The sequence below is a fragment of the Miscanthus floridulus genome, chromosome 6 (genome assembly GCF_019320115.1).
Source record: "Miscanthus floridulus cultivar M001 chromosome 6, ASM1932011v1, whole genome shotgun sequence".
Taxonomy (NCBI): Eukaryota; Viridiplantae; Streptophyta; class Magnoliopsida; order Poales; family Poaceae; genus Miscanthus; species Miscanthus floridulus.
The window spans coordinates 33,126,139-33,269,599 of NC_089585.1; the positions used below are offsets into that span (position 1 = coordinate 33,126,139).

Sequence of the window (143,461 nt, forward strand, 5' to 3'; positions counted from 1 at the left end):
TTGTGGGTGATTCATCATGATGGAGTGTCGAAGAATCAACCCGTAGAGAGTACTTGATCCTTGTGTGGATCAAGGGGGAGCTACACCCTTGCACGGGTGCTCCAACGAGGACTAGTGGGGAGTGGCGACTCTCCGATACCTCGGCAAAACATCGCCGCATTCCTCCTTCTCTCTTTACTTTGAGCACTTACTTTGAGCAATTCAATACTTGTCTTTACATCCATAGAATTGCCATGCTAGAGTAGGATTGGAACTTAGGTTGCAAGACTTTTTGTGCGGTAGAACATTAGAAACACTTTCTAGGCATAAGGGGTTAATTGGGCTAACCGTAGGATTCAATTTTTGAAAGAAATTTAGAATTAGCTCATTTCACCCCCCCCCTCTTGGGCATCTTGATCCTTTCAATTGGTACCAGAGCCTCAGTGCTCAGCATATTTAGGCTTCATCGCCTAGAGAAAGATGTCTCATGGGGATGGACCTCCTCCTATCTTTGAGGGGGATGATTTTCCTATATTGGAAAATTCATATGGAGGCATACTTAGAAGCTCTAGATGTTGGAATACTTAGAGCCGTCCTCACAAGGCTTCCCAAAACCTCGAGATGCTACAAACCTACAAGGCGATGAGGTGAATTACGAAAAATAGAATGCAAAGGCTCGAAACACTATCTTTAGAGGCCTTTACAAAGATGTGTTTAACCGGGTGAGGAACCACAAAGATGCTCATGCACTATGGTCGGACGTTTGTGCACTCCATGAGAGAACAAAGAGTGAGCATAAGGAACGCTATCATCTTGTCATGAAAAAGCTTAAATCTTTTGAGATGCTTCCTAAAGAATGTGCAAATGAGATGTACTCACGTTTGAATGTTCTTGTAGAGGAAGTCAATGGGCTTGGACTCACTCAAATGCAACCATCCAATGTTGTAAGAAAGAATTTGAGTGTCGTCCCCATTGACAAATATGGGCATATTGTGACCGTGCTTCATCAAGGTGATCTTTCCACCACTATACCAACACAAATCTTGGGAAAGATTAATGCTCATGAGATGTATATGCACATTACACCACAAGATGGCTCATCCTCTACCAAGAAGAAAGACAAGGACTTAGCATTCAAAGCTAGCCAAGAGAAGGGCAAAGCAATACTTGAGTATTAGAGCTCAAGTGATGATGAAGTTGATGATGCAAGTCTTGCTGTCATGGTGAGAAAAACCACCAAGATGCTAAAAAAGCTCAACAAGAGTGGCATCAAGTTCGATGGCAAGAAGGAGAAGTTCTTCACTAGCTCTAGAAGGAAGCCAATCTCCGAGATAGATTGCTACAATTGTGGAGAACTTGATCATCTAGCACACCAATGCACTAAGCCCAAGAAAGACAATTTCAAGAACAAGTACAAGGGCAAGAAAAATGACTCAAGTAATGAAGAAGAAGATGAGAAGAAGAAAAACAAGCCATACAAGAAGAGAGATGGCAAGAAGGACTTCCACAAGAAGAAGAAGAGCGGAAAGACATAAATCATCGGTGATTGGCTCATGGACATTGATTCATCTAGTGGGTCATCTGATGATGATAGTGACAATGAGAAGGTGGCTTCCATTGTTATTGACTCTTCATCATCTTCACCGCCACCACCGCCATCATCCTCTACACACCTATGCCTTATGGCCAATGGTGAACGCAAGGTATCAAATGATGATGATAGTAGTGGTGATGAACATGCTAGTAATGATGATAGCGATAGTGATGATGATGAATATGAATCACCTTCTTATGATGATCTTGCTAGATTGCTAAAACAATACACTAAGATCATTATAAAGACTAGAGCTAAGAATGAAAAGCTAGAAGCTAAGAATGATTCACTTTTAGCAAAATGTGATATGGCAAAAAAGGCTAGTATTGAGCTTAAAGAAGCAAATGATGCTATATCATCCAAACTCAAGGAGCTCAAATCTTCTAAGAAAGAGCTTAAAGATAAACATGATAAACTTGAGAGGATACACAATGAGCTCATCACTAGTCATAACAAGCTAAAAGAAGAATATACAACTCTAAAGATCAATCATGATAATCTTGTTATTGCTCAATAATTTTTATCCAATGAGCCACATGATGCTACTAACGATGTTTTTAAGATTGATATAGCTACATCATGTGATGATTTGATCATTAAGAGCATTGAGCAAAGTTCTAGTAGCAAGGGCAAGCAAGTGGTTGAGGCCGATGATTATGATGAATTTGTCAAGCTCAAGAATGATAATGAAAAGCTCAAGAAAGATCTTGAAGAAATCAAAAGCCACAACACTATTGTGCTGGAAACTCTTGATCATGATGATGATTTGATCCTTGAGAATGAGAAGCTCAAAGAAGAGAACAAGAAGCTTAAGGAAGAAAAAAACAATGATGCTCTCAAGGAAGAAAACAAGAAGCTCAAATTGGAGAAAGAGCATCTCAAGATTGGATTGAGCAAGTTCACAAGAGGCAAGCATCTACAAAGTGAGCTACTTATGAACACCGTCATGAAGATGGATAGAAGTGGCATTGGGTATTTGGCAAATCAAGAGAAGAAGGCTCAAGCTCAACAACAACACAAGTCAAAGCCAAAGCCAAAGAGATGTTTTGAGTGTGGACAAGAAGGTCACTTTGCCCATGAGTGCCAAACTCCACCACCACAACCCTTGCCCAAGCATGCTAGACCTTTTACCTTCAATGCTCACTACATGCTTAGAAAGGATTCTAGTGGGAAAATGAAAGTCATGTTGTTAGGACCTCCCAACAAGAATAGGCCTAAGAAAATTTGGGTTGCAAAGTCACTTGTTGAGAAGGTGAAGGGCCCTCAACAAGTTTGGGTTCCTAAAGCTTGATCTCTTGTGTGTAGGTGAACTACAAGACCGGTGGAAGTCATTAGGTTATTGATAGTGGTTGCACACAATATATGACCGGTGATCCTCATATGTTCACCTCACTAGATGAAGAAGTAAATAGACAAGAAAGAATCACATTTGGAGATAATTCAAAGGGCAAGGTTAAAGGATTGGGCAAAGTGGCAATATCAAATGATCAGTCTATCTCAAATGTGCTATATGTTGCTTCATTGAGTTTCAACTTGCTATCTGTTGGACAATTGTGTGATCTTAGCTTCCAATGCTTGTTCACCAAGAAGGAAGTTGTTATATCTAAGAAGGATGATGATCAAGTGATATTCAAAGGATTTAGATACAACAACCTATATTTAGTGGATTTTACCTCCAAAGATGCTAACTTGAAGACATGCCTATTCACCAAAACAACACTTAGGTGGCTATGGCATAGAAGACTTGCTCATATTGGGATGAGCTCACTCAAGAAGCTAATGAAGAATGATTTGGTGAGAGGGTTAAAGGATATGAAGTTTGAGAAGGACAAGCTTTGTAGTGCATGTCAAGCCAGCAAGCAAGTTGCAAATACTCATCCAACCAAAGCTTTCATGTCAACCACAAGAGTAATAGAACTCCTTTACATGGATTTATTTGGACCAACAACATACAAGAGTTTGGGAGGAAATCTTTATTGTCTTGTGATTGTTGATGACTATTCAAGATACACATGGATATTCTTTCTCCATGACAAATTCAAAGTTGCATCTTGCTTCAAGAAGTTTGCCAAAAGAGCTCAAAATGAATTTGAAGTGAAGCTCAAGAAGATTAGAAGTGACAATGGGAAAGAATTTGACAACACAAAGATAGAAGCCTATTGTGATGAAGTTGGGATCAAGCATGAGGTCTCTGCAACATATACTCCTCAACAAAATGGTGTAGTTGAGAGAAAGAACAGGACATTGATCACTCTTGCAAGAACAATGCTAGATGAGTATCACACCCCTGAAGTTCTATGGGTGGAAGCAATCAACACTGCATGCTATGCATCCAACCGCCTATTCCTTCAAAAGTTCCTTGGCAAGACACCTTATGAGTTGCTCAATGGAAAGAAGCCGGACGTCTCTTTCTTTAGGGTGTTTGGCTTGCAAATGCTACATCTATAAGAAGCGGCAACACCTAGGGAAGTTTCAAAGATGTTGTGATATTGGTTTTCTTGTTGGTTACTCATCAAAGTCCAAAGCATATAGAGTATTTAATCATGCCACCAGCTTGGTTGAAGAAACATATGATATGGAATTTGATGAATCTAACGGCTCCTAAGGAGCACATGAGAATCTTGATGATGTAGGTGATGAACCATTGAGGGAGGCTATGAAGAACATTCTAGTTAGAGACATCAAGCCTAAAGATGATGTATAAGTGATTGATCCACCTTCTTCATCAAGTGTGCCATAAGATTGTGATAAAGATGGGAGAGTAGAAAATAAAGATACTCATGTCTCCCATGATCAAATGGTGGTACAAGCATAAGATGTTGATGCTCCACAACCTCCTCCTCAAGTGGTCAATAGAAAAAATACACCTCTACCACAAGATCATCCACAAGATCTCATCATAGGAAGTCCATCAAAGGGTGTAATGACTCGCTCACAAAAACTTGCTTCATTTATTGCTCATCACTCTTTTACCTCTTGCTATGAGCCTACCAAGGTAGAAGAAGCTCTTCAAGATCCGGATTGGATAAATGCCATCCATGAAGAGTTGAACAACTTCACCCGCAATGAAGTTTGAACTCTTAAAGAGCGGCCAAAAGGTGCAAGAGTCATTGGAATAAAGTGGGTGCTTCGCAACAAGCAAGATGATCAAGGCGTTGTTGTAAGGAATAAGGCAAGACTAGTTGCAATGGGGTTCTCTCAAGTTGAAGGTTTGGATTTTAGAGAGACCTTTTCACCGGTTGCAAGACTAGAAGCCATCTATATCCTCCTTGCATATGCATCACATCATGAAATAAAACTATATCAAATGAATGTGAAAAGTGCTTTTTTGAATGGCTTCATTAATGAACTAGTCTATGTTGATCAACCTCCCGGGTTTGAAGACCCTAGATATCCTAATCATGTTTATAGGTTGTCTAAGGCATTATATGGGCTTAAGCAAGCCCCAAGAGCTTGGTATGAGCGCCTTCGGGACTTTCTCATTGAGAAGGGCTTCATCATTGGGAAGGTCGACACCACACTATTCACCAAGAAGCTTGATGGGCACATCTTCATTTGTCAAGTGTATGCTGATGATATCATATTTGGATCATCAAATGAAGATTCTTGCAGATAGTTTGGTGAATTGATGTTGAAGGAGTTCTAGATGTCAATGATTAGAGAGCTTACATTCTTTCTTGGTTTTTAAGTCAAGCAAATGAGAGAAGGGATTTTCATCTCTCAAGAGAAATATACAAATGATCTTCTCAAGAGATTCAAGATGGATGAATGTAAGCCAATCAAGACACCAATGCCAACTAATGGACATCTCGACCTAGATGAGGGAGGTAACACGGTTGATCAAACTCCCTACCGCTCTATGATTGGTAGCTTGTTATATTTAACCGCATCTAGGCCCGACATCATGTTTAGTGTGTGTATGTGTGCTAGATTTCAAGCTAATCCTAAGGAAACTTATTTGATTGCCATTAAAAGAATCCTTAGGTATCTTAAGCACACACCAAGCATTGGCCTTTGGTATCCCAAAGGAGCTATATTTGAATTAGTTGGCTATTCCAATTTGGATTATGCCAGGTTGCAAAGTTGATAGAAAAAGCACATCTGGAGGGTGCCATTTGCTTGGTAGATCTCTTGTGTCTTGGTCCTCCAAGAAATAAAATAGTGTGGCTTTATCCACCGCCGAAGCAGAATACATTGCCGCGGGTGCTTGTTGTGCACAAATATTTTATATGAAACAAACTTTGCTAGACTATGGTGTAGTTCTAGAAAAAGTACCTTCTTTTGTGCAACAATAAAAGTGCGGTAAAACTTGCTAATAATCTGGTTCAACACTCTCGCAATAAGCACATAGATATCCGCCATCACTTTCTTAGAGATCATATTGCAAAGAATGATATTTCACTAGAAGGTGTAAGGACCGAAGATCAATTAGCGGATATCTTCACTAAACCTCTAGATGAGGCAACATTTTGTAGATTGCGGAATGAGCTCAATGTTCTTGATTTTAGTTACTTCACTAAAAAATGAGCTTGTGTTGTTCCTTGCATTGCATTGTAATATACAACATGTTTAATTTTTGGCAATGCATATAGGGCTTGTCTAACATGGTTAAGATAACCGCCATAAAGCATGTGAAGAAGCTTAACCTTGGATCAAACTTGACAAGCAACTAGATTTAATTTTAAGTATTGCATTGCATATGCATGAATGTTGCTTTGTCGTTTATCTTCAATTGCCCTTTTATTGCCTATTTTCTTAAAAAGAATTATAGCCTAAGGCAAAATATTTTGAAAATTTTTGAGGATTTGAGAGAGGTCACTCACATCAGTCCTAGCTGGTGTTTATTCGGATCTTATTGGAGTTGGGACCTGATTGGGAATAGACAGCACGAAGGACTTTGAAGAGTTGCTAGAAAAAGAGTGACCGGATGCTGCACCGGACTCTATAGTCTAGCATCCGGTCAGTTCACAGGAGGTGAACTGCTGCTGAGAATGAGTGACCGGATGCTGAAATAGTATTTTCCCAGTGTCTGGTCAGATGGTGATCTAGCATCTGGTCGATCGAAGACGACGAAGGCAGCTTGCACCAGACTCTGGCTGCGTCCGGTTGGTGTTCACCGGACACGTCCGGTCGCGATTCTAGGGGTTTTGGAGCTCTCTGGAATCGACCGGACGCTGGGTGGTAGTGTCCGGTCGCAGCCACCGGAGCGTTCGGTCAGTAGAAAACGTGCGGGAGTCAAACTCTTTTCTTCGTTTCCTTTTCTACTCCATGGGGGCCACTATAAATCGCCACACGCATGTTTGACCTATCCTATTCCGCATTGTCGCCGCGCCTTCCCAAGCCACCGCGCCACCATGCTCACCCTGCTCCTATGCTAGTGCCGCGTCCAAGCACGGCAGCAACCCACGCTGCCCACACTCCAAGTCACCGCGCCCTGCAACGCCACACCCGCACCATCCGCTGCCCGTGCCATGCGCCGCCACCGCCGTGCCCTGCCGTGCCGTGCGCCACCGTTGCTGCACCCCGTGATGCTATCCCCACGCCGATGCAGCTTGCTCGTGCTGCTCCTAAGCCCCACCGCGCCCATGCCCTAGTCCCGCGCCGTCGTGCCCTACTCCTATGCCGTCGTGCCCTAGCACTACCAAGCTTCACTTCACCAGCGCATGCCAAAGCCCACATCGTGTCTCCACGGCCGATTCATCGCATTGCATCATGAATCCATGCCACATTGCTTCGCCGGAACCCTAGCTTCACAGTGATTCCCCGTGGTTCCCCACGTGTCATTTCCCTACTTTTTGGATCACCGGTTTCGTCAGGTAGCAAGCCCTCGGTTCTAATTTTGCACCTAATTGCTTGCTTTCTTAGGTTTTCATATCTCTAGATGAATAATTAAAATTATTTGTATACCCTCTATTCTATCATGCAGCGAGTCGATGCCGTTGAGGTCCTATTTGCAGTTGTCAGTCAACTCGGGCCAAGCTACAAGTACAGATCGAGGCCAAGCCTTGGAAGTGACAGTTGGCAGTTGATTCTTGTCAGCGACAGTTGTTCTTTTTAGATCCATCAGATGGCTTATGTCAAGAATGTTGGAGGAGGTCCCAGTGATGAGGATCCAAGACCCTTGCCTCGCTTGCCTGTAGATCCAAAAGGTAAGGCGACGAAGAGGCTTGCAACAAAGAAGTAGAAGTATCTAGATGCAGATACAGCTAGAGTAGCCATAGTTGCAGCAGTAGCAGAGCATGCAGAGGTAGGAGGTGCTATGAGTGGAGTCTAGATCATAGATCAACTCTCTCCATCTACGAGGGCTGCACTAGACCAGGTTGAGCACCGTCATGGTGGTCCAGCTAGGACTGTCACGGTTGTGGGATAGCGAGTTGTCTTGGATGAGAGTCAGCCTTAGGGCGGGTCATAGTAGGAGCCACAACCAGTAGAGCAGACTCAAGAGGGAGAGCAGGCCATGGAGACAGAGCAGGCACCTTAGCCATAGCTTTGCTGCTCTGGTCGTACTTGTGTGCCAGTCACTCCGAGGTTAGAGACACAGCGGAGGGGGTCACGTCCACCACCTAGACCACGGGGTCCGCCTCTAGTGACCCATTTGGATTTGAGGGCCACCATAGCCAAGTAGGTTTAGTAGCTCAGATTTGTAGACTTTGAGCAGTGGTTTCCATCGATGTGGGATGAGCGTGCTTCAGAGGGTTTCTACACACCTCTATAGGAAGATTTTTATAATACATATCTTAACAGCGGGACAATATTCAGATCTCAAAGGGAGTGCAACATTGAGACCATTGTAGCAGCAGCTGGAGAGCATATTCACCCTTACCTAGCTTACCTAGCAGGGCTGATAGATTTACTTGGATGGACAGGCTTATATGTTCCATCTTGGGTCCATTAGTTCTATGCTTCTCTCTAGATTGACCCGCAGCACAGATTTATACACTTTGCATTCAGTGGCAGAGATTACATGCTGATGAGCACTAGGGTCAGAGAGATACTCAGGCTTTAGAAGTAGTCCATCTGGCTACATGAGGTTTGCTATGGACAGACAGCACCCCCTAGACACCCTCATGGTGGTATGGTGCCCCCTACAGATCTAGTCTGCCACTGCTTCGTAGAGCCATTCAGCGAGGGGTCTAGCAGGACACCAAGTGATCTCACTCCCACTGCTAGAGTGCTTAATGCCATTATGAGAAGGACACTGCTTCCAAGGATGGGGTATCATGAGGGCTTGACTCGCATACAGTTATGGTCACTGAATTCTCTGATGCAGCAGATAGTGTTTGACATTTGAGATCTCCTTCTATCAGAGATGGAGGATACTATTGCAGAGGGGTTCAGGGGTCATAGGCAGCTGTCGTATGCTCACTGGATTACATTCTTGATCCACAGGGCAGTTACTGTAAGACCACCAGAGATGTTGGCAGAGTATAGTGGTGCTACTACAGAGTTTCCTGCATACAACATGACTCAGATGATCCGACATAGTGCAGTGATGACACCTAGCCAGCCGAGCTGATGTCTAGAGGTGCTAGAGACTGTAGCTCAGTAGGATGAGACTATCAGGGGCATAGCAGCTATAGAGGAGGAGCAGCTTGATGCTTAATAGGAGGGGATGGTCAAGAGCGACCCCAGTGATAGCTCAGATGAGGACTACTGGGACATTCCTCAGATGCCTCCACATCGACATGACCATGAGGCCGGTAGCTTCAGTTCAGCTCCACCTGCACCATAGACAGACCCTGCTCTACTTGCCATACTTGAGCGGATGAGGCAGGATCAGGCTCGCCAAGCTTAGGAGATCACTGCCACTTTTGTACAGTTTCAGACTTGGCAGGATGAGTTTTAGCAGCAACAGCAGGCCATACAGCGACAGCAGTAGGCCATGCATCAATAGCAACTCCCCATGCAGCAGTAGCTCCTTGGATTTATGCAGCATGTAGTGACAGCTATTGGGGTTCCACCGCCATAGCCTTCACCCCAGCTTGGTCAGCCTACCACCACTTCTATGACTCTAGCTTTACAGCCTAGTGGGCTTTAGAGTTAGGGACAACCACCAGCACAGTTTGCTTCACCTACAGAGCAGGTGTCCCAGTGGTTTGCCTTGCCAGTGTTAGCCCCATAGTTCACACCTCTTCAGACAGGCTTCACACCGGCTCAGACTTCCTCGCTACTAGTGCCAGATACCTCAGTCTCCAGGAGTCTTAGAGCGACTTTTAGTGAGTTGACAGGGTAGCCTACTCCACCATATTTACATGTCCTAGGTCCTTCTATAGTTGCACCTATTACCAGGACTACAGGGATGCTCCCTTCCTCAGTGGCATCATCAGAGTTGGCTGCTCCAGTCATACCTGCATAGTCTATAGCAGCTCTAGTTATTGATCTGACCTAGACCGCTTTAGCGTCGCTTCCAGCTACAGAGGGTCAGACTGCTCAGAGCTCTGGTTCAGATGATGATGACACTCAGTTCTAGCTTGCTCCTTATACCTCAGCGCCTAACTCGTCCGCTGCAACTCCGTCGACCGACCCTTAGGTTTTGGTGTTTGACGCCAAAGGAGGAAAGGGATCGAGTATGTTAGTCTTAGGGGGAGCGACATATCTAGGGGGAGCTTAGTTTATCTATTAGATTATCTATTACAATTAGAGTTTTATGTGTGATACACTATTATGCATTCGTGTGTTTACTTTTATGCATCAGACTATATTTATGTGATAGTGATATCTACGTGATCGTGATATATGACATGTGTGCTCTCTACTTTGAATTATTTATATGTCATATCACTTGTTCTATGCTCATTTGCTTTGCTTTTGTGTTTTACTCCGATGCAAATGAGCTTTATTACTTGTACTCATGCTTTTTTCATATCTTTTGAGTACATCATGTTGGCTTGGGTCATATAAGCTTGCCTAACTCTTTTGTTCTTATTGTCAAAAGCTTATATGAACCAAGCATGTTAAAAACCTCAACTCTTTCACATACACGAGGTGGTATTGTCATCAATCACCAAAAGGGGGAGATTGAAAGCATCTAGGCTCCTAGTTGGGTTTCGGTGATTAATGACAATACGTGATTACTATGACTAACGTGTGTTTTGCAGAGGCAATTAAGTTAGGTCATGGTAATGGAGATCGATTGGGCTATCATGGTGGACATGCCCCTACGATAGAAAATGTTTTGGTTTTCAAAGGATGGACGATAAGGTTAAGGATGGACTAGTTCTAAGTGTCGTTTGGTGTTGAAGAGACACTTAGAGTAGTTTAGGACTCTATTTTTCCTTTGGCCATACTATTAAGGGGGTATGGATGGGTAGATTGACCTAGGTGAGTCTAATGGGTTAGGTGTGGTGCACATTTGCTAAACCTAGCACTAGGTAGCTCCTAAAAAGCCCTTAGATCCATTGGAGCAAACTTCATTCACGTACGATCAAAAATTGGAAGTGAATGGAGGATCAAATACTGACCGGACGCTGGCTTCAGTGTGACCGGACACTGGCGCAGAGTCCGATCAGTTCATTTGATCAAGGTGAAGTTATCTGGAAGTGACCGGACGCTGAGAGGTGAAGTGACCGAACACTGAGGGCCAGCGTCTGGTCGACTCCAGTAAGGTTCTAGAGAGGGAAAATCACGACCGGACGTGTTCGGTCACCATTTAATCACTAGAATTCAGGGTGAACTGATCGGCGCGTCCGGTCAACATGACCGGAGCGTCCGGTCACCCCGCAGAGGCACATAACGGTTTCATTTTTTAGCCCATGTTATAAATACTTCCTCCATTCATGTGTGGGGGGTACTTTTGATCATTCCAATAGCTAAGAAACATCTTTGTGAGTGCCAAGAAGAGCAAGGTCCTAGTGAGGTGATTGAGATTTGAGAATCCCAAAGAGAGCCCTCATTAGTGAGATCAAGAGTAGCAAAGTGTGCATCCACCCTTCTCATTAGGCTTGTCGTGGTCAAGTGAGAGTTCATGCTTGTTACTCTTGGTGATCGCCATCACCTAGATGGCTTGGTGGTGATTGGAAGCTTGGTGATCATCCGACGGAGCTTGTGGATGACCCAACTCAAGTTGTAAGCGGTTGTGGGTGATTCACCATGACGGAGTGTCGAAGAATCAACTCATAGAGAGCACTTGATCCATGCGTGGATCAAGGGGGAGCTACACCCTTGCACGGGTGCTCCAACGAGGACTAGTGGGGAGTGGTGGCTCTCTGATACCTCGGCAAAACATCACCGCGTTCCTCCTTCTCTCTTTACTTTGAGCATTTACTTCAAGCAAATCAATACTTGTCTTTACATCCATAGAATTGCCATGCTAGAGTAGGATTGGAACTTAGGTTGCAAGACTTTTTGTGCGGTAGAACATTAGAAACACTTTCTAGGCACAAGGGGTTAATTGAGCTAACCGTAGGATTCAATTATTGAAAGAAATTTTGAATTAGCCCAATTCACCCCCCCTCTTGGGCATCTTGATCCTTTTAGCAGCAACTCCTCCGGAGCAGCCCCTCCAGTGGTAGAGGGGGTGGGTGACGTGGATGTGGAGGCCTGCCCCATCGCCACATCCGCTAAGGACGCATCAGGTGTGCCCTCTTCCGGTTGCCTCGCCATAGACACGGGCACCTGCACGGACGATGACTTCGGTTGCACCATCTCTGCCTGTGACGTCATAGCCACACTCGGCCATGCCCTGTCCGCCATGGACGCCTCGGGTGCATCCTCCTCCATCTGCCCAGCCAAGGAGGTGGCCACCCACGCGGATGATGGCTCCGGCTGCGCCGCTTCCGCCTGTGATGTCATGGCCACACCTGACCTCGCCATGTGGTAGAACTGCCTAATCTAATGCCTTCTAGGAATACTTATCTTCCATTAGACACCAAGTACTCAAGAGAGGACACTAAACTACGTAGTTCCATCGAGCACACCCTATGAGAGAACTCGAAAATCCACATTTTTCCATCAGGATCATAAATGAGAGAATACAGCTTACAACATTCTTAAGTCATTTCTTACACCTCTTTATTACAGTAGTAGAATATTACCTCAATTGATTATAACAGTGGAATATAACAATGTTATCAGAGTTATAGAGAAAACAAAGATTAATTTAATGACATGGTGAAGTATTAACATAGTGGACATTTTTATACAAGAGATTGTAGCAGATTTTACATCTTTTCTTATAAAAACCTTTAGTGAGGATTATAAATAAACACTATAGTCGTAGCATAAAAGAAATCCTCTTTGAGCCCACCAGGAGGTTTCCACACACAGAGTCAGCTCTAAGTATCCTCCGATCACCTGCAACAGAGGAAATAAAACCCTAAGTACTCGATTATACTCAGCAAGACTTACCCGATAGGAGGAAAATAAAAGACTCCAAGGATATGCAAGGGTATTTGGCTTGTGGATTATTGCATCTACAGGAAGCATTACTAAACGTGCATCCTTATATTCAATTTTATTAGCAGTCATCATTAGTTCATTAACTAACCATTCTATGTAAGCACCTATGCTACTTTAAAGCAGGTGGTGAGCAATTAGAACCATTTTACCATCTTTCGTATTCTAGTTCTTACTACGATGCTATACCATAGCCAAGTCGTTACCATCTCATAGAAATGATGATTCGTGAACTAATGTATCCCAGCTAGATACCCTGAAACACACGCTCCATTTGTACCCTAGGCAAAAACAAGACTAACCCATTCCACTCCTATCAAGGGGTCCAGGTCCCTGTCCAAACTTGGACTTCAAGCCCCCACACTTGAGACCCGGTCTCAATATGGTGCTTAGACCTCCACCTTTCCCCATCTCTAATCAATCGGTCTGGAAAGAGCCAGAACCCACGACAAGAGCGTAACGAGCCTTCCCGCTCCCACAAGCAAGTATGTGCTTAAGATAATAAGTCTGTGACCTGACTACCATCCACAGCAACGGACGGTCCTTAATCAACACAGGCGGAACAAGTGTAATTCGAGCCTCGCTCGAATGTCTAACCAAGTCTAGATCCAAAGTATCATTCCGCTTGGTCTCTAATTTTCCTTCCTATATATTCCATGTGATAGTAATATGATAACAACAATAATAACTTTTCTATCTCTCGCGAGTGATAGGTAATCACTCGACTTCTACCGGGTCCTATAGCAGAGCAATCTATACGATCCTGATATACTAGTAGGACTCATAGGATAAGGATATATATATATATATATGCAAGTGGTTTCATTTGACTCCTTAAAACTTAATGCACAAGCAAAAAATAAAGTGCAGAATAGTATGGGTTATGCACCGGGGCTTACCTGGGTAAGATATAACCAAAAGTTAGTCTTCCATCATGGTGACACAATCATCAACGCACCATCTTTTCTGCTACTTCAATCGACTCCATGATCTATCGTTGTTCCTATTATGATATACGTGGATGTAACATAGAGACGTAAATAATCAACGGCAACCGAAACTCTTAGAAATGCGATTACGCCTCACAAGCTAACGAGATAGCTCTTAATAACTAACGTGCTAGGCTACGTACCACGTTGTCGAATAAGGCGTTGTTTCTCCACAAGTGTTTTAGTTCTAAACTCTCAAGGTGTTTTTAGCATGTTATTGATTAAATATATATTTTTGAACTAGAGTTCATTTAGCTACCTTAGCAAACTAATTATTATGGAACTATAAAAATTGCAGTGAGCACCTAATAATGTTAGGAATTTACTGTGAACGTTTCAGAGTCAACACTATCACCAATTTATCATAAAAATTCCTACAAGTTTATATCTTACAATATTAAGCATCTCAAATTAATTAGATAACTCATGAAAATATTATAAAACTATATGAACAAAATATACTAGCAGATAGATCATGATTTTAGAAACATAATAAAATTAGTTTCATAATTTTTGGCCAATGCATTTACAAGTTTGCCTTAAAAACTAAATTAAAAAATGTATTAAAAATGAAAGGGCCGACAACAACCCCTTCTGGCCTGGCAGCCCAGCGTGGCGCGTTTGCTCGCACATCGTGGCGGCCCAGTACGGCCCAAGGCTGGGGGCGCCCATGTGCGTTGGCTGTTTTGTGGAAAAGCCCCTGAGCTTTTAGAGATTAATACGACAACTATGCGCACTATTCCTACCGTTAGTAATCTTGCAACCAAACCCTTGGATGTTTTCACCTTTACCACGGGGAGATCCTTGGAAACCCCGCGCGCGCCGGCGCGGCGGCCGACGACATAAGGTGGTTACGCCAGGCAAACTAGGCTCGCTACGATGGAATTAAGGGGCTGACCACCATCTATAGCTAAACGCGCAAGGATAGGTGACGGTTAGGGATTCGGAGGCGCACTGTCGTGGGCTGCAGCGGTGAGCGGCTATCCACGGTGGCGGCGCGACTATTCCAGTGGCCTAAGATTCTATCGGGGTGGTAGAGATAGCGGATAAGCACCAGTAGCTCACCGAAATTCATGCTGCGGTGACGGTTGAGGCAAGAAAAAGCTGAGGTGGTCTAGCCATGTGCGCCCGAGCACGGTGGCGACGCCCCGAGCCAGACACCGACGCGTCCCCACGTCGCCGATGAGTTCCCTAGTCAAAATAGTGCGAGCACCGGATAGAGGGAGTCAAGGCGAGTTCAGGGTTACGAGCAATTGAACTGTTACCACTCCTACGGGCCTTACCCCCAACCCTCTGGTCACGGCGGTACACATGATCGACGGCGAGGAGAAACCAAAATTGACCACTGACATACGAAAGCTGGGCTCGATGAGAATACGACACCTAGCTAACTTGCTAAGCTACCCACCGGTGCGAAGAATTGGACTTGGAGGGTTTGAGTTTGTGATTATGAAGGAGAGAGGAGAGCGGCACACTGCCACTGCCATGTCGCAGGGAGTGGCCCTGGCGGAGGTGACTTGACCAAGACCTGATAAGGCATGGCAGCACGAGGACACAACCTCACGAGCGAGGGCAAGGGTCGCGTGGTTAATGCTCGGGTGGAGCCTTTAGGGGTGCCTGTGCGGCCATGTGTACGCGGCAGCGCAGCGTCGCGATGCGGCAGGAGGCGGTACGAGCAGGAGCGGATTAGGTGAGGTGAGCGGCTGTGAATGCGCGCTACAGGGTGAGGCAAGGTGATAGGGAAGGCAAAGTGCAATCCTATGCGCGACTTGGCAGTACGTGCACACAGCGGGAGGCGAAGGCTTTGTGTGGCACCAAGCGACACGCGACAACGGCATGCAGACTGACTAGCGGCAGCCACCCGGCCACGGCCCGAGCTCGTTACTGGCAGCACACTCGCGCGCGTGGTGACCGCGGCCTCAGGTCAAGAAACTAGGAACGATGCCACGCATGTTTTTTAAAACAGGCCAAAAACTGCTCACTAATTCGACGAAGGCTACCAATGTTGCCGAAGTATGACAGTTTGTGCCACGCCATATATAGGAAGAAGTCCATTCTACTGCCTCGATTTGTATCAAGCAACCAACTTATTAGGGCGTACTCAACAGGCTGCTGAAATTGCTAGCCAAGGTGGAAGTGAGAGGCTAAAGGAAATAATATTGGGCATGTTAGTTTGGAGGAATTCTGGAGGAATTTGAATGGTTTGGAGGAATGCTGGAGGAATTTGTGAGAGAAAAACACTATTTCGGATGAAAAAAGAAACGAATCAAGCCGAGTTTACGCCCTTAACCCCATAACGAAATGTTGGCACTATTTACTCCCACTACATGAAAATAGCTGAACAGTAATGGTGAATAAACGCTTTAACGAAGAGAGGGAGGAAGTGAGTTTAATGGGAATAAAACTCTCTTGTCATGATTAACAATTCTCTATGAGTCATAGAATTAAATACATATGAAATCATAAAATAAGCTTTGCTTTGACGATAGGTGTTTCATCGTAGTTTCATTTCTGCTTTAGCATGTCTTGTATAGGTTGTTAGTTGTTTTTGTAGTTATCCTCAGATCTCAACAAACCCGGACTCACGCAAGGGGCAATTCCTTGCCTATATAGCAAAGGTGCGGTCTCCTACGGGAGGTTCAACGCTTCCTATTTTGTGATGGGGCAACAGCGGCAGCAAAGCAGGCACGGGAGCGGCGGCGGCGGCGTCCTCCGCCTCGTCGCGGTGCTGCTCCTGCTCTCGCTCTGCCTCGCTCGCGCCGACGCCGTGGCCGCGCCTTCGGCTCCTCTCGGTATGTGTTCCTGGGTGTCCCACGTCGGCCAGTTCCGGATTGGGGGTCCTTCCCGACTTTGATTTGAACGGCTTGGTCTCTGTGTTCTCTTCTCTTTGCAGCGGGTGCTGCTGCTGCCTCGGAGTCGGAGCATGGCGTGGCGACCGCACTGGAGAATGCTCTAGCACAGGTCAGTGATTCACCCCCAAAATGAAGCTTCAATTGTTGCCTGCCCTTTTTACATAGCTTTCGAAACCCGTTAGCTATTACAGTGTTCAAATGCAAAGGTAAGATCAGTTGCAAATGCGATTTGATTGATACTAGATCAAAGGAATGGATATGCATCTGGCCGCCGGCCGGAGACAATAGCATGATGTGCAACCGTAAGTATCACAGTTTTTTATTTTCCTATATAATGGCAGCTGGTAGGCTGCCATTTTTTTGTGAGAGCAGATTTCTCAACTAACAAGATTACAACTCTATAAACAATCATAGGGTTGCTTTTTTTTTTTGGTCAATAGCTCGTTCATCTGCTGATCGATTAAACAGGACGTGCCTAAACTGATGATTCTGGTTAACTGAATAACAATGCTGCACGTGTCCAGGAGGTGGTGGCGCGCGGGCACTCCACGGCCTCGACGGCGGCGGCGGCGGCAGAGGAGGACGAAGGCGACGGAGACGTGGTGCTGGAGAGGGTGGCGATGGAGTCAACCGAGGACTACGGCTTCCCCAGCGCCAATAGCCGGCACGTCCCGCACCCGTGATCGGCGACCACCACCACCGGCTGCATCGCCGCCGGCCGCATGGGACCTGACCAGACCAATCAATCACAGCTGCTAACCTCTGGGCTGTGGCAGCGGGATCGGCGGCAGGAACAACAGGAATAACAGTGTAGTCGCAGTAATTGTAGTCTCTGTTCAGCTGATACATAAGCTGGCTGTAAACCGGCTTAAGCCCGGATGATAAGTTCAAACGGACGGTAGTTCGCGCGTGGCTACTCAGCAATCACTTTGTCTTGTAGTAAACCTTTTCTGTGTTTCTTTTGCTTTTGCACTGCACGAGCACTGCCATCTGCCCATCTGGTCGTCAATGTGGCTGTGATTATACGCAGTATGCGCGTGTGCTCGCCTCTGATCGATGTCTCTCTGTCTCCATGTCTCGCACTAGAGCTTCTTCCCTTTCGCTTTGTTCTTGTGTCGGTGACAACTCCTCAGCGTGATCCTAGCTGGTTTATATGCGCTGGAAACCTTGTTTAATCTGCTCCTGTGTCCGGTCCATCTGTACTCTGTGCAGTGCAGCGAATGCCGGGCGAATTATTAATTTCTTTTCCGTGTTCCTTCATGATGATTGCTTATATTTGAATACGATGGATTGTGAGGATGGCAGGCGGCCAGTCAAAAGTGTTTCGATCTGTCGAGCGAATATGTCTGTCCAGATGTTCCATCTCTATCCAGATGTTCCATCTCGATATGCGAGACATGTATGCAGTCAAAGTTTACATAAAGTAGTTTGCATGGGCTACATTCGGCGTAAAGCCCGTCAGTTAGTTTTTTTTTTTCTTGACAACAAAGCCCGCCAGTTAGTTGTTTGTGATCTGAGTGAGTTACCTATGCACATGTAATACGATATAGCTAACCAATGTTGCCAAAGTATGACAGTTTGTGCCTCGATTTGTATCAACAGCAACCAACTTATTAACCCCATAACAAAATGTTGGCACTATTTACTCCCACTACATGAAAAAAAAAGCTGAACAGTAATGGCGAAGTCCATTTTACTAGCTCGATTTGTGTCAAACAAACGACTTATTAACCCCAAACAAAATATTGGCACCATTTACTCCCACTACATGAAAATAGTTCAACAGTAATGGTGAATAACACGCTAAAGTGGTAGGCATGCATATTGCCCTGTCATCTCGGAGGCATCACCGGATCAAGTGATCAACGGTTTGTACAATAACTTCTCCTATTTGGCCACAGGTTGCCTAGTTTTGTATCATCCATCGGGCCTGTTAGGAGAGATGAACATTTGAAAATGCAAATCTGGAGCACCAGTGTGGTTTAATTGGGACCAAACCATGTTAAGATGGGATGGCAGGTTATTTGGTGTTGGACTTCTTGAGACTGGGCTTCTTGTCTTTGTCGTCAGTTAAACTGGATCTAGAAAAAATCTTCCTAACCTTTCTCAACTACTATTGTTATGATCCACATCTTCTTTGTGTGGTTTTCAAGGCGGTTTAGTCAAACGTGGTGCGACAACAGCCATGAGAGAAGTAAATCGGTATATGTTGATAGTTTAGGAGTCAAATAGACAATACCAAAAAAGTTACAAAATATTTTTTTTAAAAAAATTCCCAAATATTTTGTTTTGAAAAAATATGAAATTTAAAATCCTAAAATCTAGTTTAATCTTAGAAAATCCATAGGAAATTGATTTTAGCTTAGAAAAAAATGAAACCACTTTTAGATTTTCTATAAAATCATGCTCTATATTATGATGCATAGACTATAATGATATGTATGGTCTCATTTTGATCTTTATTTACTAGGATATGTTCATGATATCTGTTATATTTAGTCTACATTGATGACTCATGCTAAGTAGAAGTTCAAGTGATTTTGACGATAACACAAGTGTCATGTAACTACCTTATATTTGATCTTTAGTATGAACACATGTGACAACTTGTCTCAAAAGATGGATATGGCTGCAGCCTTTTCTAGTTTGGACAAAATGAACAATCTAGCTATCTGATTTGTGCCAACTCGTATAGGCCCTACTAGCTAGATATCAGCACATAAAAAAACATCATTTTATTTCACATAACGTTATTTTGCTTCTTGTGTAGAAACAAGAATATGAATTACTCCATCCATCATGAAATATAGTGTATTTTCATTTGTCCTATGTCAACTCATCTCAAGCTTGACCAAATTTTTAGAAAAGTACAACAATAGACATCATATAAACTTCATTAGAAACATTATGGAATGCATTTTTATAACTTACCTTTTTTGATGTGGTAGAAGTTAATATGTTTCTCTGTAATTTTAGTTAAACATGAGGTAGTTAGATTTAGAACAAATAATAATACGCTATATTTTAGGACGGAGGGAGTATGTTTTGCAAGATTTAAATTATTGAATTTGACTACTGCCTGGGCGTGCAGGAAAACCCCCATCCGACTGCACACTCTATTTTAGGAAAGAATTTTACTACTGTTCCAAAAAGGGAAACGGGGGCAGGGAGGGCTCCTCGCGTGCGCGCCTTCCCTTCTCTGCAGACGCGCACCGCTGGACGCGCCTTCCCTTCTGTGCAGACATAGCCCACCCTAAAAAGCATGTCCAACATCTTCTTGTCCTGCAAGCAATTTCTCTCCATCGTAACCACTCCCAAATTGGATCTCAACATAACCAAGAAAATCACCCAGGAAATCACAAAACCCAATATCATGAAGAAAATCACATACATCTAAGATTGAAGCATTTATTCAGGCAAAGTATCAACAAAGTATCAACAGTAACATGTATTTCAAGTCAGATTAATGCATGTTCATATCTCCTCCCAAGGTTCTTCCCTTTTCAATTCTTACTGCTTTCCTTCCATCATACCATGTGATGGGTATTTTCAACACATTCAGAAAGTAATAGATTGCTAGTTGTCTACATATATTCACAGATTACTAGGAAGTCACAAATTACTAGGAAGTCACAGATTGATAGGTAGTAATAGATTGGTAGATATTCACAGATTTTCACATGTCTTCATATCATTTGTTGGTGCCTTCACATTGGTAGATATTCACAGATTTTCACATGTCTTCATATCATTTGCTGGTGCCTTCACATTATTGTCCAACATGCAGGAAAAAAGAGCATATTAGAGCTAAACAGAATTATACCAGCTGCCCAACAATTTACATAATCACTTCTTATTTGCAAATTCAAGTTGGCAAATGTAACACAAAATACCAGCCATGCATCACCCCTCGTATGTACTGCATTACCATTTCCATGAAACACAACACTGACGAGACAAGAATCAGAAAATTATCTATTATAAGAATCAGAAAATTGTCTAATAATAACATATCTATAATACATGGGAAAGGATTGGATTGTAACTAAGAGAAACTTAACTATAGATCAAGAAACTTGTCACTAGTAAGGTGTCTCAAATATCACAAATGTGAGCACCAGTTCTTTTTTTGGCAACACATATGCATGACTTTTTCTAGTAGCATAACAGTGAGCAAATAGTGCCTGTTACAACAGCATTTGTGTGACCAAAGCTGAATACTTTCAGCATCATACAAGCGTTGCAAGTTGCAGCAGCATACATGTGACCAAAAGTGCCAGGTTCAGCAGCATATGTGTATTGCGACCACAAATGCACAATCGAGCAAGATGATTATTCAGCTTATCAAATGCTAAACACTAATAAGTTTAGAATCAAATCGAGTTTCAAAAATCATGCACAGTACAAACTGTAACCTAAGCATGTGATAAGCTGAAATGATTCTCCCTTCAATGAAGGTTCTCTTTCTTATGTACACATTGTCAGTAACAATCACAAATGAAAAAGGAACAAAGAAATTAAAAAAATTATGGAGGATAAGCCTATTGATTGTTATGGACAGATTGTTTGGAATGCATTGTCATTTGCCTATGAAAGTACTATTAGTTTTGTTAGTAGTTGCCTAATAATTTGGAATAAAATGCTTGAAAGATAACATGTAATTGCTTGTTTCAAACAGTGCAGGGAAAAGGGTTATGGATTTGAATGAACTTCCTGTAGAGACATATGATATCTTCAAAGATGTTGTTGAGACAAGAAATCCTATGTTTTGTACACTGCTACCTAGTACCTATGATGCAGTCTCAGATCTACCAACAATTTCAGAACTGCAATGCTCCTTAGAAGACACACACATAGAGGCAGCTACTGCTGAGAATGAAGTTGAACCAGTGGTAGCTATTGGTGTCACAGAAGCTACAGAGGCTGATGTTGGTGATGTTGACTTGCAGTTCCTAGCAGTGATTTCTTCACTCGATGAGCCATATGTTGGAAAGATGTTTGATACAATCGAAGAGGCTAGGCTTTGCTACAATGAATATGCTAGAAGAAAGGGCTTCTCTATAAGAACCAAAACGTCTAGGAGGTCAGTCATTACAAAGGAACTTAACAAGGTCTTGTTTGTGTGCAACAAGGAAGGCAAAGGTAAAAAGAGCAAGGGTGTTGATGAAGAGATCACCGAAGTTGATGATGTTGAGCTTGGTACCTCTCAAAGTAGTGGTTCTAATTTGGATGAACCAAAAGGGAAAAAGGAAAAGTGCATAGGCATCAAGAGGAAAAGAGAAGAGATGAAGTACATGAGCTAGTAGAGCAAGGATGTTGATCAAGTTCAATGGAAACAAGTGGTTTGTGAAGCAATTTGTTACTGATCAAATCATGAGAAGCATGTGAGCAACTTAAGGGCAGGGATAAGGGCACATGCAGCTAGGAGTGATATGTCTAAAACTCTTTCTTACTTCAATGAGCTAAAGAAGGAAGACAACGATTTCTTCAAAGTTAAGCTAGATGGTGATGACAAAGTGGAGAATATTTTCTGGGTAGATGGTGCAGCAAGGGCAGCATACAAGACTTATAATGACTACATCTCTTTTGACAGCACATACCTCACCAATATATACAAGATGCCTTTTGCTCCATTCATAGCAATTAATAGACATGCACAATCAATTCAAGTGGGATGTGCTTTCTTGTGAAATGAAACTGCAGATTCCTATTGTTGGTTGTTCCAAGCCTTTCTAGAAGCAATGAATGGGCTGGAGCCTCTCAATTTGATCATAGACCAGGACTCGATAATGGCAGTAGCGATAAGGGTTGTTTTTGTATCTACCCGGCATCGATGCTGCCGTTGGCACATCATTTCAAAGATTGAATCAAGGCTTGATGTGTACTTTTCATCAAGAAAAGGCTTGGAGGAGTAAAATGAGATTGTGAACCATAGCCTAAGTCTTGAAGAGTTTGAGAGCAGGTGGCATGGTATGATAGAAAAGTATGGAGCTACTGAAAACGAAATCCTCTGCAACTTGTTTCAGATCTGGCATCTTTGGGTTCCTGCCTACTTCATGGACAGGTTCTATCCATTCTTGCAGTCGACACAGTGAAGCGAGAGCTTCAATGTCGTCCTAAAGAAATATATGAATCCACATAACTCCATACTAGATTTTGTCCACCTAGTACAAGAAAATCCAGGACAAGACCGATGTAGCGAAGGATAAGTAGGGACTATAGGACAAACCAGAAGTTGCCTCCACCATGGTCAAGGTATCCTTTGGAGAAGCATGCTATTCAGGTGTACACAAGGAACATTTACTACAGGTTTTGCGTTGAACTTCAGAAGATGGCACAGTACATCTGCCTGCAGATATATCCAAATGTGTACCGGTTGTGCCCTATTGAAGATTTTGTTGGAGGATATGGCTCTAGGCCGTATGAGGTTACTTACAATGAAGAGCATGTTGTAATCAGCTATCAATGCTACAAATTTCGAAAGGATGGAATTTTTTGCTGCCATGTTCTAAAAGTGTTGACAGACAAGGGGGTCAAAAAATCCTAGACCCCTACATTCTTCAAAGATGGACACCGCAGGAGAATGCAACTTCTGTATCTGTGTTGCAAGTTAGTGGTCAAATAGCTACAATGCCAGAGAAATCTAAGAGACCAGTCCGCTTTGCAAACCTTGCACACTTATTCACAAAGATTTCTCAGCAGGATAGCATGTCAGATGAGTTGTGTGAGATTGCTATCACTCATGGGCGTGCAATAGAGGCGGAATTTGCTACTCTGAAAAAGGCAAGGAAGAACAAGAAGAAAGTATAAGACGAAGGTACAGCAGCACCGTAGGTGCTGCAGCAAGGCTCTGAATAGGTTCAATAGCAAGGCTGTGCTATTGAGCAGCAGCAACCAACTCCTAGAGCTTCTACATCTTCTATTATCTCTCCACATCAAGAACTACTCTAATGGCATCTTTCACAACAAAATGGTGAAGCCTATGTGGTCTCAAAAACAACTATAAGGCAAGGCCTTGCAGTTGAATTGGCTGCTCCCCATGAGAACACTATAGTCTTGGATCCAGACATTACAAATACTAAAGGGCGTATGAGGACAAGGAGAAAAAAGTCAGCATTAGAAGTGCATTCAAAAAGGAAGCCAAACAGATACAGTGCTTGTGGCTCTACAGAACATAATGCAGCAACGTGTAGGAAAAAGAGAAGTATTGAAGAGAAGTGATGAGAAGTGATGAAGAGGAGGAAGGATTACAGGACTTAGTTTTCAAGGAATTTTTTTTAATTTGCAGATATGGTGCTTAACCTAATGTAATATGTTATGTCATCTTCTTAAGTTAATGAAAAATGGTTGCTGAAATTTTTTTATTTGCAAAATAAGGATAAATATTAAGTGTGCTCACTATTGGATTATTTTTTTGGTTTTATTTCATAAGTCTGACACAGGGTGTTCTCTAAAAATGGTTCTCAGCCTATGTATTCAGACTTTATTTGTTCGTTACCATAAGACACCTGCAATGCACATCACAATTGCTTTCTTTTTCATACATAAATGCCTTGTGCATCATACTAAATTGTTAGTTTTTATTCCCACGTGCCTGGCCTAGCTTTAACTAGTCCCTCTAATTTGTTTCATTGTCGGGGTGTGTCACCCACTTGTGTGTCAATAGCTTTTGTATATTGGAAATATCTTTCTCCTTGAAGTTGTATATTGTACGGCCATCCCAGTGCTCAGTATGCATGAGCATATGAAATCCACAATCATGGTTGCAATAACACAATGTGCAACACTTATTAGATTTAGCCAATGTATAGAATCTGTAGCACTAAGAACCGGTTTTAATTTTTAACTTACTTATTCGATTGTTTTGGCACACCAATGTCCACAGCCTCGTAGGTCTCTATGTCTTTTTTTTGAGTTTGGGTAGTGTTTCCTCCATAGAGTTTTAATGCCCTCTATGATGGTGTTGCAGCTTTTTCTTAGCCTTTCATCTTCCAAACTCCTCATCGAGTCCATTACCTTGAATCTTTTTCCCCTTAGGTTTAGAACCAACAAGTAGTAGTGTCCCGCTGTGTTTGATCCATTGTTTCGTATGGCCTCAAGCACAGGGAACATTACCTGTGTTGTTTTTGTTCATATCTCGTTAGTAACACAACAAATCTGATTATTCTAATTTTAGGAAAACATTCATATGTGAACACGCCATCTGACGATGGTCGAGGTTGTTATCAGAACACCTGAATACGCGAGTCACCTGATTCCTATCAAGCTAGCCCAATTGGAGAAATGTCTACCGAAAAAATGAAGAAATGCTACAAGACAGTTAAAAAATTGGTAATGGGTAGATGTAAAATACTTGACTATGAATGAAGAAATGTTGAAGACAAAGGAGAAATCTACGGCTAGCTAAATATTAAACAAGAATGTATATAGAATCTGACCGCTTGTAACATGTACTATATTAAACAAGAATGTATATAGAATCTGACCGCGACTCGTAATGGAAGCACACTGCTTGGTGGGCTTGCCGTGGGTTTTTCGCTCTGTCAATTACTTGAATTGCTATCTCTGCAACAGTGTTATGTAGGTGGCCTCCTAGTTTAACTGATGCAGCAAGGTGCTCCACAAAGACAGAACTCCTAGAAATTTATTATCATTGTCCTACAGCCACAGAACAAAAATGATGTCAGATAAAGTTGGTAGGCTGTAATCAATAAAATGCTTAGCTTGAACTGAATAAATGCTACTGGCAAAATAAATAAACTATTTAGCCATAACTAATAAATGCTATTGCAATGGACATCTCAGAAAGTGATACAAAAGAAGGCTTGGGGCTAGGCTTGACTACCCCCACAGCCCACTGCCCTCCCTCTCTTTTCTGGTAAGCAGTGCCCTGTTTGTTCACTTCTCTGGTAAGACGTGCAAGACCTAGCAGAGACCGAGCTAGCTTTTGGAGCAAGAGTCCGGGTCACTGATGCCACAAGCATGCTCACATGCATTGAGATCTACTAATAATAATATACCCCTGACATTGACAAAAAGCTACAATGGTAACGATAATGCTTTGATTAATCTAGCCCAGACAGAATCTTGGTCCCATTATGATTCAGATATACTACTAATCCATGGTACAAACAGCGCTGTGGCATAACATGTTCGTTATTTGGTCCATAATTATTGTTGTGACTACTGACACATAAAGATTAGTGAATCCTAGCATGTGCCAATGTGTACAGTACAATGGAGTCACGCATGGCCGGGATAGAGGAAGATTGAGAGCAACCGTGGAATCGGGGATGAAATAGATAAAACCCAAGTATACTGAAGTGATGGAGAAATTTAGCAACATATATGCTAAATAACTAAACTGCTTAAGCTACTAAATTGCCAAGCTACGATTGAAAAATTGCTAAGGCACAATAAGTAAACTGCTTAGCTTAAACTAAAAAATGCTAGAAATGATATAATGGGTATGCATAATCACACTGGACTAAACTAATAGTGTTCCATAGACATTAAGATTCATAAAAATATGCAGTTGAGATCCCAAGACCATGCTATGCCATCATTTGATAAACTTGTCAGAAACACATCCTCCCCTATTGGCATACAACTAAACTGAAAAATGATGCAAGACTGCCAAGATACAATTGAAAAATGCTTAGGACAAAATAAATAAACTGCTTAGCCATAACTAAATAAATGCTAGACTGAAAAAAAAACTATGGGAGAGGATAATATTGCATTCAAATCAGTATAGTACTGCTAGTAGTGCTAGTTTTTTTCACATGTGAGAGATGGATTGGCATTGGGGATGCTTAGATTCACTGTCATCCAGTCCCTGTTGGCCCTTGACTCCATGCACAGGTGAGCAGCAAGCTCACCAGAACCACACCACACTCACTCACGGCAAGATGTAGAAGAAAGGGTGAGAACAGAGTGCACTCACGCACACGAGCAACAACTCAGCAACTCTGAATGTGCAACAAAACTGAACTGAATGATCACTAGAAGTATTTCAGTACTAGTACTGTCAAAATGTGCAATTCTATTGCTGCTACCACTTATTGTATTCTGAATATTTATAGCAGCTGCCTTCACTACCTGTAGTATTTATATAAGAGCCTACTACTAAGGAAATGAGCTAAATGCATTGCAACAGTTAGCAAACATTGAACAAAGATTGAACCTTAATAAGTAGCTAAATCTTCAGTAGGTGCTGCAGGCAAGCAGACACAACAAACCATCTCTCCTTACCCCTACCACGAGTCCTGAACAACTATCTAGTATGTGCCTCCAAATTCTATTGCTGACATGCTACTATAAATGTGCTTATTACTAGATTTGTGTTATTTAGGGAACCGTAGATTGCTTGTGTGAATGTGTTAGGGAACAACATATGGTACTGCATGCAGCCACACAATAAAAGTTGTCAAGTCACATTACTAAATTTCCAAGCTACAATTGAAAAATTGCTAAGGCACAATAAGTAAATTGCTTAAGCATAAACACATACTCTGTATGTTGGCTTCCTCTAGTAGACCTTGCATGCGCACACACTGCATCATAGACATCACAAACATCTTTGGTGCACTTGAAATCCAGCTTTGATGTGTAATCAACATATGGTGATCGCAAAGCAGCTGGCCTTTTCAAAGCTCGTTTAGGTGGAGGTTGATATGCAGGTGTAACTGAAAGTTTTCCACTACTAGGCTCCTCAACCAGTGCTTTCCTCTTTCTTGATTCATTCTCTTTGATGGCATCATCTTCTAACTTCTAAAATTCTTCTTCTAGTATCTCATCAAGTGAGCCTTATAGCACCACCAAAACCTCCTGCAGACTTGGTGGAAGAGATGTTGTCTTCATCAAAAAGCTTGAAGTCAGGAGGGGTGAAATCCAGAGGATCCATCTTTGTTGCACTACCTGTTTCTTGTTGGATAATATTTTCTAAACCAAGAACCTTGAAACTGCAGCCTTCTCCAACATTGTGCACCGAAGTGGCTATGGCAGCACCATCACCTGCATATAAAATAAAAGAAGATATAAGCAAAGATGGAAGAAAAATGAAATAAAATGTTACAGTAGGTAGCTTCAACATTACCTACATCTTTTTGTTCAACTGGATTACTTGGCAGCCGTAGCTTCGACTTCATGTTGTGTGCAATTCTTACTTTCTTAAGATTTTTAGGTAGGATATATGCAAGAGGTTGAGATTCAGCTGGCCTTTCATCATCTTTTGCTCTCTCAGGGCTAGAGTGTATTAGAGATTTGCCATCTGCAGACATAGGTGGACTTGAATGCTTGTTAGAGCCTTTATCTTGATTTTTAGCTTCAGTACCTTTACACATCCTCCTTAACTGCGCAATCAAAGGCACATGATCTTGACTACTGTGCTCATCTTCACTGATGCTGTCAGTAAACATGCCATCAACTAGGTCATCAAAATCAGGGGGTGGAGTTCCCCCATCTTCAAGTGGATCTGATTCTTCTTTTGTATCCTCTGAAGAAGAATACTCTCCTACAGTTTCTTCTTTATCATCACCACCAGTCATCTTCTTCATCATTAGTGCCATTATCTTCATCGTCTTCTTCTTCTTCATCATCACTTTAAATTCATCATCATCAGTGCCATCATCTTCATCGTATTCATCAAGCAGCTGATCATCCTCAGGTGCTTGTCTTGTTTGCCTAGACCTGGTATGCCTTTATTCTGCATGTGGTGGTTGGCATTCAGATACAGCACCATCTCCATGAGAACTGGTTGTGGAAGATGGTTCTTTGATTTCGAATACTTTTTATAAGTACCCATATGGTTGGTAAAACTAGCACAAAACTCACTCACAGCAGTAGTTAGTTTCCTCCTTTTCTGCAAGTGAAAACAGTGTCATGATCATTAAACAAATGCGAGGAAATGGCGAGAAAGCTTGGACTAAATTCTAAATGTGGATACAAAGATTAATGAACAAGAAAAGCATGGGATGAAAGATGATTATAAACATCATATTAATGATCACTATACTGCTATGTTTTATTTGCCTAGCACAAATAATGTAATTGCCCAACAAATCATTTAAAAATACTACATCAGATTTATGGACAGACCTCATCGGACATGTTCGATGACACCTTTGAAGACACGAATCTACGTACATCATCTAACTGGAATAATGAAGATTGTACAACTGTATGGGTAGAACTTTTAAGCTGAATAAATTAAAAGAGAAAGAATAAGAGTAGATTAGGAATATGGGTTATTTTTGTGATAAGAAAAAGAAAAAAATGCACAAGTGTTATAATCCATACCTTGAGCTTTCCAAAGGAGCCATCACGGTTGGTGTCTAACTTAACTACCTGATCTACCAAGCTCCTTGACCATGCTGCAATCCTAGGCGTCGTCGATGGGATGTCAACATTTTCAACCAGCAAAGAGTCTACATATAGGATCTGAAAAGAAGCGCATGTATAAAAGAAAATGGTATCATCAAATACAAACAAGGAAAAATAGAAAAAGTAGACATTGGTAGAAGAAGAAGAAATGAACTTACAACTAAGAAAAGAACGCAGCCCTTAACAGAACTCCTTTTTCCCATTTTTGAAGCTCATTTCTTCAGTTGGTCAACCACAAACTGACACCAATTGAGGTCTTTAACATGAGAAAGGTCCATGATTGATGGGTAGCATCTAGGACTGATTCTCAAGCTGGTAGGGGGGCACAAGAATGTTGAAACAGCAAGCATCAGCCAAGACCTTAGAAAATCATCACTAGCTCTCTTGGTGGACTGCACTCTTTTCACTATTGCCCCAATCCTAGGTGCTTTTCCTCGAGCAATTTTATACTTGGCCTGAATGAAGTCTATTGCATTGACATCAAGCTCATATTTTACTTCATCACCATTGTTTGGCAAGTCCATGATAGACTACACAGCTTCAGCTGTGACATTAATTACACCTCTTCCAGGAAGCACCAGCTGCAAAGACTCGGCATCGAAAGAATCCACCATTAGCCAATTTGCCAACCTTGCTAGTAGTGTATCACATTTTATATTCAGTAGTCCTCCAAACCCGATTGCCTTTATCATATTACGTTGAGATTCAGTCATTTTCTTGTATAGCTTAACAAGCCGAGAAGAGGGAGCTCGGTTCCTTCTACCCTGAACATTCCTTGTACCCTAAACAGCAGTCAAATGTAAAATGCTTAAGAAAATATAGAAAAATGCTACATGTGACACACAAAAATGCTATACGGGGCACACATATGTGCTAGAAAAGATACAACATATATAATTATTACACAACAGAAAGTATGGACATACCTGATTGGTAGAAGATGTGTGTTGCTACTGTCGAAGTCCTCTAGCCATTTTTCTACATACAATGAAAAAATTTGATAATTGAAGACAATGTTAATGATGGAAGGTAATATAAAGTGGATCAAAAAAATAGATCAATGCACATGGAGTATTACAAGTTGTGCACTTGGAACAATACTGAGAATGGGATAATTTTTTTCGGCAGACTGGTGCAACCAATCGGGCCTAGCTTAATAGGAATCAGGTGACTCATGTATTCAGGCGTGCTGATAACAACCTCGACCACCGTTAGATGGTATGTTCATGTATGAATGTTTTCCTAAAATTTAGAATATTTAGTTTTGTTGTGTTACTAACAAGATGTGAACAAAAACAACATAGGTAATGTTCCCTATGCTTGAGGCCATACGAAACAATGGATCAGACATGGCGGGACAGTACTACTTGCTGGTTCTAAACCTAAGGGGAAAAAGATTCGAGGTAATGGACTCGATGATGAGTTTGGGAGACGAAAGGCTAAGAAAAGCTACAACACCATCATAGAGGGCATTAAAACTTTATGGAGGCAGTGGTTGCATGAACTTGTATATATGCACATTTGGTCAGCACTTGCATGCAATGTAGACCAAGGAAGCAGCATGGAATTGTTTAGCCAGTGCAACACAAGTTTCAGGCACTGGATCAGAACTAGGTAGATGTTCAAAACATTCTAACGGCCAGTCTGAGAGGAACCAAAAACTACATGTTATTCTCACTATGCCTTGCATAGCGTGGCTAGGCAATTCTAGGCTTGGTAGCTTGGGCTGGCAAAGAACCAAGCAGTGCCAAACCAGCTGCACCAACAGATAATAGAATTTGTTGTGTTTGTCATCTCTTCTCTCGCCTATTCTATTCTTAGCTTAGGCCCCCTGCCTCCTTCCCTCCCCACCTGGCTCATGTGTTACATCATATGCATAGTCATTCAGAAATACAGAGAAGTGCACAGGTTGAATATAATTCAACAATAACAAAGAGAGGAACCACACAAATGCACACATGTAGTTAACAAAACTAATAACATGCCTAATACCTAGTGCACATTAATACTCAAGATCTGTAGAAATTAGGTCTGAGATATCCCAAAATAAACCCACCGTTGCAACTGTAGTAGGAGATTCCAACCCTCTGTAGTAGGAGATGCACCAGTAGCAACTGAAGTCCAATTGCCCAATACTGCACCTACAATGGTAGATCCACCGGGGATTTGTATAGGATAGATCCCCAGGACATAACGTGTAGGGTTAGAATAACATGCATTGAAACTAGGTAAGAAGTGAAAGGGGAACAAACCAAATTAGAGTTGATTTTGTTGGCAAAATCAGTTGCAAGGCGAAGGCGCGAAGCAATGCAGGTCGGTGGAGCACCTCCCAGTTGCACGACCGTCGGCCTAGGACGTGCGAGGTCACCGAGGAGAGCCCACATGGTCACTGGGGAGAGAACGAGCGGCCACCGGGGAAAGCACAAGCGGCAGCCGGAGGCCTACACGACCGTCAAAGATGGGTCACATGGCCACAGGGAGAGAGCACACGGACGCTGGGGAGACCATGACTGGCTATTGAGGAGGGTACCATGACCATCGAGGAGAGCCTCCATAGTAGCTGGGAGGGGGCGAGGCCTACACAGTAGCCGAGAGGGGCGCAAGGCGTGCGCGGCCATCGGAGATGGGTCGCGTAGGCCACCGGGGAGCGCTGGCGTGGCAGCCGTGGGGGAGGACGGGGGGCCTACATGGCTATAGATCTTCTGCATCGTTGCCGAGAGGAAAGGGGGCCTACGTAGCCATCGAAGATGGGTCACGCAGGCCACCGGGGAGTGCTAGCGTGACAGCCGTAGGGGAGGGTGGGGGGCTGTGCCGTTGCAGATCTCTGGCGTCGCTGGTGATGGGGCAGACAGAGGAGAAAGGAGAGAGGGCAGAAATGATGGCGTGACTCCCCAAATTTGAATAGTGCTGCTTGATAGTGGCCTCCACCAAGCGGTTTCCACCTCTTCCCATAGGCTGCGCATCGAACGGCCACATCCACACTATGGGCGATCGGACAGCAGTGAGCGGTGCGCATGCCAGGGCGCTAACACGAGCGCATAAATTAGCATTTAGGTAAATTATTAGCATAAAATTGACACATGAAAATGATGTGGAAATAAGTTAGTAAATATTGCAAGCTGGTTTTGTTCCTTGTGATAATGATATGTCACGGGCATCCATCCCGTGACTCCCTCCAAACACGACACATCCTCATCCACAAACCCATCCCCATCCACTCATCCACGTAAATGGCCCGTATTGCACGCCCGCTCTATGCTGCGTGCCCCTGCTCATAGGACGGACTCCGCTCGCCCACAGTCGCCCCCACTTGTGGGATGGACTCCGCCTACGCCGCTCACTAGCGCCGCCCCCGCCCACTCGCCATCTAGACTCACGCATCCCATTGCGGCCGCGCTCTATACACTTGCCATGGCCATTGCCAAGGTTTGTGCCGCTGATGAGCTCTGCATCAGTGCCCTCCGCGCACTCCATGGCATCAAGCTCTGTGCTAGCGTCGAGCTCCACAAGGACGAGCCCTAGGCCAAGTAGCAAGGTGACATTGCGCTGAAAGTACATGTTGTAAGTGTATGTTTTGAGTGTTTTAGTTGTTTTAGAGGTATGTTGCAAGAGTTTCATATGGATGTTGCAAAAAGTAGATCGGGATGTTGCATATGTTGCAATTGTTGTACTTATGTTGCAAACGTCTATTCCCAATGTTTTATTTGTTTCTTCAGATGTATGTTGCAAGTGTATTTATCTAGATGTTGCATATGTATCATATATATGTTGCAAGTGTTTTTATCTGGATGTGGCGTATGTGTTGCAATAGTTTTCTAGTGTTTCATGTGTTTTTTGCAAGTGTTTTAGACACATGTTTCATCTGTCTTTAGATGTATGTTGCAAATGTTTCATCTAGATATTTCAAAAGCGCTTGAGGTGGCCTGCCTCGGTAGTCCAGTCCAGGGTAGGCTCAACAACACCAAGCTGCACCACCACTTGTGCTAGTCGCCTGCCCTACCCACCCCAACCACCAGCGTGCCCGTCGCTCGCCGCCACCACTACCCACCAGCTCCTACCTTCATTGCGCCACACACCACAGGACATGGCACATGCAGGCCTGCCCAGCTCATGAGAGTGCTCTGTTTCACTGACCTAGAGGCAAATGTAGCACACTGCTTGCCTGCCTGTGCCTCTCCTCGCTGGGCTAGTAGCCCCATCACCCGTGCACCATCAGCATGTCACGCCGCGTGAGCACCGCCCGCGATCGGTGCTTGAAGCTAGAGCGCTTCATCGCCAATAGTGCACTCTCGTGTAAAGATGGCAACGGGGACCCGATCCCCAATTCCCCGCGGGGAATTCCCCTATTAGGGGACGGGGATGGAGTCAAATATGCCCCCATGGGGATCTAAACGGGGAGAAAACGTCCCCCGTCGGGTTTGGCGGGGACGGGTCTGGGGGAGCATTCCCCGTCCCCGATACCCGCATCCCTGCCCCATTTATATACAGGCTTTGCTCTCTTTACTAATGGCCCAACCAGCCCACGAAGGCCCAATGTCTTCTGAGTATATATAACAGCAATAACCCTAGTTCTACACCTTTGTGATGATTAATATCCTGCTTCTTGCTATTTAGCTATTTTTGGATTGTGATTCGTGGTGTACTCTAATATTGTGTCGATGAACTTATGTGAATGATGATGAATTAACCTGAATGGTGATGAACAAATGCGGGGACGGGGATCCCCGATGGGGATTTTTCCCCTCGTGGGGGTGGGGATGGGGGAGAAATCATCCCTGTGAGCTTTGGCGGGGACGGGGATGGGGATTTTTTCTCCCCGCGGGGACGGGGATGGGGAGGCGACCTCCGACGGGGAATTCCCCGTTGCCATCTTTACTCTCGTGAAGCCTAGGCCTCGACAACATGCTCAAGTTGTTCAATGAATTGCTTCGCAACTCTAGGCCTACCTCAGTTACCGCCTTCAATCAGATCCTCACCACTGTCTCTCGTGCATCGGGCCGACGCTCTTCCTCCACCTCAGACTCAAAGCTCATTGTCTTCCTCTTCAATGGGATGATCCGTGAATGCTCCATCAAGGTGGACCCCAGTAGTTGCACCTATAGCATCCTCATTGGCTGCTTCTACCACATGGGTCGCCTGAAGCATGGCTTCATCGCCTTTGGCCTCATCCTAAAGATGGGCTAGAGGGTGGATCACATAGGCATCAATCAACTGCTCAAAGGTCTCTATGATGCAAAGAGGTTGAGTGAGTCCATGGACGTTTTGCTCCAACAAATGCCTAAGCTTGGCTGCATGCCAATTGTGGTTTCATACAACAAACTTCTTAAGGGTTTCTAGTAATGAAAAGAGAGCTGAGTAAAAGGATCAAGATGCCCAAGAGGGGGGAATTAGGGCTAATTCCAAATTTCTTTGTAATGATTAGGTCCTACGGTTAGCCCAATTAACCCCTTGTGCTTAGAAAGTGTTTCTATTGATCTACCGCACAAAAGTTTAGCAAACTATGTTCCAATCCTACTCTAGCATGACAATTCTATGAATGTAAATGACAAGAATTGAATTGCTCAAAGTAAATGCTCAAAGTAAAGAGAGAAGGAGGAATGTGGTGATGTTTTGCCGAGGTATCAGAGTCGCCACTCACCACTAGTCCTCTTTGGAGCACCTGTGCAAGGGTGTAGCTCCCCCTTGATCCACGTAAGGATCAAGTACTCTCTACGGGTTGATTCTTTGACACTTCCGTCGTGGTGAATCACCCACAACCTCTCACAAGCTTGAGTTGGGTCATCCACAAGATCCGTCGGATGATCACCAAGCTCCCAATCACCACCAAGCTGTCTAGGTGATGGCGATCACCAAGAGTAACAAGCACAAACTCTCACTTGACCATGACAAGCCTAATGAGAAGAGTGGATGCACACTTTGCTACTCTTGCTTTCACTAATGAGGGCTCTCTTTGGGAATTCTCAAATCTCAATCACCTCACTAGGACCTTACTCTTCTTGGCACTCTCAAAGGTGTTTCTTAGCTGTTGGAATGAGCAAAAGTACCCCCACACATGAATAGAGGAAGTATTTATAACCATGGCTAAAAACGAACCATTATGTGCCTCTGTGGGGTGACCGGAAAGCTCCGGTCATGTTGATCGGATGCTCAGGTCAGTTCTCCCAAACTCTAGTATTTAAGTTGTGACCGAACGCTGGACAGCGTCCTGGTCAACACTAACCGGATGCAGTCTGGTCATGATTTTCCCTCTCTAGAACCTTACTGGAGTTGAATCGGATGCTGGAACTCAGCGTTCCAGTCACTTCACCTCTCAGCATCCGGTCACATCGGACGATTTCACCTTGATCAAATGAATTGACCGAACTCTGCGCCAGCTGTCCGGTCACTCCAGAACCAGCGTTCGGTCAGCATTTGACCCTCCATTCACTTCCAACTCTTGATCATACATGAATGAAGTTTGCTCTAATAGATCTAAGGGCTTTTTAGGAGCTACCTAGTGCTAGATTTAGCAAGTGTGCACCATACCTAACTCACTAGACTCACCTAGGTCAAGCTACCCGTCCATACTCCCCCTTAATAGTATGGCCAAAGGAAAAACAAAGTCCTAAACTACTCAAAGTGTCTCCTCAACACCAAACGACACTTAGAACTAGTCTATCCTTAACCTTGTCAGTCCATCCTTTGAAAACCAAAACTATTTCCATCATAGGGGCATGACCACCATGATAGCCCAATCGATCCCCATTACCGTGACCTAACTTAATTTGCCTCTACAAAACACACATTAGTCACAGTAATCACGTATTGTTATTAATCACCGAAACCCAACTAGGGGCCTAGATGCTTTCAATCTCCCCCTTTTTGGTGATTGATGACAATACCACCTCGAGTATGTGAAAGAGATGAGATTTTTAACATGCTTGATTCATATAAGCTTTTGACAATAAGAACAAGAGTGTTAGGCAAGCTTATATGACCCAAGCCAACATGTTCTACTCAAAAGATACGAAATAAGCAAGAGTACGAGTAATAAAGCTCATTAGCATCGGAGTAAAATGCGGAAGCAAAGCAAATGAGCATAACACAAGTGATATGACATATAAAAGTTTCAAAGTAGAGAGCACACATGTCAAATATCACGATCACGTAGATATCACTATTACATAAATATAGTATGATGCATAAAAGTAAACACATGAATGCATAATAGTGTATCACACATAAAAACTTAATATAATAGATAAACTAAGCTCCCCCTAGATAAGTCGCTCCCCTAAGTCTAACATACTCGATCCCTCTCCCCCTTTGGCATCAAACACCAAAACCTAAGGGTCGGTCGGCGGGGCTACAGCGGATGAGTCGGGCATTGAGGTACAAGGAGCGAGCTAGAACTGTGTGCCATTATCATCTGATCCTGAGCTCTGAGCTATCTAACCCTCTGTAGCTAGAAGTGATGCTTGAAGTGGTCTGGGTCGAATCTATAACTAGGCGCTGCCTGCTCGGATGATGCTATAGACAAAGAGAGCGTCTTTGTAGTCCCTAGTAATAGGTGCAACTATGGAAGGACCTAGGACATGTAGCTCTAGCAGAGTAGGCTACCCTGTCAACTCACTAAATGAAGCACCAAGGCTCCTAGAAACTAGGGTGAGCACAGACGAACTCTGAGGACAGAGTAAAGCCCGTATGAAGAGGAGTGAACTACGAGGCTAGCACTGGCGAAGCAAACCACTGGGACATCTACTCTGTAGGTGAAGGAAACTATGGCGCTGGCAGGTCCCTAACTCTGAAGCCCACTAGGCTGTAAAGCTAGAGTCATAGAAGTGGTGGTAGGCTGACCAAGCTAGGGCGAAGGCTGTGGCGGTGGAGCCCCAATAGCTATCACAACATGCTGCATAAACCCAAGTAACTACTGCTGTATGAGAAGTTGTTGCTGATGCATGGCCTGCTGCTGCTGCTGTATAGCCTGCTGCTACTACTGGATCACCTGTTGTTGTCGCTGGAACTCATCCTGACTAGTCTAGAATTGTGCAAAGTAGCAGCGGTCTCCTGAGCCTAGCGGGCCTGATCCTGCCTCATCCGCTCAAGTATGGCAAGTAGAGCGGGGTTTGTCTGTGGTGCAGGTGGAGCTAAACTGAAGCTACCGGCCTCATGGTCATGTCATCGTGGAGGCATCTAAGGGATATTGCGGTAGTCCTCATCTGAGTTGTCACTAGGGTCGCTCTTGACCATCCCCTCCTACTGAGCATCTAACTACTCCTCCTTAGTAGCTGCTATGCCCCTGATAGTCTCATTCTGCTGGGCTACAGTCTCTAGCACCTCTAGATGATGGCGTGGCTGGCTAGGAGTCCTCACTGCACTATGGCGAATCATCTAAGTCATGTTATATGTAAGGAACTCTATAGTAGCACCACTATACTCTACCAGCATCTTAGGTGGCCTCATAGTAACTGCCCGGTGGATCAAGAATGTAATCTAGTGAGCATATGGAAGCTGCCTATGACCCCTAAACCCCTTTGCAATAGTATCCTCCGTCTCAAATAGAAGGAGATCTCAAATGTCAAACACGGTCTGTTGCATTAAAGAGTTCAGTAGCCATAGCTGGATGCGAGTTAGGCCCTCGTGATACCCCATCCTTGGAAGTAGTGTCCTCCTCATAATAGCGTCAAGCACTCTAGCAGTAGGAGTGAGATCACTGGGTGTTCTACTCGACCCCTCACCAAAAGGCTCTATGAAGCAATGACAGACTAGATCTGTTGGAGGCACAAGACTGCTGTGAGGGCGTCTGGGCGGCGCTGTCTGTCTATAGCAAACCTCATGAAGACAGGATGGGCTGCTCCTAAAGCCTGAGTATCTCTCTGACCCTAGAGCTCATCAGCCTGTAATCTCTGCCTCTAAAAGCAAAGTGAATGAATCTATGATGCGGGTCAATCCAAAGTGTGGCATAGAACTCACAGGACCCAAGATAGAACATATAAGCATGTCTGTCCAAGTAAATCTATCAGCCCTGGTAGGTAAGATAGATAAGGGCAAATATGCTCTCCAGCTACTACTACAATGGACTCAATGTTGCACACTCTCTGAGATCTAAATACTGCCCCACTGTTAAGGTATGCATTATAAAAATCTTCTTGCAGTGGTGTGTAGAAGCCCTCTGAAGCTCTATCATCCGTCCTCAGGCGGGAACCACTGCTCAAAGTCCACAAATCTGAGCTGCTGCACCTGCTTGGCCATGGCGGCCCTCAAATCTAGATGAGTCACTAGAGGCAGGACCCTGTGGTCTAGGCGGTGAACAAGAACCCCTCCGCTGTGTCTCTGACCTCGGTGTGACTAGAGCATGGGTACGACCAAAGTGGCAAAGCTATGGCTGAGGTGCCTGCTCTGTCTCCTCGGCCTGTTCTTCCTCCTGAGTCTGCTCTGCTGACTATGGCTACTGCTGTGACTCCCCCTGAGGCTGAACTCTCATCAATAGCCACACACCGTCCTCCAACCATGATAGTCCCAGCTAGACCACCATGAATGGCGCTCAACCTGCTCAAGTATAGCCCTCATAGATGGAGAAAGCTGATCTACAATAACAACACCACTCCGAGTATCTCCTCTCTCTGCATGCTCTGCTGGCCTCTGCAACTACAACTGCTCTCATTGTATCTGCATCAGGGTACTTGCACTTCTTCATCGCTAACTTCTTCGTCCCCTTGCCTTTTGCATCTGTAGGCTAGGCAAGGCGGGGGCCTCGGATCCTCATCATCAGGACCACCTCCGACATTCTTGACATGAGCCATCTGATGGATCTGAAAAGAATAACTACTGCTGACAAAGATCAACTGTCAACTATCACTTTTGAGGCTTGGCCTCGATCCATACTCACGAGCTCAGCCCCAAGTTAACTGACAACTGCCAATGGGACCACAACGGCACTTGACTCGCTACACGATAGAATAGATAGGATGTACAAATAAATACAATATATCTAGAGATATGAAACCCTAAGAAACCAAGCAATGGATATGAAATTGGAAATGAGGGCTTGCTACCTGATGAACCTGGCGATCCGAAAAGAAGAGGAACGTCAATCGGGAAACCACAGGGAGGCAATGCGAGGCTAGGGTTAGGGTTGCGGCAAAGTTCTACGGCTGAGCAACGCAATAAGGACACGAGCGCAAGGATGGCAGTAGGGTCTACGGTGTGGAGCACAACAACGGCAGTGCAGTAGGGTCTCCGGTGTGGAGCACGATGGTGGCGGCGCTAGTGAGGGCTACAGGCGGTGCTAGGGCACGGGAGCACCTAGCGGCAGTGGTGCGACGGCGCTAGGGTGGCTGCACGACGGCGTGAAGGCATGGGCTGCATAGAGCAAAGACACGGGCGGGCTTAGTAGAGGCATGGGTGGGTGAAGCAGCTTCGGCACGACTGGCGTGGGATGCGGCAGGCGCGGGGACTGGCGGCGTAGGCAGGGGTGCGGCGGCACGGATGGCGCAGGCTGTGGACTGGTGCGAGTAGTAGTGGCACGGGCAGGGCGTGACAGTGGGTAGCTGGCGCTGGAGCATGGATGGCATGGGTGGAGAAGCTGGGATAGGTCACAGTACAGTTATAAGGGGTCCCCCTGACAGAGACAGAAAAGGAAACCGAGAAGAAGTCCTAAACCCGCACGATTTCTACTGACCAGACGCTCCGGTGGCAATGACCGGACGCTGCCACCTAGAGTCCGGTCGATTCTAGGGAGGTCCAAAACCCCTGGAATTGTGATCCGGACGTGTCCAGTGAACACCGACCAAACACAGCCAAAGTCTGGTGTAACCTGTCTCCTTCGTCTTCGATCGACCGGATGTAGGAACATCATCTGACCGGACGCTGAATAGCAGAGTCTAGTCACTCCATCAGTAGTAGGTTCACCTCCTATGAACTGACCGGACGCTGGTCATCAGAGTCTGATGCAGCGTCTGGTCACTTTTTTTCTAGCAAATCTTCAAAGTCCTTCGTGCTGCCTGTTCCCAATCAAGTCCCAACTTCAATAAGATCCAAATAAACACCAATTAGGACTGATGTGAGTGACCTCTCTCAAACCCTCCATTTTTTCAAGATATTTTGCCTTAGGCTATAATTCTTTTTAAGAAAATAGGCAATAAGAGTGCAATTGAAGATAAACGACAAAGCAACATTCATGCATATGCAATGCAATACTTGAAGGTAAATCTAGTTGCTTGTCAAGTTTGATCCAAGGTTAAGCTTCTTCACTTGCTTTACAGCAGGTTATCTTAACCATGCTAGACAAGCCCTATATGCATCACAAAGATTAAACATGTTGTATATTACAATGCAATGCAAGGGACAACACAAGCTCATTTTTTAGTGAAGTTACTAAAATCAAGAACATTGAGCTCATTCCTTAATCGACAAAAAGTCACCTCATCTAGCGGTTTAGTGAAGATATCCGCCAATTGATCCTCGGTCCTTACACCTTCTAATAAAATATCATTCTTTGCAACATGATCTCTAAGAAAGTGATGGCAGATAGCTATGTGCTTGGTGCGAGAGTGTTGAACTGGATTATTTGTAAGTTTTACCGCACTTTCATTATCGCACACAAGAGGTACTTTTTCTAGAACTACACCATAGTCTAGCAAAGTTTGTTTCATATAAAGAATTTGTGCACAACAAGTACCCGCGGCAATGTATTCTGCTTCGGCGGTGGACAAAGCCACACTATTTTGCTTCTTGGAGGACCAAGACACAAGTGATCTACCAAGCAAATGGCACCCTCTGGATATGCTTTTTCTATCAACTTTGCAACTGACATAGTCTGAATCGGAATAGCCAACTAATTCAAATATAGCTCCTTTAGGATACCAAAGGGCAATGCTCGGTGTGTACTTAAGATACCTAAGGATTCTTTTAACGGCAATCAAATGAGTTTTCTTAGGATTAGCTTGAAATCTAGCACACATACACTACACTAAACATGATGTCAGGCCTAGATGCGGTTAAATATAACAAGCTACCAATCATAGAGTGGTAGAGAGTTTGATCAACCATGTTACCTCTCTCATCTAGGTCGAGATGTCCATTAGTTGGCATTGGTGTCTTGATTGGCTTACATTCATCCATCTTGAATCTCTTGAGAAGATCATTTGTATATTTCTCTTGAGAGATGAAAATCCCTTCTCTCATTTGCTTGACTTGAAAACTAAGAAAGAATGTAAGCTCTCCAATCATTGACATATCGAACTCCTTCAACATTCAATTCACCAAATTCTTTGCAAGAATCTTCATTTGATGATCCAAAGATGATATTATCAACATACACTTGACAAATGAAGATATGTCCATCAAGCTTCTTGGTGAATAGTGTGGTGTTGAACCTTCCCAATGGTAAAGCCCTTCTCAATGAGGAAGTCCCAAAGGCGCTCATACCAAGCTCTTGGAGCTTGCTTAAACCCATATAACGCCTTGGACAACCTATAAACATGATTAGGATATCTAGGGTCTTCAAACCTAGGAGGTTAATCAACATAGACTAGTTCATTAATAAAGCCATTTAAAAATGCACTTTTCACATCCATTTGATATTGTTTTATGTCATGATGTGATGCATATGCAAGGAGGATACAAATGGCTTCTAGTCTTGCAACCAGTGCAAAGGTCTCTCCAAAATCCAAACCTTCAACTTGAGAGAACTCTTTTGCAACTAGTCTTGCCTTGGTCCTCACAACAACGCCTTGATCATCTTGCTTGTTGCAGAACACCCACTTTGTTCCAATGACTCTTGCACCTTTTGGCCGCTCTTCAAGAGTCCAAACTTTATTGCGGGTGAAGTTGTTCAACTCTTCATGCATGGCATTGATCCAATCTGGATCTTGAAGAGCTTCTTCTACCTTAGTAGGCTCAAAGCAAGAGACAAAAGAGTGATGTGCTATAAATGAAGCAAGTTTTTGTGAGCGAGTCATTACACCCTTTGATGGACTCCCTATGATAAGATCTTGTGGATGATCTTGTAGTAGAGGTGTGTTTCTTCTATTGACCACTTGAGGAGGAGGTTGTGGAGCATCAACATCTTAGTGCTTGTGTCACCATTTGCTCATGGGAGACATGAGTGTCTTCATTTTCTACTCTCCCATCTTTTTCACCTATCTTGTGGCACATTTGACGAAGAAGGTGGATCAATCACTTGTACATCATCTTTAGGCTTGATGTCTCTAACTAGAATGTTCTTCATAGCCTCCCTCAATGGTTCATCACCTACATCATCAAGATTCTCATGTACTCCTTGGGAGCCTGTTAGATTCATCAAATTCTACATCATCAAATTCTATCTTGAGTGAGCTCATCCCAACATGAGCAAGTCTTCTATGCCATAGCCACCCAAGTGTTGTTTTGGTGAATAGGCATGTCTTCAAGTTAGCATCTTTGGAGGTGAGGTCCACTAGATATAGGTTGTTGTATCTAAATCCTTTGAATATCACTTGATCATCATCCTTCTTAGATACAACAACTTCCTTCTCGGTAAACAAGCATTGGAAGCCAAGATCACACAATTGTCCAACGGATCACAAGTTGAAGCTCAATGAAGCAACATATAGCACATTTGAGATAGAATGATCATTTGATATTGCCACTTTGCCCAATCCTTTCACCTTGCCCTTTGAGTTATCTCCTAATGTGATTCTTTCTTGTCCATCTACTTCTTCATCTAGTGAGGCAAACATACGAGGATCACCGATCATATGTTGTGTGCAACCACTATCAATAACCCAATGACTTCCACTGGTCTTATAGTTCACCTACACACAAGAGATCAAGCTTTAGGAACCCAAACTTGTTGAGAGCCCTTCACCTTCTCAACAAGTGATTTTGCTACCCAAATTTTCTTAGGCCTATTCTTGTTAGGAGGTCCTAAGAACATGACTTTCATCTTCCCACTAGAATCCTTTCTAAGCATGTAATGAGCACTGAAGGCAAAAGGTCTAGCATGCTTGGGCAAGAGTTGTGGTGGTGGAGTTTAGCACTCATGAGCAAAGTGGCCTTCTTGTCCACACTCAAAACATCTCTTTGGCTTTGGCTTTGACTTGTGTTGTTGTTGAGCTTGAGCCTTCTTCTCTTGGTTTGACAAGTACCCAATGCCACTTCTATCCATCTTCATGACGGTGTTCATTAGTAGCTCACTTTGAAGATGCTTGCCTCTTGTGAACTTGCTCAATCCAATCTTGAGATGCTCTTTCTCTAATTTGAGCTTCTTATTCTCTTCCTTGAGTGCATCATTATTTTTCTCTTCCTTGAGCTTCTTGTTCTCTTCTTTTAACTTCTCATTCTCAAGAATCAAATCACTATCATGATCACTGAGTTTCTAGCACAATAGTGTTATGGCTTTTGATCTCTTCAAAATCTTTCTTGAGCTTTTCATTGTCATTCTTGAGCTTGACAAACTCATCATAATCTTCGGTCTCAACCACTTTGAAAGGTCCTTGTTTGGTTTTGGTAATTGAGTAACAACTTAGGTGGACTAATTGTGTTTATGTGAGATATACAGGTGATTAGTCCATAGGTACATGTGTGTGAGCAACATATGCCATGGAGGTGAAAATGGCTTGGAGATGTTGCAAAGCTCACACATGTGATGATGAAGGAGCTTAAATGCACATGAGACATGACATTGAGTCATGTGATCAAGGTGGAAAAGATCAAGACAAGACTTGGCTTGATGGACCGGTTGCAAGCGTGAAGGGCAAGTCGAAGGCTTTGGAGTGATGAACCGCATGGCGGTGAAGCTTGAGCAAGACTTGGCGCCGATGGACGATAGCAACGGTGAAGAGCAAGTAAAGTCAAGATCAATGAACCAATATGATCATGTGATGATATGAAGTGGATCATATCATTGTTGATCGTGTTGGTGCATGTGTTGCATCGACATTGGAAGAGATGAAATGGAATGCGCAAGGCAAAGGTATAACCTAGGGCATTTTATTTCACCAATCATAAGTGGGTAGAAAAGTTTATGACCGGGTTTAGGATAGATGGCCGTACTATCAAGAGGAGCAAATTTGTTTGCATATCGGTCATCTAGTGCCACTCGAGTGATCTAACTTTACATCATCGCTAGATCAGAGTGGCATGGCAAGTTGAGTGGCTAACATCCTTTGGGAAATGATTGTGAAAATGCTAACACACATACACATGGTGGTGTACACTTGGTGGTGTTGGCACATCTACAAAGGAGATGGTGTTTGCAGGGTTGAGATGGGTTTGGGTGGTGGTGTTGGCACATCTACAAAGATCGGCGCTTTCGGGAAAATGAAATGCCTATTTTCTATTGCGCCGGATGCAAGTTCTTATGGTTGGCACATTGGAGCAAGGGTGAAGAAGTTAGAAGTGAAAATGAGTTGATCGCAAAGACGCTGGCGTCGGTCAACTAACCGGACGCTGGGTCTGAAAGCACCAGACGCTAGCTAGGTGCGTCTGGTTAGGCTGACGTACGGTGACACAGAAGCTAGAGTGTGACTGGACGCTGGGCTGCATCTGATCACGTGCGATCAGACGCGTCTGGTCAAAGAAATACGCCTCGGGGAGCTTACTGGAAACGATCGGACGCTGAGGATTCTGTGTTCGGTCAGTTGAAGCTGTTGCATCCGGTCAGGTCAAGTGACCATTGGAATCGAGACATGTGTCCGTCTGTGGGCGACCGAACACTGAGGTCCAGTGTCCGGTCAACACGACCGGAGCGTCCGGTCGGCCCGATTTTTGCCCAGTGAAGGGGTAACGGCTAGTTTAGCCCTTGGGGCTATAAATAGAAGTGGCCTTCGGCCATGGCTGGTGCTGAGCACCTTGGGGAACTTTGTGTCCATGCTTGAGAGTGCTTAGGAGCCCTCCATCTCACACATACTTGATAGTGATCATCCGATTGTGTGAGAGAGCGATTCTAGTACGATTACATCGTGAGGTTGCATCGAGTGGACACTAGGTGATCGAGTTACAAGCTGGTGGTGCTTGTTACTCTTGGAGGTTGCCACCTCCTAGACGGCTTGGTGGTGGTCTCCGTGGAAGCCCTGCAAGAAGCTTGTACGGTGCTCTGGAGAAGTGCTTGTGAGGGGCATTGTGCTCGCCCCATGGGAGCTGCGAAGAGCAACTCTAGTAAAGCGTGTCATTGAGCTACCCTCACTCAAGGGGTAGGTTCTTGCGGTGCCCCGACGTGCGGGCTTAGCAGGGTGATGCTAATTAGCCGCCGAACCACCAAGTGAGTGGTCGACACAATGGGGACTAGCGTGTTGGCAAACACGTGAACCTCGGGAGAAAAATCATCGTGTCAACCTTGTTCTTCCCTATTGGTTCGCATCCCCATTACACAAGCTTGCAATTACTTTTATACATATTAAGCTTGTGTAGTTGCTCTTGTAATTAGATAGCTTATGTAGCTTGCTAATTACCTTCTTGCTTGTGTAGCATAGAAGTAGCTCCCTTGCATGGCTAATTTGGTTTTAATAACCTTGTTAGTCACATTGCTTAGTTTGTGTAGCTAAGTATTTGTGCTCTCTAATTAGGCATTGGTTACCTTGTTATTGAGCATTGCTAGTGAGCTTAGTTAGCTTTGTGCTTTTGCTTACTAGCATATGTAGGAGCTCCCTTGTTGCTTAAAGTACTAGTGGCATAGGTTTATGTAACCTTGCTCCTAGAATTGTTTAGGAGCGCTCTAGCTAGCCCGGCACCTTAGTTGCATAATTAGTATCTTTGTAAGGTGCTAGTGAACATATATAGAGGGGTGTAGTCTTGGCTAGACCGATAGTTTTAATTCCGCATTTATATCAGGTTAGCCGACGCGTTTAATTTTAGAAAAGACTATTCACCCCCCTCTAGTCCGCCATCTCGACCCTTCACACTTGCTTGCCCTTGCTACTAGAACTTTGCTCAATGCTCTCAATGAACAAATCATCACATGATATGTCTATATCAATCTTAACAACATTGTTAGTAGCATCATGTGGCTCATAGGATATATATTCTTGAGCAATGACAAGATTAACATGATTAATCTTAAGAGTAGTATATTCTTCTTTTAGCATGTTATGGCTAGTGATGAGCTCATTGTGTATCCTCTTAAGTTTATCATGTTTTTCTTTAAGCTCTTTCTTTGAAGATTTGAGCTCCTTGAGTTTGGATGATATAGCATTATTTGCCTCTCTAAGCTCAACACTAGCCTTTTTGGCTACATCACATTTAGCTAAAAGAGAATCATTCTTAGCTTCTAATTTTTTATTCTTAGCTCTACTCTTTCTAATGATCTTAGTGTATTGATTTAGCAATTTAACAAGATCATCATAAGAAGATGATTCATATTCATCATCATCACTATCGCTATCATCATTGCTAGCATATTCATCACCACTACTATCATCATTTGATACCTTGCGATCACCCTTGGCCATAAGGCATAGGTGTATAGAGGATGATGGCGGTGGTGGCGGTGAAGATGATGAAGAGTCAATAACAATGGTGGCCACCTTCTCGTTGTCACTATCATCATTGGATGAGCCACTAGATGAATCAATGTCTGTGAGCCAATCACCGACAATGAAAGCCTTTCCACTTTTCTTCTTCTTGTGGAAGTCCTTCTTGCCATCTCTCTTCTTGTATGGCTTGTTTTTCTTCTTCTCATCTTCTTCTTCATTGCTTGAGTCATCTTTCTTGCCCTTGTACTTGTTCTTGAACTTATCTTTCTTGGGCTTGGTGTATTGGTGTGCTAGATGACTAAGTTCTCCACAATTGTAGCAATCTATCTCGGAGATTGGCTTCCTTCTAGAGCTAGTGAAGAACTTCTTCTTGCCATCAAACTTGATGCCACTCTTGTTGAGCTTCTTTAGCATCTTGGCGGTTCTTCTCACCATGAGAGCAAGACTTGCATCATCAATTTCATCATCACTTGAGCTCTCATACTCAAGTCTTGCTTTGCCCTTCTCTTGGCTAGCCTTGAATGCCTAAGTCTTTGTCTTTCTTCTTGTTAGAGGATGAGCCATCTTGAGGTGTGATATGCATGTACATCCAATGAGCATTGATCTTTCCCAAGATTTGTGTCGGTGTAGCGGTGGAAAGATCATCTTGATGAAGCACGGTCACAATATACCCATATTTGTCAATGGAGAGGACACTCAAGATCTTTCTTACAGCATCGAATGGTTGCATTTGAGTGAGTCCAAGCCCATTGACTTTCTTTACAAGAACATTCAAGCGTAAGTATATTTTATTAGCATGTTCTTTAGGAAGCATCTAAAAAGAGTTAAGCTTTTTTATGACAAGATGATAGCGTTCCTCATGCTCACTCTTTGTTCTCTCATAGAGTACACAAATGTCCGACCATAGTGTATGGGCGTCTTTGTGGTTCCTCACCCTAATTGAACACATCTTTGCAAAGGCCTCTAAAGATGGTGTTTCGAGCCTTTGCATTCCATTTTTTGTAATTCACCTCATTGCATTGCAGGTGTGTAGCATCCCGAGGTTTTGGGAAGCCTTGTGAGGCGGCTCTAAGTATTCCAACATCTAGAGCTTCTAGATATACCTCTATGCGGATTTTCCAATATAGAAAATCACCCCCCCCCTCAAAGATAAGAGGAGGTCTATCCCCGTGAGATATCTTTCTCTAGGCGGTTAAGTCTAAATACATGAGCATGAGGCTCTGATACTAATTGAAAGGATCAAGATGCCTAAGAGGGGGGGTGAATTGGGTAAATTCTAAATTTCTTTACAATAATTAGGTCCTACGATTAGCCCAATTAACCACTTGTGCTTAGAAAGTGTTTCTATTGATCTACCACACAAAAGTTTAGCAACCTATATTCCAATCCTACTCTAGCATGATAATTTTATGAATATAAATGATAAGAATTGAATTGCTCAAAGTAAAGAGAGAAGGAGGAACGCGGCGATGTTTTGCCAAGGTATCGGAGAGTCGCTACTCCCCACTAGTCCTCGTTGGAGCACCCGTGCAAGGGTGTAGCTCCCCCTTGATCCGTGTAAGGATCAAGTGCTCTCTATGGGTTGATTCTTTGACACTCCGTCGCGGTGAATCACCCACAACCACTCACAACTTGAGTTGGGTCATCCACAAGCTCCGCCGGATGATCACCAAGCTCCTAATCACCACCAAGCCGTCTAGGTGCTGGTGATCACCAAGAGTAACAAGCACGAACTCTCACTTGACCATGACAAGCCTAATGAGAAAGGCGGATGCACACTTTGCTACTCTTGCTTTCACTAATGAGGGCTCTCTTTGGGATTCTCAAATCTCAATCACCTCACTAGGACCTTGCTCTTCTTGGCACTCTCAAAGGTGTTTCTCAGCTGTTGGAATAAGCAAAAGTACCCCCACACACGAATGGAGGAAGTATTTATAATCATGGCTGAAAAATGAACCGTTATGTGCCTCTGCGGGGTGACCGAACGCTCTGGTCAATTCTCCTCGAACTCCAGTATTTAAGTTGTGACCGGACGCATCTGGTCGTGATTTTTCCTCTCTGGAACCTTATTGGAGTCGACCGGATGCTGGGACTCAGCGTCCGGTCACTTCACCTCTTAGCGTCCGATCACACCAGACGATTTCACCTTGATCAAATGAACTGACCGGACTCTGCGCCAGCGTCCGGTCACTCCAGAACCAGTGTTCGGTCAGCATTTGACCCTCCATTCACTTCTAACTCTTGATCATACGTGAATGAAGTTTACTCCAATGGATCTAAGGGCTTTTTAGGAGCTACCTAGTACTAGATTTAGCAAGTGTGCACCACATCTAACTCACTAGACTCACCTAGGTCAAGCTACCCGTCCATACCCCCTTAATAGTACGGTCAAAGGAAAAACAAAGTCCTAAACTACTCTAAGTGTCTCCTCAACACCAAACGACACTTAGAACTAGTCCATCCTTAACCTTGTCGTCCATCCTTTGAAAATTGAAACGATTTCTATCGTAGGGGCATGACCACCATGATAGCCCAATCGATCTCTATTACCGTGACCTAACTTAATTTGCCTCTGCAAAACACATGTTAGTCACAGTAATCACGTATTGTCATTAATCATCGAAACCCAACTAGGGGCCTAGATGCTTTCACTAAGGAGGCACTTGAGCTACTACGTATGATGGCTAATGATCAAGGTAGAAGCTGCCCACCAAATGTTGTGTCATACAACACTATCATCAATGGTTTATTTACTGAGGGTCAAGTGGACAAAGCTTATAGCCTATTTCTTGAAATGATGGATCAGGTGATTCCACCGGATTTGTAACATACAACACAGTAACTGATGGCATGTGCAAAGCTCAAGAGGTTGATAGGGCCAAGGGTCTATTTCAACATATGATTGATAAAGGTGTTAAGCCAAATAATGAGACATATAATTGTCTGATCCATGGACACCTCTCTACTAGAAAGTGGAAAGAGGTGGTTCGAATGCTCGAAGAAATGTTTGCACATGGTCTTGAGCTAGATTGTTTTAGTTATGGTTTGCTGCTGGACTGTCTATGCAAGAATGGAAAATGTAGAGAAGCTAGATTTTTTTATTCTATGATTGGGAAGGGGATAAAACCTCATGTAACTATCTATGGCACTCTGCTTCATGGATATGCTACCAAATGTGCTCTTTCTAAAATGCATGACCTCCTAAATTTGATGGCAGCGAATGATATTTCACCTGATCGTCACATCTTCACCGTATTCTTTAGTGCATATGCTAAATGTGGTATGATAGATAAGGCGATGGATATCTTTAACAAAATGAGGCAACAAGGGCTGAGTCCTGATGTAGTCAGCTATGAAGCACAAATAGATGCATTATGCAAGTTAGGCAGGGTGGATGACGTTGTGGTCAAATTCAATCAGATGATCAATGAAGGAGTGACTCATAACATTGTTGTTTTTAGCACCCTAGTTTATGGACCGTGCACCGTTGATAAATGGGAGAAGGCTGAGAAATTATTTTTTAAATGTTGGATCAAGGAATCCATCCGAACATCGTGTTCTTCAACACAGTCTTGTGTAACTGATGCAAAGAAGGATGGGTTATGGAAGGTTGAAGACTCATTGACTCAATGGTATGCATGGGTGTGAGGCCTAATGTTATTTCATATAATACATTAATAGATGGCCATTGTTTAGCTGGTACAATTGATGAAGCGTCGAAGCAACTTGATGGTATGGTATCAGTTGGCTTGAAACCTGACAGTTTTTCTTATGATACATTGCTTCATGGCTACTGTAAAGATGGCATGATAGATGATGCATATTTTGTTTTTCAAAAAATGTTGAGGAAGGGACTTACACCTGGAGTTGTCACTTATAGTACTATATTGCATGGTTTGTTTCAGACCAGCAGATTTTCTGAAGCAAAGGAACTCTATCTTAATATGATCAAAAGTGGAAAAGAGTGGAACATTTGCACATGCAACATAATTCTAAATGAGCTTTGCAAAAATAATTGTCTTGATGAAGCATTCAAATTGTTTCAGAGCCTGTGTTCTAAGGATTTTCAACTTGAAATTATTTCTTTCAACATTATGATTGGGGCTTTGCTCAAAAGTGGCAGAAAGAAAGATGCAATGGATTTGTTTGCTACTATCTCTGCTTATGGTTTGGTTCCGGATGTTGTGACCTACCGCTTAATAGCAGAAAATCTCATAGACAAAGGGTCGCTAGAGGAGTTAGATGGTCTATTTTCAGCAATGGAAAAGATTGGTACTGCTCCAAACTCAAGTATGTTAAATGCTCTAGTTAGGAGGCTGTTGCATAGAGGTGACATAAGGAGGGCTAGGGCTAACCTCTCCAAACTTGATGAGAAGAATTTCTCACTTGAGGCTTCCACTACTTCTGTGCTTATATCACTTTTCTCGAGGGGTGAATATCAGCACCATGCAAAGTCTCTGTCTGAAAGGTATCGTTTCGTCAATGAAACCAACAGTTGAGTGTTGACAAAAATAAAGGTGAATTCAGTTTTCAGCTGTGTTGATCATCTTATGTTAGATGTCAATTTATTGGAGTGACTATTATGTCCTGTGCTATATTTTTTGGCCATGCTGTGTGGTATGCTGTGAATGAGGAAATTTTCAAGAGAAATGTTCTCCTTTTGTTAACAGGTAAAAGAATGTTGTGTGCAGTCCTAGTTGGCTCGGCAGCAGGAATCAGTTTGCAAAGTAATGAGTAAAACTGAAATATTTGCATTTTATTTTATTACATAATTTGTGAAGAAAACCAGCACTCCCAGTGATAAATCTTTCTTGTGGACCTCTTTATCATTGAGGCGATTCCTGTAATTTTAGCTTGTGTATTCCCCTCACGGTTAGAAGTGTATGAGATTTGCTACGTTTTTACTCACATAAACTATTTTAATAGCAACAGTCCTACATATATATATTTGTACAACACACTCCCTGATTAGTTTTCTTGTCTCATAGCATCCACCTTTCATGTGCTGTGTTGAAACTGTGCATATGGCTTATGTCTGCAGTTCTTTGGAAAATGTGGCTAGAACTTTCCCCCTTCCACCTGCAGTGTCCTCTATTGTTTTGCTTTATTTGGGTTGTACCATTTAAATTTTTCCATTAGATTGAAATGCATTAGCAGAGCAGATGTCTATGTTGTTATTAAGTATTCACTGCAAGAGGAACATTGGTAAATTAGCAATAGAGTTCCATGCGTAATGATCAAGCCTAGGCATTACAAACAAACAATACATGAAATGTTCTTTTTAAATGCTTTGGCATAATACCTTTGGATAATATTTTGCAAGAAACTCTGGAGAGAGATTATAATTTAGAAATGTTTTCCCTCTATTTTTTTATAGTAAATTATTTCGAGTTTGACCTACCTCTTAATTGCAGAAAATCTCATAGAAGAAGGCTCGCTAGAAGAGTTTGACAATCTATTTTCAGCGATGCAAAAGAGTGGTATTGCTCCAAACTCACGTATGCTTAATGCTCTAGTTAGGAGATTGTTGCATAGAGGTGACATCAGTCGGGTCGAGGCTTACCCCTACAAACTTTTTTTTTTTTGTGAATTCTTACCTCTACAAACTTGATAAGAGAAATTTCTCACTTGAGGCTTCAACAACTTCCATAATCTACCATTACCCATTACCCATTCCTATACTCACTTTTCCCTTCCCTCAAGAGGCCACGTCGCCTGCTTCCTATCCCTCCGATCCTTGATCAACGCCCAACAGATCACCGCCTGGAACCTTCCACGAGATTCCGGCCTCATCTACCGCAGCCCCCCACGCTGCCACGACAAAAGTGAAAACAGGACGCCGCGCTGCGCTTCCTCCGCCGCCGCAGCGAGCTCCTCCCCGTCGCGCCTCCCTCCTCCAGCGCCCCCTCCGCCTCTCCCCGTCCTCAGTCGCCTCCCACATGGCCGCGCCGCCTCCACTCCGGCGTCCTGTCCGGGCAACCTGCTGTGCCTTCTCCGCGCTCTCGCCTCCCCCCTCCGAGCGCAGCTCCCCAGCCTGCGCCGCCGCGGCACGTACGCTGCGGCTGCCGGCGGGCCTTACCTGTGCGTCCTAGGGTTGGTCGTCTTCGTCCGCGCCACCTCCTCGCTCTGCCCTGCGGTTGCCCGCCATCACCCCCGCCGCCACGACGTGTCCTAGGGCTGGCTGCGCTCGCCTGAGCTGCCGTCACATACCCTACGTCTGACTGCTCTCGCCCGCACCTCCACCGCGACGGATTCTACGACTCCTGGGGAGTCTGCCATCTAACTCTGCGAGTTGCCATCTACCTCTTTCAATTCAGTGTCCATCTACTGCTAGTAATTTACTCTAACAAAAGCAATAGGCAGCCTGGACCTAGGTCTGGGCGTTCAGTGGTTATCTCTCCCTAATTTCATCTACTCACGAATCCATTTATGGATGGTGCACACTACGTGTTCGGTGATTTGCCTCCACAACAGTTGTTGTTACTAGCAATAACCGTCCCCACGTTTCTGCAGGAAAAAGGATGGAGATGGACATATTCAATTTCTATGTCCTTCGCTATGCTGATCAACAAAAGAATGGCACTGTATCTGCCTTCCTTCTATGTCCTGTTTATTGAATTGTTTGTAGGGGCTAATCTTCTATTCACTGTTCCTAGGTTGTCAAAACTCACGGATTTTTGCCTTGCAAGGCTGTTCACTGGAGATGGAGCTTTAACAAATCATTTCATCGCTTTATTGTACGACTAAGTGCAATAGGGAATGGGAACATCATTTCAAGCTACCACAAGTTATGCTAAACCTGTGGATATTCTCCTTTCTACTCTTGCTCCTGGTGCTATTTTTTGTATAATAAGTAAATCCAAATTTACATGAAATTTGGTATTGTGAACATCGAACATTATGAATGTGCAGGTATCAGCATCTGATGCGGTTCACTCTTCCATTGGTTGCACATGCCAGTGACATTATTACGCCCATTGGAACCAGACAAGAGCTGCTGCGTTTAAAAGCTACTGCTCTGGAGCTACTACACATGACAATTTTTCTCTACTACCTATTTTCTTGCTCGCCTTGGAAAGATCTTCATTCTACCCTTTGTTGATGTAAATTAACTATGCCTATTTGCCTAATTTTCTGCATTCCAGAATGTAGTCAGTTTTGCATATATGAGTCCTGTACTATGCAGTACTACAGATAGTTCTACATATGTCAAATCAGCTTATCATTTTTAAGGGCGTCACAAGGCCCCTTATATGGTCTTACTAATAACATTGACATATGGTTGCTTGCATGCTGAGAATGTTAAGGCCATAGCACAGTAGCCCACCTCAGAGTATCATTGAACCTGAAAAAAATCTGCTATCCATGTTATGTATAGAGTAAGCCAGTCATATATTCTGTTGATTTTTTTTTTTGTTTGAGTTCAAATTCGTAATACAAACTAAGAAAACAATTCAGGTTTCGATATAGGGAGACCCTTTATACAAGTAGGGAAATTTGTTGCTGCTCCTTTTTCAGGAGCTGGGACTTTTAATACAACTTATAAGGAAAATTAATGAACGTGTTAACCTTCAATAGTTACATGTTGTCCGCTGCCTAGCTCTGAGAGGGTTACTTTGGGATCCAGAAGCTCGGTGATCAGCACTAAATGGCAAAACCAGCGCAGGTATTGATCTGTTGTTACTCCTGTCAGTGTGCAACTAATATCTCTGAAATAAATTGCCTGGTAGTGATCATGTCCTCTGTAAGCTGCTGCAACTTAACTTTTTTAAAATTAATTGCACCTGACTGGTGGTGTTCTTATGCAGGGCAGTGTCCTGAATTACAAAGGATTGCAAGACGCATTGTCTCGCAATGCACATCATCAAGTGTGTAAAAGAAACTGGAGGGCATTTGTTTTGGTCCATACAAAAATATTGTTTAGGCTAACAGGCTGCACAAATTGGTGTACGTGCATTATAATATGATGAAACTGTGCATCCAGTAATTCGAAGCTCACTTCCAAAATTTGCAAGGATAATATCCTGCTCCATGTAGCATGACAATGGATTTTCATATACCGCTGAAGTGTTTAATTAGTCTCTCTGCATTCGTTCTACAAGATTGCACAGCGTGATTAAACCCCCAGTACCAATGTTTACAAAAATTAATATATCTACTGCATTTTTACTGTTTTCAGGACCACACTTATATACGTTATTATATAGCTGCCTAGCCTGTGCAACTGTGCGGGCTTCCTGCTAGTTATATCACATTTCTCCAGGGATGAATATCAGCACCATGCAAGGTCTCTGCCTGAAAAATATTGTTTCCTCAATGGAGCCAACAAATGAGGGTTGACAAAAAAAATGAGTTCATTTTTCAACTGTACTGACCATCTTTATGTGACAATATAAATATTTTGGAGTGACTATTGTGACTTGTGCTCCAATTTTTCGGCCATGCTCTGTGCTTCTGTGGTATTCCTTGAATGATGAAATTCTCTAGAGAAATGTTCTCTTGTTAGTGCACTTCAGCATCAAGTTTATCTACAGGTAAAACAATCCTGTGGACAATCCTAGTTAGCTTCACAGCAGGAATCAGTTTACAAATTAATGAGTAGTGCTGTACTCTACCTTTTATTGCATAATTTTGTGAATAAACCCAGCACTCCCAGCCATAAAATCAATCATGTTTACCTCTTGATCATTGATGTGATTCCTATAATTTAAGCTTGAGTATCTTCCCCCACTGTTAGCGGTGGAAAATGCTGCTTATGTTTCCTTACACAAGCTATGTTGAAAGGTCCTACGATGCTTTATTGTTTTGATTGGTTCCCTATAAGAGATAAGACACTCCCCAAGGATTTTCCACTGACAGTATCTGCCCTGCTTTATTGTTGATAATGAATGCAACTGTACATAAGGTGGATCTCTGCAGTTCTTTGGAAATAAGGTTAGAATTTTTTTCCCTCCCCTCCGCAATGAACATACCTTTGCAGTCTCTCCTAAGGAAGCCTACAAGGCTACAAATAAGCATTGTGTTAAATGACATGTATCTGCAACTGTGCCATACAACTTCATGTGACATGGGAGTGATTATATATCTGTCTCCTGCTCTAATTTACTGACCATGTAGTTAAGAGGCCTCTTTCCTATGCTTGCTGATCCACACCATCTAGTAAGTTAAACAAAACTCTTGTGGTTTACTAATTTAAGTGTATATGTATGCAACACATACTGGTTGGATTTGCACACTCGTAAAACACATAAACCCCTACATGGTGGATGCAGGGAGCCTACATATTTCTAGCACACCCATTGCTACTCGTATTTTTCTGAGTAGTTTCCCCCCCCCCCCAATTCATCTATGGTAATAAGATGTCCTGTCGAAGTTCGATGCTTTTCGGAAAGTAGTATGAGATGACGCTTGTTGGGTCTCTGTTAAGTGTTAACATAGCATTATTATTCCCTAGTGTTCTTGCTTCCATCAGGCTGAATCTGTAAAATGCTGCATGTTAAACAGTTTGAACTAAGATGCAGTTTTGTAGTCCGGTTGTAATAAACCGAACATATGGTCTGGTAGTGGTAGTATGGTTAATCAGCAACATATTTCCAATTTTAACCGAATTATCTGCAGGTTTGTTCCTCTGATGCTGTTTTGATGTTGCATTGTGAAACAGGTAGTATGGACGCTGAGCTCCTCCCACGCCACTGTGTCCTGAAGTTGGGACTTGGGGCCAATCCAAATCGGAGCCCATTTTCTGAAGCTGGGAGTTGCCGCCCTCAGCTGAAGCAGGCAATACCACCCCCTCCTGAGCTGATCCTTCTAGAAAAGAGGCAGCGGAAGCCGCCTCTGGTTCTCGCTGGCTTCATATTGAAGCTGGCCGCCGGCGACAGGAAGGGAGGTCCCGGGTCAGAGCTCACAAGTTGACCGTTGGGTCGCCTAGCCTGGGTCACCACTCAATCTGTCGGCAAAATTTGGATGACTACGAGTAGTACCCCGGTCGCAGCATGGACTCTGGTCAATAGTTTGTTTCTCAGAGAGATCCCTAATCCAATATTTTGTAGAAGCCTCCCTACACTTTGCCTCGTGATTAACATTTATTTCATTTTGAGTTTGAATCCTGGATTCGACTCATGTCTCTCACCGGGATTTATTCCCAAATAAATTCTACAGCCTCTTTCGCGTGGAACCACAAAGGGATTGCGACGCGTCCGTCGCCTACGGAGCTGTGGATGGTTCCGGTGATCTCAAGAAGGACGCGGTCTTCCTATCTGCGTGTAGTTGTAGATCTGATTGTGTACGCGTGGTGTGTGTGGGTGTGTGTTCGTACATGAATAGATTCTACAGCAGCTGTACCCAGAGTAGAGGCTAAAAAAAAAGTTGAAAGTGGATTACATTGTGGCACAAGGCTCTTTATTTTGTTCTAATCTAAAAAAAAACTTGAATTGTCAAAGTCAAACCACTGGTTGGTTTAGGAAGAGAAATTTCGATATTTGAAGGGCAGTGGCAGCTGGAAGGGTGACCTGGACAAAAGTCTGTCCTCAACTTAAGCTTGATTCATGGACGAGAGGAGCTTGGGTTTGGCACGATACCACCAAATAAATTATGGTCATTAGGCTTATTCTTTGATTAGTTTGCGTAGTCATTTTCAACTAGAGGCCATGCTTTGCTTTATGTTATGTGTTGCTTCCTCGTGTGTTTAACTCTGCAGTAGTATTTTTTTATACATGTTAAAAGGTTGATTCAACGTTCTTTCTATTTTGTGTGCATGAAGTATAATATACTATATTCCTAAAAGTTGCTTCAGAACTGTGAAGGTTGCATGCTATGCTAAGGTCATTGGGATTAAATAGCATAAATTACATGCCAATTTCTTCTAAAAGGATAACCTTTGGTGATGTGTCTGATTTTCTTCTTTGATATGATTTTCAAAACATACATGACTCAGGCAACCTGTAAAAGTGCTGCATCAAGCCTCTGATTCTACAAATTACACGTACCCCATATTGTCAAATTGATTGTTCCCCGGATTGAAAACAAAGGCCGTAGCAATGTAGCACCCTCTTGGGACATCTATACCCTTCTTCATGTCTCTGTTTTGTACTAGGTTCCCATGATGTAAATAACTGAAACCACTATTATTATGGTAGTTATGAAACTGAATTTCTTTGGTATTTTTCATATAATATCTCATCAATGCTCTTATGTTTTGTTCTCTTAGCTTTACCACTTTGCAGCTGGAAGCAACCAAATGTTTGATGACATTCCTCTGCAAATGCTATCTAATTAAAGTGGATGTGGTTGTAGTGCTACCCCTAGGCCAATGCAGTAATTTTAAACGCTTTGGTCAGCTAAGGTAGCGTGGACTGTTTTAGTGAGGTCTCATTTCCAGTGGTCTAATATCAATACTTCTCTTAAGACTGCAATCCTCATTTGCTTCTACTTATTTTAGTGTCCTTAACTTGGAATTGTTAGATTGATACACTGGCACTTGTTTTCAGTAATTAGATTGTGCACCATTATGCAACAAATTATTCTTCAATTATCCATTTTCCCTGTAGCATCGTTTGTATTAGTCTATGTCCTAGCTACATAATTATTTTTGTTCGAATTAAATTTTTCCTACTAAGTACTCCTCCAACCTTTACACCTATTTTCCACCAAATGCATCAAAAAATGTTTGGCTAATCTTTGCTACTACCTACTCTTATTTGGGATTCACGATACGGTGGCATCCTTCTCACAGTTTCTAGAAATTGTTCATTTCAATTGCATATAGGCTTCATTTATAGGAATATTAATATGTGTAGGCTGGATAAGTTTGATTCAAACATGAAATGTCAACAAGCAACTGGATAGGTAAATGCAGCTCCTTTCTTAAAAAAAAGTTATGTAAGTGATTGCATTACTTATAAAGGGCGTACCCAGTGCAGAGAACTTCCGCTCTGTGCGAGGTCTGGGGAAGGGTGTTAGTGGCAAGCCTTACCCTCGCCTGTGCAATGCGAGGAGACCGCGACTCGAACCCGGGACCTTCTAGTCACAGGCGGTAAGACTCTATCGCTTGCACTAGGCCCGCCCTTCAAGTGATTGCATTACTTATGATCACAGAATATAAATTCAGTTCATGTCAAAATTGGTGAACAGGTAGCATGGTAGTGTATCTCAGTAAACCTTAGGAACATACCATGGATCATGGATCTTTCCCATTAATCGTATAAGGATTTCTGTTGTTAAAAATCCCATTGCATTTCCTACTCTTGTTTATTATTAATTTTCAGGCATAACTCATTCATGGTACAACAAGTTCCAACATGATTGGTGTTACTAGCCCATTTGAAAACTGGCCTGTGCCTGCTATAACAAGATGTGCAAAATAAATGTCCACTCGAACGAGAAATGTGGCTGATTTGGGATAAGTAGAGATTAGCCCCATTGTTTTACTCTGTGATATCTTCTTGCTGCATATTCTTTTTATAGTATTTGGAAGCTATGCTGATGCTTTTGACAAGGCATGATATACAAGAGTCTCTGCTATTCAAGTAACTTCTCTTATTTCATCTCTCTGGTCTCTTAAGCTGTTGCAGAATGCTGGAATTCACATTGGGCTTGGGCTAACCCTAGAAGGGTAGTAATGTATATTAGTCATACATGGGCCTCATGGGCCTAATACACTCATACTCCAACACCCCCCCGCAGTCTGAACTACCGTCGCAGCGGAGTTACAGACTGGACATGAAAAGAAGCACACACACGAGCCCCCCCACAGACGCAACTAGCCACCAATGATGTTGAGGCTGGAGCGAAACTCGGTGAAGGTCGATGACGGGAGGCCCTTGGTGAAGATGTCGGCAAACTGGGAGGTGGTCGGGACGTGTAGGACCCGAACATCGCCGATGGCAACCCGATCACGGACAAAGTGTAGGTCGATCTCCACATGCTTGGTCCGTTGGTGCTGCACGGGGTTGGTGGAGAGGTACACCGCACTGACGTTGTCGCAGTAGACCAGCGTGCTCCGGGAGAGAGGGCTGTGGAGCTCGGCAAGGAGCTGTCGGAGCCAGGAGGCCTCAGCCACGCCGTTAGCGACAGCTCGGTACTCCGCCTCGGCACTGGATCGGGAGACCACCGGCTGGCGCTTGGACGACCAGAACACCAGGTTGCCGCCCAGAAAGACAGCGTAGCCGGAGGTAGAGCGCCGAGTGTCCGGACACCCGGCCCAGTCGGCGTCAGTGTAGACGACGAGCTCGGTGGAGGAAGACCGCTGAAGGAGTAAGCCGTAGTCGACAGTGCCGCGGAGGTAACGGAGGAGGCGCTTGAGCGCAGTGAGGTGAGGCTCTCGGGGATCATGCATGTGAAGGCATATCTGCTGCACTGCATAGGTGATGTCTGGCCTGGTGAAGGTGAGGTACTGAAGGGCACCTGCAAGACTCCGGTAAGCAGTGGGGTCTGCCACGGTGGTGCCCACGGCCTCTGACAGCTTGCCCTGTGTGTCAACTGGAGTAGAGCAGGGCTTGCAGTTAGTCATCCCAGCACGCTCCAGGATATCAAGAGTGTACTGCCGCTGGTGAAGGAGAAGGCCGGTGGGGCGAGGCTCAACAGTGACCCCGAGGAAGTGGTGGAGCACACCAAGATCCTTCATAGCAAACTCCTGCTGAAGAGAGGCGATGACACGGCTGAGTAAGGACGGGCTGGAGGCTGTGAGGACAATATCATCAACGTAGAGCAGCAGATAGGCAGTCTCAGGTCCATGGTGATAGATAAACAGGGACGTATCCGACTTGGCCTCCACAAACCCCAGTGTCAGCAGGAAAGCAGCAAACCGAGAGTACCACGCCCGGGGGGCCTGCTTGAGGCCGTAGAGAGACTTGTTGAGCCGGCAGACCATGTCCGGACGAGAAGAGTCAACAAACCCCGCTGGCTGGCTGCAGTAGACTGTCTCGGTGAGAGTCCCGTGGAGAAAAGCATTCTTGACGTCCAGTTGATGCACAGGCCAAGAGCGACTGAGAGCCAGGGAGAGCACTGTGCGTACGGTGGCCGGCTTCACCACGGGGCTGAAAGTCTCATCATAATCGACTCCAGGGCGCTGAGTGAAACCCCGAAGAACCCAGCGAGCCTTGTACCTCTCAAGGGTACCATCAGCCCGCCGCTTGTGTGTCCAGATCCACTTGCCGGTGACGACGTTGGATCCGGGTGGACGGGGCACCAGATCCCATGTCTGGTTGACGAGGAGAGCCGCGTACTCCTCTTCCATCGCACGGCGCCAATGAGGGTCCGACAAGGCGTCGCGAACGGAAGAGGGTACAGGAGAGATCTGCGGGTCGTCGGGCATCGTCGCGAGAGCCCGGGGCCGCAGGGTACCAGCCGCGTGACGTGTCACCATAGGGTGAACATGCCGCGGGTGTCGGTGAAGGAGTTGCGGGTGGTACACCGGCGACGCGACACGGGCAGCCTGAGGCGGCAGCGGCGGTGTAGGGGTCGCCGGCGGAGAAGGAGCCACCGGTGGTGTAGGCGTCACCAGTGGAGAGGTGGACCCCGGTGGTGCCGGAGGCAGCGTTGCCGCCGGCACACGGCGCTGGTAGACGTGCACCGGCTGGGCGAAACGCGCAGGAGGTGCGACAGGCGGCGTCCCCGGACCCGCTGCGGACGGAGGGGCAGGGGCAGCTCCGGAGGGCGACGCCTCCGGACCCGGGCAGGGCGCAGGGCCAGGGGCGTCACTGGTGGGCGGCGAGCGGGGGCACGGGCCCGGCGAGGGGCACGGGGAAGCAGTACCTGCAGGAGACAGCGATAAAAGCGGCTGGACCACCGTGTCAGTGGGAAATAGAGAGAAGGGGTCAGGATCGGGGGTGGGAGATGTTGTGGTGGTGGTGGAGAAGGGGAAGACAGACTCATCAAACACCACGTGGCGAGAGATGAGGACCCGACGGGAGGTGAGGTCAAAGCACCGGTACCCCTTGTGATCCGGGGAGTACCCAAGGAAGACACACAGAGCGGAACGGGGAGCCAGCTTGTGGGGAGCGGTGGCAGTGGTGTTAGGGTAACACGCACACCCGAAGACACAAAGGTGGTCATACCGAGGAGGGGTACCGAAGAGAGCGTGGTGTGGTGTGGGAGCCGGGCAGGCAGCGGAAGGAAGGCGGTTAAGGAGATAGGTGGAGGTGTGCAGACTCTCGGCCCAGAAGCGAGCAGGAAGCGACGCCTGGAGCAGAAGGGTGCGCATGGTGTCGTTCGTGGTGCGAATCATGAGCTCGGCCTTGCCATTCTGGGAGGAGGTATACGGGCAAGACATGCGCAACTGGACACCGTGAGAGAGGAAGAAGGCACGGGAGGTGCCGTTATCGAACTCACGGCCATTGTCACACTGGACGGCCTTGATGGTAAGGCCGAACTGAGTAGACACCCAGGCGAAAAAGTGGAGAAGAGTGGTGAAGGTATCCGACTTTGCACGCAAGGGGAAAGTCCACGAGTAATGCGAGAAATCGTCAACCACCACAAGATAGTATTTATACCCAGAAATGCTGATGACAGGAGATGTCCATAGGTCGCAGTGTACAAGATCAAACACATGCGTAGCATGTGAAGAAGAAGAACAAAAAGGGAGACGAACATGACGGCCCAGCTGGCACGCATGACACAAGTGCTCATCGTGAGCCCGAGTACAACCAATGTCGGAACTGCGACTAAGCTGCGTCAGAGCATCACATCCAGGATGGCCGAGGCGACGGTGCCAAGTGGTGGAAGGAGTGGCGGCGAAGGCAGCTGACAAAGTAGACGGTGACGAAGAGGAAGCAGACGTCGGAAGACGAAGGGTGTAAAGGGGTCCCGTGCTGTCACATCGGAGAAGAGGACGCCGGGAAGCCAAATCCTTTACAGTAAGACCAGAAGAGTCAAATTCAACAGAACAGGAATTGTCAGCTGTAAAATGACGAATAGAAAGAAGGTTGTGAACCATAGAGGGTGCAACAAGAATGTCAGGAAGAAGAAAGGAACCATGAGTGCCGGCGGCACCCACGGACGTGATTGGAATACACGAACCATTCGCGGCCATGATGGACGAAGGATGAGAGGGAGAAGGAGGGTGAAAAGAGGAGAGTATACCAGGGTCTGGAGTAGTGTGGTAAGTGGCACCCAAGTCGGCAATCCAGTCGGTACCGGCAGGCGGTGTCAAGGCCATGGTGCTGAAGGATCTGGCCAAGGCCGCCGGGTTCCAACCGACAGGCCCGGGCAAGGTGTCGGGAGGTGGCACCCACGAAGATGCGCCGGGAGGAGTAGCCCACGCAGACGGGGAGTAAAACCCCGGAGGAGCTCCAGTGAGCAAGGCCACTGGTGGGCGAGGCTCTCCACCTGGAGCCGGGAAGGGCCACATGGAGATACGCCCCAACCACGGGTTGTGGAAAGAGGGCCAGGCTGCACCCTGTGGAGTCGCGGGCGACTGGTGGCTCCCTGGAGGAGCCGGTGTGTGTTGGCCCCCGCGGCCCCCACGCCCCCCTCCGCGGCGACGGCGGCCGCCACGGCCCCCCCACCCCCGCCCGGCCCGGGGGGAGGAGAACCAAGAAGCGACGACGACGGTGGAGCGAACGAACGCGCCGGAGGAGTAGCGGCCAGGGCAGTCGAGGAAGACGAGGACCCTGGCGCGGAGGTGGACCCTGGCTGGACGCCCTGAGTGAGCTCCTCCATGACAAGGTCGTCACGGACCTACAGGAAGGAGGGAAAGGGCCTCTGCCGGGTGATCCACGTCCGGAGGTGGGCGTAGCGGTCACTGAGCCCGCGGAGGACATTGAGGACCAGAATGCGGTCCTCCACGGGCCAGCCAAGGTCGCCGAGGGAGTCCGCCATGCTCTTCATGCGCCGGCAGAAATCGCCAACGGAGAGGTCACCCTGAACGAAGGTGCGGAAGCTCGCATCGAGACGCAGGGCCCGGGCTTCGGCATTGCCCAGAAACTGGCCCTTGAGCGCAAGCCAGGCCCGGCGAGCATCAGCAGAGTTGCGGACGAGGTCGTGGAGGTCCAGGGAGATCGTCCCGATGATCCAGGAGAGGACGACGCTGTCAAGGCGCAGCCACGATGGGGTCTGGACCGCGACCGAGGCGTCGACTAGGACGTGGTCGTCGAGGGCGTAGCGGCGGAGGGTGAGGAGAACTAGGTCCCTCCAGCGGGCGTAAGAGGGCGACTCAGGCTCGAGGACGACCGGGATGAGGAGTCGGATGTTCTGGACACCCCCGGCCTGGTAGTGGAGCTGAGCCACGTGCGGGTCGGCCGGGTCGTGCCAGATGACCGTGGTGCGAGACGCGCGGTGACCCGTCAAGCCTGAGGAGGTGGCCGCGGTGTCGTAGGATGTAGGGAGGACGAGGAGCTGCTCCGCCTCAGCGATCTGGCGGGCCAGGGCATCAACCGCGTCGCGCTCGCGCTCCAAAGCGAGGGCGGCCGCCCGCACCCGGGCCTGGCTGTCCGCAGCAGCAGCCCGTGCAGCCACGAGAGCGGCGGCGAGAGCGGAGTTGGCCCCTGCCGTCTGGAGAGGGGCAGGGGTGGCAGAGGAGGGGGAGCGGGGAAGAAGAAAGGCTCCAGGGTCTCCCCCGCGCCCCCAGCTGCAGCGGCGTGGCTGCCTGCGCCCGCGCCCGCCCCTGCAGCAGCGGCGGCGTCCGCGCCCGCGGCGGCGGGGCCGCCTGCGCCCGCGCCCGCAGCGGCGGCTGGGCCACCCACGCCCGCGCCCGCGCCGGCACCCGCGCCCACGCCCGCAGCGACAGCGGCGGCGGCCGGGCCATCCGCGTCCGTGGCAAGGGGGCCGGCGCCCGCGCGCTGGGCCCACGACGGGTAGGGAAGGGAGGGGAAAACGTGGAAGTAGGTTGGGGAGGGAGGGGGAGGGGGAGGGCGGCCAGCCATGGCGGCGGCAAGAGGCCGGCCGGCGGCCGGTGGCACCTGGCGGCTGGTTGGGGAAGGGGAGGGAGGAAAGCTAGCCTGATACCATGCTAGAATTCACATTGGGCTTGGGCTAACCCTAGAAGGGTAGTAATGTATATTAGTCATACATGGGCCTCATGGGCCTAATACACTCATACTCCAACACAGAAGACATTACGACCAAGACGAAATCGACTCGATAGTGTACTCAAACAAAACGGTGGCCAATGTTTAACTTCTCTTATCATCATGCAGGACATGGTAACACGACCGACAAGGGAACAAGGGTTATTGACAAGTTGGGCAAAGAAGAAGCCGTGAAGACGATGCATTCCCAGGAAAATCATCTCAAGGAGCTCCAAGTTTGGTAGCTTGGACTTAAAAGCTGAAATCACCGAGCTCAAGATTGCATTGGAATTAGCTCATTCTCAAGGAAAGGTGTAGATGAGAGGGGTCTTGTATTCGAATCAGTTTGGTTGTTTAAGGAATTGTAGTTGTTAGTTGTTGGTGGTGTCAGTAATATATAACTTATTTGGTTGTTTACAGAATAACTTATTTTGTAGCTGGCTACTGAATATACTCTCTCTATATTTTTGGAGATGAGTTGCAATAAACAAGGGCACTGGGATTATTATAAGCCTGGTGAGGAGAGTTCGAGAGAAAATGTCAATGAGGTGTGAATGCAAGGCATTTGTGAAGGCTAAATGGAACCAGAAAGGGATATTGGTTTTTTGAGAGGATACGGTTGGAACACACTCACCCATTGCATCCATCGCCGAGCTTAACACAATATATGAAGTCACACAAAAACCAGGACCCGACAATCATGGGGATTGTTGATCAGATGCATAGGTGTGATGTTCCCCTGAACGCAATAGTAAATGTGTTGTCAGACATATATGATGGTCGCCAAAACTTCACATTCACTGAGAGGGACCTGAAAAACAGGTAATGTATACAGTAATTTATAACCAAATGATATTAATTGTCAAATCAGTAATGGGAGTTGCGTGATGTTACAATTTCAGGAAAGCTGCAGTGGCCAAGGCAGAGAGAGAAAATGATATTCCCAAGTTGCTCGAGTTCTTCAAGGAGATGAAGGTCCATAATGAATATTTCTACTATGATTTGCAGGTGGACAGTGAGAACATTGTCAAGAATGTGTTCTGGAGTCATGCAAGCCAACGTGCAGAATATAGAGATTTTGGAGATGCCGTTACATTCGACACCACATACAAAACTAATATGTATAACATGCCAGTAGCTATGTTTGTCGGTTCGAACCATCAACTACAAAATGTCGTGTTTGGGCAAGCACTTTTGCAGGATGAGCAAGCTGATACATTTGAGTGGTTGTTTCAAGCATTCCAAGACTGCATGTTAGGGAGTCGAGATCCTAGATGTATACTTACAGGTGAGAAGAAGACCCTTGCAATTAAATGTATTGTTGCTGAAATACATGTAGGTTAATGTTTGGTAACGTTATTACTTTTCTTGTTTCTGGTACAGACCAGGATAGCGCGATGGCTGCCGCAATCAAGAGGGTGTTTAAAAAAACACAACATAGGTTGTGCCGTTGGCACATGCTGAAGAAGTATCGAAGTGAGCTTAAGAAATTGTATAAGTTGCATGAGGGTCTGAAGATAAAGTTGCTAACAGTAATCAATCACCCACTTACGCATATCGAGTTCGAGGCAGCATGGAATGAGCTGGTAGATGAGTATGGCATACGGGAAGATGGAACTATCAAGGGTCTTTGGGATAGTAGGAAGTTGTGGGTTGCAGCTTACTTCAAACCCTTGTATTGTGGAAGGATGACGTCTACACAAAGGAGTGAAAAGCGTGAATAGGATGCTCAAGAGCAGGCATTTCACAGGCCACATGACATGCATGAGCAAATTTGCCCTCAAGATGCTTGAGTTCATTCAACACACAAATCACACGGCGGCAGGAGAAACCCATTGGTCACAGGTAATATCGTAAGTTTTTGGTATAACATAATTAATTAGTTGCAAAATGTGTTGTGTACAAATGGTTTGCAATTACTAGAAAGGTTTATCTGCTGCTTGTGTTAACTAAATTTTTTAGGTGATTGTGTTTGAAACAGGCTGATAACTTTCGATTGACGTTGCAACACTTCGACATCCATTTGAGCAGGGTGTACACACGCGCTGTCTACAAAAAGTGTAGAGATACTTATATATACAGTACTGCATTCCGTATTGACCCAGATGCAAACAAGGCTGATAGTTTCCTAGTGACACACACAAATCAGTTGTGGAAATATTCATGGTTTCAACATTCTTTCAAAGTCATGGGAGCATGGGAGCATACAGGTGAGTGAGTTTGGGAAAAGGTCACGTCTTTCATTTCTCATGGTTATATTATCTAAGTAAATGTGTTAATGATTAGTGCATGTTTGATTCTTTCAGGCTTGTTCAGCGCCCATCTTATTAAAGCTTTCACCTACCAGCAAATTGAAAATATACCTTCGAAATACATAATGAAGAGATACACCAGAGATGCGAGGATGATGGTAACGTGGGACAGGCATGACATAGGTAATATGGGAACAGATTGTGAAGATGAGAGGTACGCAACAAGAAAGTTGGTAGATTTAGCAATGATGGCCGTAAGGGCGCTCCGCAAAACAAGTATTGGGGTTGAGAGAGGAAGCAAGGATCTGCAAGCATTGGCTGAGTGGGGTGAATCAGTTGCGGTAGGTACTGGACCATCGCAGATGGGGAATCTTAGAAACGAAGAAAATGTGTCAGATGGAATAAGAGGACCTGAAGTTCCTGCGGTCGATGAAGTAGTGGCAAATGATACTGAAGAGGATCCTCATTCTCCTACAATTGGAAAATACACGCTAATTTTGGAATGTGCGCCAAAGGGTGCTAGTACAAAGGGGAGGAAGCGCAAAGGGAAATAGATAGTCCGAGTTGAGACTTCTAACAAGAAAGCAACGGGGGTACGGAATTGTGGCCATTGTGGATTGAAAGGTCATTGTAGTACAAGTTGTGAATTAAACCCAGACAATGAATGGAAGAAAAGTGGTTCCAGTGGGAGTTTGCGTGGCAAGATGGGGAAGAAGAGGGGGAGACCACCCAAAAAAAGGCAACTAGAGGAGGAGTTTGATGATGTTGCATGAGGCGGATGGATGAAATGGGAAGAATAATACTAGTGAGGACAACTTCAGCTTGAGATAACACCAGACAAGTAGTGGTAACATTAATGATACTCTAGACTCGTGGTTGCAATTATCTAGTGAGGTCTGATGTACTTCTACCAGAACCCAGCATTGGTTACTGGAATATATGGCTTACTATAAGAAAAATTCAGTAATGGCTATAAGCGCAAAACCAGTATAGTAGAGACGTAGGTTATAATAGACAGCTGCTTTCATACTAGATTTGCGTAACAGATATAACGATTTACTCAAATTTCCATAAGTCAAAAATAAGCATTTGTTTGGTTTGTTAGATGACAGAGGATAGGTTTGGACGAACCTGGTTTTTGAGGTGTTTGGATCTGGGACTTGAAAAATAGAGTGCTTGTAGACGAGCATATTCTACGTAAATGCAGGCCAAATCCGTCCTTGGAAACGAAGAAATCGATCCATCCCTTTTCAACAGAGTTCCCTTCCATCTTCGGCTCACTCGTCTTCCTCTCGCTGCATGCCGCGCCCGGGCTCGGCCCCTCCGGCCATTTTAGGCTGGGCAACCCATGATTGAGCTGTTGTCGTCCCTTCCTGTAGGGATGTGGCAGGGCCGCGGAGAGCGGGAGCGAAGCGGTGAGTGTGCGGCGGCGCGTGCGGAGGAAGATGAGTGTCGTGTGGGAAAAAAATGGCCGTGCCTGAGAGATAAGACCGTGCGTGAGTGCCAGAAAAAAAAGAGAGAAAATAAAGGTCATCCCAAATGACACATGGGCCATGGATGGCAGGTGGGCCCAATGACTGTTGTTAACTGTGGGACTTGCTAGAATGCGAAGGCAGCGGTTCATAATTTTGGGTAAGGGTACAAAGTTACCGAAAGTCAACGAAGAATGCGTAAGTTGTATAATGATTTATTTACTATCCTAGTAAGTAGGCATTACGATATGTCAAAAAAATTGGTAAGCAAACAGAGTAGGAAGGCCATACATAGTTACCATGGGTCAACTAAGATTAGTGGAAGACATACTAAACTTACGAGAATTGAATTATCCCTAGAAGAGTAAATTACTATAGTATAGATGTAGTTACGATATAATTCAGATATTCTAGAATAGCGAGGCATCATTCATAATTTTGGTTGACCATACTTACGTAAGTTAACAAAGATAAATGAAAGTTTGATATATACGGACTAATAGAAGGGAAAATTACGAGAACCCAAGATTGTATAAGATAATTTGGACAATGGTAAAAAAAATATGAACCCAAGATAACTTATATTGATACGATGATGTTTTGAAGAAAGAAAATTGTATCCATGATAATTAAAATTACAGCAAGGAGGACATTGTGTCCGTATTTATTTTGTCACTACTAGGCAACCATAACGATTGATCACAAGCGAGGCCGGTTTGCTTCTAGCCCAGCAGGAAGCTTTATAATCTAATTGATTGGGTGGTAAATGCCGTAGAAGAGCAGCTGCGACTTGTACATAGATAAATTTTCCTATATTGATAGTGAAAGGAAGTTAATAATTGAACATTGGGGTCAAAAACAGCAAGACTTACGCTGAGAATTGGAGTATGGAAAGATTCACCATTCCATAACTCCATAAATTTGATGGCAAAGAATCCACTGTCGTTGTCATGCAACTGGGTTGGAACTTTGGGCATGTTTGGTTCCCTGTATGCGGCTCAACCAGGCTCGCGGGATGCAACAACCGAATGTTTGGTTACCTGTGCCGATGTTTGGGCCTGGCCCGCGTGGTGCAAAAAGCGTCCTTCAGCCAGGCTCTGCAGATACAGGGAAATCGAGCGTTTACCGGCGGCCAGGCTAGCCTGATACACGAGGTGCATGTGGAGAGGCTGCGCGCGGCAAAAAAGTCATCAGCTCAGCGCCGGACCGGACAACCAAACAGCGTTTGTCTGCAGCCTGTTTGGACTGACGCAAGTAACCAAACGCAGAGACCTTGCATGTGTTCGGCCTGGCCATAGAGAGCCTGGTTCTCTGCTACGAGCCTGGCTCCGGTGGGCAGTGAACCAAACGAGTGATATAAACGCTTGAATCGTGTGAACTGCTTTATATTATAGTCTGTGGCCATTTGGAACAGAAGATTGAGCCTTGGAATAATTCGGTCACCCAGAGCGTCATGGTAATGTCAGTGGTCTTGTGTACTAGAATCGAGCATATCTATTCGATCATGGATAAAAGTTGATGCAGTATACACTGAAGTGATCATTCTCGAGTATCGGCAATAAGAACTGACATATAAAAAAAGACGATAGTTTGCACCTGATAAAGTGGTGACGAGAACTTAGGCTGTGTTCGGTGTGGCTTCTGGTGCTCTGGCTCCGCAACTGTAGCGGAGCCAGGAGAAGCATCCCTTCGGCAGCTCTTCTGGCTCTCCTCTGAGCTGCGCAGGAGCCGGAGCCTTTTTCTTGGTCGCTACATGATTGCACAGGAAGTAACAAGCACGAAGGAGCCGGAGCGAGTATACAGGAGCCCAAACAAACGGCCCCTTACTAGCTTCACTTTGGTTGGGTCAACATCCTTAATGTCACGCTCTAAGACAGTGAGGGCATGATGTGACTCCCATTGACATATTCCTGAATGGACATATGAAAGCTTTTTAGTGTATAAATATTATTGGCCAATTTGTGTAGTAATGAAGGTGTATTGGTGTGTGGTCTCACCCCAAGCTGTTGAGATAGGAAGACCCTGTACCCAGCACCATCAGTCAACCAAGATTACGGGAAGATTTATATAAGACTTACTAGAAGGCAAACTTACTAGAATTCAGTGATCGCTATAAGTGTAAATTACTACATTTGTTTGCACACTAGAATATTGTAACATTAACATAAAGATTTATTAGAATAGGGAGGCGTCATTCATGAAATTGATTAATCATACGGAGTTACTGTAAAGATTAATTTATAAAACTTACTAGAACGAAGAATTACGAGAATTGGACGATGGCTGTAATAGTAAATTACTATAGTAGCTCACTAGCTTATGATATAACTTAGTCACATATTTGATAGCGTAAGAAATAGAACTTTAGACTGATTTAGAAAATAAAAAATATGATAAGTAATTAACAAGAAACATGTAGCTTATTAAAAAATGTTTCCAGGTTATAATATGATTAAAAAATACAGTATAAAATACTACTAAATCCCAGAGGAAACTTAAACAGTGGTACATATAACAGAAAAAAAAATATCTTGATAAACTAACAACTCTAGTATTCTGTAAGACCGAACTTAATTAACACATGGAAACAATAAAACAAAGCAAGTATTCTCAGAGATGGTCACGCCGGACTAGATCAAGAAAAAAAACAAAAACAAAGGTGTACAGTGAAACTACGGGAACATTGAAAGGGAATCGGATTTAAAAAAACTGTGATGGTCGGGTGCTACCAAGTTGAATGGGGATTGAGCGGGGATGGATGAGATGCAGTAATCAAATAAGCTGTGATTTAAAGGGGATTTAACAGGGATGGATGAGATGCAGGCACGAAAGACCTCAGGGATTGGCTCAGCGCTGGAGACTACCTTGGAATCTGGATGGAGATGGTTGGGTCGCCGCTGCACTGCACAGTACGCTTGTGCCGGCTGCATGTAACTCGATTGGGTCCAGCGAGGTGTTTTTGTAGCTGGTTCTATGCGGGACATAATACCCAGACGTAATTTTGGGGATCTTCGTTCAGCTCTTCTTTTCAACGGAAAGGATTCGGGGATGGGCATAGCGTCGGGGGGCGGTGTTTTTGGCGGCGTACACGGTAGCTGCGGCAATCAGGGGATAGGGGAGGCGGGATGTAGCATCAGAGGCGATGATTTTTGCGGCGGAGGCGGAGCTGCGGCAATAGGAGGGTGGGATCCGGCTGGATTGGGAGCCGATGAAAGAGCCCAGGTGAGGATAAACAATAATCAGCTAATCTGAACCGATCTAAAAGCCAGGGTGGAAAGACCTACGGTGGGTGCGGGCATCGGTGGGTTCGGTGCGCCTGACCGCCTGTTGGGTCCGGACACAGAATTGGGTATTATGTTATATAATAAAGATGGTTCACCCCGTCAAGGCTATGGCCCTGTTCGCTTCTCTTCTCTTGTAATCCGTTTTTTTCAGCTTGTTTTTTCAGTCGGAACAGTGTTTTTCTCTCACAACAAATTAGCCGGAACAGTGTTTCGCGCGCGTTTTTTCAGTATATGATCTTTGTACTGACTAGGTAGGTGATGGTCCATGTGTTACAACGGGCATACAAATTGATTGTGATCACCGGAGTTTGTGTGAACAGAGATAACATCTGAATAGATGTTCAGTCGTCACATTGACATATTCAGTGTTCATTCGATTCAGTGACGATAGTTTCTACTGGAGATTTGTTTATTTTTAGCAACCTTGGTTTTGGTACAAGCGTATAAGTATGTTGGTGTTGAGACTTGAGAAGAATAGCTTCCTTCGGCCTTTCTGCAAGTCTTTTGCTATTCAGTCAGTGTTCTCATTTGGAAGACATAAGCATAGCATGAGCCATTATTTATTTATTAACTGGAAAATGTGAGACTTTACTGGATTGAGCCTTTGTGAACTTATCTGGTTTGGCTAGTTGCCTATATTATATTAGTTGGTCCTAATGGCACACAAGAATGAGTCGATAAGAAATCTATGTGATGGCTTCATGTAAGCATGACCTTTTACTGTGGTGCTGACGTAACATTTAGACGGACGGACACATAAGACAGCAGCATGTGCATCAATCAAGAGCCAATAAACCCAGGGGCCAAAATTATATGAAAGGAATTGACAGAAATTGGATCTCAAGTTGACAAATACAGTAAATTCTATCATCGTCACATTCAAAATACTTTACCTAGTCATCAAATTTCCAATTTACAATCTCATTGATTCAGAGGGAAGGGCTCGCTGTTGGCGGCCTTATCCAGTCCAGACCAGAAGCCCATGGCCTGCTGTTGAATCGGCATCCCGTCCCGTCCCATCCCCTTCCGTGCGTGCCGGAGCCGAAGCGGAAAATTTAGCATCCGTACGTGTACGTATAGGAGAATCCATCTAAATCACACACAATCCAAGCCAAGCTAGCTTCATGATTCGATTCTTCCAGTGACGAATGGAGAGGCTATTGATCATAATGCGTTCTTTCACGACGGGTAGCACCGCAGCAGTAGCAGCGAGAGTCATTGTTTTAGGAGTCCGGCGGTTTCGATCGGCAGGTGAAAATCCATCAGTCGAGTGCTTCTGCTTTGCATTGCTTGCCACATTTGGAGCCTCGGTGCTCGCTACAGCACTGCAACGGCTACCAGAGTTCAGGCCTTGTCATTTATATGTGCTTGTGCTCATCCTGTCCATTGCTACATGCAGCCTGCTCAACGACCATGTGAGGTCTAGTTGGAACTGGGAAGTTCCTTGGCAGCTCTCAATGAACACAGACAGTTCATCACAGTCCAGTCTTGTTCAGTGATCGCTGTTGCCTTCTCAGCTTCACTTGCCGCTGACAGTGGATCACCACTTCACCGCCTTGGCATTCAGAATCCAGTGGCGCTCCAAGTCTCCGAAGGGCCAAACTCTTGCAGGGGCTGTCCATGGGCGCCTCGGCGGATCTTCCCCCAGAGAGGCTCACCCCACGGGAGGATTTCCCACCAGTGGCTCTACCACGGGGAGGTGGCAATCACTGGGCCTGGTGTTTCGGGTTACCCATTGAGTTTCGTGGGTTAAGCAATGACTCATCATAAGAGGTGGACATAGTGCCCGTCACTTTTACGATGAAAAGTGATGAGCTTAATTATAACTCCATCACATCATATACGGAGTATTCAATAGTGACGGGCCTTATTAACTATGTCCATCACTTGTGACTTACTCAACAGTGACACACTTCTATCTGTGACTCTATGTCCGTCACTACGTACCTCCTCTCAACAGCAATGTGACATGTAAAAAAACAAGGTAATGAATCATATGCACTTAGGACCTAGAAAACCTAAATCAAGCCTCTGCTATGAAGAATTTAACTTATCGACTCTATAAACTTGTGTGGATTACTTGCAGGAAATGCTCAAGTGACAGGATTTTGCTAAGGAATTGTCCACATCAAGTTAAGAACCATTTAAAAGCAAATACTATAATCTATATGAAGCATGTCTGCATCCATCCATTATCCTTGTGTCGGTGTCCGATGACCAGCAACACATTACATGGGTGCCCGAAACGGTGATAGGTGGGCTCCGGCGTAAGCCAAGCACAATGGTGAACACAAAGACAACGATTTATACTTTACATGGGTGCCCGAAACGGTGATAGGTGGGCTCCAGCGTAAGCCAAGCACAATGGTGAACACAAAGACAACGATTTATACTGGTCCAGGCCGCTAGAATAGCGTAATACCCTACGTCCAGCTAGGCATATTTCCTTGCGTTGGATTGTTGTGTATGATGTGTTATAAAGGGGTGCTCCAGTCTCTCTTTATATAGTTCAGAGGGCAGGCTCATTAATGTAGTCCTAGTCGGTTACGACAAAAGAGTTCCAATCTAATCATAGAGTTAGACTTAATCCGACTAGGTCGGTCCTTGTAGCCTTGGAGAACATGCCACCCTGTTCCACGCTCTCTAGGCAGACCTTGGGTCGGCCCATCTCCTTGTCGGGTAGTCGGCCCTACAGGGAACTCTTAGGTCGTCACTTTGGTCATATCTTCTTCATAAACCTTGTTTTTCTAAGCTTTTTCCTTGTAACATGTCATAGCAGAGTCAAATGACCAACCTTTCTAATAGAAGAGGCATTCCTATGAATAGGGCGATATAGATTTTGCTAGCTCGAGCCCTTCTATCAAATAGCTAGTTATCGTAAAAAAAACACTATTGAGAAAATGCATTTCTCTATTGTTATCTTTTACTCCTCATTTAATTTCTTATAAGTTCATGAGGCACAACACTCGTTGATGCAAAGTACTTGCATTGAGATGAATAAAAGAAGTATGCAACGGTTGCTATATGTCAAAGGCCAAGCGTTTGGACCTCATCATCGATGAGCATCTTTGTAATCGTCTGGGTGAGAGGTTATGACTACTAGTGACAACAAAGGATTTCTAGATAGCTACAAACACCCTCTCTATTGGTTGTGGCACATGTTTTAAGATTATAACGGACTCGCTAGAGAAGTGTCTAGCATTATCATCCTGCTTAGGCATTTTCTATAAATGCTAACATTTATACAAATTTAGAGCATAAATAACTTAAAATCATGTGTAGTGAAGACTTGATCCGGGTTCTCTAGTGTATCCTAAATGCCTACGAGGAATTAAATTGACTTTTTTGCGGCCCTTTCTAGGGCATGTCAATCGGGTGTCATAAATGTTAACCTATGATATAAATTGCAGATATTATGACAATGACAAAATGACATAAACCCCAACATCTCTTGTAGTGGAAAGCGTTGTTTTTGGAGAGCCTTCATCTCGGTCCAAGTGCTACTACAGTACTTGGTAAGCAGAATTGAAGCCTATGTTGTGTGTTGTACCTCGCTATGGCATGATAGATGCCATGCCGTTCTTCTCCAATTTTCATATAGGTTATGTACAACTTAGCTGTGTAGATGCAGATGCTATGAGTGATCTTATTATAATTGTTAACTTGATGTAATTACCTGTGATCAATAAAGATTCTTTTTTATGAAAAGCTACGGGTATAAATAAAAAGACCTATGTCATTGATCTGTTTGAAATATGGTCAGCCCAATAGGAAAGTGGCCTGGACTTATGATTCGATGGGCCGGAACGATGGATCAAAAGTGGGCCGTTTCTCCCAGCTCCAGCCCAGCAGATCTCACAGTCATGTCTTATCGGACGGCTGCGGCCTCGATCGCTGGCCGGATCGCGGCCGCTGGAAATCTGCGGGGGTTTCTATTGCGGCGGGGTTTTCTTCCTGCGGCCGCAGCGTGTGACAAGCAGGCCCTCCCGCGACCGCGAGCTCGCGGCGGATCCAACGATCGATCGATCGATCCGTCATCCTCAGTTCCTCATCCTTCCGGGCATCCGGACTCCGGCGAGCGGTGGAAGGCCATGAAAGCTGCGGGGGACGCCACGCGCTGCCCTGAGGTCCCCCGGCGGTGCCACCACTGCGCCGGGCCACTCTCCAAGGACATGGTGAACCCACGCCCCCAGATCGCCTCCTCCCTCTTGTCGATGACGCTGTTGCTACCCGCCGGGTCGCGCTGCCTCTGTGGCAACCCATCTGTTTGTTTCGTCTAACCTGCTGTTGGCGCTGCTAGTGGTTGTTGATTCTCCGCCTGCTAATTCGGGCGGTTAACCGTGCTGGCGATTTTTGGGTTGTCTACTTACCTTGAATATGGCCCGGTTCAGTTCCAGTTCTGCGAGTAGTTGTTGCTGATGCGCCTATGTACGTGAGCGTAGTTAGTTTGCACAAATTGAAATTGGCAGCTCGGCAGGGGATTTGTTATGGAGTTAGAGGAAGAAATTATATATGCTAGTATTATGTTTTTTGTTACGCTTGACCTGCTTTTGCTGCATCTAGTGGTTGATTCTCTACATCCGAATATCCAGCCTGAGGACAGTGCTAGTGGTGACCTGTTTTCTTTTTGAAAAAAAAAAGTCGACTTACTTTGATTTTGGCAGTGCGAGTTTTTCATGCTCAGATAGTCAGATGTGCCCATGTTTGTGAATGAGAGTAGTCATTTTGTGTAAATTGACATTCTCAGCTCAGCATAGAGATTTGTTCCAAACTGCTGGAAGAAGTATTGAATTTCCGACAGTATTGAACATAGCTCAACTGATCCTTGATTTTGTTATTGCTTGAAGGAAACGAGCAGCTGGACGGTGCCTCCGTTGGTTCGAGATAGCTTCTCCATGGTATGTTCCCTCTCCAGCTTGACTGATGTTCTGTAAGATATTAGGACTTCGATGTGGCAGTTTAGTGTTAAGTACATGTATGCTTCCATCTTGTGGCAGATTGGTTCGGCTCTTGGGGGTATAGCAGGAGCGTTTTATGGTTTCAACCATGGTATGTTCTCGTCTGTAATCTGTAACAAATTGAGTTGTTTGAGCACTAGTCGATGTGCTTGCATGCTAGATGATTAGATTGTCTTATACCATTTATTTTGCTCCACCTTGTGACTAATGAATGGATTGTAATAAATTAGTTTGGGATCCACATGCAGCTCATTTCGTCTATGTGATTATGATTTGCGAGTGGTGTTACTATTAGTTGGCTTAGTAACACACTAACACTTGCCATTCATACTTGTACTGAGTCTCATTAGCATACAATTTACCGGAAACTTTTAGGCATGATTATATTCTTCTTTGTGCTTAAAAAACTTTCTTTATGTTGTGCTCGGTTTGGGATTATCTTTGCATGTGTAAACAGTGCTCCCTCTGTTCCAAACTGTAGGTCGTTCTCTAGATACATGGTAAAAGTTATGTATCTAGAAAAGTCGAAACGGCGTATAATTTGGAACGGATTTGCAAATAGCAGAATGTTTATTCCTCGTACGTACCTGAGCATGTCAAAAATCATCTTCCTCATTGGTTCACATTATATTTGCTTGCTTTATTTACATTGAGTTGATTTTTTTGCTTTGTATATTTTTTGATAAATGGACATAAGATGAAATCGGTTAACATTTTTTTGTTTTACATAAGTTTTGGCCTGTAATGCTGCTGTGTAATGATAATTGTTTTTCCATAAGATCTGATTTCTGAGTTTCTAATGCAGTTATGCCAGTTGTTCGTCGCCACATTAAGGGCCCAATGTGGATGCATTTTTTTGTTGGTGTAAGTTACTATATACTTTTATAATCTATACACTAGTTTCTTGTGGACCTGTTCAGCATAAACCATTTTGACATTTCTTGTTAACTTCATGGCCATCATTGAGACAATCTTCAGTTGTAACATTCACTCTATAGCAGATATCGACCTAATTCGTTCTAATGTTCTAAGCACATCATTCATGACTTCTCTGCACAGTGCTGAATATCTAATCAGACCATGTTCTATTTAACAATTCCAACAATTCAGATAATGCTTATGAATGTGTGCCATATTGAGATTTCTTAGTGTGTATCTGTAGCTGCACCAAGTTAAGAAGGCAGGAAATTATGAGCACTGTCTTTTTTGTTGTTGTCAAGAACATTAAAAATTTGATCACATGATGATCTGGTGCAAGCAAGTATTAGTCTGATCCTCCTATTTATTTTTGTCCTTATGCAGGCACCACCAGTTATTGTGTTCTCTTCTGCATGTGCTGGATTAGCAGGTTAGTCATTAGTCTTCTAAAAAAAGGGCGTACCCAGTGCAGAGAACTCCCGCTCTCTGCAGGGTCTGGGGAAGGGTGTCAGTGGCAAGCCTTACCCTCGCCTGTGCAATGCGAGAAGACCGCGACTCGAACCCGGGACCTTCCGGTCACAGGCGGTAAGACTCTACCCGCTTGCACCAGGCCCGCCCTTCAGTCATTAATCTTCTACATGTACTTTTTTTTTGTCTGTATAGTTATTTTGTGTGCTTATTTCGCTGTCCAAAAAATTAGCTTTTTTACTATCATGGCAATGTTGGATACAATTATTTTCGATTTATAGAGATTTTATGTTCTGGATAAGTTCCATTTGTGGGGGCTCCATTTGATGGTGATATTGTTCACTACTGGTAAATTACTCATGTAAGTTTTAATATACCATAAGAAATTTCATTCGTATTTGCTTTCGGCAATGCTCCAGTTGCCATCCTTGACAAGTTACCTTGTGGCAAATCGATTTTACCTTTTCTATTTCCATCCATGATGTCCCCTGCCAAAGGTTAGATGAACTTAGATATAAACCATTCAAAAGTAGAACAGGAGCAGAAGGGAACCTCAGCAGTTTAATTTTTCCTTTCAAAAGGGTTGTCTTGATTGGCCTGCACTGGGCTTTGATCTCTAGATTATGCGGTGTAGGATTTTTCCTGAGGCAGATGAGCTTTTTAATATTATCGAGCATTAGTGTTAAACTATACATAATTCATTCTTTTACTGGTTATTTTGGGCATGGACTTGGTTCAATTATATGTACATGCATGGCTCACCTTGGCTCTCCTACAAGTTCAATCATATTTACATGCATGATGCTAAATTGCTAATGCTTAGTTGCTCTACAAAGTGTGGGGGATTGTGAGTTTGCAATTTGCTAATGCTTAATCCATAATAAGCAGCAGTGACAGCTGCTTAGGATTTAGAAGCTTTAGCATGTTCATGAGAACAGACAGTAACAGAAGTTTTTGCACATCCTCGATCGTAAATTGTCCCCCTCTTTTGCTGCTGAATTACATGAATCGCCAGCACATAACTGGCATGTAGTTGTGTTGTTCATTATTGATGTGGGGCCGTTGGCAAGCATGTCACAATCAGAAACTGCATACTATTTGATGTTTCTCATGTTTAGCATACAGCATTTATTTTGTTTATAGGTAGTCAGAATGGAGTAAAAATGCATGGTAGGCAAGTATTGATGTCACCTCATGTTTCTTCTGTTTAATACGACTATTCCAAGAATTCATTTTCAACACATTCACTGCAGGGCATGACACTCCTATTATCACTAAAATTATTTTTATTGATCTGTAGGTGGTACAATACCAGCCACTGCACAACTGGTTTCGTCATCCTATCATGCTGTGTCATCGCACTCCTTTGCCCGCTCTTCTTCGCATGTAGCAGCGCATTCGCCCTCTTTTGCCCCCTCTGCATCTCATGACGACATGCACAAGGCAAGAAGCTCCTCACCGTTGTAAGTTATTGGTGCAACACTTTCACGACATAACTCGCCTGCCTTGAGAAACTATCCTTAACTATGGAAAGACTCATCCCATCCTACTCTATGAAACATGAATTTTTTTTATCACTCCTTGCCCTGTTTAATGAGGGCTGCTTTTGTACATGGTAATTTTTTTTCTCTCGTGAACAGATGCTATATGTGCCCAGTTTATAAATTTTGGATATATCTTTATGTATAGCTAGCACTGGGCTATATTTTGTGGTCCAATAAAAAGTTGGTGCCGTGACCAGTGTACACTGAGCTGAGGTTCTTTTGAGATATTCTAGCGCTGGAAGATATTGTTTTTGCTCAAATGGTATTGAGACTGCATTCAGTATTTATTTACAAGTAAAATGCCAGCTAGTCTTCATTGGTTGGTAATTGTGATCTCATCGCTTTCGTTGGATATCCAGTGCTTAGATGCCAAAGGGTTGTTTTGTTTCAAACAAACAATTTTAGTGTTTTTTATCTTTTGAGACATGCTTTTGATGTGAAGGCATCCGCTTTCTACAGTTTAGCGAAATTCAAATTGTTTTCAAATCAAATCGGTGCCGGATTGAAGTTGGCTGACAACAATATCCTTTTCTAACTGGCTCTCGGTGCATCAGTAACCTCATGTAATGTTATGTTGCATTAGAGCAAATCTGTGAGGAGCCCTCAAATCAGGTCTACCCTCTCTCTCTCCCTTTCCTCGATGTCCTGTGGTCAGGTGTGGTGTGGGTGTGGCACTGAACCTCAATGGCGACAGGTGATCGGGCTTGTGGGCCGAGGTTGGGGCAGGTGGAAGTACGGTGTGGACACTGGCTAGAGTGGCGACAGGTGATCGGGTTTGTGGGCCGAGGTTAGGGCGGCTAGAAGTACGGTGTGGACACTGGCTGGAATAGCTTGAGCTTGGCGCTGAACCTCATGGGCGATGGGTGATTGGGCTTGTGGGCCGAGGTTGGGGCGGCCACAGGTCGGTGTGGACACTGGCTGGATTAGCTTAAGCTTGGTATCGGGCCCAAGCTAGGGCGGTTGGAGTTTGGGTCGTGCTTAGATAAGACCGGAGGAAGTGATAAGCATTGCTTGGGAGTTGGGACCGGTCCAAGCTCAAGCTCGCGGAAGATCGAAGGTGGAGTTCGGCTAGGCTTGGAGGAGATAGGCGGAGCTAGGGTTTTGGATATGAGCCTAGGGATTGGTTGACATGACTTCTCCTCAGGTGTTCCTCTTGAGGAGCCGAAGCACTGAGGAGCCACAAATTACATCTCCTCCTTTAGACCCAAAAAGAGCTCTGACTTCTCGGTTGGAGTAGCTTGAGTTTGGTATCGGGCCCACGTTAGGGCGGTTGGAGTTCGGGTGACGCTTAGATAGACTGGAGGAAGGGACAAGCATTGCTTGGAAGTTGGGACCGGCCCAAGCTCAAGCTCGGGGAAGACCGAGGTGGAATTCGGCTAGGTTTGGAGGAGATAGGCGGAGCTAGGGTTTTGGATATGAGCCTAGGGATTGGTTGACATGACTTCTCCTTAGGTGCTCTTTCTAAGGAGCCGGAGCGCTTGAGAAGGAGCCACAAATTGCATCCCCTCCTCTAGAACGAAAAAGAGCTCTGATTTGTCTTCTATTCACCACGAAATTTGTATGGTTCCTTTGTAGAAGCTGTTGCCAGGCATATGCCCTAAATTTGATGAGAAAAGAGGGGGCGCGGGAAGGTCGAAAAGCCATTTCTGGCCGGTGAGGAAGGTAGATCTGGTGGTGGTTGGAATAGGAGCCAACAATGGCAGGGCGGCGTACGAAGGTCGGGCTGCAATTTGTATGGGTGTGGATGGGAAAAAGATAAAAACAAAAAGCTAGGGAGCGTTGTAGTGAGCTTCCGGAACCACGATTTTGAGGGTTATATTTGAGAGCCTAAGTGGAGGCTCTAATGTAGCTTGGTTTTGTATTTTGATTATCAAAATTGAATAGGGCCCCAGTTCCGTGGAACAAAGAGTATCGTCATCACAATTTGCTTTGGACGCCATAGGTCTTGTCGGTCGTGTGGAGACTCCTTAGATCATAGATCAATGGTGAAATGCACGCAAGTAGGACAAGTAGGTAGCGGTGGCCGACGTGCCTCTTCTTCATCCTTGTCATGCCCAGGCCCAACCGTTGAGGAGGCCCAACCGTTGTAGGCCTGTAGCAAGCAATCGACGCCCTCTTGTGCGTTAGATTATCGAAACGAAATAATCCAATGGAAATCGTCATGCTTTAAGTTGAGTGATGGAGTAGAAAACTAGGTCCGTGCATGCTTGGAATACCGTGTAGGTTTCCTCCTCGCTCGCCCGATCGCCCGGCCGGCTGGCTGAGCCAGTGGGCCGAGGCACGCCGCACGCAGCAGCGGACCGGCGGCCGGCGTCCCCGTCTCACAACAACGCCTGCCGCGCGACCAGAGCCACACGCTTTTTAAAAAAGTAATTTCTCGCGGCACGGCACGGACGCTTGCACTCGCTGATCGCTCCGTACTCCTCCCCTCGCGCGCTTGCCATCGGCCATCCCCGTCCTCCAGTCTGTACTCGCTTGGCTGCACCCGCGCTTCTGCTCCTACAAATCACGCCCCCATCTCCGTCTCCCTCCCCCCGTCTCATCACGCACAGTGCCTCGCTCGCTCTCACTGCGAGACAGACAAACGAGATAGAGAGAGAGCCGCAACCGCACCCCATGGACAGGTACAGGATCTCGCCGGCGCGGCCGGTCTGCCTCTCCGCCGCCGGCGCCGCCGAGGTCCAACTCCGCCCGGCGGCGCCGCCGTCGGGGCGCCGGTCCAGCGGCGCCGAGATCGGCATCTTCACGGCCGAGCGCTACTTCAGCGCGGCCGACGTCGGCAGGCGCGACGCCGCCATGATCCCCGCCGCGCCCGCGCCCGCACTCCATGATCATGAACACGAGCTGCCGCCGCGGCTGCCCGTCCCAGCGGTGGCGGACGTGGCCAGCCAGAGCGGCCGCACCGTCGCCTCGTCGGAGGCCAGCTGGAACAGCCGGTCAGGCCTGCTGTCCGCAGGGCACCTCGCCGCGGCCAGGCAGCAGCAGCAGACGGGGAGCATTGGCGCCGGCGCCGGCGCCACGGCGGTATATGGCAGCGATCAGGGTTACCGCGGCAGCAGGACTGGTGGTGGTTCTGGCCAGCGCTGGACGCTGTTTGGCCGCGACTGCCCCTGCGCCGGCAGGAAGGCTGTCACCGTCGACGTCGCGTCCGAGCCGAGGAGGCCGGCGGCGACGGCGCACTTCCACGCCAAGTTCAGCCCGCAGTGTGCCGTAGAGGAGTGCCTAGAGAGCGCCATCTTCAAGGTGAAACACCCGTCTCCTCCGAGAACCGCAACGACCGAGGAGGAGCCCACCAAGGTGAAGGTCACGGTAACGCCGGGGAGCCGCGCGTTCCCGCTCGCCGCCGACGTGCCGTTCACCGCTTTAAGCAATCCCGACATCGATCGCCGCGTCCTGAGATCCGGCGGGTTCACGTTCCCAGCGCTCGGCGCGGCCAGGGTCGTGAGCGGCGGCGGTGGCGGCATCTTGGACGAGCCGCCGCGCGTGTCGCTGGAGGTGTTCCGCCCCATCGACGAGGACTCGGTGATGCTCGCAGACCCTCCGCCCGCCGACGTGCCTCTAGCGGGCCGCGTCGCGCTGCTCCCGCGCGCCCCGCCGGCGGTTGCGGCATTGGTGGTGGACGAGGAGGCGATGAGCGACGCGAGCTCGGACCTGTTCGACCTGGAGAGCTTCGTGGAGTCCTCCTCGTACCCGACCACGTACCGCGGGCGGGGAAGCCGGCGCAACTCGGCCGACGACGACCTGCCCTACGTCTCCACGGCGGCGGCGGCGGCGGCCGCCGAGCCGGCGCTCAGCGAGTGCATGTACCCGGCCAGCGAGGCGAGCGTGGTGTGGAGCGTGGCCACGGCCGAGGGTGGCGCGTTTGACGCGGCCAGCGTGGCCAACTTCTCCAGCGCCGCGTCCGCGTGCTGCGTCGACGACCTCCGCTACGTCGTCCCGGAGTCCCCCGAGGCCGGGTTCACCGCCGCCATGTCCCGCAGCGCCCGCCGGAAGAAGAGCGGCGGGTTCCTCAGCAGCTGCCGGTGCGAGAAGGCGGTCAGCGTGGGGCCCACGCCGGTGCGGGTGGTCCGGCCGCCGGCTCACCCGGGCGCGGCCGCCAAGAGGTCCGGTGGCGGGGCGCCACGGTACCACCACCACGGGCGCGCTCACGTGCCGGTCCGGACGTGACACGCCATCAAGTAGCCGGCGGCGACGCGAAGTGAACTATGTACATGCGCGCACGAGGTTTCCATTTTTTAGCGGTGGATTTCTGATCATGACATTGTCGCGATGTACAGTACAAATGTGGATGCATAAGTTGTTTACTTTTTTAGAAAAGGTAACAAGTTGTTTTACTTGGATTGTGGTAAGCGAAATTGCTGTGTTAATATAACAGCATTGTCCACCCACTCATGCTCTTTGATTTCTTCAAAGTGTTACACAAAATGGGGCACCTCTATGGTCTATACTCATTTCCTCCTGCTCGTTACAACTCATGTCTTCAACTTCCACTATGCTATATGATCGCTTCGCGATTAAAATAACTAATAAGGGGGCAACCACTTAATAATATATGAACTACTGTGTGGAATCTAATGGTTTGTTTGGGAATTTACCTGGGCACATATTTAAGAGGGGAAGTTTTGATCTATTGGTTATAAAAGATATACCTATTCCTATATGCTTAGATTGTATATATGCTTAGATTGTATATAAGCTTGTATTTGGTTTGGAGACATAGCGAGACGGCCATCCCTGATTTTAGGGATACGATGATCTGATTTCTATTTAGTTGGAGGGATGTGATGGTCCTTTTTTTTGCATAGTTAGAGGGATGAAGTGGATAGAATGGTTCAGTCTCGTGTTTATTTAGAGGGACAAAAACTTAACAACTACCTCCTCATGAAAGTTGATGAGGTTATCTCATTTTAATATTTTCTTACAAACTTAGTATCGGTTAGAAGAACAAGCCATGATGATTATGATTTACTACTTACTAGTTACTAGTTATTAATGTTATTGAGCATGTTCGCTGGTTGGCTTCTGGGCTGATAAGTCTGGCTGGTGCTGGTTTGTTGTGAGAGGAAAACACTGTTGGCTGGCTGATAAGCCCTGGCTGAAACCAACAAGCGAACAGGCTGATTGCTTTCACTAGGTCAGCCTCAGTTATGATCCAGTTTCTAAGACTCATAAAACTCTCATTAGAGAGTATTGAAAACAGTATAGACAAGTTTCACTTCATAAAACTCTCTCTCTCTCTCTCTCTTCATTAATATTGTGTCATATCAATGTATCAATATAAATTGGTAGCTTATTTAATGTCTAAACTATCGTTAAACTCTCTAGTCATATTCTACACCGGACCTATTCATCTCGTCTCATTTGTATTTGCCACTTCTTGGCCTTAGCAAACTAGCATCAAAATTAACCAATTCAGCTCGTTGACGGGTGGGCCATAAAAAACGTGGGCCCCTACCGGCAAGGACTAGGTTATCTATATTCACAGTAAAAAAAAATGGTTTGAACACTTTTAAAAGATTTGTTTGAATAAACTCAATCTCTCACAATCGATATGGATTAGAGTGAAAAATAAACTAATTTGACACCTGAATTGCTTCCCATACATATGGATCGAACAAGCCTTTAGTTTCAGAGAGGAGGTTGTGCCGGTCGCAAAATGTCAAAAGGACACAAGTCAAACCGTGGTGGTGGTGTTTTTTCCCCTAAAATTTTGGACGCACGTCAGTTTCATCCCTTTCTGAACATTTCTTATTCCAGTTCGATCGCTTGCACACTGGAGTGGCTCTGCCTGCAATCTGTATCGGATGAAGAATAATCAGAGTGACAGGACGTCCCAATCCCGCCTCCTTTTTGCGTTTGAGTGTGGAGGCGATTTTGCTACACATCGGCCACTGTTGAGAGGCAAACCACTCGATCGACCGGTCTCCGGCCTGTCCAACTCAAGCTAGTAGCTAGGAACATTCATTCATTCTGCTGTCTGGAGGTAGCTTCTCCTCAGACTCAGATACCCAATGACAGTATCTATCTGTTTTTCTTTTGTGTCCAGGAAATTAAATCGTCTGTCGTGTGACGTGCATTATAGAGGGATGAAATCTGATCGAATTGCAAGCGTATCAAATGAGAATTAATTCAGTTCTGATTTCTGAATTTAAGTAAGGTCTCTGAAATGGAGGGGAGCTTGTTTGTGTGTGCTGAGCGTGCACACATAGTTAAACCGTTGGCTTAGTTTGTTTCTTTTAGACTAGTCCATTTTAGGGCCCATTTAGATGGGTGAATCTGTTTGGATTCTCATTATAATCACTAGAAACCATGTCAAACAGTCATAGACAGAATTGGCTCTACCTCTTCTCAACGAAAGCCGGTAACGGATCTTTCAAAAAAAAAGAGAGAGAGAGAATTAGCTCTAGCTATAAGTGCTTGTAATATTTCTGGTTTTATATGTACTAGGGATCGAAATCACCACCAAGTAGTTTCTCCTGGTTCTATTCATATCTTACTCCCCTCTAATCTAGAAGTATTAGAGGGCATATTTGAATTGTTCTTCATGCATAGAAAGTTTAAATACTTTATTTAAAAACATATCTATTTCTATGATATCTTTTCATATAAAACAAACTCTAAAACAATCTTTTTGACTCCCTTTAAAGACAATCGATTTGTGAAAATGATCCGGTTGACTAAATAAAATCTAGATCCCTATATGAAATGTTCAGACTTCAGAGTCGATGCAACGACCAAATTAAATAAAACAAAGTTTCATCCCTACACAGAATGAATGAATGACTGAATGAATGGCACCGATGAACTGTGTGCGACTGCAACGCTACCTAGCATGGCAAAGTTAGCCCTGGTAGCGCTGTTTGGTTTATTCTTGCATAAGTACGAGCCTGTTACTGAAGGGTGCACATGAAGTGCATGGCGATCGGCGAGCTACCAGCAAGCAGCAAGCTGTACATGTTGTCCAGTGTCCACCACCTCATGCTAGATTTCTCTAGAGTAGCTAAATGAAGCCTAGAACCACTCAGATATGTGGCTCGAAGCAAACCAGGGCCAAGGCATGAGAAACATGATGCATCAAGATGTATGTCAACAATCTCTTTAGAGCTATTATTAGTTAAACGAAATTACTGTCCGTTTATGAAGGAAATATAAGCTGGCCATTCGTAGTGTCTTCATCGGGCTAAGTGGGGGATGACAACTTGCTCGGTTTTGGCTCCGTGTGGTCTCCGAAACCAGATTATGACCATTTGTTCCCTTATGCTATACGGTGCTCATACAGTCATACTCGTGCTCGTGTCGATTATAAATACTTCCTCGGTCTCTTTTTATAAGTGCTTGTAATATTTCTGGTTTTATATGTACTAGGGATCGAAATCACCACCAAGTAGTTTCTCCTGGTTCTATTGATACCTTACTCCCCTCTAATCTAGAAGTATTAGAGGGCATATTTGAATTGTTCTTCATGCATAGAAAGTTTAAATACTTTATTTAAAAACATATCTATTTCTATGATATCTTTTCATATAAAACAAACTCTAAAACAATCTTTTTGACTCCCTTTAAAGACAATCGATTTGTGAAAATGATCCGGTTGACTAAATAAAATCTAGATCCCTATATGAAATGTTCAAGCTTCAGAGTCGATGCAACGACCAAATTAAATGAAAGCAAAGTTTCATCCCTACACAGAATGAATGAATGACTGAATGAATGGCACTGATGAACTGTGTGCGACTGCAACGCTACCTAGCATGGCAAAGTTAGCCCTGGTAGCGCTGTTTGGTTTATTCTTGCATAAGTACGAGCCTGTTACTGTAGGGTGCACATGAAGTGCATGGCGATCGGCGAGCTACCAGCAAGCAGCGAGCTGTACATGTTGTCCAGTGTCCACCACCTCATGCTAGATTTCTATAGAGTAGCTAAATGAAGCCTAGAACCACTCAGATATGTGGCTCGAAGCAAACCAGGGCCAAGGCATGAGAAACATGATGCATCAAGATGTATGTCAACAATCTCTTCAGAGCTATTATTAGTTAAACGAAATTACTGTCCGTTTATGAAGGAAATATAAAATGGCCATTCGTAGTGTCTTCACCGGGCTAAGTGGGGGATGACAACTTGCTTGGTTTTGGCTCCGTGTGGTCTCCGAAACCAGATTATGACCATTTGTTCCCTCATGCTATACGGTGCTCATACAGTCATACTCGTGCTCGTGTCGATTATAAATACTTCCTCGGTCTCTTTTTATAAGTGCTTGTAATATTTCTGGTTTTATATGTACTAGGGATCGAAATCACCACCAAGTAGTTTCTCCTGGTTCTATTGATACCTTACTCCCCTCTAATCTAGAAGTATTAGAGGGCATATTTGAATTGTTCTTCATGCATAGAAAGTTTAAATACTTTATTTAAAAACATATCTATTTCTATGATATCTTTTCATATAAAACAAACTCTAAAACAATCTTTTTGACTCCCTTTAAAGACAATCGATTTGTGAAAATGATCCGGTTGACTAAATAAAATCTAGATCCCTATATGAAATGTTCAAGCTTCAGAGTCGATGCAACGACCAAATTAAATGAAAGCAAAGTTTCATCCCTACACAGAATGAATGAATGACTGAATGAATGGCACTGATGAACTGTGTGCGACTGCAACGCTACCTAGCATGGCAAAGTTAGCCCTGGTAGCGCTGTTTGGTTTATTCTTGCATAAGTACGAGCCTGTTACTGTAGGGTGCACATGAAGTGCATGGCGATCGGCGAGCTACCAGCAAGCAGCGAGCTGTACATGTTGTCCAGTGTCCACCACCTCATGCTAGATTTCTATAGAGTAGCTAAATGAAGCCTAGAACCACTCAGATATGTGGCTCGAAGCAAACCAGGGCCAAGGCATGAGAAACATGATGCATCAAGATGTATGTCAACAATCTCTTCAGAGCTATTATTAGTTAAACGAAATTACTGTCCGTTTATGAAGGAAATATAAAATGGCCATTCGTAGTGTCTTCACCGGGCTAAGTGGGGGATGACAACTTGCTTGGTTTTGGCTCCGTGTGGTCTCCGAAACCAGATTATGACCATTTGTTCCCTCATGCTATACGGTGCTCATACAGTCATACTCGTGCTCGTGTCGATTATAAATACTTCCTCGGTCTCTTTTTAAGTGTCAAATGTTCTTAAATTTGATTATATTTATAGAAAATATTAACAACATTTGTATCTCTAAATAAATTTATTATAAAAATAGATTCAATGATTTATCTAATGATACTAATTAATACTACAAATATCAACATTTTTCTACAGTGAGAGCGATAGTTAAAAAGAGACGGAAGGTGTATTTAATAGCAATTGAAGTTCCAAACAGAAATCCATCCGTATTATTGTTTCTATAACGCAACGGACTACCTATTACTTGTTCTATCAAAAGATTTTAAAAAGCTTTAATACTGAAACGTGTGCCCACGTCTGGTTTTGATGATACACGAAAACGGGGGGGGGGGGGGGGGGGGGGGGGGGGGGGGGGGGAAGAGCACTGCATTTTGTCCCAAAGACATGCCGTCAATCACGTCATGGAGCAGTAGGTGACTATGGCCTTGTTTAGATTGGGATTAGGAACCGGTATGTGGTATTGTAGCACTTTCGTTTGTATTTAATAATTATTGTTCAATCATGGTCTAACTAGGCTCAAAAGATTCGTCTCGTAATTTACAATTAAACTGTGTAATTAGTTATTTTTTTATCTACATTTAATACTCCATGCATGTGCCCAAAAATTTGATGTGATAAAGAGAATGAAAAAACTTGCAATCTAAACGAGGCCTATAGCAGGCGGATAAGACGTCGAGAGATGACCTAAGTGTATTGTACATACTGCGTACTAGTGTACTAGCGGGTATGGCCCCGTATGCAGCCCTAGCAACGGTGCACACATCCCGTCCGGAACAAGCGGCAAACCGACCCCTGATGCGCGCGTACGTGGCCGCGCCGCAGCCACAGCGCCGGTGAAGGCAGATCAGAATCCTGGCACGCGCGACACGGACCGATTCGGTCGCCTCTGCTTGTTCCATAGCACGAGCGAGTTGCCGAGCTGGATCGGTCGCTGTTCCTTCCGAGGCAGCACGGCATGGGCCCGTCATGTGCGTTCGCCATCGCCATCGCCCGTGGTCGCGCGCGGAACAGGACGCGAATCGATCTGCTGAAGCTTCTGAAGCGATTGTGCCTTGTGCGTGCTGCTGCTGCTGTTGCTGTTGCTGTTGCTACTTCGTCGGCTGGATTGGCCGTCTCCTACCTGGAAGGAGGGTTTGCGTATGGACGAGGATGAAGTGGATGAGTCACGACTTGCCTCCGCCATCCCCATGCATCACGGCCTCACACGGGGATGCATGAGACGATCCTTCCTCAGATGGAAATTGATTGAACCCCGATTAAGATCGAGCGTATGTTAACCACTATGAACCCCGAGTATAGTATCGAATAGGGCTGAAAACGGTCGAAAACGATCGGTAGGAGGTCAAATCATTTTTAGTTTCATATTATTTTGGCGAAAACAAAATCGATACGATAATATCGGAAGCGAGAACGGTATCGATATTCCAGTAAATTTGGAAATGAATTTATTCGATCGAAAGTGCATCGATAACGATCGAAAATCATAAAAGCGATATCTAAAGTACAATAAATACACCATTGTGCACAGCGTGACATCACGGACTTAATACAATAATACTTAGGTCTCACAAGCACACAAATAACACAAGTGTGGTCACACAAGCTCACAAACTCAAAAGTACCAGTATACTAGTGACTGAAATACCAAACCAAGGTCTTAGTTCGACACTCCCGACAGTTGAACTTAACAAAGGATAGGACGTAGAATCTAGAATGGATGCTAGAAATATGATTTTTGATAGAACGGTAGTTCTTCACTGTAGGCTATAGCTGAACCTCCGGCATGTCATCATCATCTCCAAGGACATAATCACCACCAATTTCTGAGAATTCATCCTTCAAATTATAATAGAAATAACATGTCAGTACTTCAAATGAATTATATTGTACTTCAAATGGAACTCTAAAATATATACAAATAAATCTATATTAGAGCCTAAGGTCCTACACTTACACAAAAAAATAAATCAGTGAATGAGTGATACATGGCATAAGATGAGATGAGCTTTACCAGACGAAGCTGTGGCCGCGAGTTCGACAGGAAGTCGTGCCTCCATCACTCGCACTCAGGGGCCTCGGTGTGTTGGACTTGGATCCGTATCTCCAGCCGGTGCCATCTTCGCCTTAGATGTCGCCGCCGGCCGGCGGCCGCCTAATGAAGGAGAAGGACGAGGACGATCAGGTATCTAACAACGTGAGTACGTGATGGACTAGAAGCCCCCAGGAAGCTAGCACCCAGACCCAGCAGTGTGGAGGCGATGACACGAAGTCACGGGGAGGTGCGGAGGACACCGTGGAATGGCGTCTGCCGTGCTGGAGTCGAAGACTAGCAGATTGGTGATGGAGGCGGCTAGGGCTAGGTTTACATGCCGTGTTGGTGTCGATCGTGATTTGTGATCGTGACTCGTCAGGGTGAAGACGTACGTGAGAATGTGAGATGGAGATGCGGCAGCGGCAGCCAGCAGGTGCCTCGTAAGGCCTAGGGTGCTCGGCGGGCTTGGACAATGGGCCTGGCCTGGGATGCTACGCACTATGCCATCCTGGGCTCCTTCTGGTCTCTGAAATTCTGCATGATCGGTAATTACCGACGATATATTACCGAATGCATACGGTATTTCTCGAAAACGGTCAGAAGAGTGCTGGATCGTTTTCGTTTTCATTATCGGATTTTTTTACCGTTCTCGTTTCCATTTCGTCGGTTACCGTCGCTGTTTTCGTTTAAGGAGAAAAATCGGTGATTTCTCGAAAACAATTTCCGATAATCGAGAATTACCGTTTTCGTTTTCAGCCCTAGTATCGAAGAACATAACTAGTGTGTTGTGCTCCCCCGTTCATTAATAATAATACGGAGCGACTAGCCTTCGGACATCCGGACGCGACGCTCGTGTCTGCGCCCGACACACACCCAGACCCGCACTCAACGCACGCCCCATGCCCATCCCCGCTCTGGAGGTAGTCCGTCCGGACGGAGCTTCCCGCGCCTACGCCCGACGCACGTAGCATGGGCCCGGCGTCCCATCCCGCTCCACTACATCCCGGCTGATCCGCCGCGGCGGCATCCCGTCCCCGCCACTCTCGTGTCCGCAGCCTCCGTCTTCGCCACACCAGGGAGCTGCAGCAACTGGACCGTCGAGGGCTTAGGCTTCCTCCACACCTACGATCTACTTTTACAACACTCAGATGAAACAATTGCAACATACGCCTGAAACAGATGAAACATTCAGAACATACACTTGCAACATAGCCGTTTGCAACATATGCAACATCCACATAAAACACTTGCAACATATGTCTAAAACAGATGAAATACTTGAAACATGTATGTATAGCCGCAGCAACTGGACCACCGAGGGATTAGGCTTCCTCCACACCTACGATCTACTTCTGCAACACTCAGATGAAATAATTGCAACATATGCCTAAAACAGATGAAACATTCAGAACATACACTTGCAACATAGCCTTTTGCAACATATGCAACATCCAATAAACACTTGCAACATACGTCTAAAAACATATGAAATACTTGAAACATGTATGTATAGCCATAGTAACATATGCAACATCTATATCTACTTTTGCAACATACAGATGAAACACTTGCAACAAAAATCTGAAAAACATCTGAAACATACGTCTGAAACATGTGTGTATAGCCATAGCAACATATTCAATATCAGATAAAACACTTGAAAACATACGTCTGAAACAACTGAAACACTTGAAAGGTTTGCAACATGTGTGAAAACGCCTAAAACACTTGAAACACATGGTCGTCGGCGGTCACAGCCTACCTGATGGGGAATTGCGGTGGCACAGGTCTGCCCTTCCTGCCAACGGCGCGAGGTGGATGGGAGCGCAGGCGCAGGTGTAGGCGTAGGCCTCCCCTGCCTCCCCTTCCACGACAGCGCGAGGTGGATGAGGGCACGGGCGGGAGCGAGCAACGACGTGCGGGCAGGCGAGGCGCGGGGCACACGGAGCAGCAGCGCAGGTGACGCGGGCGGGACGTGTGGAGCAGTCCGTCTGGACGGGACGGACGCTGTGGTGTATCATTATCGTTAATAATAGTCATTGTTCTTTTTATAATACGTGTTAGGATTAATAACTTTATTCACTCTTACTCTCTCTGTCCTAAAATAAATACTCATCAGCACTTCGAAGAGGCAATCAATCTTAATTTTGACAGAATATATACGAGAAAATACTAATGTTTATGATGCCAGATAAATATCATTAGATTACATATATTTTAAAGGTAAACCTATTTAGAAATATAATTGTTATACTATATTTTAACAATACTATCTTTTTATAAATCTAGTTAAACTTTAGATTGGTTGATTGCTCTAAGATGAGCAATTATTTTAAGACGGAAGGAGTACAATATATCATCAATGTTTTAAAAATAGTTTGTATTAAAAGATACGTGGAATATGAATATGCTTATATGACCTTTTTATGTAGAAAATACGTATATAATTTGAGTGATTGTCGGTCAAGATCTATGAAGTTGGACTTTACTTAATGCGAATAAATCCTATATTTAGAACGGAAGGAGTAAAAGCAAAATCACATGCACTTTTGCTTACATTGTTTTATTCCAACTCTCACAAGATATTTATCCATTTGGTTCTTCTCACATGTCCATGATTCTTCCTATGTACCCTTACAACATGAATCACGATGAAAATAAATAGCCTCAATGTACTCGTGAAAATATTACCTTGTTCTCAGTTTACGCTCATGCACTTCTACATAGTAAGACATAAATGCATGAAGCAAATATGCAAGATTGTTCTGTTTGGTGCGCAGCCAAAGACATCAATTATGCAAGAAGCTTTTTACAATCCTAACCACAAAGTTTAAAAATTACAATTTAAGTTCGCTACCAAAATTATGGTATCAAACATATTACATATACCAACGTCGTCAATTTTTTGTATCATCATGTTTTAATCAGTGCTACCTCTTGGGCTTCATGGTTTTACTCATTGGTACTTCGTTTCCAATGATGGTTGAAGACTCGTTTTGCAAATCAAAACCAACTTTTTGGAACCACCTCTGTTTTTCGAGAGGAAATACAGTAGTTGGCTGGTACAGTTTAATTTCCAAGAAATACACTGGTTCAAGTTGATAAACGCTCTTAGAGACATTGGGAACTGGAATATACATTGGGCGACGTTAACGAGTAACCAAACGTGTGCCTGAACTTATTCCAAAGATATATAGCGCATCACCAATTCACCGTTGATGGTCCAAACTCTCTTACATATACTCTGTAATACCATGAGCAGCAAATATACATTCCGCCTAGACCCGACAACGTTATCTAAGCTTGTAATCTGTCATCGCCATCGATCCTGACAATCGTTCAAGCTAGATGTTCCATTCCTCAGCTCCCAGTTTGAGCAATCAAAGCAGCTCAGTTCAGCCGTTCTTCTTTGCGATGCTGTGTTCACCGTCCTCATGTATCGGAGAGTCAGTTCCACTGTAGAAGGAGGCCTCACTTGAGGCGTCCGAGTCTGCGCCATTAGCCTCCTTCTCAGCTGATTCAAGCAAGCTATTGGTTGAACTGTGCAACGACCCCATCTTCTTGTCGTCCTCCTGCATTTGCTCTGCGTAGCTGTTGTACTCGAATGTCGCTGGGTTCTTTCCCCCGAATGCCGAGTCGAGCTCCTCCATGTCAAAGACTTCTGTCATTATCTTCTGGCTCTCCTTGTCGTTGGAGTACACAAACTTGACCTTCTTGCGGGTCTCATGGTCCAGGAACGGCTTCACTATCTGTCAGTAGTAATTATGGTTAGACTGGTTGCTGTTTCAACCAATGGAATAACTTATGTAGCTAAGTAGAAAAGGGGTGAAAGCAGTGCAAAATGGTAATAATGGCAAGGGATTGGATATTGCTGCCCTATCCACAACATGATCCACACAGTGCATTTTCAGTGAGCATCTGTTACGTTTCAGATAGTTTAATTTCCATGATTTGGGTCCCGGTCTTGGTAGCAGTAGAGTGCACAACACATCATGGAACACAGATGAAAGGATCATAACATTTGAATTTTAATAGTTCAAATTCATTAAGAATGGTATTACCAAATTTAATTATTTGACAAACAAATCTAAGTAAAGAATGGAAGCACAATAAATAGTTGATCAAATTCCATCAGTATGGGCCTATTTAACACAACATCATGGTAGGCTGGTAGCAATCACTCCTACACTGATGCACCCTGTGCAAATGGCAGAAACAGAAGAAATACTGGTTCTCAAGTGAACAAAAAAAAGTCAGTTGTGGTCACCTTCCAGAATGATTCAAATATCCTAGGAGGGTTGTAAAGGATTGCAAGCCCCAACCTCTCAGGATAACAGTCTTGCAAGACATTGACAGTCTCACGGGTCACCTTCAGTGGTGTGCTTCCCAATGTCCAGCTCTGGAAATCTGTCAGCCACACCATTTTCTCTTGATCTTCAGGCAGGTTCATAATTGCTTTCTCCAGAGAGTAGACTAGATATTTGATCTGTCCTGTTGCTGAGGTAGTGTTCTGCCACATTTAAAAAAGACGAAACATACAAGTTTTAAAAATAGATGTTTCACATTTGATCAACAATCTTTTGAAGCCTAGACTGCACGATGATATTGGTTCATCAAATCAATATCAAACACCTTACATATGTAATAATCCTCAAAGTAAACTAACACCATACAAATTCAGTAGTTCAAACTGCATTGGTAATTTGGAATTAGGAAATGCAAGATTTTCAACAAAAGATTGGCAAGGTAACTAAGGGAAAATAGAGAGAAGTATTGAAGGTATTTAATGCATAGCTTGAAATTCATCTTCTGTTTCTCCTAATAGTTTGATTTTAAATTAGGATCATAAAGGTTGATTGATCATGTGTTTCACATTGGTTGTTCAATATACTCATATTGGCAGGCTTAGCACTTTGCAAGATAACATGCCTATGGTTATTTCTAGATGTTCTTTCTAACTAGATCATATGATTAAATTCTAATTCTAATCTCCAAGCATGTTAGATGACAGGCATATCTAATGCAGAACCATACAGAACACCTCTGCAAGACCAACAAAAATATCAATAATCTGAAGATGTTTACTCAATTATTTCCAGAAAATTAATCTCTAGTATCTAAACTAACCTCTAAGCCAGGCCTCAATACAAGAACAGTTCTGCCATGTTTGTCCCTATAGTCTGCCCTATATATCTTTCCAGTCTCCGCTTCCTCTGCAATATCATCCTGAAGGAGGAGAAATGATGAAACAAGCTTATTATATGTTGTTTAACTGCAAATATGAGATACTTTGTAAAAACAAATACAAGCTGCTTTTGAGCTACAAGTTGTTCACCCCAATCGATTAAAACAATATCCTTAAATTAGCATCCTGATTATTCCTCCTATACTGAACTTTCAGATAGCTTGTAGGTCAGAACATTAGAGGGGGATACAAGGAGAAGACTTCCCCATAGCTTTACCCTAGCAGAGGGGAATGCTGTACCTTTTAGGGAACCAGAGGATCTACCAACTGAGCTACAAGGACCCCCTGCCTGGCTACTTCTCACTAAAGTTTGAATGTATTGATCTATGTACTTCCTGTAATCATGTTATCTTTAATTAAACCCAACATACCCAGCAGATGTTTTCAGGTTTCAATGCAAGCCGCCACTTCACAGCTGCTTTCACCATTTTACTAGCTTTCTGCACATTCCAGTTCCTTGCTCGAAGAAATCTTGCTAATGAGGCATCTGAAAGGAAGTCTTGAATGGCTGCTGATGAGTGCTCACCAAGCTCCTTGCGTAGTTCATTTATCTGCTCACAGAGTCACAGTGCAGCAAGTTAATACTTACTAGAAAGCACATAGCTAAAATCCAGCAGAGATGTCTAGGCAAGGTTGATCTTACTTTTTCTTGCTGTTCTTCTTGGGGCAGGGTTTTTTCAGTGGTACCGCCATTGCTAGACTTGAATAGAAAGGACATTACAGTACCTTGAACGAGGCAGCTCCACTAGATAACTGCAACCGTGCATAAATGCTATTAGAAGAAGAATGAACATACATAAATTAATTTCAATCGGCAACTTTGTGCAAAAAGTAGCAAAAGAAAAGTTAACAGAATAGCATACTGAAAAATTAACAGCTTAATTAAGAGGGTGCGGCAAATATTCAGGTAAATACCCGAGGTTAACAAGAGCTCAGCTTTTATTGTCCAACAGAAGTTAAATTAGTCCATCCAGTCACAAGAAGCAGTAATTTAAAGTAGACATACTGACATAGATACAGTGCCATAAACACAAGTTTGGACAATGAATTGTACCAAATTATATGTTTCAGACTTCAAAAGTTACGATAGTATGATTTCTCCAAAATGATCTATGCAGACCATTTTAGCATCACAAACACAAACACATAAAGAGACTGAAATTCTGCAATTGAACATAAAACTGGTTGACTGCAGTCTCTGGGATAACACTTCTTCATAATAGCAGGGAGTTTGGGAGCATGAAAATTTTCTGTTACAATGATATTCTACATGGCAAGTGTGTATTTCGATCTGTAGAGTTTTGTGATATCACTGTTCGGCCTGGAAGGTCTGTAATAGGCCTGTAGAACTTTACTATGCTTTCGCAAACTGGTCGGTTTTAAACGTTTAGCTCCTGGGGACTATCTGACTCTGAGGCAGAGTGCAGATATGCTGGAGGTAGTAGCATGTTTTCTTTCTGCTCTTCTGCTACATCAGAATGGAAATGGGGCTAGCCTCGTGTGGGGAAAAGAAAAAGTGTGCATTTCCTTCTTACTAGCCTGAATGGAAATGGGGATAGCCTCGTGTGGGAAAAAAAGTGTGCATTTCCTTCTTACTGGAGCGTTATGAATGCCATATTCTGAGTATAAAGGTCATATGAACAGGCATCCTGGTCATGGCCTCGGTGCGAACAAAACAAAATAATCGAGGAATAATAACTACAGATAGTGGCTTCCATCTGATGATCGATTCAATGGCAAGAATGGGCCATCAAAATCTCCGAAAAGGAGGAGGGGGGCGTCATTGGATCGGGCAGGCCGGCAGGCCACTACATTCCGAGATCTCCAACATTCCAGTCACCATGACATATGGGAGTGGACTGACAGAGCAGCAGCCATCACGATGCGACGATATCAAAATCGTAACACGGCAGGCAGGGGTACTGGAATTCGGCCGAGGTACAAGCTGTTAGCCCTCGCATGAGGCAGGATTGGATCTGGAAGCGCTTCACGCCGCCAGGTCGAGATCAAGTTGACGCAACGCGGTACCGCCAGCGTGCAGCTCCGATCTCCCGGGAGCCAGCACGACCGGCGAGAACCACCGGAGCTGGAGGAGGAGGAACGGATCGAAGCCTCGCCCCACCCCACCTCACCTCACATCCACGAAGAACCCAACCCCAAGCGATCTGCCAAGGAACAAGTAAAGCAGCTGGGAGCAGGAATCTAATCTCACCCGCCAAACACGGCGCCCAAACCCCCGACCCGACAACAACCGGGAATTCGCAGTGGCCGGACCCAGATCGCCGAGAACTGCGAGGCGAGGCGGCACGAAGGAAGGAACGAAGGAAGGGAGAGGGGCACGCACCTGGTTCGTCTCCGCTCCGCCGCCCGCGTTCGTGGGAGTGGGAGTGGGAGTGGCGGCTCCCGTAGTGACGGAAATGGAGCAGTTGAGGATCTGGTCTCTGGTGGGGTTGGGAGTGGAAGTGTGGACCAGGGGTGGGGTGGGGGAGGGCGACTGGAACGCGTGGGCGGGGGCGGTGGAAAGGAATCGGGGCAAAAGGTCGTGGAAAAGAAAAGAAAACGAATAGGTTCTCGGCGTGCGAGACGGGTGGGAGGTCGCCGTCCCGGCGCGTGGAGGTGGGAGGAATGCGCTGGTGCTGCCGTGCCACCGGGTCTGTTGGCGCGTCAGGTGTCACCGCTCACGCTCACGCGGGGATGCTGCCGCGCGGCGACCGGCATCTTCTTCTTGGCCGTGCACCGGGGGCCAGGGTACGTGGACGTGGTTCAATATTTTGCCATTCATCAACTAACTACTACTGATGTGCCCCGAGCAATACCAAGATATTTTTTTGCGAGGAGATCAAGAGATTTTGAGCGCGGACGTAGTCAAAAGCAAAGGGAGGCCGCACGCCTCAATTTAATTTTTTTCCCCAACAAAAAACAGTGTGACGTACACTCACTGAAACACCGAACACGTTTACATATAATGTCAGCGCTTTCGAGAGACTGAACTGAACTGATACAACATATATGTGTCTAATGATAATGGAGATGTTTATATTCCATATACTCCCATCCGTTTAAAATATAAACATTTCTATATTTGTTTTAAGTCAAACCATTTTAAATATGATCTACTTTATGTGAAAAAATAGTAATATCTATAATCTCAAATGATCATCACTATATTTTCATAATAAAAATTATATGTTAATAATCCTTTTTGTAAATTTGATAAAAAACTTAGAGCAATCCGACTAAGGACACAACCAAAAAATATTTATATTTTCGGAATGGAGAGTATAGCATATGTTTTTACGAATAATGAAACAATGAAGGACCAAACAATATCCTAGCCTGTTCGCTTGAACTTATCAACCGGCTTATCAGCTAGAATCTACAGTATTTTTTTCTCACAACAAATCAGCTTGAGCCGGCTTATCAATCGGCTTTAATACCAGCCGAACAGGCTTGGCAGAAATCATTCCAATGACCAATGCCGATAAGATATCATATTCTCATATTTCAAATCATGTTCCCTCGGTGAATATTGATGTAGCTATTTTCTTTTTAATAATAGACGATGTACCTTGTTAATAGTGAGACTTTATCAATGTACTGTTTACTGTTCCAAAATCTGATTCACGTTTCTAGCTATATTTGCTTGCAAACATCAAGTCTGGTTTCCAAAAAAAGATGAATACACAAAAATGATGTTAAACCAACCTATGATATTCATGAACCCGTTTGTCATTGTATTATGGGAAACGGGCTAGAATTAGGCTCCCGAAGTTTCTAGTTTACCATTCAACTATTGCTCGTTTTTGGCCTTGCAATTCTAAAATTAGAAATCTGATCACTGAACTGTCAGTATTGGACAAATTTAGACATCTAGCTGGTTTCAAAATCGATTTTGTGTCTTCTGAAAATAATTTTTAAATCAATTTGTTTATAAAAGCTCATAATTAATTCAATTTTTGAATTAATAAAAAAACTTAAACTATTATGAGAAGTTTTCTGAAAGTATACCCTTTCTATTTGTGCTCTACTTGAAGTTACTGGATCTTATTTCTAGCCGTTCATAGTGTTTTATTGCATACAGTCATGCGGGTTATTTATAAAACCATCATTCTATACTATATTAAACCGAGAGATCAACCGAGAAAATAAATACTCAAAATGGATTACCAAATATGTTGGAGTTAAATAAATCAAATTCCTTTTGGAGGCCTGCTGATGTCATATTATTTGCAATGGCTAAATTTTTTCTATATGTGGTGGAGCATGGCATTTGCGAGATTGTTATTGTTTTCCATATCTTCTATTTACTCATAGCTCGCTATGAATTCGCCTGGTCCATATCGGGTACAATATAACGCAAAAATGATAGTTTTAATAAGTAACAAATGTGATTATAGGCATAGAAACAAACAAAATACCATTAATTCTGAATAGAGTGCCAATGCCCAATAGACATATGTGGTCCTTAGAAAAAATTGGTATTGGTTTATATTTTTCTAGTTTAATATGAATTAAAATAGTAATAATTGTTTACAAAACAAACTCACTTTTTATTTTTTTTGTAAAAAAAACATATTTAATTCAGCTAGATGGTCAAATTTGTTATGTACCGATAGTTCGATGGCCAAAGATTGATTTTGTAGTTACATCGCTAAAAACAAATTTGGACAATAACGAGATGGCAAAAAATTGATTTCTCCTTTTTGTTTGGCCTGTTCGTTTCGCTGAAAAGAACTGTTCGCTGATTTGTTGTGAGAGAAAATACTGTACTATAGCTGATAAGCCAGGCTGATAAATTCAAGCGAACAGGGCCTAAGATAATGGAGGAGCTTCCACCTTTAACGACCAATGTACATTTACAATGGACAATTGAAGATGGAAACGATTTGATGCAGATCTCGTCTCTTCACTTCACTTTCAAGCTTTCAGCTAAGGTCCGTTTGGTAAAGCCTCCAATAACTCCAGCTTCTCTAACGCATTCATTTTCGTACGCTGTTTACATAAGCTCTTTTTATCTTTCCTCTCTTATTCTCTTACAGGCTCTGGCTCTACGAGAGAAGGAGAGAGGAGAGAGAAAAAGAGCTGTCAATAATTTTTTTTTTTTTGAGAAACAAGAGCTTCTGTCTCACAGTGAAAAAAAATGCGTCGGAAAAAAAGAACTGTAGCGGTCGATAGGGCCCTCACGGTCCTCTCTGTCGAAAAAAAAAACAAAAAAAAAAAACAATAGACACGGGCCTTTCGAACCGGGCTGAGCCCAAAACTCCAAACGGCCCACGCGCGCCGCGGTTCTTCCATCTCCATCCCAACACCTCCGCTTCTCCATCTTCCTCCTCCGCGCCGGCCTACGCGACAGCTTCCCTCTCTCTCGCCTGTGCCTCTACAGCCTGACGCGATGGCCTCGTCGGCGACAAGAGAGGTGCTCATGCTTGAGGCCCCGCCGCCGTCCGAGCCCGCGGCGCCGGACGCGGAGGCCGTTGACGCGCTGCCTTACATCGACGGCGACTACGGCGATGCAGCAGTGAAGCGGGAGGTCGATCGCCTCGTTGAGGAGGAGATGCGCCGAGGGAAGCGCAAGCCCGCAGACTTCCTCCGGGACCTGGCCCCTGTTCCCACCGCCGGATTCGAGGTACAGCCGTACAAATTTCTAAGCCCCTAATGTATATTGGAGCCAAGTAGCTCGAATCCATACCGGTTTCTGCGGATGTTAGGGGATGTTAGGGACTTAGCAGCAGGTTGCAGCTTCGTCGATGCTAGCAAGTGCGATTTTGAAAGGAGGGTCGGGCGGGAGCTAGGGTTTGCAGTTGTAGAGGTCACAGTGAACTAACTTAGCTGGATGAATTATTAATATATATGTTTCCGTTGTTTAGATTTTGTGGAGGTCAAGTGAATTAACTTGTTTGGGTTCTTTGCATTGTTTAGACTTTAGAACTGTTGCATATGAAATTGAAGTTTTAGTTGATAACCCCTTTACATTTTACCTGTGAACCATTTACAGTGCATTCTGCCTTTCGAACCATTTAAAAGACAGACTACAAGAGCATTATACCCCAGCTTAAAATGCACTGTTTTATTACAGTACTTCAGATGGACATCCTGTACAAATCAAGGATTTTTGTACTGGATGTTTACTTCAGGCTCAGATAAAGGCAGAATGCTCAGAAAAAGGACCTGCTTATGCTTTTATTAGTTAGATGGATTGATGTTTACTTCTGATGGATTTGAGGTTACACCTCATTTGGTCATGACACTGAGGTCTGAGGATCAAACATCGACCATTTATGATGAACTATGCATCTCTAATTGAAATTCAATATTAAAACATGACTTGGAAGATTTTCTAAGTTTGTTTCTGAAGTTTTTAACAGAAAATATCCTGTACTGTTTAGTAAGCACAGCTATTAAACTTTGACCTTGTGATGCTACTATCTTCTTTTTCATGTATCTTGATTCCGTAGATATTTCAGATATAATTGTTTTAACTATTGTTTCATATCAAAACCGGAACCGTGATGTGAATCAAGATGTTTGCAAGTTTTGACTGTTTGAAAATCTATGTGTGATGCAATTATTAACATAAAGTATGCTATCATTTTTGTTTCAGAATCATCCTATGCTTGCTAAAGAATATGAACGAGTTAGGGCTGGCAAACCTCCTTTTATGCTAGATATGTCTCGCTATGGTTTGGAGCCACCTCCAATGAACAAGAGGAATGATGTTGGTGCTTGGAGGCAGGCTCTACGGAATGCTCAGAGCCAATTGCAGCATCAAATTATAAGGTAAGTCAGGGTATTACTTTTGGGGAATCAAGGGTTATGTATTCATACTCTATAATATAGAATTATAGACGCCTATTTGCAGAACTGTGTGTCTATGTAGAAACTAAGGAAAACATTTTTTTTAACAGCTACAAGTTTATAGCTTGTAATAATCATGAATGACTTGCAGTATTGTGTAGAATTATGTGAGAAGTTCTTCTGAACTCTAAAGCATGTACTGATAAGCTGCCATAACCATTCTTGACCTGCCATAGTCAGAATAGTGCCCTTGCTTCTCCACCAAAGAAATGCATAAAAACTGGTGCATACTGAGTAATGAACTTTGGGCCTGTTTGGTTGTCTTCCTAAAGCTAGCCTGGCTTACATTTTAAGCCAGGGCAGCCTAAGACAGGCTTCAGCAATGCAACCTTAGGTTGTTTGGTTGGTCTTGGCTATGATGATAGAATCACCTTGCACAAGAATGGAGGTGGACTTACCCCCATCAACCACCACCAGCACCATGTCCGGCAGCGCCGCAGCGGGGATGGAACTGCGGCTCGCGGCCAGCATCTCGCGCGCTTGAGCAGTTGGGGAGGAGGACGATGCGGAGAGGAGTCGCGTGCTCGAGCAGTCGGCGGGATCCGGCGGAGGCGCAGCACCCTGCGGGATCTGGCGGAGGCGCGGGGCCGGCAGGATCCGGCGAAGGCGCGGGCACAGCCGGATTCGGTGGAGGTGCAGGGCCCGACTTGGGTCACGACAAGGGAGGGAAGAGGTACGAGCAGGGGCAGTGACGCAGGGGCGCACGAGATCCAGGGGCTCGCGACCGGGGGTCGCCGGCGCCGGCGATGACCACATACGAAGGGAAGAGGTAGGGGCGGCCCGCGGTGGGGAGCGTGGCGGCGGGCGCGGGTCTGCAGAGGCGGACGAGAGCGATGAGGGAGGTGAGCGGAGGACTGGATGCACTAGCCAAGATGGCTAGTGGGAAACGGCCACCATCTTCGTGCCCAGCTAGCCAGGCTTGGGCTGGTCGGTGCTTACACCGGGCCAGGCTAAGAGGCCTAACCAGCCAACCAAACAATGTAAACGTGGCTTCCTGGAGCCTGGTTGGGGGGTTAGCCACCCAAAAAAACAGGCCCTTTATCTCTATCATGGTTGCATTTTTCTACCCCATTTAATAAAGGGTCACAAGTTCACGGTGGCCTATGTTTTTAATACTCTCTTCAATGATTTCTGTGAGGCTAATTTTGAATTTGACCATTCATTTCTGTAATATATATAGTTGATAAGTGATAATTATGAAATAACAATCACAATATTATAAATCTAAAAGTACCTTATTTTTTTCATTAAACCAGCATTTTAGTTTTAGTAAATGTATTCAAAGTTCAAATCTTGAAACTCTCATGCCATGTAAAAGTGATGAATAGAAGGAATAGTCATTACTGTTGCTCTTGCCAAACAAACTTTTATCTGTTTTCCTGTTTATGATAAATGGAAATTTGGTGGTGCCTTGCTTTGAAAAATATGTTTTGAAACAGTGCTAGTATTGCAGGATAGAAAATCTCGAGCTTATGCTGAAATATGGTGTAGATGTTTGGAAGCTCCAGAACAAACAAATGGAATCAGTTCTGTCTAGGTAAGTTGATGTCCATGTGGTCCTTGAAAATGTCGTATCTCTTTTTTCTTTGCCTTTCATTTAAAAAACTTAGAGCCTGTTTGGTGCCATGATGGCTTTGGCTTCACCGGCAACTTTGGCATCGGAGCCAGAGGAGCTGCACCAAACGGCCAGGATAGGAGAAGCACTTCTGCACCTGTGGGAGAGGAACTGGAGCCATTTTGCACGTACGGAGGCGAAGCTGGTTTCTGGGGCTCCAGCTCTGGCAGCAGAGCACTTGCGAGGAGCCGCACCAAACGCGCCCTTAGTTTGGTTTACGGACTGTACTATCAGTTCTTGGGAAGCAACAAAAAATGATGTATATCTATCTATATCATATTTTGTTGGTCTTATGTGTAATATGTCAGCGATAGTGCCAGCTTAGATGTCCACTGAAGCTACATGCTTTATAGGTTTAAAATAGTACCAATCAGTACAACAACAACAACAACAACAACAAAGCCTTTAAGTCCCAAACAAGTTGGGGTAGGCTAGAGTTGAAACCCAACAGAAGCAATCAAGGTTTAGGCACGTGAATAGCTGTCTTCCAAGCACTCCTATCTAAGGCTAAGTCTTTGGGTATATTCCATCCTTTCAAGTCTCCTTTTATTGCCTCTACCCAAGTCAACTTCGGTCTTCCTCTGCCTCTCTTCACGTTACTATCCTGACTTAGGATTCCACTACGCACCGGTGCATCTGGAGGTCTCCGTTGCACATGTCCAAACCATCTCAACCGGTGTTGGACAAGCTTTTCTTCAATTGGTGCTACCCCTAATCTCTCACGTATATCATCGTTCCGAACTCGATCCCTTCTTGTATGACCGCAAATCCAACGCAACATACGCATTTCCGCGACACTTAGCTGTTGAATATGTCGTCTTTTCGTAGGCCAACATTCTGCACCATACAACATAGCAGGTCTAATCGCCGTCCTATAAAACTTGCCTTTTAGCTTCTGTGGTACCCTTTTGTCACATAGGACACCAGACGCTTGCCGCCACTTCATCCACCCTGCTTTGATTCTATGGCTAACATCTTCATCAATATCCCCGTCCCTCTGTAGCATTGATCCTAAATATCGAAAGGTATCCTTCCTAGGCACTACTTGACCTTCCAAACTAACATCTTCCTCCTCCCGAGTAGTAGTGCCGAAGTCACATCTCATATACTCAGTTTTAGTTCTACTAAGTCTAAAACCTTTGGACTCCAAGGTCTCCCGCCATAACTCCAGTTTCTGATTCACTCCTGTCCGGCTTTCATCAACTAGCACTACATCGTCCGCGAAAAGCATACACCAAGGGATGTCCCCTTGTATGTCCCTTGTGACCTCATCCATCACTAAAGCAAACAAATAAGGGCTCAAAGCTGACCCTTGATGTAGTCCTATCTTAATCGGGAATTCATCCGTGTCTCCATCGCTTGTTCGAACTCTAGTCACAACATTGCTGTACATGTCCTTAATGAGCCCGACGTACTTCGTTGGGACTTTATGTTTGTCCAAAGCCCACCACATAACATTCCTTGGTATTTTATCATAAGCCTTCTCCAAGTCAATAAAAACCATATGTAGGTCCTTCTTCTTCTCCCTATACCGCTCCATAACTTGTCTTATTAAGAAAATGGCTTCCATGGTTGACCTTCCGGGCATGAAACCAAATTGGTTCATAGAGACCCGCGTTATTGCTCTTAAGCGATGCTCGATAACTCTCTCCCATAGCTTCATAGTATGGCTCATCAACTTAATTCCCCGGTAATTTGTACAACTTTGAATATCTCCTTTATTCTTGTAGATCGGTACCAATATACTTCTTCTCCACTCATCAGGCATCTTGTTCGATCGAAAAATATGGTTGAACAGCTTGGTTAACCATACTACAGCTATGTCCCCGAGGCATCTCCACACCTCGATTGGGATACCATCCGGTCCCATCGCCTTACCTCCTTTCATCCTTTTCAACGCCTCTCTGACCTCAGATTCTTGGATTCTCCGCACAAAGCGCCTATTGGTGTCATCAAAAGAGTCATCCAACTGAAAGGTTGTGTCCATATTCTCACCATTGAACAATTTGTCAAAATACTCTTGCCATCGATGTCGGATCTCATCCTCCTTTACCAAGAGATGCTCCCTTTCATCCTTAATGCACTTAACTTGGTTGAAGTCCCGTGTCTTTCTCTCACGAACCCTAGCCATCCTATAAATGTCCTTCTCTCCTTCCTTCGTACTCAAATGTTGGTAAAGATCCTCGTACGCTCTACCCTTTGCCACACTTACAGCTCGCTTTGCAGTCTTCTTTGCCACCTTGTATTTCTCTATGTTGTCCACACTCCTGTCATGGTACAAGCGTCTATAGCATTCTTTCTTCTCCTTAATAGCCCTTTGAACTTCCTCGTTCCACCACCAAGTATCTTTAGCCTCGCGTCCCCTTCCTTTGGTTACTCCACACACCTCTGAGGCTACCTTCCGAATGTTGGTTGCCATCTTGTCCCACATATTGTTTATGTCGTCTTCTTCCTTCCAAGAGCCCTCTTTGATAACCCTTTCCCTAAATACCTCTGACGTCTCCCCTTTCAGTTTCCACCACTTTGTTCTTTCAATCTTAGCTTGTTTATCCCTACGGGCACGCACCTGAAAACGAAAATCTGCCACCAAAAGCTTATGTTGAGAAACAACACACTCCCCTGGTATCACCTTGCAATCCAAGCATGCTCGTTTGTCCTTTCTTCTTGCGAGGACAAAGTCAATCTGGCTACAGTGTTGTCCGCTACTGAAGGTCACTAGATGAGATTCTCTCTTTCTAAAGAAAGTGTTGGCTATCATCAAGTCAAAAGCTACCGCGAAGTCCAGAACTTCCTCCCCCTCCTGATTCCTACTACCATACCCAAAACCTCCATGAACTGCCTCGAAACCTGCGCTTGTAGTACCTACATGCCCATTAAGATCTCCTCCTATAAAAAGCTTCTCACTACTAGGTATAGCTCTAACCAGACCATCTAAGTCTTCCCAAAACTGTCTCTTAGCACTCTCGTCGAGGCCTACTTGGGGGGCATACGCACTAATTACGTTCAAAACCATATCACCAACGACAAGCTTGACTAAGATAATCCTATCTCCTTGCCTTCTCACTTCCACCACACCATTCTTGAGGCTCTTATCAATCAAAACTCCTACTCCATTTCTATTTGCAACTGTCCCTGTGTACCAAAGCTTGAAACCTGTATTGTCCACCTCCTTCGCCTTCTGACCCTTCCATTTAGTCTCTTGAACGCATAATATATTTACACGCCTCCTAGTCGCGGTATCAACTAATTCTCTTAACTTACCTGTAAGTGACCCTACATTCCAACTACCTAAACGGATCCTAGTTGGTTCGACTAGCTTCCTTACCCTTCGCACCCGTCGACTCTGATGCAAAGACCCTTGCTCATTTTTCACTACACCCGGGCGCCGATGTAGCGCGCCACTAAGGAAGCGACGACCCGATCCTTGGTTACTTGACACCATGCCCAGATCACGACACGGCGCGTCACGGGGGTGACGACCCGGCCCTTGCCCATTTAACACCATACCCGGGTTCCGATATGGCGCGTCGCTAAGAGGGTTACGCCCCAACGATTTTCTTTCGGGTTTCATCTCCATTTAAGTGGCTAGGTTTTTACATTGGCTCGCCACGCCTAACACAACCCTCCTCCTTTACCAGGGCTTGGGACCTGCTATGCTGGGACACCAAAGGCGCCCCACCATAGGCGGAGTGTCAAACTTATATGGATTTGAGACATTGATCTGCCATCTTATATGCAGGATGCAAAAGATGGCTGTAGAATACAATGAAAGGATAGAAAATGTCAATCGCGAGAGGAAGTTCCACCAGGTTATAAGCATTGATTTCTTTATTGGGAGTTTGAGTCATGATAATATTTCACAGGCAGCTCATAATTTGTTTTTTGATCAGCAAAATACTGGAGGACAGCTGCATGCCCTGACAGTGGAATGGCAGGAGCTGTGTCAAAAAAATATAGCTATTCAGGCTGCCTGTGTTGACCTGCAGAATCAGATTGATCAGCTGAAACTTGAAGCAAAAGAACTGTACGTGCACTCTCTCCCTCCTTCCCCTCCACCGCCCTTGCCATGTCTCTGCATATGAATCGTGATAAAAATACTTGTTAACAGGGGAATGCCCATGGATGACAACACTGGAACCAACTCGCAAGCATCATGAGGGATTTGGCTTTTGAGGTACCATTCTTTATGTGCCATCCAGTTAAGTTCAGACGCCACGAGACAGCCATTGCCTTCGTTATGTTTACATGTTATATGCTGTTGCTACTGACAGAGGTGGCAAGGAAAAAGCTATGGTGCTTCAATGAGGTTGGGAGCTGGACACTCCATTAGCCATTGTGCTTACCTGACTTGCAATTGTCATATGGGCCAGTATGTTTGACATTGAAATCATGTGGACTGTGATGATAAAAGAAAAGAAACCATCCTATCAGTTGAAGGTGACCGTGACCTGTGCAGCTGAAAACACCACGCAGAGTAGTAGTCTAAATTCGTGTATTGTTGTCCGTTGGAATGCCTAACCTGTGGCGAGAGGAACACAGCAGATGTTTATCGACTTTCCAGCGTTTTATAGCGTAACATTGAGTTTTGAAGCTTTCTTCTGTTTAGTTTTCTGCTTCTGAAAATACCATGTGCGTGCTTTCTACTCCATCCCTAAAAAGAGTGTCGCTATGGGGGTTTGTGCTGCACAATCTTTCTTAAGTTGATTATGTTTATAGAAAAAAATTAACAATATTTATATCATCAAATAAGTTTATTATGAAAATATATTCAATAATTTATCTAGTGATATTAGTTATACACCATAGATGTTTTCTTATATATATTTGATTAAAGTGAAAAATGTTTGACTTTGAAGTCGTGTCTGGATGTGGCTCCGACACCTATGCTGCTTCCCCGTCCGCATCCTGCCCATGCCCCCGTGTCTCGCCCCAGCGTCCGTGTCCGTCGCAAGGACCTGCGCCCACCCCGCGCCCTGCATGGGGAACCCAACCCTGTCGTGTTGTGTAATATCTCGATCTATTTTTACAACATCTAGATAAAACCTTTGTAACCTACGTCTAAAATAAATGAAATATTTAGAACATACAGTTGAAATACCATTGCAACATGTGCAACATCTCGATCTATTTTTGAAACATCAAGATGCTATACTTGCAACATACAAAAGAAGACAGATGAAATACTTGGGACATGCGTCTGAAACACTTGCAATATATATGTAAAAAAAAAGATGAAACATTGGGGATAGACATTTGCAACATACGTGTACAAAAAAACAGATGAAACATTGGGCATAGACGCTTGCAACATACGTGTACAACCATTGCAACATACTGATCTACTTTTGCAACATCCTCATTAAACAATTGAAACATACATCTGAAACAGTTGAAACACTCAAAACATGGGCTTGCAACATGTCTTAAAAGCGTCCAGAAACATCAGAAACACAGCATCACCGTGCGGTCATGACCTATCTGGTGGGTAACTGTGGTGGCGCATACTTGCTGGATGGTGCGCGTCCGCACGTCCGCCATGCCCATCGTCGACCGAGGAAGAGGAGACGCTGCCGGATCTAGGGAGGGCGCCGATGGCCGAGGTAGGGGAGGGGCAACAACTTGTTTGGATCTCGCCGGGTGGGAGAGAGGGCCACCGAATCCGTGGGCATTGGGCGCTCCCGGTGGATGAGGACGTCGGGGTGAGGGAGCGCACCGTCGACGATCAGGGAGGCAACCATGGCCGCGCGTCGGGGTAGTCACGGCGCGCGAGCGCGGAAGAAAGGAGAAGGTGAAGGACTAGATGTGGGGGTGAGCGAGTGACGCGTCCCTCAGTTCCGAACGTCAATTCGCTGGAGCATTATGGTTGTTATACAACATGTTCGTTGATGGATTTCTGAGCTGATAAGTTCAGCTGATACTGATTTATTATGAGAGAAAAATGGCTAAAACAACGAGCGAACGGGCTGCGTTCGAAATTCCGTAGGCCAGAGTTTCTTTTTTCACTCGACATGGACGCTCTCGGTGGCAGGTAGTCCAGAGGGAGGGAGGAAAGGAAAGCGATCTGCAGGTGTCCATTCTAGATCCAACGGTCAACAAGTAATGCTTTGAAATCCTGCCTGGCCGGCTTGTCCCCAGTTCCGAGTTCCGACAGTGTCACACCGCGCCCGCAGGCCGCAGCTAGACTCCAAGCTCTAGAGACTTCAATAAAGTAGCTAGTGCTCCACTCGCCGAGAAGGCAATCTCCCAAGCCCATTCGTGAATCCCCAGATTCGCCCAAACCACAGCAGACAACCATGGCCGCCGCCGGCTGCTACTCCCCAGCGCGCATCGTCATCTCCTGCTCAGCCACCACCACCACCTCCTCGTCGCCGTCAGCCCGCCCGCTGCGCGTGGCCGTAGTGGGGGGTGGCCCCGCGGGCGCGTCAGCCGCCGAGGCGCTGGCCTCGGCGGGGGCCCGGACGTTCCTCCTCGAGCGCAGCCCCGCGGGCGCCAAGCCCTGCGGCGGCGCCATCCCGCTGTGCATGCTCGACGAGTTCGCCATCCCGCGGGACCTCGTGGACCGCCGCGTCACCCGGATGCGCGTGGTCTCCCCCTCCAACCTCGCCGCCGACTTCTCCCGCGCGCTGCCCCCCGGGGCGCACATCCCCATGCTCCGCCGCGAGGTGCTCGACTCCTTCCTCCGCCGCCGCGCCGCCGAGGCCGGGGCCGAGCTCGTCCCGGGCCTCGTCACCTCGCTCTCGCTCCCCGCGGGGCCCGCCGACCCCTACCTCGTCCACTACATCTCGTCCTCCTCAGACCCAAAGGGCGCAGGGCGGGGCGTGCTGGAGGTGGACGCCGTCGTCGGCGCGGACGGCGCCAACAGCCGCGTGGCGCGCGAGGTCGGGGCCGGGGACTACACGACGGCCATCGCGTTCCAGGAGCGCATCCGCCTCCCCGACGCCGCCATGGCGTACTACGACGACCTCGCCGAGATGTACGTGGGCGGGGACGTGTCCCCGGACTTCTACGGCTGGGTGTTCCCCAAGTGCGACCACGTCGCCGTCGGGACCGGCACCGTCGCCGCCAAGCCGGAGATCAAGCGCCTCCAGTCCGGCATCCGGGCGCGCGCGGGCCCCAAGATCGCCGGCGGGCGCGTCGTCAAGGTGGAGGCGCACCCGATCCCGGAGCACCCGCGCCCGCGCCGCGTCGTGGGGCGCGTGGCCCTGGTCGGCGACGCGGCGGGGTACGTCACGCGCTGCTCCGGCGAGGGCATCTACTTCGCGGCCAAGTCGGGGCTGCTGTGCGGGCAGGCCATGGCGGAGGAGTGGGCGCGCACGGGCGCCGTGACGGAGGCCGGGCTGAGGCGCGGCTACCTGCGGCGCTGGGACGACGAGTTCCTGCTCATGTTCCGGTTCCTGGACCTGTTGCAGCGCGTGTTCTACGGCGGGAACGCCGGCCGCGAGGCGCTGGTGGAGATGTGCGCCGACGAGTACGTGCAGCGGCGGACCTTCGAAAGCTACCTGTACAAGCGGATGGTGCCCGGCGAGCCGTGGGGCGACCTCCGGCTGCTGTGGCGGACGGTGGCTAGTATGGTGCGCTGCGGCATCATCGGCAGGGAGGTGGAGCGCCTGCGACGCCTGGAGCTGCAAGCCTAGACAGGAGAACCGCCACATCTCAAGCACTAGGACGGGCCGCCGGTGTGCTGCTTAGTGTTGCTTTGCTGAATAACAATGCATTTTATCCCCTTTCTCAAGGATATCGGTGATTTTTTTGCTTATTTTGCTATATTATTCACGAACGTATTCAGAAACAATGTATTGCAACGGACCAGAACAATTCCTCTGAAATTGGTAAAAAATCTCTTTGCGCACGAACCTTAAAACTTTTTGGAGAATAAGCTCTGGTCAGGAACCAGATATATATGGAATATGGAACTATACTCAGGGGTGTTGGGTTCATGGACTAAATTTTAATTCATGTCACATCGAACGTTCGGATGTTATTTAGGAGAATTAAATATGAGTTAATTATAAAACTAATTACATAGATGGAGACTAATTTACGAGATAAATTTATTAAGCCTAATTAATCCGCCATTAGCACATATTTACTGTAGCACACATTGTCAAATCATGGACTAATTAGGCTTAAAAAATTTGTCTCACAAATTAGCCACAATCTGTGCAATTAGTTATTTTTTTCGTCTATATTTAATACTTCATGCATGTGTCCAAACATCTGATGGGACAGGGACTAAAATTTTTATATGGGAACCAAACACCCCCTTACTCAAGCACAATAATAATAATAATAATAATAATAATAACCTCTTCAATACGATGTTCCTCTCCAGCAGCTCAGCTACGACACGTCACCCCAAATTCTTCAATACGATGTTCCTCCCCAGCAGCTCAGCTACGACGTCACCCCAAATTCTCAGGTTGAGCCAGGTCGCCCGAATTGCCTCCCCTGACCCCTGCACAGGAGCAGGTTACGTCGCCCAAAAATCCCACGGGCACAAATTCCTTTCGGTCGTACCCCACAAAAATATCTCGCCGCTCTCCCCTACTCAAAAAAAATATTTAGATTCATGGCATTATAATTTTCGATGTCTAGAAAAACGTCATTACTATTCGTCTATTTTGAAGTATGCCATTACAATTCTTCGTTTTCCATAAAAATACCACTGAATACATAAGCTACAGGCGCATACAAAGACGTATACTTCATCACCCTTGTCACTGACACACGGACCCCACATGTCATCTTCTTCTTCCTCCTCTCCTCCTCTCTCTCCATCCTGACGCGGGCACGGCCACGGCAAGCAGCAGCAGCACGCGGCCGCCGGCGCCGACGACCGTCGCGGTCAACGTGATGGGCGTGCTGTCGGCGTTCCCGGACCTCAGCGACTTCACGTGGCTGCTGGCGTCCAGCCCCGTGCTGGCGGAGCTCGCGGGGCGATCGTCATTGACGCGGTTGGCCGTGCCGAACGGCAACCTCCCGCAGTTGCCGTCGGCGTTCGCGGCCGCGTTGGGCGCCGACCTCGCCGACGTCCTCCGCTACCACGTCCTCCTCGAGTACCTGGCCCCCACCGACCTCCGCCGCCTTCCCGCCTCCGGGAAGCTCGTGACCACGCTATTCCAGACCACCGGCCGCGCCCCCGCAGACCTGGGCACCATCAACGTCACCACCGCGGGCACCTCCCTCGCCGCCGTCCGCTCGCCGGCGCCGTTCCCGGGCTCGAACACCACCGTCCTCGGCGCCATCACCGCGGTGCCGTACAACCTGAGCATGCTTGGCGGTGAGCGGACTCATCGTCCCCACCGGGTTCGACCTCACGGTGTCCGAGTCCCGCCCGCCCGCGGCCGTCAACATCACCCGCGTCCTCGCCGACGCGCGCGCCTTCAACGTGGCGGCGTCGATGCTGGAGGCCTCGGGCGTGGCGGCGGAGTTCGAGGACGACGAGCGCGGGGCCGGGATCACGGCTGTAGCGCTCCCATCGCCGACTGCTCGCCCGCGGCGCGCGGGGTCACGACAGCGGCTCATCGGCTCGCCCGCAAGCCCGTAGCCGCCGCCGCCGCCGACAGCGCCCGCCGTGGCCGCATCGGGATGGAGAGAGAGAGCCGGAGAGAGAGAGATGAGGAGAGGAAGAAGAAGATGACATATGGGGCCCACGTGTCAATGACAGGGGAGATGAAGTATATGTCGTATTCAGTGGCATTTTTGTGGAAAACAAAGAATTATAATGGCATGCTTTAAAATAGGCGAATAGTAATAACGTTTGATTAAACATCGATAATTATAATGGCATGAATCAAATAACCCAAAAAACGCTATCCTCTCTCTTTCTGTCGGTCTCTCCTAGGCAGCGGCGGGCGTAGTGACGACGTCCCCCACGGGTGGGGTGCCGGCGGCCCCTTCCCCCTCCGCCCAGATCATCCCGTTCCCATATCAAACTCCCTCCTCGACTCCTTGTCTTCTCCAGCTTCCTCATCTTTCTCGTCGACTCCATCCCTCTATCCCTCATGAACGCCGCCTCCTCGTAGGTACCTAATCGACGATTTCACGCCCAGGTAACCTCGTCGTTCTCTTCATTGTTTGATTCTTGTTTTATTACACTTTCCTTGATTCCATTCATGGACGGTTCTCTGCATTGTTTGATTCTTATTTTATTACACTTTCTCCGATTTTATTTATGGATTTCACAGGCCGCTCCTGCTACGGCGACCCATCACGACCGAACCTCTACACGGTGTCCTTGTCCTGAGCGGTGTACCTTCCTCCGCCTCTTCTACCCGCGCAAATGGTCACCTCGATGACCTGGCTACGGTTAAAGGTTGTTTTTTTGTCAGATTTTGACCTACCTAGGGTTAAAAGTTGTTTTCTTTTTTGATTTTGTGCTTTTTTATATCGATTTGTTACACTTATAGTTTAATTTCATAGATGTTTTGATCTCTCCTTTCTTGTTGCAGCAGTGGAGTTCATGAAGTCAACACCACTATACTATCATCGCCATAGTAGTAGGTTGGATGCTGTGTGGATTTAACCCTATAAAATCTATTATTCAATTTGCATCTAAGTTCACCGTTCTTATATTTGCGACACATTTTTTTGGGACAAAGAGGTAACATATAGAAAGAGGTAGAGATAGATAGATGTATACCAGGTTTATAACAGTAATGTGTAATTTTTTTTGGTGCCTCATCTTTTTTTATTTGGTTTAATTACTATCCGTGCTATATTAAGATAAATATGCAGTTTATGTGTTATGTTTAGGGTGTCTTTCCTATCTTTTATTTAAAAGAGTAATTACTTAGAGTATTTAGAGCCTTATTATTCCATTAGCTGAATGATTAGTGTTTTACAAAAAAAAATCTTTCCTACCGAGCCTCTATGTTTTGTCCCATTGGATTCTGTTCACTACTCAACTATGTTTCAACAATGTTTCCCTTCTCTTACAAGAATAGTTAGTTTGTGTTGACGAATGCTACTATTGTTTGCACTGAGTTCAATTTGTTTGATCGGCTATTTATAGCTCTTCAGCCTTATCTTTATGCACTATTTAAAATGTCTAAATAGTACTACAGTGCTAAGATATTTTCCCTTTAAAAAAACATTCTTCCCTGCCAATAGCAAATTACCGATGGCAAAGTGATACGCTTTTATTAGTTCCTTCATATCCAAATATGTGTTATGTCTTGGTTCTTCTTGGCAATTCCTATTATATTTATTTTATTTCCACAGACTTTGTCTCCATGTTTTGCAGCCTTAAGGTGCTTCTTGTGCTCCTTCACTGAAGGTACAACCCCTCGCTCATCCTGGTCACAGTTTCTTTTTCATCTCCTATGTGCTCATCATGTCGTAGTATACCTGTTTGCATGTAGAAAAATAGCAACATTGACTGTACTGCAGTGTCCTAGGTCTGGTGGAAGTACCAGATAGGTACACATGGTGTTTTATCGAGTAGTGTTCTGCCTGGTTCACCTTTTGTTGTTTCATAAAATAAAGCATATATTCAGTTGTAGACCACATCGTTAAGAATCATTACAAAAAATAAAGTGCCTATTTTTCTTGTGTAGTTAGTCTGCCATGTCGTTGGGGGAGAGTTAGATTGCTGTTTAGTCATCATTGTGTTTTGGTTCTTAGATTCTTGATTTGATTTATCGGATGCTTGGTTTTCCATGATGCTCACTAGGTTTGCCGGGGCTCCTTGGTGTGCTCTTTCATATTAAATTCTACTCAAATGATAATTCTATACGCTCTTTCATGTTTGGACTTCCATCTTTCTCTGTTGTTGAGTTTGGGTTGGACAAGTCTGCCTCCATTAGTATCATGAGCAAATATGGATTTATTTGTTGCCTGGTCTGTGCGACTATTGCTGTAATTGTGTTTTGTATTTTTTTACGTGCACTCAGGTTGTGTAAACTTACTTCCTTAGCTTTCTTGCAATAGACCGATCAAATTTGTGTTCTTAGAGTATTTGAATTCTATTTCTCACGTTTAAAGTTCCCCTTTTTGTCGATGTTTTACTACCGATAGCCTGCCACGGGGGTCCCCAGGGTAGTATTGTTTGGGCTTCAGCGTATGCGGAACTCGACGGTGAACGCAAGAGACAATCGATTTATCCTGGTTCAGGCCCTCGACTATGGTCGAGTAACAGCCCTATGTTCAGCCGGCGTTAGCCTCTGCGTTGGATTGATTGTGTTCTAGAAATCGTGATCTCCCTTCTCTAGGAACCCTGCCCTCCTTTATATAGTTAGGAGGTTAGATTCCTAGTCGATTTACAATACAAAATAATATTACTACTAAGGTTACATGGGGAGAATCCTAGTTAGACTAGATCTTCTCTCTTCCTTACGGGGCATCCTGTGGGTCTCGCACTGACAAGCCCCCGAGCACTTCATGGTTGTACTCCGGAAGCCTTGTCTTGTTCCTCCAGGTCTTGCCGAGCAGGGACAAGCGTCGTCCGAGTGCTTTCTTGAGAAAAACCATGTAGCGCTTCTTGGAATCTTCGAGTGGTGTGTGCTTTTTTGAAAAAAGGTACTCCCATCTGAGTGTAGCCCCTGAGCCTCTTGCTTTTTGGAACAAGGAGCTGGAGGGTCTTGTCCTGAAATTGTTTTGATTCTTCATCGAAGGGCTCTTGAGCATACTATATCCGAGTTCTTTTTGGGTGGGTGCAATTTTTCGTAAAAATTGCACTCACTGAGTGTAGCCCCCGAGCCTCTTGCTTTTGCTTGCAAAAGTTGGAGGGTCCAGATTCTTGTCTTCAAAAAATTCTAGGGCTATGTATCCCGCAGCCCCGAGCTTTCTCTGAGTTCTTCTCTTTAGAAAAGAAATCAGATGAAGAGTCTTGATGTGTTGTCGTCGTTGTAGTCTTGAGTTTCTTGTATTCTTGGTCCTTTGTCTTTGGTTCCGAGCCTCCAGGAGTAGTTGAAATGAAGGCCGAGCCCCCTAGCTTAGTGTTGATTAAGCCATGATGCTGGCCAAGCCCCCGAGCTTAGTGACATAATACATGAGTTGTTTTCGAACAATCTGAGTTGTTTCTGGACATGCATGATCTTCGTTGAAAAGTCTCCGAGCATATTCCCGGGTTCTTTATCAAGAAGAGTTTGGGTATAGCTCAGTCCGACTTCTTTTTGTCATGAGTCCTTGAAGTAGTTTTGTCTTGAAAAAGTCTTCTTGGTGACATGCGCTTTTTTTTTTGAAAAAAGTGCACTCAATGAGTGTAGCCCCTGAGCCTCTTGCTATTTGGAACAAAAAGTTGGAGGGTCTTGAATCTGAGTTGTTTGAAAGAACTGTATATCCTTCCTTTTGCAACCCCCGAGCGTATATCTGTGTTGTTTTGTTCAGGAAGAACTCGGATGCGAGGTCTTGGCGTATTCTTTGATAGTCTGCTGTTGTCAGATGTAGTTGTATAGTGGTGGTTGAGTGTAAATGCCTTTTGTTCATGGGTTGTACTATGTTGGTATATTCTTCCGATATGCTCGTCTTCGAGTACTGTTCCCTCTCGCCTGAGTCTTCCATTATTGAGTCCTGTCTTTTCACTGTGTCCTTTGTTAGGCTTATTTTGTTGGTACTCCTAGTCCATGTGCACCGCTCCTTTGATCTATAAATACTCTCCCGGAGTGCTTGTTTTCATCCATTGAACATTCTGTTGAAACCTTCGTGGTCATGAACATGGTAGTTTGTGAAGTAGAGCAGCCCCCGGGCATATTTTGTAGTTCTTGTGTGTCTTGTCGTAGCTGGAGGAAGTCTTGTGATAGAGATTAGAGGTAGGCTAATCCCGCAACATCATTATACCAGGATATACGTGGCGGTAGTTGGAGGAAGTCTTGTGATGTGGGCTTCATTCCTTCATCTGGCAGTTCTGGGTTGATCCTCGTCGCCTGTCCTAAGACTGTCCGATGTAGATCAACACCATATCCAGCATCACATCGGTCTTGGGTAGACAGATGCCCGCCGGCCTTCTCTGCTCCATGTTGTCCTGCCGTGCTGCTGATTTCTGCCTTGGATGCACTGCGTCCGTCCTTTGAAGAAAACAGTGTAGCTAATGGTGGTTTGTCCTTCCGAGTAGCAATTTGGGACACGTAGTCATTCCAGAGCCTAGCCGTGTCCATGTTCCTCTTTGCTACTTTGCTTTTCGTGGTACCGAGTTCGTTGGGTCTTGTAAGATTTGTAATCTTCTATTTTTGAAGTCGCTTGTAATGGAACAAATCTTGTCTGAGTTGTCCTTTACTTTTCTGCTGTGATCCCTGTCGTTCATGAGATTACCGAGTTCTTTCTTAAATAACCGGGTTCTTTTGTTCCTTGCGAGGTAGCCCTTTCTTTCTTCTTGGTTGACGGGTTGTTCTTGTAGTGATCTGATAACCCTGCCATGGTGCTGGACGGATAAGTCTGAAATCTGCCCGTTAAATTATACCGTTGTGTGGATTTGTGTCGTCTGTCATTTTAGCTATGTCTGTAAATGGACCGTTGTGTTCCCACACCGTGCTTTAACGGGCCTTGTGGGCTGTTTTTATCACTGAAAAATCCATTTAAAGACCTTTTATCTTCCTTTCCTTTGCTGCCCAGCTCTTGCTTTGAAACCCCTACCTTTCAGAAATCCGCCGCCGTCATCGTCGCCGTCTCTCGAGCACCACCATTCTAGCTTCATCTTCCCCAGTACCTTTTTGCTTCCACTAGTTCATGGGTAAGAAGAAAACCGCGAGCAAGTCCCAGGCGACCTTCGTGGATGAGGAGTCATCCCTTTCTTTGATCGAGAACCAAGAGTTCATGGCCATGAGGGCTGCTTAGAAGGTTTGGCTGGCTCCAACAACAAGCGAAGATCAGCTGCGTGAGCTCATTAGCGATGGCTTGATCCAAAGCAAAGACATCGCTAAATGGAGAGTTCTGGGCGAGCATCGGGTTCCTGCTCCGGGTCCTGGTGAGATTATCCTTTTCATTTCCTTTGTCCACGCCGGACTTTGCCTTCCTACTTCCGCCTTCCTTCATCAGTTTCTTGGTTATTTCGGGGTTAGTCTAAACCATCTAACCCCTAATGCCGTTCTCCATCTTTTTGTTTTCGTTCATCTCTGTGAAGTTTTCCTTGGAATCCCTCCTTCTCTATCTCTTTTTCGCTACTTCTTTCGTCTGAAACCTCAACCCCGTCGCGAAGAGACCAATGTTCTCGGTGGCTGTGGGATCTAGTTTCGCCAGGGTCTTAAAAGCAAGTTCTTTGACTATGACCTGGTTGATTCTGTGAGGGATTGGCATGCTGATTGGTTTTATGCCGCAAATTTGATTCCTTCTCTTTCCATACATTCTGGGTCTGGTCCCTTGGTTAATGACCGATGGGATAAGAACCCCGTGTCGCCCGCTGAAATCTAGGCAATCCAGCCACTCCTTAATAAGATTAGTATGCTAAAGCAGCAGGGTTTAACCAGTTTTGGGATTGTTTTGAGTTTCCTTCATCGCTGAGTTCAGCCTTTGAAGGAGCGTGAGCATTTTGGCTTCGAGTACTCTGGGGCTGAGGATCCTTCACGTATGGTCCTAGCTCTTGAGCTGACCGATGAGGAGGTACTTGAGCGTCTCCAGAAGATGTTGAAGGGAGCAAGCGTCATCCCGCTTACTGTCTCCGAGTTCTCTGCTAACAACTCGCCTCCAGCTGTAAGTTGTTTATCTCTTTGTCTAGGTACTTTGTGTACTCTTGTTGTATCCATTTTTGTTTAACTTTTCTCTGTCTTGTTGTATAGGAGTTAGGGCACAACTTTGTTGACCCGATCCCCCTAGATGTCCTCCCTATTTTGGAGAAAGCTAGGGAGAAACTTGTTGGAGCTTCCACAACTAGTAAGTTCCCGTTCTCCACAGTGCTTCCTGGAGTTTCTTCTGGATTTGTTGACGTATATGAAGAATATGTTCCTCGTCTAGTCCCTCACGGTCCTCATAGTGTCCCAAAGAGGGGGCGAACAGATGGGTCTTCATCTAGCCTGCCTGTTTCCAAGAAGTCTCGCAAGCCAAGTACTCTTCTAGGTACTCCAGTTGTAGCTAGCATGCTCTTAGGTGAGCATATTTAATACTTTGTCTCTTTGTCTTCTCCTTTCTTTTTATCTTGAACCAGGTACTTTTACCTTTCCTTCAGCGGGCGGTCTGGTGGCCTTGGTTGAAACTGAGGAAGAAGATGATGAAGTTCCCCTCATCGTGCGGCGGTGAGTTGCTTTTATATTCCCTTTCTATTGCATTCCTCCTCTTTGTCTTGATTTTTAGTCTTGATCTTTTCTAAGGAAACGGGCGTCGGGTACGAGTTCTTCTGAGGTCTCTACACTGGCTTCTTCTGAAGCTCTGGTGTTGAGTTCCTTGGTACCAAGCTCCTCCGCACTTCTGATGCCTAGCTCTTCCGCGGCCTCAGCTCCAGCTTCTTCTAAAGCTCTGGTATCAGCTATACCGCTCCTGTCGCCAAGCGGTGGGAACATTTTCGCCGTCGTAGTTCCCCCTGCGAAGCCTTCTTTGTGTTTTATGAAGAAGAAGATAGTCGGGTGAGTAACTTCTAGCTTTGTCTTTTGCATCTGTTTCCCTTTTCCTTTGTTCTTATTGGTAAGTTTATCTGTCAACTTTTTAGGCCTTCGTTTTCTCTTGACCCTCTGCCGACTTCTTGCTAGTTTTCTGGTGTGCTACCAAGTACCGAGCCTCAGGGTTCAGAGCGCTCGGTAGGCGAAGCAGTTGCTGAGGAGACAAGGTTTCCTGGTGAAGGCGCTGCTGTTGGCTTGGTTGCTTCTGAAGTGACCACGGCTATGGTGGCAGGTTCATCTAAGGGATTGGTCTTGACTTCCCATGAGATTGCTCTGGTCGTGCCTTCTTCGCCTTGACCGGCTTCTCCTTCTCCTTCTCTTACTTCTGGTGGTCTGCCTTTTGCCGATGAGGTGGTATAGCAGTTTGATGCCACCCATCGACTATCGGAGTTAACCGCTGCCTGGGGGAGCTTATCGACCCTCACGACTTCTTTTGGTGAAAAGCTCCAGGTAAGTTTTACTGCCACTCCTCCTTTGTATGCTCGTTTTTCTTCTGTCCTTACGCCTTGTTTTTCTTTGTCTCTTCTTGCTCAGTTTTTCTCTCGTGATCATTCTGGCTTCTTTTTCTCATCTAAAAATGAGAAAAAGTTGTCTTCTGAGGTGAACACTCTAAAAGCCAATCTTGACCTCCTCTGGGCTAAGTTGGAGATAGAGCGTCAAATGCACCAAAAGGAGGAGAAGACCCTTCGTGCCTGGGTAGTAGAGACGGAGAAGCAGAGGGATGCCGTGGTGGAGTCTGTGAAGAACGAATGCAAAGGTGCCGCGGGTTCTGCTTGTTTCTTCTTGTATTTTGACTTCTTTTTTCGCTGACTTGTTTTTCAGTGCCTTGTCTAGTTCTCCGAGTTGAAAAGCAGAAGCTCTCAGAGAGTATCGATGAAATGAAGGCTCTTGTCTGCTCTAGTCATAACAAGGCTAAGGAGGTAATTACTCATGCTAAGGAAGAACTTGCCCTTGCTAAGCTGATTAGGCGTGGAGCTGACAGAGATCTTATGTAGGCTCAAAGAACCATCAAAGACTTATCTGGCAAGTTGGCGATGGCTACCAAGAACTAGAAAGCTTTATGGAAATCCTTTCATTCAGTAACCGACGCACTCCGAACTCCAGCGGACGATGGGCAACCTTGGGCTTAGTTTATTCCCCGAATTCTGACTCATTTTCAAGAGTTCGTGAAGAGGTGCGCCCAACTGTATACCAAGAATGTCTTGGCTCAGGTCTGGGTTCTTGCTCTAGAGGTGCCTCTGTCCAAAATAGCAGAGGAAGCCGATAGTCAAGAGTACATTGACGCCATTGAGCGGATGGAGCCTGAGGTCAAAGACTTAGCCAGTAGAGTTGTAGATAATCTTAATGTTGTTGTCCCCTCTCCCGATGATGATGCTTGAACATAATCGACCTCTGTACTTTTGATTTTTTATAATAGAGTAGTTATATTCTTTTTTGAATGAAGATACTTTGTTGATACTTCCTCTTCTTGGTTGCCTTGTTTATTCCTTGGATGAGTTGTCCATGTGATCAGAGTTGTCTGACTCACTGAGTACTTGGTCTTGCCTTCGTCTTTGCCATGTAAACAACCCTGCATGTTGACGACCTTCTTTGATCTGTTGAGTTCTTGTCTAGCTTTCGCCTTTGCCGTAAAAAACAACTTGGTGTAGACCGTTGCTTTGACAGACTTTGTGATCTCAAGTATCCTCAGTGTAGCCCCCGAGCCTCTTGCTTTTTGGTATAAGGAGCTGGAGGGTCTCATCTTGAATTTTCCCTGATCCATGCTCAGGCTTGGTTGTTTTGTTTTTGGGTGTTAGCTTGTTAGCTTCCCTTATCTGTGGGCTCAAGCATCTTTTCAGCTATTTTGCTCTCGGCCGGTAGGCTCAGGCATGTTTTGGCCATTTTGCTCTTTGATTCGGGTGTTAGCTTATTAGCTACCCTCATCGACGGGTTCAAGCATCTTTTCAGCTATTTTGCTCTCGGCCGGTAGGCTCAGACATGTTTCAGCCATTTTGCTCTTTAGTTTGGGTGTTAGCTTATTAGCTACTCTCATCGGCGGGCTCAAGCATCTTTTTAGCTATTTTGCTCTCGGTCGGTAGGCTCAGGCATGTTTCAGCCATTTTGCTCTTTTGGAAACAACTCGGGGTTTAGCTATCATAAGACATATGTTGTCAAAAAACCATCTTTATTGATTATGATCGTTTGATAAGCCATAATACACATTTTGTCGAGGGACAACATCTTTATGGGTCATGAACGTTGATCTCTTGTGTTTCGTACATGTACTCTCCTTTGAGTTGTTTTCATGCGTAGAATCTTCTCAGTTGGCTGATGTGCCATGTATTACTGACTTCTTTCTCATCTTTAGCCATTAACTTGTACGTTCCTGGTCCGATGACTTTTGAGACAATAAAAGGACCTTCCCATGGACTGAGTAGTTTATGGCATCCGTCAATTTTTTGTATTCTTCTTAGCACTAGGTCCCTGACTTGTAGTGATCGAGGCTGTGTACTCTTATTGTAGTGGCGTCTTAATCCTTGGAGGTATCTTGCTGATTGAAGGGTAGCATTTACCCTGACTTCTTCTGTAGTGTCAAGTTCTAATCTTCTTGTGTGTTCTGCTTCTCCTTCGTCATACTGTTCTATCCTTGGTGACGTCCAAATCAAGTCGGCAGGTAGCACAACTTCTGATCCGTAAACTAAGAAGAAAGGCGAGTATCCAGTAGCTCTACTTATTTGGGTCCGTAGTCCCCACACTACTTTGGGTAATTCTTCAATCCATTTTGATCCATAGTTTGCTAGTTCTTCATATAGTCTTGGTTTCAACCCGGCTAGTATGAGTGCATTGGCTCTTTCTACTTGTCTGTTGGCTTCTAGGTGTGCGACTGATGCGTAATCTATGCTGAAGCCACAATCTTGCGCCCAACTTTTGAACTCTGTGGCTGTAAAGGGTGAGCCTAAATCTGTTATGATTCGATTGGGCATGCCAAATCGGTACATAATGTCTTGGATGAACTCAACTGCTTTGGCCGCGCTATATTTTGCGAGTGGTTTGTATTCGATCCACTTGGTGAACTTGTCAATTGCCACGAAGATGTACTCAAAACTGCCTTTTGCCTTCTTGAGTGGTCCTACTTGATCCAACCCCTAGTAGGAGAAAGGCCAAGCGGGTGGGATGCAGATGAGGTTGTGAGCTGGCACATGAGCTTGTCTTGCGAACATTTGACAACCTTTACATTTTCTGACGAGTTCTTCTATGTCTTTTAGAGTGTTGGCCAGTAGAAGCCGGTACGGAAGGCTTTGCCGACTAGTGTTCTTGAAGCAGCATGATTTCCATAGCAACCTGAATGTATTGCGTCTAGGATTTCTCTACCTTCTTGGAATGAGACACATTTTAGGAGTACTCCTGATGATGCAGCTCTTCTATAGAGTTTGTCCCCCACTAGAACGTAGTTTTTGCTTCTGCGAACAACTCGGGTGGCTTCCTCCTTCTCAGCTGGTAACTTATTCTCTTTGATATAATCAATAAAGGTTTGTGTCCATGAAGTGCTGATTACTAGAATGTGACTACCTTTGGTTGGGGGTTCTGGGGTTTTCTCTCTGGTCTGTTTGATAGAAGGAGTCGATAACTCCTCTATGAATACGCCAGGTGGTACCTTTGCCCTGTCTGATCCGAGTTTGGCGAGGACATCTGCTGCAATGTTGTTATCGCGCAGGACATGCATAATTTCTAACCCCTAGAAATGTTTTTTGAGTTTTTGGACTTCAGCGTAGTAAGCACCCATGTTTTCTTTGGTGCAGTCCCAATCTTTGTTGACTTGGTTGATGACTACTGCCGAATCACCGTATACGAGTAATCGCTTGATTCCGAGAGTAATTGCCACTCATAGCCCGTGAATGAGAGCTTCGTATTCTGCTTCGTTGTTTGTAGCTTGCCATAATATTTGAAGGACATATTTAAGTTGTTTTCCATCCAGAGAAATTAGGAGAATGCCTGCGCCGGCTCCTCCTAGCTTGAGTGACCCATCAAAGTACATCTTCTAGTGGTCAAGGATTGTATCTGATAAAGGCTATTGAATCTCTGTCCACTCAGCCACAAAATTGGCAAGGGCTTGAGATTTGACTACTTTCCGCGGGGTGAAATCGATGTTAAGAGCTCCGAGTTCAACTGCCCACTTTGATATGCGTCCCGTCGCATCTCTATTGTGTAAGATGTCTCCAAGCGGGAAGTCTGTCACCACTGTGATCTGGTGGCTTTCAAAATAATGGCGAAGCTTGCGTGAAGTGATCAATAGGGCGTAGAGTAGTTTTTGTACATGCGGGTACCGGATTTTTGATTCAGATAATACTTTGCTGATGTAGTATATGGGTCATTGTACTTTATACATGCATCCTTCTTCTTCTCTTTCTACAACTATTGCCATGTTGACCACAGCAGTGGTCGCCGAAATGTATAGCATCATATCTTCGTCTTTCCTTGGGGGTGTGAGAATTGGTGAGGATGTGAGGTATGCCTTAAGTTCCTTGAAAGCTTCATTGGCTTCCTCTGTCCATTCGAACTTATCTGTTTTCTTTAGTAGTTTAAAGAAAGGTAACCCTTTTTCACCGAGCCTTGAAATGAAACGATTGAGTGCCGCCATGTAGCCCGTTAGCTTTTGCACATCTTTGATGTTTCTAGGTGGGCCCATCTCCATTATGGCTCTAATTTGCTTGGCGCTTGCTTCGATTCCGTGATGACTGACCAAGAAACTGAGTAGTTGTCCTAAAGGAACCCCAAACACACATTTGTTTGGGTTCAATTTCCATCTCCACTTTTTTAGGTTCTCGAAGGTTTGTCTTATGTCTTCAATCAGCGTATCCAGGTTCTTTGTTTTTACAACTACATCATCCACGTATGCTTCTATGTTTTCACTGATTTAATCGCCAAGGCATGTTTGGATAGCTCTTTGGTAGGTGGCTCTAGCGTTTTTGAGTCCAAATGACATGGTCTTGTAGCAGTAGGCACCAAACGGGGTGATGAAAGATATCTTGCTCTGGTCTTGCTCTTTTAATGCTATCTGGTGATACCCTGAATAGCAATCAAGAAAGGATAATAGGGCGGATCCTGCTATTGAATCAACTATCTGATCAATGCGTGGCAGCCTGAACGGATCTTTCGGACAGTGCTTGTTGAGATCTGTGTAATCAACACACATGCACCATTCGTCTGTGTTCTTTTTTTTGTACTAGAACTGGGTTTGCTAGCCAATCTGGATGAAGGATTTCTCTAATGAATCCAGCCGCCATTAGCTTTGTGATTTATTTTTTAATTGTTGCCTTCTTGTCAGGTGAGAATTGTCATAGCCGTTGCTTTATAGGCTTGGAGCTTTCATTAACATCAATTCTGTGCTTAGCCAACTCTCTTGGGACACCTGGCATGTCGGCCGGCTTCCAAGCAAAGATATCTTTGTTGTCCCAAAGAAAGTTGGTGAGCACGAGTTCCTATTTTGCTGAGAGGTGAGCATTGATGGTTGCTATCTTGGAGGTATCGCCAGTGCCCAAGTCGATTAGCTTGACGTCGGCTTCTTTTGGTGTTGCGATGATGCTGGGCTTTTTAGCCGGTATTTCTAATTCTTCTTAGCTCATCTCTGCAGCAATTGTGGCTATTTCTTTTCTTCCATTGTCGGCTTGTGCTTTGGCTGTGATTTGGATTGCCTGAACGTCGCAGTCAAAAGCATGCTTCAAATCACTTCAAAGAGAAAGGACACCATTGGGTCCTGGCATCTTAAGCAGTAAGTATGGATAATGTGGTATTGCCATGAAATTTGCCAGTGCTAGGCATCCGAGGATTGCATGATATGACGAATCGAAGTTTGCGACCTCGAATTTGATAAACTCTGTTTGATAGTTTGAAGGAGTTCCAAAAGTAACGGGTAAAGTAATTTGTCCAAGTGGCATGGCCGCTTTGCCTGGTACTATGCCGTAAAAAGGTGTACTTGTTGGTGTAATCATCCCGGCGAGTTGTAGCCCCATCTTTCTTAGTGTTTCTAAAAAGATGATGTTGAGTCCGGCTCCCCCATCGATTAGTACTTTGGTGACAGTCATACCAGCAATAGTTGGATCTAGAACCAATGGATAATGGCCTGCGTTTCCCATGCTAGTCCATTGGTCTTCTCTGGTAAATTGGATAGGATACTATGACCAATTGAGATATCTTGGTGTAGCCGGTTCTGCTGTCATGATAGTCCGTAGTGCTAGTTTTTCTTGATGTTTGCTTCTACAATCTGGAGCCCCTAAGAAGATCATTGCTACCATTCCCCTTGGTTTTTGGAATCCTTTGTCCTCGTGGTTGCCTTCATCTTTTTTCTGATTGTCCTCTTTGGTGTTCTCCTTACTATCTTTTCTTGTGTATCGATCATTGAAAGTGTAGCAATTTCCGATGGTGTGCCTCCCATTAGGGTGCAATGGGCAACATATGTTTTCAATGTCATCATATCTTCTGGGTTTGGAAAACTTCTTTGATTTATCAGCCATTGCCACGGTATTGTCTGGTCTATGTTTTCTTTCTTGATGTCTGCTATTTCGATGATTTTGCTTGTCCGGGTTGTCCTGGTTGCTTCTATCCGGGAACCTCTCTTGTGTTTTTTCTTCTGCAGTAATCATCTTTTCTACTGTTTGTCTAAACTCTTCATTGTTTCTCGGATTTTCTTTGCAGAAGTCTTGAAATTGCCACCTAGCAATGATTCCATGAGAGAAAGCTTCAATTACTTCTTGTTTGGTGATGTCATGTACTTGAGCCCGTAGTTCGCCGAATCGTCGATAGTAATTTCTAAGACTTTTGCCTCCCTTTTGCTTGAGTCCTTTCAGTTCTGCATGAGTGATTGGGTGTGTAATGATTCCTGCAAAATTTTCACAAAAAGCTCTTTGCAAGTCCTCCCAATTTCTGATAGATCCTGGATTCAATTTGTCGAACCATTGGAGGGGCATGGCTTCTAGTGCCATGGGAAAGAACAATGTCTTGATATCATTGTCTCCTCCGGCTAGTTCAATTGATTGTGAATATATTTTGAGCCATTGCCTTGGTTCAGTTTTGCCATCATACTTAGAGTGGTTAGATGGTTTGAACTTGTGAGGTAATCGTACCGATGCAAGCCTGTTCATAAAACAGGGGAATCTGTCATGTGTTCCGGCTTCTTTGAATTCGGATTCGGCACCTCCTTCTGGCCAACTGTTGTTTTGATGGGAATAATTCTGCGAGGCTGTCTGGGTAGGCACCCTACTCCTGGTCTTTCTTGGTTGTTCAAATTGGTGGCCTTGATTATGTTCCTTCCTACTTTCTCCGTTATGGCTTCCACCTGGCCCAAGTCTTTTGAAAGCGGACTTCCTTTGATTTTGACCTTCTTGCCTGTGGGTTGTTGATCTGGCGGGTAGTCTTGATTGGGCTCTCTCTTCATGCATTCTCGGGATCGTCGACCGGAGCAAGTCTTGGAGTTGTTCATATTTCTCACCGGGATGTGAAGTTGCTCTAAGTTCTTCTAATGCTTCTCGAATCTTATCGTAAGGCGTATTTGCCGTGCATCTTCCTTCGACTTCTTGTTGTGATTTTCTTCTGTCGTATTCAGCCAACTCTGACTCATATCTGATCCAGGCTTCCCTGCGCTGCCTAGCACGGTGTTGGCGCCCTTGCTTCAACTTGTTTTTTCTTTCTCTAGCTTGTTTCTGACTCTCGGTTTCTCCATCGTAGCCCTGAGCAAAGGGTGATATGTTGGATTCTGATTCATCTGATGACCTGACATCGGGTGCTTCTGGGGGATTTAATGGTGATCGAGGATGTCGAACCATGAGTACTTCTCGTGCGTGAGCTGTTCTGTTATTGGCATTAGTTTTCATACTGTCGGAGTTGCTGATGACTTTAGTAGATGCCTTGATGTCACAGATCGAGTCTCCTTCTTGGTAAGGTAGAATAGCCATCGTCATTGTGTTGTCCAGTTGGGTACTGTTATCCTCAGGAACAGAGTCCAGCCAGTGAACGATGCAGTCTTGAGATGTTATAATCAGGACGAGACCTTCCTGAGCTCCCTTCAGTGGCATTCTTAGTACTGGATCGAGGACTTCTCTAAGCCGTGCCTGATAAGATGTTGCCATGTTTAGGAGTCCGAGTGGAGGAAGATCTGACTTCTTGAAGGGATTCTATGCGTACTCTGAGTTGTATTCTTGATAGGTCAGGGCCGCGTTCTTAAGTCCCATCAAAAAAGAACTCGGTTTCCCGAAAGGACTCGGATAAGACTCCAACTTGGATGCGGAGCTTGAATTCGAGTCGAATGCGCAAAGCTGTGGAACCTGAGTTGAATCAGACACTATGAGCTGCGTGAATCCTCCAGAGATTTGATCTGTCGTGGTCGTCGGAATAGAATCGTCTTCATGGTGTTTCGAATCCTCGAGGAGACAACTTTGGAGCTTGCCATTGTTGTCCGCCTCGCAGATCCATGAGCCGAAGATGAAAGTTGATCCCATTGAAAAGATTATGTTATTGAGGTCCATCGAGCTCTCGAATGCAAATTCGCCGAAAGCCCCTACCTGGCGCGCTAGCTATCGATGTTTTACCACCGATAGCCTGCCACGGGGATCCCCGGGGCAGTATTGTTCGGGCTTCAGCATATGCGGAACTCGACGGTGAACGCAAGAGACAGTCGATTTATCCTGGTTCAGGCCCTTGACTATGGTCGAGTAATAGCCCTACGTCCAGCCGGCGTTAGCCTTTGTGTTGGATTGATTGTGTTCTAGAAATCGCAATCTCCCTTCTCTAGGAAGCCTGCCCTCCTTTATATAGTCAGGAGATCAGATTCCTAGTCGATTTACAATGAGAGTTCCTAATAGGATTACAAAATAATATTACTACTAAGGTTACATGGGGAGAATCCTAGTTAGACTAGATCTTCTCTCTTCCTTGTGGGGCATCCTGTGGGTCCCGCACTGACACTTTTAGTTCTCTATCCCTTTTCACATATACGTGTGTTTACTAATTGTACTTATTTCATGGCTTTTGCCAGAGGTTGAAGGCATAGTTGATAAATAAGAGTGCCACCCTGAAATGGAACCAACAACTCAGCCTCAGAAGTTCCTATTAGAATGGTATGCATTCTGTTCCATATCGTCTATCCCTTTCTTTTCTAAATCTGTTGTCTGTGTTTTTTGGTCCATTCAGTTCCATGTTGATGTTGTTGCTGCTTCAGCATACAAGATGTTAGCATCGTTGCTGACAGACATGTTCATCTTGCTCGTTGGATTACACAAAATGATAGAAATCGAGCATGATCAGACACGTTCGGTCATGAAAAGTCATCTCTGGATGCTTACTAGAAATGACCAAATGCTGAGGTCCAGCGTCCGGTCACTTCGTAGCAGCGCGTTCAGTCATCACTTGACCATTGAGATCGAGCGCTCAATATTTGAAGAGAGGGGACACGAGGCACATATCGCGTGATCAGATGCTGAGGTCCAACGTCCGGTTGAAAGGTCCTTGTGTGGTTTTGGTAATTGAGTGACAACCTAGGTGGACTAATTGTGTTTATGTGAGATACACAGATGATTAGTCCATAAGTACATATGTGTCAGCAACATATGCCATGAAGGTGAAAATGGCTTGGAGATGTTGCAAAGCTCACACATGTGATGATGAAGGAGCTCATTGGACATTAGACATGACATTGAGTTATGTGATCAAGGTGGAGAAGATCAAGACATGACTTGGCTTGATGGACCGGTTACAAGCATGAAGGGCAAGTCGGAGGCTTTGGAGTGATGGACCATGTGGCGGTGAAGCTTGAGCAAGACTTGGCGCCGATGGATGAAGGCAACGGTGAAAAGCAAGTGAAGTCAAGATCGATGAACCAATATGATCACGTGATGATATGAAGTGGATCATATCATTGTTGATCGTGTTGGTGCATGTGTTGCTTCGACATTGGAGAAGATGGAATGGAATGCACAAGGCAAAGGTATAACCTAGGGCATTTCATTTCACCGGTCATAGGTGTGTAGAGAAGTTTGTGACCAAGTTTAGGATAGATGGCCATACTATCAAGAGGGGCAACTTGTTTGCATATCGGTCATCTAGTGCCACTTGAGTGATCTAAGTTTGCATTGTCGCTAGGATTGAGTAGCGTGGCAAGTTGAGTGGCTAATCCTTTGAAAAATGATTGTGAAAATGCTAAGACACATACACATGGTGGTGTACACTTGGTGGTGTTAGCACATTTACAAAGGAGATGAAGTTGGAGTTGATGCGGATCAACTCGGTAATGGAACAGAGGCAAGGATTCAAAACTCCACCGGCGGAGTGTCCACCTATAGAGTGCGGACAGTCCGATGGTGCCACCGACGCCCTATATAGAAAAGACAGGGTCTCCCAGAGTGGACCGAATGCTGGTCACATGGTGACCGGACGCTGGGGTCCTATGTCCGGTCAGTGGCGGCTGAGAGCATGCTGACGTCGGCCTTTGACCGGACGCTGGCGCTGGAAGTGATCGAACGCTGGCAGGGTGCATTCAGTTAGGCTGACGTACGATGACGTAGGTGACACAGAAAAGTTGGAGAAAGACCAGATGCTGATGCTGCGTCCGATCATGACCGACCGGACACGTCCGGTCATGACCGGTACCTTACTAGAAATGACCGGACGTTGGGGTTGCTGCATCTGATCAGTTTGTGCAGCTATGTTCGGTCATCACTTGACCATTGAGATCAAGTGACCGAGGTTGAATGGAGGCGACACATGGCAAGCATCCATTGACCGGACGCTGAGGTCCTATGTCCGGTCGATACGACTAGAGCATCTGGTCGTCCCGAGTTTTGCCTAGTGAAGGGGTAACGGCTAGTTTAGCCCATGGGGCTATAAATAGAAGGGTGTCTCGGCCATGGCTGGTGCTGAGCACCTTGGGGGACTTTGTGTCCATGCTTGAGAGTGCTTGGGAGCCCTCCATCTCACATATGCTTGATAGTGATCATCTGATTGTGTGAGAGAGCGATTCTGGTGCGATTGTATTATGAGGTTGCATCGAGTGGCACTAGGTGATCGAGTTACAAGCAGGTGGTGCTTGTTACTCTTGGAGGTTACCACCTCCTAGACGGCTTGGTGGTGGTCTCCGTTGAAGCCCACAAGAAGCTTGTGCGGTGCTCCAGAGAAGAGTTTTGTGAGGGGCATTGTGCTCGCCCCACGGGAGCCGCGAAGAGCAGCTTTAGTAAAGCGTGTCATTGAGCTACCCTCACTTTTGGGGTAGGTTCTTGCGGTGCCCAACGTGCGGGCTTGGCGGGTGATGCCAATTAGCCACCGAACCACCAAGTGAGCGGTCGACACAATGGGGACTAGCGTGTTGGCAAGCACATGAACCTCAGGAGAAAAATCACCATGTCAACCTTGTTCTTCCTGTTGGTTTGCATCCTCGTTACACAAGCTTGTAATTACTTTCATATACATTGTGCTTGTGTAGTTTCTCTTGTATTTAGTTAAGCTTGTGTAGCTCACTAGTTACCTTCTTGCTTGTGTAGCATCGAAGTGTCTCCCTTGCGTGGCTAATTTAGTTTGTGTAACCTTGTTAGTCACATTGCTTAGTTTGTGTAGCTAAGTATTTGTGCTCTCTAATTTGGCATTGGTTGCCTTGTTATTGAGCATTGCTAGTGAGCTTAGTTGGCTTTATGCTTTTGCTTACTAGCATGTGTAGGAGCTCCCTCATTGCTTGAAGTACCAATGGCATATGTTTGTGTGACCTTGCTTCTAGAATTGGTTAGGTGAGCTCTAGCTAGCCCGACACCTTTGTTGCTTAATTAGGATCTTAGCGAGGTGTTAGAGAACATAGATAGAGGGGTGTAGTCTTGGCTATACTGATAGTTTTCTTGGCTATACCGATAGTTTTAATTCCATACTTGTTTCGGTTAGCCAGCGTGATTATGTTTTAGTAATGACTATTCACCCCCCTCTAGTCGCCATCTTGACCTTACAAGTGGTATCGGAGCTAGGTCTCTCATTTGTGGTCTTCACCGACCTGAGAGGATGGCGTCTAGTGGGCTAGATGCTTGTGAGACACATATTTTTGATGGCACAAACTTTGCACTTTGGAAAAATCACATGCTTGATCATTTTCATGCAAAGGGACCTAAGTTTTGGTGGATTGTCACTAGTGGTCTCACTCATGTCTTGGACCATAGAAATCTCACCAAAGCTCAAAGAGTTCTCTATAAACTTGATGCACATGCTTGTTGTTTTCTAATGGATGCATTGAGTTTTGATATGATGAAATAAGTAAACTACATGGGAACCGCTCATGAGATATGGGAGTCCATCAAGCGCACCTTCGGTGATTCCTCCATGATTGTGGAAGATTGCTCCACCTCATGGTCAAGTGATGATGATGATCAATCCACTACAAGTTCACTTGGCAAGATTGATGATGCCACAAGTATTGCAAATGATGATGCTACCCCATGCACACTTGATGGTTATGATGATGGATCATGCCCGAATGACATTGCTACTACAAGCTCTCCTACTTCACCACATTGCTTCATGTCACAAGGTGACACCAAGGTATCAAATAATAATGTGGTTGATCAAGTTGATTCATATGATGAGCTTGTTAGTAGACTTGCTAGAATGACCGTGTCTTTAGAAAATGAGAAAGCTAAAACATTGAAATTAGAAAATGAAAACTCATTTCTAAAGAACTCTTGTGAAGAACATAAGAAATTACTTGATGCTTTTAAATCTTCACATGATGAGCTAAAATTGAATCATGAGACACTTCTTGCATCTCATGATGAATTATTAGAATAACATGCTTCTCTTATTAAAATGTTTACAAAGAAACTTAAAAATAATGAGAGCTCATCATATGGATCAAATGATAAATCACAAATTGTTGCTAACCCTTGTGATGTAGGCAAGAAGCTTGTATCCACCTCTTGTGATGATTTATTAGATATGCCATGCTCTTCACATATAGATGCTTGTTCTACTTCTATGTCTTGTGAGACTAACATTTTGAAGGAGAACATTGAGCTCAAAAGTGAAGTGAAGAAATTGAGCAACAAGTTAGAGAGGTGCTACAACTCAAAAGTCACCTTTGAGCACATGTTGAAGACTCAAAAAAACTATAGTGACAAGTGTGGCCTTGGCTTCAAGAAGAAGATGACAAAGGGTGAAAGAAAGAGAGAAAGAAAGATGAAGAAGCTACAACAAAGAAAACTCTCTCATACCATATGCTACCGGTGTCATGAAGCAGGACACCTTGCAAATGGTTGCCCTAACATTGAGAAGCTCAAGAAGATAAAAGAAGAAGAGAGGCTCAAGCATGTGAAGTGCTTCAAGTGCCGCACTTGGGGTCATCTTACCTCAATGTGCCCAACCAAGCAATTGATGAAGCAACAAGTGAAGCCTCAACTAAAGCCACAAGTTGAGCAAAAGAAGATACCCCAAAAGCAAATTAAGATCAACCATGAAGATGATGGTGATTTGATGATAAAGAAGAAGAAAACAAGAAGGGGTGGAAGGCAAGGCATCCAATGCAAACTCAAGATGCCAAGATGATGAGCAAGAATGAAGATGAGAAGAAAGATTATGCTCACATCAAGTGCTTCAAGTGTGGAAGTATGAGACACTTTGTCTCTAAGTGTCCTACCAAGCTTGAGAAGAAGGCTCAAGCAATCCATGAGAGGCAAGGCAATGAGAAGCACCACATGAGCAAGGAAGAGAAGGCTCAATCAAAGAGAAAGTGCTACTCATACCGAGAAAGGGGACACATGGCACATTTATGTCCCCTAAGTAACACTCCAAAGCCTATTTCAATTGATGATGATTCTATGCTTAGGAAGGATAGCAATGGTACCTCATTGAGTGCAATTACAAAACATCCCGCTATTCATACTAAGGCTATGCTTAAGTATGTTGCTCCTAACTTGAGAGGACCCAAACTTGTTTGGGTACCATCAAAAAGTGGATGATTGATTGTAGGTACCATCGGTATTGGAGACTTGATTCAATTGATTTCACATTGATCATCATATGTTGAGTCAATATATGAAGCCTAGTGCACATCCAAACCCAATGCCAAGTGAAAATTGAGTGAAGTCCAAGTGCTATCAACATACAAGTGTCATATTCAAGTTGTTGGAGATTCATTGGATATATTTGATGACTTGCAAATAATTGAGTTGAAGCTTGTAAGTTGGATGATCATAAGTTAACCAAGGTATATCTTTTGTTGATCATCTCATTTGGGTGCATATGAGTTGATTGAATTGGATAAATATACAATGTTGCTTGCTATGAGATGATTGAATGGATAATTGATTAGTAGTCAAGTTTGGATTGATTTGAGTTGAATAAGTTCATAAGATGACATTTAGTAAGTTGATTGAATGGATTTATGTCTTGTGAAAGTATTCAAACGAGTTAGTTTCAAGTTTGATTCATATTTGATGAAGTATAGCTCAAGTGATTGAAATCTGTCCTATATTGAAAATCTGAGTGAGCTATGATCTTAGCCATGTTTGAGTAACCAAAACTTATTGGATTGGCATAAAAATTGGTGTACATGCTCTAGACTTATGGTATAAGATGCTGTAAAATTTTCATGAGAATTGGATAAAAAATGCTTCAGTTTTGGAGTGGATCTTGTAAGCTATAGTGCAGCAGTTTTCAGCATGTAGCAGTGGTGGAAGAATTGAAATCTGATAGCAATCTAGAAGTCAAATGAAGCTAAACTTTTTACAGCTGCTAGATAACTTAGTAAAGCACATTGCCACCAAATTTTGTGATATTTGGATTTGTACTTTGGGATATATGCTTATTTCTTTGAAGGGTACAGAATCTGCCAGAAAAGTGACAAATATTGGATTGATTGTAACATCCCGGATGTTAAAAAGTAATTAAGAAGGTGATCATGTCATCATCATGCATAATCATCATGCATCAACTCATGAATGCATTTCATGTTTATATTATAGCATGCAAATGTTATTTTATGGAGTGTTTTATATATTACCTGAAATAATGTTAACAATAATGATTATGAAACTTTGTGAATTTTGATGTGAGAATCTATTAAACAATTCAAATTCTTCCTTAATAAAGTTTAAAGTGTTAAATTGGTGCTTTACATTGGGATCAAAGTTATGTTGTGTTTTTGAATTAATCATGTTTAAATTCAAGATCCAATGTTGAAGTTAATATCAACTTTTATTAATTAATCAAATTGATTAAACTTCTAAAAGATTCGATTTAAAGTCCAATTTCTGGGGAATTAATAAATCATTTTTTTACAAATAAAGGTTTAATAATTTTTGTTGCAATGCTTGGTGTGAACCTTGTTTTATGATATAGTGGTATTGGTTGAATGAAATTGAGTTATATTTAACCACAAAAAATGACTAAATAACTGTTTTTGGAAATTCTATAAATTCAATTTTCAATATATACATTTCGTTGGAATTCTACAATTTTTAAACCATAAAGAATTTGATGTTGATCCTTAAAGCAAAGTTGAAGAGCTCATCAAGGTGGACAAATTTGCTTTAAGGAGCAAAATGAGTTACTGAGTGGATGAGTGAGAATTGGAGAAAAATAAAAATCTGCCTCCATGAACAGTGAACTGCCGTGTGCTTCTTCTCCTCTCCCTCTCTGCTCACCGTCGCCGCCGTGGTGTTTTAGAGTCTTCGCGAGCCATGCCGTGCAGGCAGCCGATTGGCTAGCCTGAGCTGCCCCTGGCCAAGTTGGATGCTTCTTCTTCTTTCCTTAAGGCATAGAGCAGGCCGACGTTGCCCCTGCTTTCTTCTCTTCTTCCTCTCAGCGCCGCCACCACGCCATTCGTTTGTCGGCCGAATTCGCCTCAACCGAGCAGTCTCAAGCCAATTCCTCTTCCCATTAGCTTCGCCTGCTCCTTGCGCTGCTCCCTCAACCATATATGCTACTGCTACCGGCTAAGATTGCCTGAGCGCTCGAATTTCATCGCGGCCGAGCCGCCATGGCCGTCGAGCTCCATCTCGACGTGGCTAGCCGTCTCGGGCTAAGTTCTTGCTCTTCTCTTTGTTGTTTCATACTCCCCTTGGCACCATAAAGCTATAATGCTTACTAGTTGATCGTTTAAACCACAGTGTTCGCCAAAACACCGTCGTGACGTCGGTGCGGGCCGCCATGAATGCCACCGTCGTCGGTAGGGAGCTCCAGCGCATCTTGGCTTCTATCAGTTGATCAATCATGTCGTGGTGAGCATGCTTGATCTCCTACGAACCCTATCTTCACCTTTCTGAGGCTGTAGTAGCCATTCCACCATTGTGCCACCGCAATCGGCCATGTCCGGCGCCTGCTGTCGTGGTCAGCCACCTCTGCTTTGCCTCTGCCTCAACCGGCTAGCCTTGCGAGTCATGGTGAGCTACTCCATGCCTCTCTTGACTTTAGCTGGATGGTCTTGTGCCTTGTGGCTGCTCTGCCATGCGCAGTGCTGCCGCCCCGCTGTAGCCGCGCTGCTGCCGGTCGCTCTACCGTAGTTGTGCGTGGCCGTGCCATGATCGGTCGGTCCCGTCTAGGCCACCACAATTCATGCATGCAGCTTGGGACGCCTCTGCCCCACGCATCACTGTCGCCTTCGTCGGCCACCCCGGGTTGATTCGGTAGTCGGTCAACTCAACCCCACAACGTGCTTTGCTCTGTGAAGAGGACGAGGAAACGTAAATAAGAGAAAGATGAGGGTGCTAGGTGAGAAAACTATGACTCATATGAATAGTGCATGTGAACTGCGGGTTATTTTCTCTAAAGCACAGGGTACTTTTTGCAAAACTATCAGGCCGTGCCTGGGCAGGCCGCGCTGGGCCGGTTTGCTCGCGCTGCTGGGCTGAGTCGGCCCGCTTTGGGCCTACTGCGCCTTTTCTTTTTTTTATGTGTTTTGTTAATTTCCGTAAATATGCTGATTCTTGTTAATTTCATAGTAATTTGTAGAAGCTTGATAAATTCATAAAACATTTTGTGTAGCTTTCTAATGAGATGATATATGTAGGAAAAATATGAAACCATGAAAATGATTAGTTTTTGGGTGTTAAAAAATAGTCCTTTTAATTAAGAAATGCTTGTTGTGTGATTTTTATAGGCCCAAAATAAATATCTAGTGACCATGAAACTTTTATTGTATCTGTTTATTGTTAAAGCCTGCCTCCACAAAAAAGTTTGGGATTAATTTGATGATGTTTAATTATACTCTTATTTATATGCCTTAATTATTAGTTAATAATTGTCAAAATGATAAACATAAATCATGAGATGTCCTGAATGGTTTTTGGAGTTGATTATAGATCATGAAACACCCCACCCCTGCTGTGTCATGGCCAAGTGATTACCTTCTTGATATGCTTATGTTCACCCTTTAGTTAATAATTCTAAATGACTTAATTAAGAATTTCATTAGTAAATGCATGTTAATAAACTTGATTGCTTCTTAGATGCAACATCTTGGGTAAAAAGTAAAAATTATACATTTCCTTGTATATTGTTTATACATGTCTTTTCATGATGAAGCTTTAGTTGGTAAGCATGTATGATAAGTGAACCTTTGACTTGTTAGAAGAACGACTAAAAATGCTTTATGATAATTACTTGCAACTGTACCTCGAAGAAAAGTTGTATTCAAGTTTTTAACTTTTGCATCCATCGTCAAGCATCATGTTTTATATCTCGCATCATATTAAACATGGCATTGTTACTACGTGTAGTGAACAAAAGCGAGAGCGTGGTAGTCAATCAAGTTGTTGAGGAAGTTAATCCGTCCGTTGAGGTTGGATTTGATAACTGTGGAACATCCCTAGAACCTAACTTTTTCGACAACCAAGGCAAGCCCTAGATGCATTTAAACCTACCTTGTGTCTTACAAATTTATATCGCTTTTGCTTTTAAATACTGCATTAAGTGATTAGGAGTTGAGTGGAAACCTAATTGGTGCATTACCAACCTTGTTTTTCCATATCAACCTTGTTACCCGTTTCAATCCGAGAATGCTTAATTATGCTTAGCCATGCTTAGAACGATACAAGTCGGGTGATTACCGGTCACCTGCGAGATATAAATGGTTTTTCTTGAATACGACTGGTTATTTATGTTATCATGAGATATGAACATGTGGAGTAATAAATCTAGACCAGGCGGACTCGGTGTATGGGAGCCACAAGACATGGAGGTCTTATGAGCGGGTTCTTTCCACCTGTGTCGATTAAGACACGTCCGTTGTTGAATTGCATGAGGTGAGACTTTGTAGTACTGATCACATACTCCGGTAAGCCTTAACTTGGCTATTCTATTACGAGAATGGCTACTCGCGCACTAGGAGTGGAGAGATGGCGAGAGTGGCGTGTACCCACATGGCAATGGGCTGGATTGGTGGAGTACTGTATTCTCGGGTGGCGCGGACCCATTATTGTTTTAAAGGATCTGAGTGTGGGTTGATATATGTAGGTCAGGGACCTACATATGTCGTGTGGTTGGGAATCCCTAGCTGGGTTATAATCGGTTCGAATCGTCGTTGCTCCTCGGTTATGGAGACTCAACTCACTGTTCATCATCGTAGTTAATAAATAAAACTTGAGGAAGATTTGAGAAAGGGTTTGATATGAAGTTCATGATCTCAAAACGGATCATGACAGATTCATATGTGATCTTGATGAGAGTTATATGTTGAAAGAAAGAATATTATGATAGAGCTTTTACACAAAAGGACTTTGATTCTTGCTAAAGCCTTACCTTGAATCCCCGAGCCTACATTCCTGAGTTTTATCTTTTGTTACTTTGGTTAAGTCTTGTTGAGTACTTTTGTACTCAGGGTTCGTTAAACCCTTGTTGCAGGTGAGCCTCATGGGCAAGTCTGTCTTGGACCGTGCTGCATGACGGTTGTTCAAATCGATGATGCCGAGTAAATGTGTGGCCCTTGGGCAGGGCACTTTCTTTGTGTGTTATGTTTATGATACTAATGCCACTCCACTACTATGGTTTGTAATAATAATCGTACTTAGTTTGTGAAACAACTGTTTTGTAAATTAAGTTATTGTAAGACTTCCGCTATTTCACTCTGATGTATATTAATGAATAAACTATTGTAATACTGCAATGACTCTGTAATGGGATCCTACTTGGAAAATTGTGGATGATTCGGGGTTCCCTGGGGACACCCGACAGTCTTCTTAAGTTATCAGGAATATATGCATAGTCGTCAAAGGTCATTGGACAGTGACAGATGCATGTGGGCCCTATAATTTAGGAGGTTCTACCACATTGATCTAGAGTCACTTTGATTGAAAGGTCCTCAAATTGGAAACATGTTTATAAGTAATTGAGGCATATAAGTTTAGTTTTGAGAAGATCTAGAAGCATGACAAGCAAAGATTACAAGGCCATTTGATTGTGGAGTGTACTTTGCACACTTTTGGTACTCAAGATGAAGATCAAGATCAAACTCAAGTTGAACATGAAATTTAAGTTCTAGATATGATTGGAGATCATTTGGTAGAAAGAAAAGGACTTAAAGAAGGAATCAAGGTTACTTATTAAGTTAAGTCCATCACTTGGATCAATCAATCAAGTTATTTCAAGTGAGTGTCAAGGATGGTTTTTGAAGAGAGGTCACTTCTCCCTAGTGTAGGGGCTTGCCGCCTATGTGTAGGTAAACCAATTGTGGTACTTGGAAGGCTAACATGGAAGTGGTGATCCGAGGAACATTTGAGATGCTTAGTTGAAGCAATCAAAAGGGTTGATCAAGAAAAGCAAGCAACACCCAAAAGAGAGCTAGTCATAATATTTCAAGTGGTATTCTCACGTTGGTGCTCTCATACAAGCATTGATCAAAAGATGAAGCAAGCCAACCACAACAAGAAAGTGCACTTGATCATAAGTGGTATTCATTTCATATGGGTGAAGAATGGAATTCAAAATAGTATCTATTGGTCTTCACCAAGCTTATAATTGAACTTCACATTGCTATTAGAGTAATGAATTGGAATCTAAGTGACTGTCCTCTACTCCAATATAGCAAAGGTATCATTGTAATGTGCATGATAATTTCATCCCTTACTAGTATGCAGTTAGTGCATATAGTACATGCTTCATAGGATCATGCATAACAAATGAAATGTTTAAATTCATAACCTACCACTATTGCCAGAATTATTACTTGATCTAGTGGTTGGTATATGAATTTGTTCATGAGCTAGTGATCCCAAGTACTTGATCTAATTTGGATTGCTAACAAGTGACAAGTACAACATTGGCAAGATAACCCTTGCAAGAGGTGTGAAGAAGCTTGTCACTGGTTCAAACCGGACTTAAAAGCTTAGGCAAATCAATTTAGTTCAAGTTAACCATAGAAGCTCATGGTAGTGATAAGAGTACAAGCACAAGACAACAATGCAAATGGATATCTAGTTCATTTGTTTCAAGTGGTATCTAGACTCAAGCATTTCATCAAGAATCTACAAATGATGTCTAGATCAACTCATAAGTAATATCCTATAAGTGGTACTCATGAAGATAGCAAATATTCAAGAAATGGTTTTTATTGATAAATCGAACAAGTGGTTCCATACTAGAAAATTCTTTCAAGTGATATCATATCTACACATGGTATCAATCATGCAAGATGATGGTTCCACAAGTGATCCTCAACTTCAAGTGATCATCAAATGAAGAATGCATCCTTCACCTACAAGAGCTCAAGTGTATCAAATGGATGACCCATGCTATCACATAGGGGGAGGTGTCCCACAAAGTGATCTCAAGATAAAAAATCTTATGTGTGGTATCTCAAGAAGCCCTACACAAGATACAAGTGGTACAAGTTACAAGTGGTATCTACAAGTGGTGGCATTCCAACAATCAAGTGATGTCCATAAAAAATGCAAGATTCAAGCCTCAACCATCTACCCTAAACGTATACCTTTGCATCAATGAGAAGCTCACCTTTTATGGAAATTGATGACAAAGGAGGAGAGATTGTACAAAGATATGAAAGCTTTGAGATTGAGATTGTACAAGGGGGAGAGATAAGATATAAAAGCTCAAAGAAGTAGAGGTTGGACATGGACATGGACAAAGAGGGAGCAACATTGAAGAAAAGAGATGGATTAAAATTCTTGGACAAGAGAAGCATGCAAGTAGGGGGAGCAAGCTCATGAACTTTGATTGATTGCATTTGATATGTGCATATTCATGTGCTTGCTTGCATTGCATAAGCTTTCAAATTTAATATGCATGCTTGTGTGGTGTATGCTAGTTGTAGAACTTGAATGATGATTTGATAACTAGCATGCATAGGATGATAGCTAAACACTTGGTATGTTTTTCAAGTAATGCTAGTACCTTGCTTTTAATGTTGATCTCACAAGGTATCTAGTGCTTTTATTTTCAAGTGATATCTAGCTAACCATGGTGCTAAGGATGAACTTAAAGGTGCAACTCCGATTGGTACACGCTTCAAAGGTTTATTCTATACACCTTAGCATCATTTAGTAGTAATTACTCTCCCACAATTTTAATCTATGCATATGTGTGAGCTTCAAATCAAACACTCTAGCACATATGTAGGGGGAGCTAATACTACCATCTCGGGTTTGTGGTACTTGTCCAAAATCATTTTCACATGGTATAATTGCTTGGGCAAGCAACATGAATCCAAAAGAGCTTAATTTCCATATCTTTGTAGAGTTGTCATCAATTACCAAAAAGGGGGAGATTGAAAGGTCCTTGTATGGTTTTGGTAATTGAGTGACAACCTAGGTGGACTAATTGTGTTTATGTGAGATACATAGGTGATTAGTACACAGGTACATATGTGTGAGCAACACATGCCATGAAGGTGAAAATGGCTTAGAGATGTTGCAAAGCTCACACATGTGATGATGAAGGAGCTCATTGCACATGAGATATGACATTGAGTCATGTGATCAAGGTGGAGAAGATCAAGACATGACTTGGCTTGATGGACCGGTTGCAAGCGTGAAGGGAAAGTCGGAGGCTTTGGAGCGATGGACCGCGTGGCGGTGAAGCTTGAGCAAGACTTGGCACCGATGGACGAAGGCAACGGTGAAAAGCAAGTGAAGTCAAGATCGATGAACCAATATGATCACATGATGATATGAAGTGGATCATATCATTGTTGATAATGTTGGTGCATGTGTTGCATCGACATTGGAGGAGATGGAATGGAATGCGCAAGGCAAAGGTATAACCGAGGGCATTTCATTTTACCGGTCATAGGTGTGTAGAGAAGTTGATGACTGGGTTTAGGATAGATGGCCGTACTATCAAGAGGGGCAAACTTGTTTGCATATCGGTCATCTAGTGCCACTCGAGTGATCTAACCTTGCATCGTTGCTAGGATTGAGTGGCGTGGCAAGTTGAGTGACTAATCCTTTGGGAAATGATTATGAAAATGCTAACACACATACACATGGTGGTGTACATTTGGTGGTATTGGCACATTTACAAAGGAGATGAAGTTGGAGTTGATGCGGA

The 143,461-nt window shown here is 44.7% G+C and overlaps 7 protein-coding genes across 17 annotated transcripts; 6 read left to right on the top strand and 1 right to left on the bottom strand.

Moving 5' to 3' along the window:
• Nucleotides 1–16,554: 16,554 nt before the first annotated feature.
• On the top strand, nucleotides 16,555–17,860 carry LOC136458035 (uncharacterized). Its single transcript, XM_066458035.1, has 3 exons — nucleotides 16,555–16,748; nucleotides 16,850–16,917; nucleotides 17,333–17,860. Exons 1-3 carry the CDS (start codon nucleotides 16,616–16,618, stop codon nucleotides 17,489–17,491), a joined length of 360 nt encoding a protein of 119 aa, XP_066314132.1. The 5' UTR covers nucleotides 16,555–16,615; the 3' UTR covers nucleotides 17,492–17,860.
• A 34,554-nt stretch (nucleotides 17,861–52,414) lies between these two features.
• On the top strand, nucleotides 52,415–66,760 carry LOC136455903 (protein FAR1-RELATED SEQUENCE 5-like). 10 transcript variants are annotated; one of them, XM_066455624.1, is made up of 7 exons: nucleotides 52,415–53,727; nucleotides 54,203–54,290; nucleotides 54,433–58,655; nucleotides 64,756–65,448; nucleotides 65,529–65,914; nucleotides 66,010–66,471; nucleotides 66,608–66,760. In XM_066455624.1, exons 4-6 carry the CDS (start codon nucleotides 65,294–65,296, stop codon nucleotides 66,348–66,350), a joined length of 882 nt encoding a protein of 293 aa, XP_066311721.1. In that variant the 5' UTR covers nucleotides 52,415–53,727; nucleotides 54,203–54,290; nucleotides 54,433–58,655; nucleotides 64,756–65,293; the 3' UTR covers nucleotides 66,351–66,471; nucleotides 66,608–66,760. The 10 variants fall into 10 exon arrangements, with proteins under 10 accessions (XP_066311721.1, XP_066311722.1, XP_066311718.1 ...); XM_066455625.1 differs by having other exon boundaries at nucleotides 54,438–58,655; XM_066455621.1 differs by having other exon boundaries at nucleotides 54,203–58,655.
• Nucleotides 66,761–75,555: 8,795 nt separating this feature from the next.
• On the top strand, nucleotides 75,556–79,766 carry LOC136458036 (uncharacterized). Its single transcript, XM_066458036.1, has 6 exons — nucleotides 75,556–75,809; nucleotides 76,482–76,532; nucleotides 76,632–76,683; nucleotides 77,398–77,456; nucleotides 77,895–77,940; nucleotides 79,279–79,766. The coding sequence occupies exons 1-6, from the start codon at nucleotides 75,726–75,728 to the stop codon at nucleotides 79,443–79,445; spliced, it is 459 nt and encodes a 152-aa protein (XP_066314133.1). The 5' UTR covers nucleotides 75,556–75,725; the 3' UTR covers nucleotides 79,446–79,766.
• A 2,211-nt stretch (nucleotides 79,767–81,977) lies between these two features.
• On the top strand, nucleotides 81,978–83,944 carry LOC136458037 (protein PHYTOCHROME KINASE SUBSTRATE 4-like). The gene has a single exon (XM_066458037.1). It carries the CDS (start codon nucleotides 82,139–82,141, stop codon nucleotides 83,687–83,689), a length of 1,551 nt encoding a protein of 516 aa, XP_066314134.1. The 5' UTR covers nucleotides 81,978–82,138; the 3' UTR covers nucleotides 83,690–83,944.
• Nucleotides 83,945–93,886: 9,942 nt separating this feature from the next.
• Nucleotides 93,887–98,455, bottom strand: LOC136455904 (uncharacterized). Of its 2 annotated transcripts, none has more exons than XM_066455626.1 (6): nucleotides 98,319–98,455; nucleotides 96,618–96,727; nucleotides 96,346–96,525; nucleotides 95,857–95,955; nucleotides 94,997–95,239; nucleotides 93,887–94,478 (listed from the first exon to the last, which is right to left on the bottom strand). In XM_066455626.1, exons 2-6 carry the CDS (start codon nucleotides 96,690–96,692, stop codon nucleotides 94,125–94,127), a joined length of 951 nt encoding a protein of 316 aa, XP_066311723.1. In that variant the 5' UTR covers nucleotides 96,693–96,727; nucleotides 98,319–98,455; the 3' UTR covers nucleotides 93,887–94,124. The 2 variants fall into 2 exon arrangements, with proteins under 2 accessions (XP_066311723.1, XP_066311724.1); XM_066455627.1 differs by lacking the exon at nucleotides 98,319–98,455 and adding an exon at nucleotides 98,187–98,206.
• Nucleotides 98,456–101,247: 2,792 nt separating this feature from the next.
• LOC136455905 (pre-mRNA-splicing factor SPF27 homolog) lies at nucleotides 101,248–109,067 on the top strand. Its single transcript, XM_066455628.1, has 7 exons — nucleotides 101,248–101,600; nucleotides 102,576–102,751; nucleotides 104,283–104,366; nucleotides 108,184–108,253; nucleotides 108,335–108,468; nucleotides 108,553–108,618; nucleotides 108,716–109,067. Exons 1-6 carry the CDS (start codon nucleotides 101,367–101,369, stop codon nucleotides 108,599–108,601), a joined length of 747 nt encoding a protein of 248 aa, XP_066311725.1. The 5' UTR covers nucleotides 101,248–101,366; the 3' UTR covers nucleotides 108,602–108,618; nucleotides 108,716–109,067.
• Nucleotides 109,068–110,419: 1,352 nt separating this feature from the next.
• Nucleotides 110,420–112,293, top strand: LOC136458038 (geranylgeranyl diphosphate reductase, chloroplastic-like). Its single transcript, XM_066458039.1, has one exon. It carries the CDS (start codon nucleotides 110,738–110,740, stop codon nucleotides 112,076–112,078), a length of 1,341 nt encoding a protein of 446 aa, XP_066314136.1. The 5' UTR covers nucleotides 110,420–110,737; the 3' UTR covers nucleotides 112,079–112,293.
• Nucleotides 112,294–143,461: the final 31,168 nt, after the last annotated feature.

Bases quoted from the DNA above. Each gene is read 5' to 3' on its own strand.
- LOC136458036 (XM_066458036.1), top strand. From the start codon at position 75,726: ATGAAAGCTGCGGGGGACGCCACGCGCTGCCCTGAGGTCCCCCGGCGG. The intron at 76,533-76,631 runs GTATGTTCCCTC...ATCTTGTGGCAG, and splicing joins TTCGAGATAGCTTCTCCATG to ATTGGTTCGGCTCTTGGGGG. The intron at 77,941-79,278 runs GTTAGTCATTAG...ATTGATCTGTAG, and splicing joins TGCATGTGCTGGATTAGCAG to GTGGTACAATACCAGCCACT.
- LOC136458035 (XM_066458035.1), top strand. From the start codon at position 16,616: ATGGGGCAACAGCGGCAGCAAAGCAGGCACGGGAGCGGCGGCGGCGGC. The intron at 16,749-16,849 runs GTATGTGTTCCT...TTCTCTTTGCAG, and splicing joins CGCGCCTTCGGCTCCTCTCG to CGGGTGCTGCTGCTGCCTCG. The intron at 16,918-17,332 runs GTCAGTGATTCA...GCACGTGTCCAG, and splicing joins TGGAGAATGCTCTAGCACAG to GAGGTGGTGGCGCGCGGGCA.
- LOC136455905 (XM_066455628.1), top strand. From the start codon at position 101,367: ATGGCCTCGTCGGCGACAAGAGAGGTGCTCATGCTTGAGGCCCCGCCG. The intron at 102,752-104,282 runs GTAAGTCAGGGT...CTAGTATTGCAG, and splicing joins TTGCAGCATCAAATTATAAG to GATAGAAAATCTCGAGCTTA. The intron at 108,469-108,552 runs GTACGTGCACTC...ACTTGTTAACAG, and splicing joins AAACTTGAAGCAAAAGAACT to GGGAATGCCCATGGATGACA.
- LOC136458037 (XM_066458037.1), top strand. From the start codon at position 82,139: ATGGACAGGTACAGGATCTCGCCGGCGCGGCCGGTCTGCCTCTCCGCC.
- LOC136458038 (XM_066458039.1), top strand. From the start codon at position 110,738: ATGGCCGCCGCCGGCTGCTACTCCCCAGCGCGCATCGTCATCTCCTGC.
- LOC136455903 (XM_066455621.1), top strand. From the start codon at position 65,294: ATGAAGTCACACAAAAACCAGGACCCGACAATCATGGGGATTGTTGAT. The intron at 65,449-65,528 runs GTAATGTATACA...TTACAATTTCAG, and splicing joins GAGAGGGACCTGAAAAACAG to GAAAGCTGCAGTGGCCAAGG. The intron at 65,915-66,009 runs GTGAGAAGAAGA...TTTCTGGTACAG, and splicing joins TCCTAGATGTATACTTACAG to ACCAGGATAGCGCGATGGCT.
- LOC136455904 (XM_066455626.1), bottom strand. From the start codon at position 96,692: ATGTCCTTTCTATTCAAGTCTAGCAATGGCGGTACCACTGAAAAAACC. The intron at 96,526-96,617 runs GTAAGATCAACC...CTCTGTGAGCAG, and splicing joins AAGAAGAACAGCAAGAAAAA to ATAAATGAACTACGCAAGGA. The intron at 95,240-95,856 runs GTTAGTTTAGAT...TAAATGTGGCAG, and splicing joins TATTGAGGCCTGGCTTAGAG to AACACTACCTCAGCAACAGG.